The 144179-nt window shown below is 42.8% G+C and overlaps 1 protein-coding gene across 6 annotated transcripts; it reads right to left on the bottom strand.

Annotated features, from left to right (window-relative positions):
- Positions 1–23553: 23553 nt before the first annotated feature.
- On the bottom strand, positions 23554–134863 carry pcdh7b (protocadherin 7b). 6 transcript variants are annotated; one of them, XM_055007543.1, is made up of 4 exons: positions 130849–134862; positions 82910–83129; positions 29405–29423; positions 27997–28136 (listed from the first exon to the last, which is right to left on the bottom strand). In XM_055007543.1, the coding sequence occupies exons 1-3, from the start codon at positions 133921–133923 to the stop codon at positions 29407–29409; spliced, it is 3312 nt and encodes a 1103-aa protein (XP_054863518.1). In that variant the 5' UTR covers positions 133924–134862; the 3' UTR covers positions 27997–28136; positions 29405–29406. The 6 variants fall into 6 exon arrangements, with proteins under 6 accessions (XP_054863517.1, XP_054863516.1, XP_054863515.1 ...); XM_055007544.1 differs by having other exon boundaries at positions 82934–83129; XM_055007542.1 differs by lacking the exon at positions 82910–83129 and having other exon boundaries at positions 23554–28136; positions 130849–134863.
- Between the last annotated feature and the right edge of the window lie 9316 nt (positions 134864–144179).

Here is a 144179-nt window from a genome sequence, read left to right as displayed (position 1 = left end):
AATTAGCCTTTCAACACCATTAGCTAACACAATGTAGCATTAGAACACAGGAGTGATGGTTGCTGGAAATGTTCCTCTGTACCCCTATGGAGATATTCCATAAAAAAATCAACTGTTTCCAGCTAGAATAGTCATTTACCACATTATTAATGTCTAGACTGTATTTCTGATTCATTTAATGTTATCTTCATTGGGGGAAAAAATGCTTTTCTCTCAAAAATAAGGACAATTCTAAGTGACCCCAAACTTTTGAACAGTTGTGTATATGGTCAGCTGGTTACAAAGAAGTAGAAGCAGGATAATACAAAAGGAAATATGTCTCCCACAAAACGTGACTGAGAATGCAGCTTAGTTCTATGTAAAGGTAATTTTGAAGAGACAAGGCTTGATAATGCAGAGGAGGACCGTCTAGACAAGCTGCAAAAACCCATAATCATGTTGGCATGGTGCTTAAGATGCAGTAAATGAGAGGGCAGCGTCTTTAAAGCAAATGGTCGCTGTGAAAACTCTCTGGGTATAACAGTATTGAGCACTCTCACCCTTTTTGAGCGAGCTAAGTGCATTTTATCGGCTAAAGTTTGCTTTAAAGATGAAATCGTTGCACTGTGCAGCACAAGCATTTCACTGTCTGCTCGGTGAGAGTGATGCATTCGACAGTTCAACGTATTTACTGTTGTGCATATGGGCTACAGCACAGATGGATATTGATGACAGTGCAATACCAATTGGTGTAATTAATGCCCAGGTTATATTGGAAGGACACGGACAGCGATGTGGGCCATTTATCACCAATGGGCTTGCTTATTCTCGCCCCATTGAGCCATTGGAGTAGGCTGGCTGAGCAGAATCTTAATTGCAGGCTCAACCCTACACCCACACCCACAGCCCCCTCCGCCCAGAACCTGAAGACACGGGCACAAGACTGGAAAGTCAAACAGTGAGCCAAGCCCTTCTCCTCCTTATTTTTCTCGTCATCATTTCAACTCAGCACGGTGTGCAGCGGTGGGATGGAGGAGGAAGATGTGTGGCGGAGTGAAAAGCACACACTCATACCGGTTACTGGATAAGTGAGGGGAAGACGGGGGGAGTTCGTCACACGCACGGCAGGACTTAGAGTAGACTACCGAACTCCCGAGGAAATATTTCTTGGTCCTCAAACTGACAGCGAAAGAAGATTGACCGTTGCCAAGCCCCAAAACAAACATTTACACTTTTCCTGCAATACACAACATTATGTAAAGAGATGGAGGCACAGAGCAGATGAAGCCTGAACTGCAAAAGAGAAAATGCTACTTTCTGCCAAATGGAAAATCGACAGGGAGCTCGTGGACTGCATTTACCCCAAATGGTGCGAATGTCAGAGTCATTTTGTCGAAGATGTGCCATTTAAAATGTGCTTCAGCAGGAGAGATCCACACTGCTTTAAATGCAGCTGCCAGCATCACCTGGCTGTTTTTTGGAAAACTTCCCAGGAGGTGTTCTAGTTAATGCATTTTTTTTTTTTTTTTTTGCTTTATTTTTCGGATGTAGAGGTTAAGGTGGAGGGGGCACGGGGTTCTTCGGAGGAGTGCCTAATTGAAAACATAAATGTCACAGAGGAAGCGAGGCAGAGCGCGGTAGTATGGTAGAGGAGCAGGCAAGCTGGGAATACCAACGAGCGCTCATTATTATCACTGTGTTTTACTGTGTTGGGCTGGGCGAAAGGCGAAAGGACCTGTGGGGAGGAAGGAGAGATAAGAGAAAGGGAGCGAATAAGGAGGAGGAGAGCTGACGTGCAGGAGGGGAGATGTAGAATGAAGAGAAAATAAATACAGAGAAGTGGCGCATGGGAAACAGTAAGAAGGAAAACATGTTTGACAGGTGGTCACAAAGGGAAACGTAGAGACAGATAAGTGCACAAATAGTCGTGGTATGTTTCCAGAACGTCTGCTTTCTGCACATTAATGCGTGCAGACCGGTTTGGCCAAAATGCATTTAAGCCAAAAAGACAAACACAACAGACTCACACACATCCCTCCTCTCTTCATTGTTTTTGCACATCAGCGCATCTCTCTGTGTTGTTTTGTCATTAGTTCCCATCTCCAGAGACAAACTGTCTGCTTGGCCAGCACAGAGTGAAAAATGCAAATATTTCAACTGCACTCCGCTATGAGATGCATTGCAAACAAGACGCCAGCAAACCCCCTCCCCTCTCCAAACCACTTGTGTCAATACAGGGGACCGGAGAGATATAATGTAATATGATAGACTGTCGACCTTTCTCTGTGATCAGAGGTGTCAATGGGAATGATAAATACGCCGTTAAGTCGGGCAAGAACGCTGACTGTGAGCAATACAGAAGCCCCAGATTTCCCACTCTTTCCTCCATCACTCTTAAATATATTGAAAGAAGTTCAGCCTTAACACACTTCTGCAGAGGGGAGAAGGAGTCTCTCGGTAAAACGAAAGGCACTGAAGTTTTAGGTTCTTACTTGGAATGACAACTGACTGAGTGCTGTAGAAATTTCACCATCTGCAACTCTTTGTTTACTTGCACGATCGGAAAATTAACAGCCTAACTTTTAAATTCACATTAAAAGTTTGGCCAGCTGTTCCCAGTCTTCATGCTAAGCTAAACAATGTTCTCATAGGACTCTTTTCAATAAGCAGATTTTAGAAAAAAATTAAAAATGCACAAGGAATGGCCTAATCACAGGGTTTCACATGAGGAAGGCCGGAGACATTTTTATACCTAGGGTATATGATTATTTTTCTCATCTCCAGACCTCATTGTAGTCATTTCTCCACCAAGGAACGCAGTGGAGTTATGTGACAATTGCCGTACATTTGTCTGTCTGTCTGTCTGTCTGTTAGCATCATTACTTAAAAATAGACTAACAGATTTGAATGAAATTTTCAGGGAAGGTCAGAAATGACACAAGGACCAACTGATTAGATATTGGAAGTGATGCAGCTTATAGTGTGGATCCAAGGATTTGTTAAAGATTTCTGTATTGCGAGATAGTGGCACGACATCACTGTAACTATGACAACAAGTGAGCACTACATCAGCTGCCTGCTGACGATCACATGATTGCGATCCTACTACAAATCCACTGCTGCAGACGTATCAGAACTTATCCGTTGATAAGATTTTATCCATGGGAAATGATACAAAGACTGAGCAGCCTTGTCAGAGTATTGTGCTCTCTGAGTGCTTTTCTTGTGTTACAACTTTGTGAATGTCAATGTAGAACTCTTAAGGGATTGTATCTTCCTTAAAAAAATGTTCAAAACTACTTTGAACATTACTACTCAAGTATATTGAACTGTGCGTATAATATTCCATAAAATTGTCGCTTGTCAAATAGATGTCAAATAGAATTCTGCTGTATTTTAACCTTTACATTTTATAAATGTGGTCATTATGACTCGATCAGTACTTGTGTTGTAGCAATTTAGGCTTTACATTTCACGAGTTTGTGTCGGAGTCTGATCAAAATTGGGATGCAACCAGCCAACTACTTTTTTTAAGTCCAGCCAGCTACTTTATTGTAGTAATACTGAAATTCTAATGAAAGTTGCATGTACATTTGATGACTACCAAGCATTTGATGATAGAAAAACGTACCTGTATCAGTCCCACCCTCACATGTTCATTGAGAGGTTGTGACTTGCCAAATAGAGAGCAAAGAACCAGCTTCCTGGTGTTACAAATATTAGAAAAATTACTGATGAGAAAACACATTAAGAGTTACACTGATAGTGCAGACAGGGGACATCCTCATTAGAGAGGCCACTTCGGAAAACACCGTAAAACACAGATGGCACCAACTTGTCCAGCATGCAGTAAATGATAAAAACCTACTGAGAGCACTGCATTTTCCAGAGAAACCACAGAGACATTCATGGGCTTAATGAATAAATAAATTAATAAATTATCTTTATTTATGCTTTTTCACAGCACCAAATGACTGGGAGTTGAGTTGATCTAGTAGATTTGATTCATTTGTTTGTTTTTAGAGTTATTTCTGATTTAAGTATGTTGGTTTAAGTGGTTTCTGGACAGTGGCTCGGTGGTTAACACCGTCGCCTCACAGCTAGAAGATCCCCGGTTTGCATCAGTGTGGGTTTTCTCCGAGTTCTTCGGCTTCCTCCCACAGTCCAAAAACATGCGGAGGTTAACTGGGGCTTCTAAATTGTCCTTAGGTGTGAATGTGAGTGTGATTGTTTGTCTCTATATATAGCCCTGTGATAGACTGGTGATCTGTCCAGGGTGTCCCCTGCCTTCACCCTAAGTCAGCTGGGATAGACTCCAGCCCCCTGCAGCCCTAATGAGGATTAACTGGTGTATAAGTAATGGATGAATGGTTTAAATGGTGATGTTTATCCTCCAAAAAATTCAGTCAGACCAATACATCCTCATGATCGTCAGCAGGCAGCTGACATAGTGTTCACTTGTTGTCATACCTACAGTGACGCCGTGCAGCTATGTCACAATACAGAAATCTTTAACAAATCCGTGGATCCAGACTATCAGCCGCATCACTTCAAATATCTAATGAATTGGTCCTTGTGTCATTTCTGACCTTCCCTGAAAATTTCATCCAAATCCATTAGTCCGTTTTAGAGTAATGTTGCTAACAGACAGGCAAACAGACATACGTATGTCGATTGTCACATAAATAATAAAGTGTAAAATTCCTAATTGTAAATGCTCTTATCGTGACAGAATAGGGATGGTTTGAAATACCAAGAGCTATATTTTCAATGTGGGCAAAAATGGCTTTAAAATGTACAAAAGCCAAATTTTCACCCCATTTTATTTTTATTTTTTTGTCTCCCCCCATGCACTGCAGCATGTTCACCATGTGTGGGATGTTCCTATACTCTGGATCATTCATCTAAATGATTCTCCACACACAATCCTGACCGATTAGTAACAGGAGGAGAGAAAAAGTCTACTTTTCTTACAGTGGCGCAGATGAATAGAGGAGACATCTGCAGTGTGCGCTGTGTGCACAATATATCTCTGTAACTTCCCCCACTCCCTCTTCCCCACTGCGTCTGTCCCCTCAACCCTCCGGCTAAACACACTCCATTGTATTCCTCATGTTGACTCGCAAGAAAAACTGTCACCAGCGCTGTGGTCCTGTGCCATCATCTGGCTCTTCAGAGGGAAGTGGTGCCTCCGTGAGTGTCTGCCTGGTGTTTGCATGTGTGTTCGTGGGTGGCCTGCCATCCCTCCATCTCTGTTGAACTGATTGGCATGGCAGCGGAGAGAGCAGACACTAATCTCATGTGCCAGGTTGGAGGCACTGCACGGGCTGCTATCACTTCCACGGATAAACAAGTTACTCTTACAGAAGTAATTCTGCCACAGTACGTCAGGAGACTCAATAAATGACATATATGCGGGTGGACTGAGAGTTTTATGCACTTCCTTTACACAGGGGCGGCGGTGGTCTGACAGAAAGGGTCACAAGTTCAACATCCAGAGGGTCTTAAGTTCAGCAGAGCACATATATTGTCAAGGAATGTGGACTTTAAATTTAAAAGCATGGATGGAACTGAAGAGAGTAAATACTAGACTTGCATTAGTGACTTGACCTTCATTTGCATTATTTCCAAGTTGACAAGTAGAGTGTATACTATCCCCAATCAGAAGACAAATACTTTATAAAGACAATAACAATGTCCTTATTTTTGAAAGAAAAGCAGTTTTTTTCAATGCTGATAACATTAAATGAATTAGAAATACAGTCTAGACATTGTTAATGTGGTAAATGACTATTCTAGCTGGAAACAGCTGATTTTTTTAATGGAATATCTCCATAGGGGTACAGAGGAACATTTCCAGCAACCATCACTCCTGTGTTCTAATGCTACATTGTGTTAGCTAATGGTGTTGAAAAGCTAACTGAAGATTAGAAAACCCTTGTGCAATTCTGTTAGCACATTAATAAAAGTGTGAGTTTTCATGGAAAACATAAAATTGTGTGGGTGACCCCAAACTTTTGAATGGTGGCGTATATGTCCTCCATTTTCCTGATTGCATGAACATGGTTATAACATGACCTGAACTTTCTCAGTTTTGTATTTATGGGATGTATCTATCTGCATGTCTACATCATGACACCACAAACATTGCACTACTTGCACAATCTAGCTCTGAAAAAACAGATGGGCAATTGCTTTGCATTTGGCACAGTTGTTATTAATGGAAATGAGAGTTTCTATGACAACTCAGACAGTGTGAAGGACGCTGCATAACGGCAACCCTAATGGATGGTACCCAAGAATTAAATGTTTGCTTGCTCTTTGACTCAAAACTGTATGAAGCTTTGCGAAAGAACAGGAGACCAAGCTTGATGAATGTTAGTATCGCATTCTTCGGTCGCATGTGACCAAGATAAATTTGTTCAACTCCAGTGGGATCCAACATATTTGGTGTGAACTAGTCCACGACTGCCACAGTGAATACATTGTCCTGACAGTGAAGCACAGAAGTGTGGTGATATGGGGCTGCATGGCATATATAGTGTGAAAGACAAATATGTACTTTTCTTTAATACAAATTGCAGCGATTGTCCACGTGGATTTACTAATCTGTATCTGTTTATTTAGCACCCATGTGAAACATAAATTCAATAAATAATCCCATTTATTAGGACACCAATACCCGCCCAAAAAAACGCTCAATAGGATTTAGGTTAAAAGATACTCAAACCGCTTTTTTTTTTAGCTGCTCCGAAATGGTCTTAAATGTGAACAGTGGCAAACTATTCTGTGAAAATGTTTCCTCGTTGTGGAGAAAACCTAGCCCAGGCTGCATTTCTTACCCAATGTGTTTACTGTTGCAAAACACTAGAAAATATATTCTAATGCCTTGCAGTAGTGATTTTCTCTGGCTGTGCCACCTGACTCTGAGCACAAATTAGTGGCAGAAAGGTCATATACTGTACATTAATATGCCTGTTGGGTCTTGACACAACTTATGATTATACATAGCATCATTCTGAATGCTTCATAATACTCACAAATTGTGTCTGTGCCCAAATGGCTCATGTAATTGGGAAATCTGACTTTGGCCACGAGAGGAATATTGCTGCAGAGGCTTTGCAAGTTCAGGAAATTAGAGCTTTGCATCACACTCTAACAATTGAGGATTTTTCATTTTATTATTTACTATACCCTAAATTGTCCCCTGCATTATTGGAAACACAGGGTGCGCTTTTGTTGCTGGGCAATATGACAGTCACGCTTCACATGCAAGAAGGAGCCTGGCGATTTTCTTTGTTGCAAAATCGACACACGAATTAAATATTTTTCCTCGACTGTTTTCAGTGCTACCACAGCAGTTTGGTATTAACAGCCACAGTTTTTAGAGTCTATTAAATCTCACTCTCCCCAGTCATGCATACTGCTCTCACCCCATTCCCAATTATTTAGAAAGCACTATAAGACGCTTGATATTCATACAGGAAAGCATACAGTTATATATATATATATTTTTTTTTTTTTACAAAGTCAGTGTCATGCACTCAGCCAAACTGCTTTTTGCTCTTGCAGCAATCACGCAGCAAAGGAGGTTAAAGGTCTTGCTCAAGGGCACACTGTCAGCGGAGCAGTAGATCCCCCTGCTATATGAACACGCATTTGAAATAGATGATGAAACCTGACAGCATAAATCCCGAGCATCCCAGCGGTGACACAGGTGGTTTTATCACACATTTTATCACACATGATCCAATAGCAGCAGAGATGGGGACATTAAATCAAGAAAGGAATTGAAACCCGTATGGTAGAACTGTGTGATTAATAAGGAGGACAGGAGCATGGCTGCTGACATTAGGGCGACATTGTGCACATAAACATCTGTTTTGTTTTGTCAAGACAGCCTGCTCCCTAGGGTTTCTGCTACTTAGCGTCATCAAATCCGTGTGGATTTGCTGCATGCGTGTGTTGCATTACCGCACATGCAAGAGTGAATTTGTGTGTGTGTTGTTGGGTCGCGTGTGTGCAAAGGGTTGTCGCTGTAGCTTCTTCACACACACACATATATTTTCTCCTTGAGGGTAGAAAGCAGCAGGCGAAGGTTTTCGTGGAAGGTCCAGACACGGCCTCTCGAGGGATCCACACTCTAGCTCCCAACCCCGCACTGCTCTCTTCATCCCGCTGGGTGCAGCAAGGGGAGAGTCAGGAAGTAAACAAGGTGGCCACAGGGATTGTGCAGCACACACTTAGGCTGTGAGTGTGTCTTAGAGAAAGTGAATGCAGAGTCAGAGCTTGGAGTTGTGGTTTTTTTGGAGCCAGACCTCTCTCATCCAGCCACCTTACCATAGGGGTGAATTTAAGTTCACAGCGCATAAAATTAGCATGTGGCGTATCATATTTCCAATGCATGCTAGTCTTGCAACCCCAATGTATCAATCAAAAAACAACCGGCCGATCTGTGATCGTCACACACCAGCGTCTTTTGATGTAGCCCACGCAAATGCTGATATTCTTCTCATACACAGCTTCTAACCTAAATACTTCAACAAACAAGCCGCCACGTTCACAGAGCATCATATTTATGCAAATGAGTAAATAGAACACACATACATACATGCCTGAGTGATAACATTTTTTTTTTTTTTTTTTACTTGCAACTTTGCAACATCTTACCACAATGAGATATGGGGGATAATTATGCAAAAACATGCATGCAAAATGTGTATACAAGGAACCCCATCTACCATAAAACATCAAAGACTAAGTGCCACCCTTGTCAGAATAATGCATGTGTAAATAGATATTTTATATACATCACAAGAGTATTTTGTTTGCTGGTTTCGACTATATAGGAGGCATGCATGAAAAAAATAAGAAGCAAGCAAGAGGACGCTCTCCCAGGAGAATTGGCGCACAGATCTCATTTTCTTCTACCGACCCTCATTCTGTGAATTGTATTAGGCTGCATGGATAGCCAAATCCATTGATCTTGGCAGAAGCTGAAATTAGCTAATTAATTAGTGCAGAAAGGAGGGGTGAGCAGAGGGAGCGCTTGATGCAAAAGTCTTCCACAAAACAAAGACCCATCCTTAAGTCACTCCCATACCAGCGGCTATTTCAGGTTCAGGCTCGGCTCTGTACTTTATGTAAATATTACCTCAAATGAATAATTCATGCACGAGTGTCATGGGCAGCGTTACTTTGGTATGCAAAAGAGATATGTAAATAGACAGCAGCAGGTTGGACCAGCGGTAGGTTTAAGAGATCACTGTGGGATCAATAGTTGAATGGCTTGGAGTGAATTCATTTGCTAATGTATGTACATATGTCCATGTCAGATACTGTATATCTGAGTGGAAAGACAACAGTATGGACTGGAAGGGAGCTCGAAAAAACAAGGACTGTCGATGGAAATGTATCTATAGATGTGGTGACAAGATGATTTAGAATCATTCAGTACTGATACAAGGCCATTGCTGAAAATATTTGTTGTTTAAAAAAACAAAAAACAAGTCCTTTCCTCATTACCAAACAAGTCATAGTCTTTTCTTTCTGCTATTTAAAGATAAATGATGCACAACCGCAGGGTTGGCTTTTCACAATTAAAGCCCCTAATAGTCCTCCTACACAGCTGTTTGGTTTTTTTTATGTCATTTATCAGTTACTGTGTGCAACCAAAAACAAAATTGCACCTCATTTGTATTTGGGTTGCAGCAGAAATGAAAGATGCATATCTCATCTGTGCAGGTATAACCATATGAGTAGCTGGATAGCAATTTCTTTATTTATTTTTGAAATCATTTGGCTGAGCTGATCCCTTACTCCAGAAATCCAGGATTATGCACAAAGGCTACAAATTCTTCTGCTGCTATTTAGTGCACAATTTATTTTAAATGGGCTTTTTTTTTTTTTTTTTTGCTGCTGTCATTTTCTCATTTTTGAATATGAAATCAAGCATGTCTATGAAAACAGCACAACCATGGATAGAAGTAGAGAGAAATGTCTCCTGTGCTGTATGACACAATTTAATGCCATACATCATCAAAAAAGAAAGTTGAAATTACTTGATTATTTCTTTTACAAAATAAAAGGTAACGCTTCAAATTAACATGTACAATATTTAAAGTTGCACAAGTGTTACCAATCCTATAAAAATAAGATGATTCTACAAACATTAGGTATTTTAATTTTTATTTCCATCTCTGTTTCCTATCTGGTCGATGTAAAACAGATTGTAGCTCAGCCCTTTTCAGCCTAAAAGTCCCTGAATTTTTGTCATGTGACTGTTGGTTGCAGCTCAGTCAGTCTCGGCTATTTGGTTGTGCTGATGAGGAAAGGATTTTTTTTTTTTTTTTTTTTTATACAGAATGTGGTTCAAGCAAATTATGTATTTTTGGCAATTTTTTAAATGATTTTTGGCTTAGATTTGATTAATTTTCCTGCCTGAACTGTACGTCACACATTACATGTTCACAGACTGTCAGAGAGTTTTAAGTCTGTCATTTTTTTCTGCTTTTACAGTTTCTTAATCTAGCAAATAGTATATTTTTGGCGATTTTTTAAAACCACCTTTCAAAAATGTCAGGAGGTTTGGGGTTCGGAGGGTTAATGCTATGACTCATGACACCCATTGACATCTAATCACAGATACAATTCATTAACCATTCGGGAGCTTTCGATTATATTACACATCCCTCTTGAGCAGATTCGCAGGCTGTCATGACAATTGTAAATAGCCAAATTTCTTTGTCTGAGCATTTTTAAGGAATGCATAATTCCACTTGCAGAAAAAGTTAGATAATTAAACCGAAAGCTCCGCAGCAACTCCAGAACAGGCCTTTTGGGGAGACTGATTAATGTGCTTCTATTACTGGAAGATTATTTGGTGCATTTTTGATGTTTGGCACACAGCTACATAATAATAATAAAAAAAACATTCAGCTCTGTGTGGCCTTTGGGAACGGCGCTTTTTCTATACCTCTCATTTCCACAATCCTTTTGCCTACTTGGTGATTCCTTTTGGTTTAACAGTAATGAGAAGTGCAGCAGAGTGGCAGAGCTAGCAGGGCACAGTGGGATGGAAATGGCTCGGTGTCTGTCAAAGTGTCAAAATGGAATATAGCTGTGCTGCACTCTGGCCTCAAGCCACGGGGTGAGTCAGGGATTCACACACACATGCACACCTACACTTACTCTGTAAGGTCAATGCAATCACTGCTGAGTCAACCCCTATATTCTCTGTCTGGCATCAAAGTGTGTCTTACGCAGGGAGAGATATACAGACAGAAAGACAGCAGAAGCAAATTGACAAAGGGTTAATTCTTGAGCTACAGGGCTCTTAAGACACACAAGGCGAGCGCACTTGCATGTGTGTGTTCTGGCCCTCACACACAGCTGCTCCGTACATTATACATTTATCCACATGGGAAATAATGAGATCACTGAGATCATTCTCTTAGAAAAAGAAATCCATTGCATTTTCATGGCTGGTGCCCCGTGCATGTTAACAGCATGAGGCGAGGAGTAAAACCAACTCTCCCTCCACGCGCCGTTCTCTTTTTCTTTTCCTCTTCTGATTCTTCTCTTCTCTCGCTTTCCCTCTGGCCTTTCTTATTGCGAAAAATTAGAGCATGTGTAGAAAATGCATGAGGAGTTCACAGACAGGCAATAGGGGAAACGAAGGGAATGAGGAAAAGAATAAGAACAGATGAGAACTTTGTGCCACCAGTTCAACAGTGCAGTTGGTCTTAAGCCATGTAGTCTGGTACATTATTGTCAGACTTAAGGAGAAGCTAAGTGCTGCCAAACAGGGAACCGCTTGTTAACACGGTGGTAAAGGTAAAACATTTCCACTGGAGAACAGGCGCAAGTGAAATGTGTGAATTGAAAAAATAAATCCAGTGCTGTACATGTGGAAAAGGGCAAGATGTGACTCCTACTGCCGAAGTGTAAGCAGCGAAACATTACCACCAGGGCTAGTTTTGCATGAAATCACCCCATGATTCATACATCAGAGATGATCTTCATTACTTTGCCATAAGCGAGAATTTCTATGTGGTGGCCTTTCCCCAGACTAGTGAGTATCTGATCAGTCTGAAAGTGTGAGAATTCTATGTAATATTAATAATATTCTGCATTCTTATTCTTATTGTTCATACAAATGAAGATAACACGTGACTCTTCACACGATAATGCACAAAAATAATTACACAAGAGAACAATTTAGGGACAAAATCTTGTTTTATTGTTCCATAATACGGAATGACTATAAAGTGCAGAGCTACGCTTATGATTTTCATCCAAAAAGCAGGAATTTATCCAAACATTTATTAGTGTGCTCGATGTTTGAGCTGTTCCAGCTCCAGAGCTGCCTCCCACAAAAGCTGCAGTAATTTACAGGCCTCATATGCCTCACAGTGGGTCTCACAGGTGCAGATCAATACTGAGGATTTGGCCAAATTCTGACATTTCTGGCTTTAAAATATTGACTTTCCAGCCCATGTGTGGCTTCTGTCAACTGTATGACTATATTGATGGGGATCACCCTGACAGTGTATAAAACTGACTTAGAGGCACATTCACCATTGTCTCTTTTGTCTGGGAAGAAATACACCAACACGATACTTTATTAAGTACACTTTGCTAACACTAGTCCTGCAGTACACAAAGAAGTGATGCTTCTGTTATTTAGCGTTCCCTCACTGATATAAATGGAGCAGACACAATGATCGAAACACTATGAACTAAAGCCTCAAAAGTTGAATTAGCGCCTTTCAAAAAAAATGGGGTGTAATTTAATGATTCACTATGAATGGAAATTATTCATGTTCAAAAGACAAGTAAAATAAAACAAGATTCAAGTTTGCCCTCAGCAACAATAAAAGTTAAAGGTAAGTAGTGGAATATTCAACCGAGCTTCCAAAACAATTACATTCCTGTGCAACTAAACTGCATTTTCAATTGCATTTCTAAGAAAACAATATATCAGAAATAAAATAATAAATGTAGGAGGAAACATTTTCACTTTCAAAGAGCCAAAAAGTTCACTTTAGTAGGATTGAAGCATGGTGGTGGCGTTATGGTAGATGTCCAAAGGTTGTTAGCAACAAGGGGTTGAAACATGAATCACACTGGAAACCCCTGATTTGTGTAAGATTTTAACTTTAACTTTATTGTGTAAATTAGATGTGACTTAAATGGAGTTTTTCATACAAAGGTTGAGAAAATGTGTGGCAGCAATGTACCATATGGCAAAAACAATGTGTTTATGCATGTGAACATATTCCAGTAAGTCCCCAAAAATAAAATTATCAACCTGTAAATGTACGAAATATGGCCCCTTTAATATTTTTGAGGTTACACAGAGTATAAATTACATTGAACTTGCTTTAAATTATAGAACATTGAATGTGTTGTAATAAAAAAAGACATCAAAGCCTGTAATACAAAAAAGGGAAAAATGTCTGAAAAAGATTTACAGCAAGTTAATGCATGCAGAATACGTTTTTTTTTTTTTTTTTAAATCAATCATTTCAATGTGACATTCCAGGATGAAATACTCTTCAGCACTTCTCTATTCAGGTTTGCCCCCTTAGATTGGGTACAGTACTTAAACTCAAATTAAGCTTTTAATTATGTTTTATAATAACAAAAAGCTGTCACAAGGACAAACCTTTAACTAAAAGGCCTTTAACTCAGCGTATTAAGCAACAAAATAAAGAGATGGAGGTTTTACGTTTGTTGTTATGCCCTGTTCTTTTGACTCCAAGTTTGGTTTAATTTGTATAGACTAGAACAATATACACTGCCTGTCCAAAAAAAAAAAAAAAGTCGCCACTTGGATTTAACTAAGTAAATAGGTAAGAGCCTTCCATTGGATAATTACTTCAGTGACGAATATGTTTCAGCTCTCAACAGCTTATTGAACCCTAGCTGATGAACTGAAGAGCTTCTCATTTCTTAAACAACCATGCTGGAAGACATTTCCCGTGGTCATGGAAGGGATGTTAATCTGTTTCAGAATGGTCAAATTATTGGTTTGCATCAGGCTAGGAAAACAACTAAGCAGATTGCTGAAACTACTAACATCGGGTTAAGAACCATCCAACAGATTGTTAAAACCTGAAGGATAGTGGTGAACCATCATCTTCGAGGAATAAATGCGGTCGGAACAAACTCTTAGATGATCGTAGGAAATCAATAGTAGAACTCAATGCTATGTTTAATAGTGAAAGTAAGAGCATTTCCACATGGACAATGCAAAGGGAACTCAAGGGATTGGGACTAAACAGCTGTGTAGCTCTAAGAAAACCACTGATCAGCCAGGCTAATCTGAAAAAAAAAGGCTTCAATTTGCGATGGAGCATAAAAATTGGACTCTGGAGCAATGGAAGAAGGTCATGTGGTTTGATGAGTCCAGATTTACCCTGTTCCAAAGTGATGGGGGCATCAGGGTAAGAAGAGAGGCAGATGAAGTGATGCACTCATCATGGCTAGTGCCTACAAGCCTGTGGGGGTTTGGGTTATGATCTGGGGTTGGTCAGGTTCAGCAACGTTTTGTTCCCAAAGAATGAGGTCAGCTGACTACCTGAATAAACTGAATGACCAGGTCTTTCCATAAATGGAGCTTTTCTTCCCTGATGGCAGAGACATGTTCCAACATGACGATGCCAGGATTCATGAGGCTCACATTGTGAATGAGTGGATCAGGCAGCATGAGACGTCATTTTCACACATGGATTGACCTCCACAGAGTCCAGACCTCAGCCCCACTGAGAATCTTTGGGATGTTCTGGAGAAGACTTAGTGCAGTGGTCCGACTCTCCCATCATCAGTATAAGATCTTAGTAGAAAATTAATCCAACTCTGGACAGAAAGAAATGCTGTGACATTGCAGAAGAGTAATTACAATATTTTTGCCTTTAAGTGCAAATTAAGGAATTTGGGCTTTTATGAGTTTTCTTTTCCAAAACTTCCAGAAGTATTTTCAAGTAAGACTCTGACTGCAGTAAATAAATGTATTCATCATTTGTCAATGCTTATTTTTTTAGAACATAAAGTCTGCACGTAAGGCGTCAGGGGGGCGTTGGGTGTTGGATAGTCAATCAACTAGTCACCTTTTTCTCAATCCCTTTCCCCCACAGTCTGCTGCCATCTATTTGTCATTTCTCTGCCTCCTCCAGCTCTGTCTCCCCTTTTCTTCTCACCCGCTCACTTTCTCTTATGTAAGTAGTTCTCATTAATCACAGCCTGGCTCCAACTACTAAGACCTGTATGGATTTTTGTCAAATTGCTTCTGCCACATAAATCTAGCACATATAAATTTGTGCGCATTCAACTCACAACTGATGTGTGATTAATGGGCGTGAGTACATTTGCCTGTTCCACTGCAGTTTTTTTTGGCCGCACAACAAGTAGCGCTCATACCTCATCTTTGGTGGGGGCATCACGTGAACGGCTATTTCGCAGCTGCGGGTCATTGTGGGAAATTTATCATGTGACAGCAGGGGTCATGGGGAGTCTTATGGATAATAACTGGAGACCTACAGACACTCTAAAGATATCATTCATACCTCCTCTCTGTCACTCCAGCTCCTGTTTTTTTCCATGTCCTAGTTTGCAGGGGATAATTGAAAGGGATATGAGTAAAAACATTTGTCTGGATTATGTTCACGGGCGATTTTATTAAGAGAATGATGTGCCGTATATTGGTATCACACACAGATTGCCGGGAGTTGGTTGGGGTTGGAGGTGGACGTATAATTCGTTCAACCTGGACTCTGGATTCTGTGTCTGTGGTTAGGTTTGGGAAACAAAAGCACTTTGGTTAGTGAAACACCATGGTTTTTGGTTCAATGTTAAGAAATTTAATAAGCACTTGGTCTCTTGTGTGTCAGCTTTAATAATGCTGCAGCCGAGTTCTTTCTAATCGAAAAAACACCCAGTAATGCTGCAGTTTATATGAGAAAATATTGTGTTGCAAGAGCTGACATTTTGGCAGAAAAATGTGAAAAACAAATGTATTTTCTTTGAGATGGGGTTGATTTGGGTTTCTACAAAGTTTATAGTTCCAGGAATTTAAGGTAAAAGTGATATGAATTTATGATTGCGACGGTTTTTGTTTTATTAGTCATTTAATACCGACCATCTTTTGGTAACATAGCTAACCTAATATTTCTTTTTAATTTAGATATTACTGTCTTCAATACAGTTGTAAAATGCTCAACCCTTAACCCTTAGATGCACAACTGACTGGACCCTACACTCTTCCATAAGTGGGTCAAAAATGACCCATATAAGAATCTGTGTTTTTATGCCATTTTTGTCATTTTGGTTAAGAATAATCATTTGTATTATTGTTTGTATTACAATTTTGTCCACACAGGAATGATTTCATGTTTGAAATATGTTTATTTTTCAGTCTATAGCAGATTTTGAACATTTTAATCATTGAAAAGGAAGAATATTACACAGAACAGCGATAGAAGAATGTCAACATGAATTTTGTTGACATTTTTCTGCTCTTTTCCTCCAAGTTTGTGTACTGCATCACCTCTTGTATGATATCTTTCTTATACTTTCTTTAAAAGTGTAAAAGGTCATGTAAAAATTGAAATGGAATGGTATCAAAAACATGTTTTTTGAGGAATACCTGGTATGTAAAATGTTAAAAACCTTTCATTACATAGATATTGCAAGACAGGGTCATTTTTGACCCACTTATGCGTTTAAGGGTTAAATCTGGAGCATTTGCCTCCACCTTGAGGCAATGACACTAATTAACAAACACTCCTGCTTATGATTGTAATCTGTCGTCTGAATGCCGACTTTCTTTTGTTATCTGGAGCTGTAGGAACTTTTCTTGGAATCATCCTTTGTCATACTTCTTATTGTAGCCTACTCCATCTCCATCACTATGGTGGCTCCTTTCAGCTCTCCAACCATTGCTTGGTAACATAGAATTACTGTTGTGCCAGCTCAGGAATGTCGCCATGGACCTTTGATTTAAAACTCCGGTATTCTGCAAAATACAAAGAAATTTCCTTGGCACTGATAGGTCTAATCAGCTTTGTATAAATCGTCTGGCAAGGATTTGGATGTAACAGACATACATTCATATGTAAAAGTCCCATACTTTAGCTTTAAAGCTGCAGTGGGCAGAAATCCTGAAAAGGCATGAAAAAGAATGCTAGAATTTGAAAATATACAACCCTCCTCTGCAGTTCCCCCCTCACTGTCCTAATCCACTCCCACCAGATGAGTATGGATGAAGATGTTCAAACCAAGAGTAAATGTTGGCTTGTGGCTTCACGCAGGATGTGAATGTTACAGTCTTGAGTGAAAGTCCAACCAAATGCACCTCTACAGCCGCCTCTTATTCTGGAATCCAGAGCTGTTCTGGGTGAAAACACCTTTTTTCTTGCGTTTTCTGTCCTTTCAGACCACTAGAATCACAATAAATAGAGAAATTAGTATGATTTTCTGCACAGTGATGCCCCAAAATAATAATAAAAACTGCCTACCTCAGTTTTAACGTAGAATTCTTCTGCTTCAAGAAAGTTCTCCGACAGCTTCTTGCTGGATGTTGGTTTATCACTCCACCAAGGAGTCAGAGCCTCAGCAGAGTTATGTGACGATCAGCGTACATTTGTCTGTCTGTCCAGCTGTTTGTCTGTCTGTTAGCATCATTACTCAAAAACAGACTAATGGATTTGAATGAAATTTTCAGGTAAGGTCAGACATGAAACAAGGACCAAGTGATTAGATTTTGGCATGACGCGGCTTATAGTCTGGATCCATGGATTTGTTCAAGATTTCGGTATCATTGTAAGATAGCGGCACAGCATCACTGTAACTATGACAACAAGTGAACACTACGTCAGCTGCCTGCTGATGATCACAGGATTGCAATTCTACTTCAAATCCACCACTGCGGACTTTTTGGGACTTATCCATCGGAAATGATACAAGGAACAATTGATTAAACTGTGGGGGTGTTTGGAAATAATTAAGCAGCCTCTTTTCATCTTCAGAATGAGCAAAATATTGAAGCTTAGTTGAAATTTAGAGTTTAAAGGCAACTTAAATACAGCAGAACAAGATGCAAACTGTTGGGTGCGATGTGGCCCACTGTCTCATAATCTTTCACTGGCTAAAACAGCAGCCCAGGCAATAAAAATGAGCCCACAGCATTCCGTATTACAGCAGTGCACATCATCTACCAGAAATTCGCTCAAATGATTGAATTTCCATCCGAAAACATCAACTTCAGCAGATTAAGTGTGGTCACACGGTGAAGTGCTCACTGCATGTGTGTCCATCTCCGCTGTGAAAGCGATAAAATTAACTGTAATGACATCATCCTCGGGGGTGTGATCGCCAGCAAAATAAGTGCTGAGAGAATTTATGTGATCACAATTAAATCAAAGTTATTGCAGGAGTTTCCTTATGAACTTGTTTATTTGTTCCATCCACAACACATAAAAAAGTTAGCCCTCAACCCCTCTGTGCATTCATAAAATAAATATGAAATAGAAATCAATTTAACAAAGCCCTAACTGCTATTCCTCAGATGCCATTTCCCGTGGTTGCGCGAGAAAAATAAAATTTAAAGACAATAAAAAAGTCATAAATTGTGGATATCAAATAGCTTCCTCTAAGGTTTATGCTTGAATTCCCCTCGCTGATGTGATTTTAAGTCGTTATTTCGCACCAGTGAGCATAAATGGGATTGGAATTTATATTAAAATGGCATACCTCATGTTTGATGTGGGAGAAGTGATCAATGATTTCATTAATTAGCTTTACTTATTTGAGCTTGGGGAGTAGTACCTTTGATATTCCCTCTATCTTCCTCTTGCCCTGCAGTGTACTAAGGCTGCTCCCCTTCTTGTCCTCCTGTGCCTGCAGTTTTATCTGCCTGTCGGTCCCACACTATCTCTCCTCATAGGCTGGTTGAACACGACACCACTGCAGAGAGGACCTTTGATTCAGGCGAAGGCCCGATAAATATCGAGGCTTCACCTACGCCTCGGTTAGGCTTCGTACGCTCACTGTGCAACCTGTGTGGGAGGTCAGTGCATGGCTGCACCTTTCATGTGCAGGAAAATGTTTGCAACTTTGCACGTCCAGGGATAATAGCAGGGCGATGTCAGATATAATTGCTGGTGATAGCTGCAGAACTGTGTTTGTTGCTGCAAGTGGAAAAAAGTACCAGATGCTTGTGAACATGTTGTACAACTCTGCATTGAGATACAGTCACAGAAGCATTTCAAATTGTATTGTAAGATACACTAATTCATATTTTAGTAGTAATTCCTGGAGTTACTAAAAATGTGGAAATTTACAGGTAAATGGTATCATTGATGTGTAAGCTGAGCCAATTAAGCCTTTGATAGTTTATTCCCTATTATTGATGAATATGTAGCAAAAAACTGTAAAAGGGAATTTAGACAATGCTACAGTGTTTACATATTTGTGTTTACACACAAGCTCATTCTGTTATCCTACTGTCAAGCATATATTTGCACTATTTGAACTGTTGATCCTCATTTGCACTGTTTTGAATATTCTGCACTATGTCTGCCACTTCATCACATGGTCATCTTTATATTTCACTGTTTTGCTTTTCTTAGTTATTAGTTGTGGTATAGTTCTAGTTTTGCTCCCTTTTGTCCTTAGTTTATCTGATTTTGCTTTCCAGTTCTTAATTTGCTTAGTTATTGCGTCTTTAAATCGTTTTTATTTTTTAGATTATATTTACAAATTTATATATTTTTATCTCAGGACCTATTTTGTGTGCAGTGTTTGTCTACTGTTGCACCAAAATAGAGTAAGGTAATTTCGATCCTTGGTATACCATGTGCATATTGAAGAATTGACAATAAAGCTGACTTAAGTATTCTATATTACATTGTATGTTACATATTTACCAAAGAACTGCATTTACACTTATCTCAGTGGAATTTTTACATGATTCTGATTGGTTGTTGTCATCACATGAGGGTCAGAATGGGGTTGCAGGACATGAGTGAGGTGCTAGAGTTATCCATCTCCATCGTGCTGTTTCTTCTTAAAATGGTAATCCAGCAAACACACATTAAACCCTCACAATATTACAATATAATACTAGATTTGATGAGTCCCGTTTCACAATTTGCAAGATTTGCTTTCAAAATTAAACATTCGATCAAAAGTTTTTGAGCATTTTATTTATTCATTTATTTCTATATTTACTTCTAAATAAAATCATGATTGAATTGGTTACTTTCGATCATAAAATATTATTTAGAAAATCTCCCACAATGACCTTTTGGATAAATGTCCTTATGATATAATAACCTTCAAACTCAATGTTTCTTTTCAAAGGCTTCTATCTTTGCTACTAAGAGCATCATCTTTTACTGCATTATTCTTGATTGGTAATCATTTATAGTGTTTTTAAGGAGGATTGTCTACAGAAAAACAAAATGCAGAGGATTTGAGAGACTTTTTTTTCCCCCCATCTCTGATTAGTGCTGCCAATCTTCGTCAGAAGCTGCATTGACCCCCAACTGATTCCACCAGGAAGGTAGGACATACTTTAGTGTTGTCTGAGAAGCTAAATAAAAAGCCTGCAAGTCATTGTTTGTGAAGATTCGATGCTGTAAACATGTGCGCCTTAATGCATGAAGCAGACTGATGAGAATTTAATATTTTGATCAATTCAGATTTTCTCTCATTGTCATTATGGTATTTTAGTGAACCTAACTGAAATTGATGAAACTGAGGACAATCTATACTCTTGACAATTACCAGCAGTTGTGTATTTTTCATAACAAAATAAAAAAATATCAACATGGATATTTAAGTTAATTAGTAACAACTTGTACACAGATTGTGTGACTTTATTAAAGCTTAGTTTTGGGGTATTTCATGCCTTTATTTGATTGTGGCAGTAGATATAAACAGGAAATGGAGGTATGGAGAGTGGAAGAAGGTCATTCTACAGAAGGGATTGGCACCCATAGGTGGTATGTAGCCTCAGTAATCTGGTGATGGCTACTGGTGCCTCCTGCTATCCAATGATGTCAGTGCAGCCAGTGATTTTTGCCCAGTGCCTCTAATTCTTATTTATGGTATTCATAGTATTCATTCACTGTTTTATTCATTTAAAAAAATCTCACAACAATTCATTGGTATGCATTGCCTAAACATTAATTACATTCAGATTCATTCTAATTTGTCTTAATTTCCCCCTCTCTCAACAGAAAAATTAATAATACCCGCTGATTATTCCACGGCAGGCAATTCAAAATTCTTCAGAGAGAACAAGAAAATGAGCGAGACCATTTGCATATCAACACAATTCAATCCTAGTATTCCTTAGAAGTGGCATCTTTTGAAGACAAACACGCTCAAATAATAATTGTCACATTTTTGAGTTTCCGGTCGAAATCGAACATAAACAAAACTTCCCAGCTTTGTAGGAGGAAAAAAACAATGTTTTTAACTCCAGTTAATAATGCGGAGAGTGATATGGAACAACACCGCAGTGTGTCGTGTTCCTATAGTATGTCCTTTAATACTCCAGTGACAGTTGAGACGAAAACTTCCTCCAAATAATCGAACTTTGGAGATGTAATTTTACTGCGCATTGTAGTATTCTATTAAGATGCCATTAGTGGTTAGAGGGTGTTGGAGAGGCTGCAGCATGCTGTTAATCAGAGCGTAGGGAATGGATTAGAATGGATCTCTAATTACCTAGACTGTAATCGCCTCATACATCAGCGCAGATGCAAAGGCAAGATATTAACAAAAATATAGATGAATATATCGACATGTACACATGTCAACAAGTGCACGTAAACATGTATGGAATGTAAGTGTGTTTATTCTACTTACATGATCATGTCCTGAGTATACAAAAATTTAAATTCTTAGTGGTAATTATTACAAAAACTGGATCGTTCCTCAAAACACTTTGTAATCAACTCTTCAAGGATTTAATTATTACTTAAAGCTGCACTAATGCATCTTTTTAATGTTGCTATTGGATCAAATTACCATATGCAATGTGATTGGTGTTGCTTCTAGGGTCAAATCCCCATTAAACAATCATCTTATCCTGCACTTAATCTCAGATATACAGTTACAAACAAAAGTTTACTCAAACTTGTAAAGACCATGTATGACAGTCTTCAGTTTCCAGTGACTCCCTTAACTCTTAATTTACTCTGATGGATTCAATGAAATGCATACATTTTTGTCACCAAAATACATTTTGTTTCTCAGAGGTTTATTGACAGGATTTCTGGAAATATGCTAAAAAAATTTGCTGGGAAAAACTTGCACAGACAGTAATTCTAATATTTGGCTGAATGTCCTTTGGCCATTTTCACCTCAACTAGGTGCTTTTGGCTGCCATCCACATGCTTCTGGTTCTATCTTTGACTTGTTCTTGACAGAATCGGTGCAGTTGAGCTAAATTCAAGTCTATGATTTGCTTTTTCAGCTTTTGGAATCCCTAGGTAAGTCTAATGAGTGGATCAAATGGGCCCTGCTTAAATTGGCTCAGGGGAGTCACAAGCTGTAGTCAATTGTAATCACTCATGAGATGTTAAGAGGTCATGCCACAAAGAAAATTTAATTAACACAGCACTTTACATCACCAATGCTGATAATTCAAGTTGCTGTTGTTTTTGACCCAGCAGCTGTTGTCATTATTCCATGGATCTATAATAAATCTATTAAAGAATCAATACTGCCATGAAATGCATGGTCTTTACAAGTGTCTGTAAACTTTTGTTCACAGCTGAATATAGAGCTTGTAAATGTCATTCAGGTCTGTGTTTTTGTTGACCTGTCCGCAAATTCCATTCAGATTCACCTTGTTTTCAGTCACAGCTGGCTGCTTGCTAAAAGCTCCAATAAATCCACTATACACCACCTGCCTAGAGGCTGTCTTTCGAATATAATGAAGCATTTAGAGCTAAAATGTTTCACATTTTTCAGAAATTGTGGGAGAGGTAGTGGAAACCAAAGCAGAGATTAAAAGGGAGTGATATTGGACTTAAATTTAGCAGGTGGACAGAAACATGACTTCAAATGAATGCTAATGTGTTTGCTATGTGTAAACAAGCAACTGTTTGCTAATGCATTAGCCATGACTACCTGACAAGGTGATGATTTGTGTGCCCTCTAGTAACCAAAAACGCAGTTAATGAAACTTTAAATAGTAGTAATATGTAGAATGTGGATAAAAATACTAGAAAATAATTAGCATATTTAATCTTGAATATTTAATGGTTTGCATAACATAAGCAGATTAATGCTGCGTGTATCTGGAATACAGTGCTTACATAGTGAGCACTTTTATTATAGGAACTGTCCTGTTAATGCTCAGTAAAATGAGTGGTCATTAACAACAGTGGCTTTTATAATTAAAAAAAAAGCAAAGAATTAGAGCTGTTTACATTAAGATTTTAATAAGAGCATTATAGTACTATGGCGCTGCTATTTGAGCAATTAAATGATTTTAAGTGTTCTTTTTTTCTTCAAAGAGCAAACATAATGAAACCAAATAGACTGGAATGACACTTGTTGTTTTACCATGTTATATTTTAATTTCTGCAGAGACAAAAATGACAAGCAATTTATTTACACAAACCTGTACAAAAGCAAATTAAATTATGTAAAATATCTCATAAATAGAAGTGGACTTGCGTTCAATACACTTTGCCATGTTCAGCTAAGCTGCGTGCATAGTGACTCATATTAAACGATGATAAATTTGTTCCTCAATTTCTATATCAACATCCAAGTCGCAGGACAAATAGTAATGGTTAATATTACAAATCTCATTACACACTGTGAATGCTATACGAATAGAGGAGAGCACAAACTGAGCACATACCTCAGGCATCAACAAGATACAGACATTTTGATGGGAGGTCATGTTTTTTTGTCCAATGTTAAGAAGAGAATTCCAACATAAAACCACCAGATCATCATCCAGATTTCTGTAGCTGTTATCTCGGTGAATATCAGAAAAAAAAACAAAAAAAACCAACAAGCTACTGTGTGTATCACTACTCAAAAATGATGTAGTATAGATTGCACTCAGTGTAGTTGCCAGTGTATGGCAACTTCTCTTTCATTTCTTCTTTTTTTTTGTCAGAGGTTCGCTCCACGGAGTCTTTGTTTTCGCTTTATCTGATCTAGAAATTCAAAGCATCACCTCGCAACATCACAGCAAACCCCGCACCGCGCTTATTTGTACGACAGGGTTTCATCATCTACTGATATGCATATACTGTAAATCTGTGTGTATGAGTGTTGTGTTGCACAGCACATCCTGAGGTGTGTGTTCTGTCAGCTGCTCTCCCTTGCAGCTTTTTTTCCCCCCACTTTCACTCCTCCTAGTAAACCATCACATTAGCATTTTTATCTCTAGGCTCCCTCAACTCTGAGCAGTCAAATGTCTCCAAGCATTTTTTTTTCTTTTTCCCGCCCTCTATTTTTCCAAGCTTCTATATTCAGTCCTAGAGCTTGTTTCATGCACAAAGAAGGTTACTTGACCTCTGATGTCACACATGTACATGAGTGGAACACGACAAAAAAAAATCCATTATATCATTATTATTTCTACCAACAAGCAACTTTTTGAATGTACCTGTACTCATTCGGTTATGCACTAAGCTAGGAATGGATACTTCAACAAGATAATTGAACCCAATGAACAATAGCCATTTAAGCATTAGACCTACAGGCTAACTGACATTTGACTGGTCGTCCTCCAAAAAGCCTTTTGACATCATGGGATTTCATCTAAGATATGCAAATGTATTTCAGTCCTTAAATGCCACCCCATCTACTTTTTGTAAGCGTGTCAACAGAATTGTTTATGCACCATTCCAAACCAACATTTAATCATACCAATTGGTATAAAAAGGCACAATTGCATATTTGCATTCACTCTAGTATTTTTTTTTAAAGTTTTTTTTTCTTTTTTCAGAAGCACTCTAAATATACAAAGTGGCACCAGATAAAGAAAAAAGTAAAACACATAGTACATTGTCATGATCATTTCCACGGTTTTGACTGTTACTGTGTCACTAATCAATGTATGAGATTAAAAAGTAAACTACAAGATGAAGAAGAAAAAAAAAGTCCTTATGGTAAAAAGTTGATGTAAAAGAAACATATGAAAGATTCGGGTTTGTGTTGCGATTTAAGAGACAAGAAAGAAATTTAGGTTGAAAAAATACATGAAAATAAATCAACAGTATGGTCTTAATCGATGTACTAAGTTGTACTACATGGCTAATGTCTTTTAAGTATAACAAAAGCAAGCAACAAGATGGATTTCCATGTTTACAGGGTAACATTTTTTTTGTACATTTTGTTTTACAGTTTTTTTCTTCTTCCTTCTCAGTAAGTGAAGTTAAGTTCCCATTAAACGTGCAGTAAAAAGTAAATATTTATGTATACAGTTGATAAGTATAGGAGCACTTTCTTTCAAACAACGAGTAGTACTTACAGACTATAGATTGCCGGAATGCTGAAAAAGCAGCTCCGGTCAAACCAAAGGGGTTTTGCTAACATACAAAAAGTTCCATTGCATCTGATATTCTTTTGCTTTATTACAGTCATGAGATTTTGCGCCTCTGTAGCTGCAAAAAAAAGAAAGAAAGAAAACCCACTGTAGACAGGGAGGCACAACATCTCAACATTATAATGTGTCTGTGTGTTCGTGGTCGTAAAGCGTCAGCTCTGAGGATGTAATGGATGTTTTGTTGAGACATCACATTCTTATCACTCCAGCTCAATCCTTCATTAAAAGGTCTTCACGTAATGTGTACTTAAAGCAAAGTTCTCCCGCAAAGCTATTTTTTTCTGTGTGTGAAAGGGGGACTGCTTCATCCTGTTCGCGAAGCTTTGGTTTCACTTTGACACCAATTTTCTCTGCTTGTAATCCCAGAACATCCGGGCATCTGCTCAGTCAGACGTTGCTTTTTGATTGTTCTCCATTGAGCAGATTCTTACATTCATGCTCAAAGATGCCATCACCATGTACTATGGAAAGCAACATCTACTAGTGATAAAAGGACTCTTTGACAGCCACATGTGGGTTAACTTCACCTTGAAGGCTTGAGAGGAAGTGAAAAAGAAGCTGATGCTTGTTGGTCACATGTACATGATGATATTTATTGCTCAGTCCTATCACGCAACAACAAAAAAAGGAAATAACAGTAAAAAGCTGTCCTTGCAGCTGTTTTAGGACCAACTTGGCCATGTTTATGCCCTCCTAATCCTATTACTGGTGTACATCTACAGGGGCCTATACAAAAATACCATATACTGCATATCTGGCCCATACACATACAATTTCAGTTGCACCTCGATAATTTTTATCTCATGCCACACATTGCGACACACACCCAGGATGTTCAGTTAGTACAGCAGCACCACTGGTCTCAGTTAAATGAACCTGCTTTTCTGCTTCTGCATGTGTGTGTGTCTGCGTGTGTGTTTGAGAAAAACAGGGCAAGTATTACAACTTGGTATAAGCAGTCGCATCCCACCAAGGTGATCCGAAAATGTACAACTGAGGACTCACATGCTTTTCCAGCCAATGCGATTATACATCATGGTTCTAAGATCTTGCATTTCTTAGGAGGGTTTTGGTCTCAATCTCGCCAATCAAAGACAAAGAACGAGAGACTGAGGAAAGGTAGCGAGACAGAAGGGAATGAGAGCAGTTAGCACTGTTGCTATGGTCCAATGTTTATGTACAATGAGTGACACCTGTGAAGAGCGTGTGCACCGGTAGATTAGAATCAGTCATCGTTAAGTTCATCAAAGTCTACCAATGTGGTTGTAGTCTAACCAAGGGGTTGTTGCAGCAAATTCCATTGGGTCCCATTTCCATCCAAGAATCTCCATATCAAGAGAGGACTGAGTATTTAAAGCTTAGTCTTTCCCGTCCTTGTAAGATTTTAATACGATCAGTGAATGTTCTGCAACTTTAATCGCAAACTGTAAAGATGACAGAAGCCATGGTCAGTATGATACCATGGGACCGTTGTCCAGTATATTTCTCTAGCCACAGAACATCGTGGCCAGACAGTTGCACTGTTCGGAGATAATTTTTTAAAAAGGCATATCCAGACGCACGTCAAAGTCAAAATAGTCTGTGTACAGCTTTGTTTCTAAAAAAAATAAAAATAAAAAAAAAAGACAAACCTAGAAAGAAATGGTCTGATTTGTACAGTGTCAACTTCAGGGAATGGGGCCTTGAATGAGAACAGGGGGGAAATGCATGCATGTACTGTATATGTAAAATGAGTTGGTTACTGTACAGATTGACTGTCAGGCAGCAGACTGTGTCCCAAGAGCCCGACTCGCCAGTAGAACAGCCTCGCTGAAAGTCCAATCGGCAACAGTTCTTCCTCCTCCTCCTTTCTTCCAGGTCATGGCCGGAATTAGCACTTTAAAAATGGTACTATGTGTATAATATCCACTTAGATTTTTCATTAAGGAGTGTTGTCAAAGTCTTTGGAGAAAGTTTAGTCCTACCTTGCGCAGAACAAGGGTGGCTAAAAAGCTTCTAGAGCTGTAATGGTGGTGGGTAAGCAACTATGCTTAGTGTTGTATTTAGATGCCTCGTGGTGTGGCATATTATGTGCGTCTCACCCTCCCAGCTCACAGATACACCTCCCGTCGTGTCAGAGTACCACAGGATGTGGGCTTGTACTCCCCAGTGGGTGCAAGGGGGATCTCCTCAGTGGGGTGGCCCAGCACCTCCTCCCCGCCTCCTGGCGAGCCGTAGGAAGGCGAGCCGAAGGCTTCGTAGGAGGAGGAGGAGGAGGCCATCTTCTTGTTGAGCAAGTTGCGATTGCGGTCGCCCATCATGTGAGCAGCGGTGGGGTCTCCGTTGGCCATGGCGGCCATGGCGAGGGTCTCTTGGCTGCCGGGCTGCTCGGCGCTGCTGCTGCTGCTGCTGCCGTTGCCGCTCATGAAAGTGGAAAGCTTTGGTTGTTGAGGGGTGGTGGTTGACTTGGATGGCCGTCGCTCGGGCGACGTGCGCACAGGCATCCAGCAGGAGTCCGAGTGGCCGTACTCGTCACATTCCCGGGTGCACTTGCCAGTCATGGCTACGTCAGGCAAGGGCCGAGAGTCTAGAGAAAGCAGAGAAGAGAAAAATGTAAATGATGCTGTTTGTTTTACTAAAGTGGGATATTTAATGAGAAACTGACAATGGTAATGATAAACTCTCCTGCCACTAAGTGTTTGTTGTGGTTTGTGTCACATGATTTGGCTAATATGAATTCCTTCATTAGATGCGTGAATCTGTATTTTCTCCCTAAAGAGGTCATCACTGCATCTGAATGTTAATGGAGAAGGTAGAAAACAACAAAAACTGGTCACGATGGTTACCAGGCATCTATTCCCACAGCTAGAAAAGTTTAGATTTTTTTGTATCACCAGTGAATATAAGAAAGCGTCTACGGATAAAATTGCATTTGTTTTCATGCAGAACCCACACCACATGACAGAAACGGTAACAAAAAAAACAACAATGAAAAGAAGACTCCACTGGCTACGACAACAGCCTCAAACTAAAAAACAGCGGCGTGAATCAGAGTTGAAATAATGTCATGCTTCAAAACGCGCTTGTGCTGATAGGGGAAGGGAAAGGACGAGGGCGGGGAGGAGGGCAGCGATGGAAGGAGAGGGGAAGAGGTCAGTTTGTGTTTTTCAGTTTGCCCTCGTCTAAAATTTAAGATGCAAAATTTGGCCTGCACTGCATGTGTGTGTGTGTGTGTGTGAGTATGTTTGTGAGATGGGAGCGCCAACAACACCCTGTTTTCGTATTTTGGTGATTGACAGACGGCAATCACATTCTTATCTAAGTAGCTTAATAGCTTTGCGTGGCTCAAGCGCTCTGATATCCTCTTAAATCCACTAATAGGGGTCTTAACCAATTACCTAGCTCGGCGCTGGTCTCAGATTAACTACGTCTACTGCATTATTGTCGAAAGCAAATTATGTGCTTACAGTGCCACATCAGGACAACAGGTTAGACAGATACCCTACTGTCAATGACTACTGTCAGACAGTGCAATATGTGAAAGATAATTAACCCAAAAACAAACCAAAGCTGATGGATTGTTTCAATATAAGACCAAAACTGAAAAAAAAGGGAAGGAATTCTGCTCCACAGCCCAAATGCTTAAATGTTACACAGTGCCAGAGTTAACACAAGTGCCAGTGTCATATAGATGCTATGTTAGATGTAATTTATTCATGACCTGATGCAAAGTATGAAAAACCAAAATCAAGCAAAAGCGAGGAGGGTGAGTGCAAACCAAGCCAAGCATGCCTTTGCCAATAGTAGTAACAAAAAAAAAAAAAAAAAAAAAAAAGAGTTTGGACCATGGCTTACTTTTAATGCTCTTTTTCTCCTGTAAAAGAAAAAAATAGAACAGAAATCACTCTTTATGTCTCGCACTTATGCAGTAATATATGTACTGTATGAGAAACCTTGAGCAGCATTGAAACTGGAACTAAAAGACACATTGACAACAGCGCCAAAACAGTGTTATGTAGAGCAGACACATGACTGAGGACACAATGCAACCGAGACAAGGACAGCAAAGAAAGAGGAGACAGGAAAAACAGAATGAGAGTCCTCTAAAGTGCTGCTGATTCGTTTTTTAATCAACAAATGAATCACTTCTCTCACTATGAATGCCTTTCAGGAAAACATCGATATCACTGCAAGAGTGCCATTCCTATGCTGTTGGAAGTCTTATTTCTGCTAAATACCTATTGAAATCCATTTCCATGTCAAAAATTACCTTTGTAAAGCATCAACTAATGATTGCCGGTCAATATATAGCTGGTGCCTCAGGGAACAACCAGAACTCGATGGAAAAATCAAATAACTTTTTGCCATTAGTGAGCCCAAACAACTATTTCTGTTTAATGAATTGTAAAACAGCTAAATGAGTGAGAAGGAAAGCAAGAAAATAAAACGACATGGAGAGATGTAACTACAGTCAGAGTTAGCATGCCAGCTGATGAGATGAAAATGATAACTGTGGCTTCGGATCGTGGCATGTCTCTCCCTCCTTTTCCCTGCCTCGGCTTGACAAACACAGCCATCAAAGAGACAAGCGGATACCAGGTACTGATTGTCTTGCTCATTTACACCTACGATTGAGCCATCAGGCTACCCACAATGCACAGCGGCTCTCCTGAGGCCTCCGTGCCCTGCTCCTGAATGCTCATCCAATTGGCTCCTCACCCCAGTTACATTCAGACAAACTAGTGAGGAGAAAAAAGAAAAAAAACAGCAAGGAGGACCTCTTGCTTCCTCCTGCTCTCATGGGTAAGCAGCCAACATCTCAGCTGCCCCTGCACAGTGAGATGCTGAGGTAGTTTGCCGACGCTCTGTGTTGTGCATGCTGAAAGGAGACTGATTTCCAAGCCATGGTCCATCGAATCCACAGGCTTGCTAAAAATGAAGACATTTCCCACTGAGCTAATGAATTGGGCTGCTATATCAAAGCAAAGAAAAGCTTTCTTTCTCTTCAAAAGTGTCACCTCCTCCTGGATTTGGGCCATCAACATGGATACTTTGAAACCACTTTAATCCATCTGTCCTTGAGCTTTGGACAAATAAATGTGCTAGAGCCAGTCCAGACAAGGACTTTCACCTGCTGGCCGAGGCCATGCTAGAGTCACTTCAATATCTTGTTAATTTTGGCAAGAGTAGAAAAAACAAAAACATTCATCTTCCCATTTCTTTATATATCCTTGCTGGCGATCTTGATTCAAACTTACTTTAAATCTAAAAACCACATAATAAAAGCAAACAGTTCGATGTAAATCCAAAATTAATTGTAATTGTGGTTTCAGTGAAGAAAATGCGCAGTGTCGCTTCCATACATATCCATAGGCCCTTTCAAGACCCAATTCAGAAATCAGGACGTAGAAAATATCTTCAAAGAAAAGCCCTTAAAGCACGCACATCACAGCAGGAGACTTTTGTTACATATTCACAAATATCCCGTGAGCCCACGGTACCAACCAACAGCATAACACAATACAAGTGGGTCACTCTGCCATGTTGTGAAAAGCCTCGCTGCAACACTGAGAGCCAAACAAGAAGGCCTCTCCATCCCAGGTTGTGTCCCCAGGGCTCAGGCCTTGTTATTTGGGGATCCAGAGCTAGAAAACAGTGGCACAGTGTGGGTGCCACAGGCAGGGCCAGCTCTCTCCAATGCTAGAAGACAAGAGCTTTCAGCCAAGCGGAGGCTGGTCTGCTCATAATAGCTCACAACACTTAGGCCACTTTTACATTTACTTTAAAAAAAAAAAAAAAAGCTTTTGAAAGACGGAAGGAGGGGAGGTAGTGATAGTGAATCAGAGAGTGATTGACATATGAATTAGAGGGGCGACGGACCAAACGGAAAAGCACCAGGTTTTGCTAAAATGTAATTCCATATGGACAAAAGTCGTGTGCTGCTGAAGTGATGATTACCCACCGAGATGCCACTATACAGCAGTGCTCTGAGATATTAGCGCCTCATACTGTGTGCATTTGGAGATTTTAAGGAGTCTATAGAGGAGACTTTCTTCATTTATGCAAGAAAGCAGGCTGAAAGTGGGCCAGTGGCTGCACTGGTTGAGATGTGGCTTTTCTTAGCTGGCTTTAGTCAGCCACCCTATCAGCTGACTAGCTTACACTCTGGATATTTCAAAGAACCTCCACTGCTGGGTTACAGTAGCAATTTGATGCGGTGTCTTTAGCACTTGCTAAGATGTTGCAGCGGTAGGGGAAAATATGGAGACTTAGACTGTCACTGCTTCCGGGCATATGCACACTGGTGTCTGTTGTGTGGCCATTTCTGGGCGATTACAGTTTGTTGTGTTTATTTGTGTCATACTACTGTACTGTGTGTTTTCATTATTGCATGTCAGCAAGTTCACTTCCCAGTCTGCATTTAATCTGCGGCACCAACTGTCTAATTTTTGAAACACGGATAGACAGACTGAAACCCGGAGACCGTTGGGTTCTTCACTTTCGCCCAGCAGATTCAGCTCAAGAGGAAAGCTAAGGAAGGCACGGAGGGATGAAAAAAAGACAGGAAAAGTGAGAGAGAAGAGGAAATAAAGCAGAGATGATGTGCCTGCATGCATTTTTGTGTGTGTCCACACTATGTCTTTGACGGACATTGCACTTGGCTGGATAGCAGATAGGGGTCAGAGTAGAACGGGAGGAGGAGGGCATGAGGGAGAGGATGAAGACAGGAATGATGAAGAGAGCCAGGGATAGACAGAAAAAGAATAAAGGAGAGAGAGACAGAGATGGAGGGAGTGTATGTGTGCTGAGTATAGCAGGGTCAGGGCACGGGAGAAGGGAAACAGCAGACTGAGTGGAGAAGACAGCATGGCTGCCTCTGGGCCGTCACAGGCCAAACACACTGCCAAAGAGAGCAGCGGAGAGGAGAGGAGAGTCGGGAAGACAGGAGGAGAGGAGAAAGAATTGAGGACATTAACAAAGACAGGAGGGGGAGAGAGGAGAAGGAGAAAGGACAGAAGAGGAGCAGGAGGAAGAAGAGTGATGATAAAGGCAAGTTTGAGAACAAAATATGTACTGCACTGCAAACAAATCCCGTAGCACGTGCTCCCGGGTCACACCATGTGCTCTCAAGCATGCACACATTAACTTATCAATCCAAAGACCTTGATTTAGCCTGTTTAAAGCTTCAAATTAACTCTCCAACAAGGAGGTCCAGTGTGCAGCCAGATTCGAGGCGCCACTTACCTCTCCACTAACTCAATCTAATATGCTTCTGTCTCATTCTCTATATTAAGAAGGCAAAGAAAAACACTTTAACCTCCAAATGCCATTTACCTCCATCCGCATGATTTCAATTTGGAACCAAAATGGAACATCTTCTTCTCAATCAAGGCAAGAAAAGAGAAAGTTTTCAGGAGTTGGGCGAAGAAGCATGAGAGGGCGTCAGTGTGAGAACAGTGAGTCTAGCTTGGAAATGGGCTAGTGATTGCCTTGCACTTCTCATCAAAAGCCTCCCCGTATGAACAGATCTATTTTGCACGACAGAGCAATCGCCGCGAAGATGACATTGTACATCGCTGCGTGTCGTGGCGATTACTCCGCGTGGCTGCGGGAGGGTGCATGAAATATTTATTCTGAAAAAACCAAGCTTTTGGAAACACTCAAGCCTTTGTGAGTGGGGAAAAAAAATGAGAGGATAGAGAGAAAGGAGACAAATGAAAAGCGATACAACAAAAAGAGACGAGGATGAAACGCCGGCCAAAAACAACACCAAAGGGAGCTAGCGTTCTCTCCGCAGTTGCTCTGCAGTCGTCTTTCTTGTTTCTCCCTTTCTACTCATTCGCGCCTCTAATAGGGTCCCATTTAATTAGGTGAAACTTGCCGACTAATTATGGTGTAAGAGCAAGTCTCCCTGTGTTTGGCTGTCTCACTTTGCAGGGCCCCTGTGGCATTGCCGCGAAGCCGAGAGGTCCTCAGCATCAAAGACAGACAGGCAGACAGACACTCTGAATATACGCACGCACACAACTAAAGGTAGCTGTGGGGAATAAAAAGGAAGGAAATGGAGGGAAAGAGCAGAAGAAGAAAGCGAGAGAATGGCCTAAGAGGAGAAAATAAGGTGAGGAAGGAAGTGTTCCTGAGAGAAAGCAGCGGCGAGAAAAAGAATAGGTGCTAAATTATTAACGCGGTGACGGCGAGATCAGACAGAACAATATCCACAGGAAAAGGCGATATTTGTCTTTCTCTTGCTGAGATGTTTGCCAGACAATTAAGGAGGGATGGAAGATACGCAGTGGTGCGGGGGAAAATGAGAACAAAAGGGGAGTCCTGGGGAGCAATGACCTTTGAAAACGCAAGTCATGGTGTGCACCGCAAGCAACATCATTAATTGATGGCATTAACATCAGAAGTGGAGTTTTTTTTTTTCCCCAATGGCACAGCAAGTTTAAATCTAAACCTCAAACATCTAACCCCTGTTCACCCTGTTGAAATCGTGTAAGCGGGAGGGTATTTGGATTGAAGGAGCGGAAAATAACAAATCGTCCGTCCCTCGTAATTACTGTTCTAGAAATAACTATTTATCATTAGTGCTTCGGTACAAAATCACACTCTGTTCATGAGTCTATTTGACCCGCTTTGGCCTTTTTCATAACCAACATCTCTCCACGTTGCGGTAACCTTTTCACTTCAGCAGCGCTGCTCATAGGCCAGCTGGAGGAATGCTGTTGAATGTGGCAGCAGGTGATCTATTCTCTGCCTCCCGAGCTTCTTGAAGTATTTACTCCCTGGCAAGAGCAACTAAGGAAATAATCTGGACCCTCCGCCATGCCTGGAGAGGTGCAAGACGGCCACAAGGAATAGGAGTGAGCGAGGAAGCCTGATCGGGTATTGTAATGAGCTGTCACCTCCTTTTGCCTCACTTCACAAGGTGCCTAACCTCTGTGTGGACCGAAGACACACACAAAAAAAATATGCATGGAACCCTCCTGTATTTATAGGCAGAAAAATACTAGTCTATGTGACATCACTTTTCATTTCATTCTCCCTTTTTTAGCGGCTGCCTGCAGCCCATACGCTAACGAGCATTACAATAACACTCCAAGTCGGCATTATGGGTATGATATGGCTGCTTTTTTCTTTCAGCGGGGTCAATACTCTTTCTGAAATAATGAATGTACTGCGGCCTGCTCCTGAGGTAATTAATTGAGGAGAGATTAACTAGCATAATTTCATTCTGGTGACGATCTCTCAGCCAATTATCAAATGCGGCTTGCACTCTCCTTACCCTCTGCACATGTCCTCTGTCTCTCTGGGCCTCAGCACTCAAAGCCGAAGACCCCATAAATAAAGTGTCCCCGCGTGTCATGCTCTCTCATTCATCTTGCATGCATACGCTCTCGGACATACGTGTGTGCATACACGTGCAGACGGAGCCCCTCGTACAGCAGGTGGTTGCCGTGTTTACAGGAAACATTTTCTCTTTCCCTGTCTCTCACATATACATGCATAAACAAAGACGCCGCGGAGCGTGTCCTGATAGCACTTCTGACCCAGCCTCATCTATAAGGGCAACAGCAGCAGAATGATGTAGAGAGGAGAAGAGCCGAGTGACTCATCCACTCTCCTAGTAAGACTGATGGCGCCGACTTCCTGCCGCACACACACGCCTTCTGAAACAACACCAAATACCTCCTAGCTGAGCCGAGTCTCACAACGAAAGGATTTTCTCATCAGACTTTCATATTATGATGGAAACATAATGCTTATAATCACCTTTACGAGCTACAACTCACATCTTTGTATATGTAATTCAGTTCTGCTTGAAAAACCCCCAATTACAATATAAAATAATGCACTGTGTCAACCCCCTCATGCCCACCACACACCCCTCCGTTTATGTGTGTTTTCTTCAGCGCGCCACTCTGAGCTTATACAGAATACTCTGGAAGCACCATAAGGATTAGAATTAGTTGCTCTGCTATGGTGCACACATGCAACACTGCTAGCGACCGATAAAACAATATGGCAGGCTCAGCTCATTTTCACTGCACACACACACACACACACACACACACACACACACATTTGCCACTTCTGCAATGTAGCGAGTCTTTTTTTAACCATGCAGGGTGTGTGAAGCATTTTGTGTGCCGACGCTCAGCATTCGCAGCCGCAGAAAAGGAAGACAAGCACACAGTATTAATTGATAAGACAAACACAGAATACACACGAAGGGGCGGTGAGTGTGTAGAAAATGGTAGGGCTTACTGAGCTACTGTGAGAGTGTGAGCAAGCGGGTAAATCAGTTAAAAAAAAAACACAAAGAATGTGTGCGTTGTTGTTTACTATTTCTCTAAATTCTCTTCTCACACATACATCCACGCCGTCCCTCCCCCCCCTCTCTCTCTCCAGTTTTTAGAAAAAGAAGTGTCATTGCTTCTCCTCCACTGCTACTCTTATCGCACACTCCCAGGCACACTCACACAATAGCCTGTTTTACACCATTAAATGGTTATTTGTCAAAATACAATTTCAATTAAATCCTCCCTAAAATAAAAATAAGAAAACTCTGTGATTTGTGCTTTTTTTTTTTACTGATTGCGCTAATAGGAGAAAACATCTAAATCACGGGCTTGCTTGTAGGTGGAGAAGGAGGTGAGAACTGTATGAACGGTGCAGTTCCGAAGATAGGGCCATTTCAGAAAATATGAGACTGTGGCTTTGGGGGGATGTTTTTTTTTTTTTATTTATTTTTTTTTTATCTGATACAGTTAAAACGAATGGGAATTGCAGAGAACATACTTTATGTTCAGCACATGTTCAGCCGTAAGCAGCACGTTCTTTAAGAAGAAATACAGCATTATACAACTTGGCAAAGGCGCTCACACATTAGCAGCACATTTGCATCAGAATTTCATTATGTGTCCTGCTTACCAGAAAGATTTAGTATGACCCACTTATCACAAATTCTTTATGCGTTACATAATTTTTCAAAATATAAACAAGGATCCCTGCAACTTTCTTATTTTATATTTCAAATGAAATAAAAAAAAAAAAACATCCCTACAAAATAATATATACTGTCCCCACTGAATGTCTAAAACAAAGGCACCACTTGTGGTAAGGAGTTAGCAGTGGCGGGCTAGCTGGTTAGCATGTGAGTCAGCCAAATAGCACCCACTATCTACCGTTCTTGTCATCCTGAGTGTGGCAATTAGCTCAGAGCTGCTAGCACAGTCTGGGCCAGAATAAGCTGGGCACAGTGAGTCACGACCTTAATGGAAAGCTAGTGGTGGAAATCTGGCGGGGGTAATTATGTTGACCTAAAGGGACGATGTTTTCAGTTTTTCAGCATGTAGGCTCATAAACAGGCAAAGCGAGCTCGACTCACAGCCAGGAAAGGCAAATTATCTGGGGTCCTGCGTTTCCCTGCAGGGATTAGTTTTCTGTTTTTCAGCAGGTTCTGAAAACATGATGGACTTTTGTGTTGTATCTAAAAACTCTGACAGATACAGAGCCGACTGTGATTTTGGAGGATCATTTTTTTTTTCGAAAGGAGCAATATACATGATTTTGAACATAAATATGGCAGAAAACAACTATCTGCTGTAAGAGATAACAATGTAGTGGAGTAATGGTGTCCTCAGCAGAGATTGAAGTCATACTCCTGTGATAGGTGCAATATGAGCCTCCCTGTTTGATGTTTTGAAAGCCAGTCTGGCCACATGTGCATGCTAGTGCATGTTAGTGCATGTGAATCCCTCTCTTTGAAACTGTTAAATATTATCATAATGACCAAACAGACTGAAAGTGACCTTCCACACTGCACTGGAAAGGCAAAAGTGCACTCCGGCATTACAAAATTATGCACATTAAACTATTGGCAAATTCAAAATCTCCTTTATAATATATAGTGATAAATGTAATCATAATCTAATTGAATGGGACATCTTCTGCAGTGGCAACTCAAATCCCATCTTTTACTAGAAACCAAAACTAAAAAAATGACTTCCACCCTTCACCTAGCTTTTATGTGTGTCGTTTTGGTCATTTGTCCTCTCTGTCCTGAGAATTATTAATTCACACATTTGTTAAAATTTAATAATGTGCAAAACAGCACAAGACACAGCTTTGCACAGTAATGACCCGGGAAAACAAATAAGCGATCAGACAGATTTTAGTGGGTTTTTTCCCCCCCAGGACAGATGGAACACCGACTGGGAAGGTTAAAAACAAACTGCATCAAATGGCTGTGCACAGTGCAGCCCCTGATGAAAGCGCTAAAAGGATGTGCCAGTCAGCAAACAGGTTCTCCAGCACCTCTTTAATGTATCCTTGAGTCTGACCAGGGAGCCTCTGCTGTGTAAAAACCTCCCGCAGTGTTTTGAGTGTTCGAGAATGAAAGCGAGAGCTTCAGTGACAGCATTGTGGCCTCATCCTACACTATGGTAGACATCTGGTGAAGGAGTCCTAATCAGCCACATTTGCATATTATTCATATGTACAAAACATGTCTAGATGGACTGTGTGACGACAAAATGTGCTAACAGATTGGGCTTGCTCCAATACGAGAGGTTTGAGAGCTCACTAAGAATCGAGATCTTGGATTTCTCGAGTGCTTTAAACACTCTCCAGCCACTGTTGCTCGGGCAGAAGCTCAGAATGATACAGCCTGATAACGCCAAGGTGTCCTGGATTATAGACTATCTCGCAGATAGGCCACAGTTTGTTCCCTTCTGGAGCAGTATATTGGATTTGCTGCTGCAGAGAGGCACCGTGCTGTCACCTTCCTTTTTCACTCTCTATCTTTGACTTGCGACTCAACTGTGGGTCACGCCACCTCCAGATTTTCTCTGATGATTCCTCCATTATGGACTGCATCCATAAGGGGAAGGAGGAGGTGTATATGATGGCAGCACTGGTGGGGAGATCTGGTGCTTGGTGCAAGGATGACCATCTGCAAGCTTATAAACAAGATTTTATGCTGGAGGTCTTAGAGCTCAGTACAGCATATGTCTGTACATTGTTTTTCTTTTTAACTGTATTCTCCTTCATTTGAGCAAAGAACAGGCCTGAAAGTTTTTGCTGCACACTGAACCCCTCTTCTCCTTCTTGTTTTGCCTCACCAGCTAAGGGGGTGTCAGCAGCAGTGACACACCACATTTTAAATTTTCATCATCACATGATTCTTGAGCAGCAAACGCCACAAGGAGACAACAAGGCTCTTCCCAGTCATCACTCACAAGTCGCTTCCAATCCTTGAAGCTCCAAATCTAGATTCGCATACAAGTGGACACTTGAAAGCGGAGCTCGTATTAACATTTGCATGTATCACAGAGATGAACACAAAAGGGAGATGATTGGAAGTGAAACCTGCTCTGGATTTCAGTTTCTAACCATGCTCCCTTTTTCAAACCCACAACGTACACCCTTTTTAACAGGCCAGTTTAGCAATATAGAAAAACAGCGCCTCGACTGGAGCCATACACGGTGTATTATTTAAAGCACCAGGGGCCCAATTTGTCACTCTGGCGGGCTCATCACAGGCGAACATCCTTTATGAAATGCACTTTTCACGCTGCCTGTCGGAGGGATCAAAGCTGCAGCAGCCTTGCCCGGTTCTCCCTCTTCGGTTTCCCTGCTCCGATTCCCACTGACAAAATGAGTCAATTTAAACCAAATGGATCCCATATCAAAATAACGAGAGTGACTGAGGGAGATAGACGGGGAGAAAGAGATTCATGTTGTGGGTGGGTGAAGTTTGGACAGGTGGGCTCTATTTAGGAAACATGGACTTTGGCCTCTTCTCTTCAGACCGGAAATAGTTGGAAATAGGACAGAAATTCCATCACAGTAGTTGAGCTGAAATCAGTTTTCGACAAAATTGAGTAGATGGTCAGATGTAGTGTGTAAAAATAGAGGTTGTGGTTGAAGTAGCTGTATTGCTGGCCTGATCGAGACGTCAAATAGACTGTGTCCATTTCAACATAATATTGGTTCATTCAATTTCAGTTAAACCTTTATATCCTGAAGGGAAAATTCAGTGAAATTTTCAGTTAAGTCTAGTGGAACCTTCAAAAAATGTCATATTCTACATTTTTTGACCAAATATTGAAGTTTGTATGGTATTGTAACACTCCATAAAAGCTCAAATCTGCAATCTTATTATACATAGTATAATGACAATAAAGAACATTCTATTCTATTCTATACCATGGTTTTAACTTAGATTTATTGAAACTGAAGCTGCAGTTGGAAGCTAACATTTGCTATCCCGCATCAACAGCAAGCATTAGCTTTTAGCATGTTTGGCTAGAGTATCTTATGTGGCCTAAACTAACCCTGCATTGCAAATCGCAGACTTTTTATTACTCCGCTAAGGAACGCAGTGGACATATGTGATGATCGGCATACATTTGTCTGTCTGTCTGTCTGTCTGTCTGTCTGTTTGCAACATTACTCAAAAACGGAGTAATAGATTTGGATGAAATTTTCAGGGAAGGTCAGAAATGAAACAAGGACCAAGTGATTAGATTTTGGCATAATGCGGCTTATAGTGTGGATCCATGGATTTGTTAAAGATGTCTGTATTGCGAGAGCAGCAAGTGACAACAAGTGAACACTACGTCAGCTGCCTGCTGGCGATCACATGATTGCGATCCTACTACAAATCAACTGCTGCTGACTTATCGGGACTTATTCGTTGGAAATTATACAACGAAAAATTGATTAAATTATGGGGGTGTTTATGAGTCCCATCAATTCCTGCCGGCCGCTACATATTTAGGTCACGCGATTCGGTATCCATACATAACATACACATGAATAACACACGCCTGTGCTCAGTGCAAGGTCATTTTGTTTGTGGGTACATCTATATTAAATGGCCGCAATCTATGTTGCCATGATTTCTGATCATCAATAACTACTAAACAAGAAAAGCACTCAAAGAACGCAGTTGACGTATCATTTCTGATGGATGAAATCTTTAATAAAAAATTACCTTGTGAGCACAGGCATCTGTTATGTATGTGCAGGTTATGTATTTATACTGAATCACGTGTAAATTAGTCTTATAAAGGTCTGTTGATCAGTTGATCACTTTGTTTTGCTAGAGTTAAAATAACCGTTCCCTCCAGGCTTTTATTTTGAAGGCGTATTTTTAATGCTATGGGTTTTTATTCTGTAACCATTCCAGCGGCACAGGAAGTGTTTATCTAAGAACCGGTTTCTTGACATGACAAAGACGCTGCCGAAAAGTCCGAAAATTCATGTGAAGGTGAAAGAAAACGGTTCCACACTGTTGCTGTCTAGTAAATGATGTGTATAAACTTAGAAGCACCTAGCTGGAATGAGGACAAGCTCTTACGATGTTTCCTGAAGAAAGGAGTGAAGGACAGAAAGGTGAATTTGTGTTCAAAATATGGCTGACGGCTGATTGTAAATAAAGGCTTTGTGAAACATCAGGAGCTTCACCACTATCTGTCTGGGGTTTGTTCCTTGTATGATTTCCAATGGATAAATCACTGTCAATTTGTAGTAGAATCGCAATCATGTGATCGTCAGCAGGTAACTGACACAGTGTTCACGTCATGGTTACAACAACGCCATGTCGGCAGCTATATCTAGCAATGGGAAATCCTTAACCAATCCGTGGATCCAGATTATAAGCCACATCACTGCCAAAATTTAATGAGATGGTCCTTGTGTCATCTCTGACTTTCCCTGAAAATTTCATCCAAATCCGTTAGTCCGTTTTTGAGTAATGTTTCACACTGACAGACAGACAGATTCATAGACAAACGTACGCCGATCGTCACATAACTCCACCGTTCCTTGGCGGAGTAAAAAAGGCTGCATTTATTTTAAAAAATGCAGCATTTCTGACAATGCTATATGGAAGAATGAACACCCTTAGTGGAGTACTACACTCTCTGAGTGCTTTTCTAGTTTTTGCTTTTAGTGCAAAGGCCAACTGTAGCTGTACTTACAAAGCATGTCTCTTTGCATGCAGTGCGCATACAACTTGAATGTACTCCTTTGCCATACTATTGCACTTTGAACTTTTACTCTCTTACTCATATTTAAGTTACAGTCTCTAGCTCAAAATTTAATGTAAAAAGAGAAAGTACACGATTTGGAACACAGGGTTGCACTTAATTATGCTGTCAGCCGTCATTGCAGCATCTGTCACCTGTTTGTGCTCTCTCGATACTTTGTGCTTGTTTATACTGGCATAAGACACCGCAACGTATCTTCCGCTGCACAGTGGATTGTGGGTCAGAATGGCTAGAAAAGCACGCTGGCTTGCATACTGCAAAATATATACAGGACATCTGGTGTTTTTGCCAACTGCCTTTGACAGAGAATCTATTGAGACATGTTTTTCTGGCACACTAAGTATAGCAGCATGGGTCATGGAGCAGACCCTCGCTATTGACAGTGCGGGGTTTAAAAGAGTGTCAGTAAAAATCCTAATTCTGCATCATAGTTTGAGTCTGAAGCACCTCTTTCAGACACGGCACAGATAAGTGGCTAGTTCAAAGGGGCATTTGGTCATGGGCTGGAGGTGGGGGCACTTCCAATGGGAACAAAAAGCCGGTATTACCTGCCTGTTTTGAAAGCTTTAATTCTCAGCTGCCAGAAGTTGCAAAGGACTTCTAATCTGACACTGATCAGCAGTTCTTGAGAACTCCTACTGATATTTTGTGCAAAATTGCACCTTAAAGAGACACTTGAGGATTGTAAATTAATACACGAAGAGTTCAAAAGCCTCGTGTTCGCCTCAGCATTCTGCACCTCACTTCTGGCTCACATGATATTCGAATTAATGTGACATTAAGTGACAGAGAGTATGTAACATAACTTCACTGTGCCTTTTCTCCTTTGCCTTTGAAGCACAGAAAACATGCTTCATTATTCACACAGCTTGACAGGCCTATTTTTCCCCCTTCTACTCTCCCCCCCACCACCATCACCTCCCCTCCCCCGTTTTAGCAAAGCTCTGGACCAATTGATTTTTCCTCTTTCCTCTGTCTGTCTTTTTTTTCGCCCCCCCGTCCTTGATTCTAATGCTTCTGGGTTGTGGGAAATATTTATTCACATTGATCGACGGCAGAGCTGATGGGTCTTTCATGAGCGTCAGAACTCAAACTGTTTTTGTCCCACCGATGTCTCCAAATATCAATCACCAGTGGGAGAAGTGCGGGCCGGACTGCAGATTAGGGCAATAAAGCCCCAAAGGCCAGACTCATTTTCCTACAACTGAATAGAGAACAGAAAAATATACACCAGATGGCAACAGTCTGACCTGTGATGAAGTGTTTGTGGATTCTGCGATGAGTCCTGCGAGCTCTCAGTGGTCAGAGACAATGTTTTAAGAGACAAATAGAACTCTTCTTCGAATAAATGAAATACCTGAAGCGCATCCAGACATGTGTGTCCGGAAGGTGCAGAATCATTTGGAGAGCTATGCATGATGTGTTACTGAGGGCCAGAGGGAGCATTCTGATGATAATTCCTGCATCTGCGTGGTCCCTATTAAAAATGCAGCGCCGACAGGATGTTTTCTGCATCAAATTTTCACAGCATCAAGCAGTCTCGACAGCCCCGTCTAACGCACACACAGACTGAACAGCGATGGAGTTCGCAAAGCCTGGGTATCTCTTCCTTTCTCCCTGAATGAATGCAGTATGGATTTTGCATGAGGGACCCAGACAGAGTATTGTGTCATGGTTCATAGACAGTGGTATTCCTCAGGGACCTTCGCTTCTGTTGGCTCGCTATCCCCGAGACGCACACCTTCACCACCGACTTACGTCACTGTTTACTATCTCTCTTATACACAAAACCACGTCGCAATACCTGTGAAGCCGTCCTGGTATGTAGTAACAGTCATTTACACATTATGTAGAGAACACTACGCGTGCTATATGGGCGTCGTGTACAGTCCACTGACATAATATACAGTGCAGTCAGCAGCCAAGCTAGTAAACACATTATGTCTAATCCTCATGAATATCACGACCCGTGCTGACTCAACTGCTCTTTTTCGTATTTTCATATTCATATTCTGCTGTCGCATCCCAGCTAAAAGCACATCATTCCAGCAAAATAAAACTCTGCGAATCCCCGTTCCACCAATTGCTGCATGCAAGGTCATATGTAAATAGGTTTCCCTTGCAGCGAGGGGAGACAGAGGCATCACCACCCGTGTCAGCATCATAAAAAATGGCAAAAGCCGTGTTTGATAAATATGCCTGGCGCACAGTCGCACACATTCCCTTGGCCTAAGCAAATAGCATATGAAGAAATAGAGGGCTCTGGAAGTTTCAGCTCTGTAGAGGGGCGATGGAGATGTATGCTCACTACTTCACCCTCATTATCACCCTCACAGTACATAATCTTATGTTCTCTTGTCATGTGTGCAGGTCTGCAATTTGGGCCCTATTAAGACTGTTATCATGGGGGAAAGCTTTCAAGAAAAGAGTTGTAGTGGTTGTAAAGTGATATTAAAGTAATACTACTTCAGAATCATCGCTTTTTAAGCACAGAGCTAGACTCCCAACTTAATTCGAGCAAAGCTGACAGAGACTTTTCTTTCTATCCAGTTCACTGGTTGAAAGATTAGCATTGTCTGTGTCCTCTGATGAAAAGAACCCACTAAGAATAGGACGGAAGAGATGAGACAACACTATAGCATATACAGCGAGAAAGCGGGTGAGTCATACGAGGCTCTGGAGCTATGGAAGAGTATACTGTGTTAATACCTGATGAGTGCCTTTAAAAAAAAAGTAATAATATGTATTTACTTCCTTTGTTTCCTCTTGAGAGTGGAATGGGAGCAGGTTGTTGAGTTACGGTGGAGTGTGCCACCAAATTAAGAGAGAGAGAGAAACATAATCAGTGAGTGGTAGAGAAAGAGTGAGAGATGCAAGTGTGTAAGAGAGAGAGAGAGAGAAAGTGAGAGAGACTGGTAATATGCTTGGGAATTTAATAAGGCTCAGCGCTCCTCAATAATATCACCCGCTTCACAGAGTCCTCTGGGAAACATGAAATGTGCCGATAAAGGATGATGCCTTCCTCTGACAAACGGGGTGTGCTAAAAGCGCTGTAGAGGGGGGAAAAAAACAGAAGAAGAAAAAAAACAGCCACGTGTCGCCGCCATAGCTAGCGCACATGTTAATGTGCCCCAGGCTACACTTTAAAGAATTATTCACTTTCTTCTCCTTATGCTGCAATTCTCCAAACTTCCCCTTCTTTAAGGTCACACATGCTGCACACTTATTCAGACTCCTGCTGAATATTGTCTGCTTTATTCACGGAATTGTTACTGGACACAGGCAGCGGTTTTAAGAGAGTTTCTGTTTGTATGTTAATCGGCCTATGAGCATTTGAGCTTGACCAGACAGGTTGAATATAAAGAAAATTGCGGTATGATGGGCACTACAGCTTTGTAGCAATATGGACACCCATGCACAGTACAGGGGGGTAACGGACAGGGAGGGAAGATGGGAGAAAGGGGTAGTGAGAGTGAAGGAGACGGTAAATGGTAACCAGCGAACACATGCTTTTATCTATACACTGAAGCTCTCTAACAATAAACTTGATTTAGCACTATCAGTTACATTTGAAGCATCCATACATCCATTACCTGTACGCTGCTTATTCCTCATTAGGGTTGGAAGGCTGGAGTCTATCCCACCTGACTTAGGGTGAAGACAGGGTACACCCTGGACCAGGGGTGGACTGGGACAAAAAATCAGCCCTGGCATTTTTGGCCCAGACCAACCCACAACATTATCAGTTGACTGAATCAAGCACTAATTTTTGAATGTAATGACAAAAAACTGACAGAGGTCGAGTTTTCAGATCAAAAATTCAAAAACGTCTTTAGAGACCTATACAAACTTGTTGACAAGTTGGAGAAAAAAAAATTGCAATCCACTAGAGCAGGGCTATTCAACTAAAATTCAAAGTGGTCCAGTCTGAGAAAATGTATTAAAGCAAAGTCCCGGAATATCATAATGTCTAACCTGAATTAGTAGAATATATGTTGATATAACCTAGTAGTATTATTAGCGTCTGCATGTAATCAATAACTGACCATCAACTCAAATAAATTCAGTACGGTTCAAAAAACACTTCGGCAACTGTTTTTTTTATAAATAACTTTTTATATAACTGTACATCTTAAAATAAAGTGCAGAACTTAAAAAAAAAAGGCTGAACAACCTGAACCAACTTATAGACATAGTTGATACCTACCTTGGCAAAAGTGCTAACCACCAAGCCACTGTGCAGCCACATTTGAAACAATATTCGTGAATTTCTGTTTTGCACCATTTTTATGGACTTGCCCTGAGTTGCTCTTAAGTGTGACCCTACTCAAGTATGTCAAACTCAATATGTTCATGTTGACACCAACACAACCGAGAAATGCACCCCCCTTAACCTGTCATGTCCTGTCAAACGAACAGAGAAAGACAGCCTTTCGCTCTGTTGAGTCCTATGACATTTACATACCGCACTGCCTGGTAGTGTGGGAATCACCCCAAGGCTATACCAGGCCTTGAATTTAGGACAGGCGCTTTTTTTTTTTTCAGTCAGCTGAAACCCCACCACCCTACACACCCCTCCTGTCCCCTCTCTTGTCACTACCTCGCCGGGACCTGCTCACGCTTGACAAAAAGAACCCCAAACATGTACCTTGCTCCACTGCCGCCAAAACGGCCTGCTGGCTTTCAGACGGGGGACGCAAAGCGTGAAAGGGGAAAAAAACATGGCCCATTTCTCTCTTCTCTCATACCCCTCCTCTTGCCTTTCCCTCTGAGCATCTGAGCAGACATTGATGTTCACATTCTCTCTTTCATGGCAACTCTGTCCATCAAGGCTCACCTGCTCTTTTGTCTCCGCTAATCCGTTCTCACACTTGCTCAATCTTCCTATGTTGTCTTTTTAAAAAAAATCCTTCAGTAATTTTGAATGTTCCCCTCGTTGTCCCCATAGTCACTCTTTCCTTCTCCCCCGTCCTGTTACCCCCACCCTCCCCGCCACCCCCCATTTCTCTCATTATCTGCCTCTGTCTCCGCTGATCAGCCGACGACTCCCTATTGGCAAATTCATGAGATTGATCATTTTTACACGGGTGGGTGGATTTACTAAAAGGGCCCCTCTCCTCTCTTTCCCGATACACGGCTCCTACACAGTGCGCTATGTGGCACCCACAACCTTGCCGGTAAGACTCTGAAGCCATATCACTTAACATGCACTGGGCTCAACTCCCAGGAGGAGAGAGAGGGAGGCTATGAGAGAGCAGGAGAGAAGGAGAAGAAAGCAGAGTAGCTTCTGAGCAGAATACTAATAAAGTGGAGCACTTGAGAAAAAGGAGTAGGGAAAAGACAGTGGCAGCGTTCTGGTGCTACAAAATTACCACTTAATTTGATTCAATACTGTAGCATCTCGTATTTCTATTCTTCTCGTGCTTGCGTGCACGGCCGTCTGTTTTTATGTGAATACGACTGTGTGCAAAAGTGTGCCCGCATGCAAAGATACAGAGTTATAGAGCTTTCCACTTAAGATATTCATATGCCTTCGGGACTTTGGGCGCTCCATTCTTTCTCTCTTTTTTTCTTTAATGTCTGCACCCATGTGAGTGTGTTTTTTTAGCAGATATATATGTGTGTGAGCTTCTGTGAGTAGAAAGAGAGGGAGAGGTTGCATTAGCATGATTAAAAGGACAGTAACAAATGACTGCTGTCTCAGAGAAGCCATGTGACTGTCACAACAGGATATAGGCCAAGTATATCAAGACACACACACCCTCCCTGATGATTTCTTCTTAAAGAGAGAGAGATGGAGTCCTGGGAGCTGAGGACTGAAGAATTCTGAGCAACACACCAACTATACAGCACCTTATATGTGTGCCATTGGAGACTCCTTGTATATGTTGCATATCGTATTTAAGAAGCTGGGTGGGATGTGAGTGTGTTCAGATGCATCTAATATTAATGCGCACATGGTCGCTGGTGAAGCCTCATTATCACAATTTCCTTTAGGAGAATACAGAATAGAGAGTTTCTTTCATTGCTACAACTGCTGAGTTGCAGGCAAAGGCGGCCTCTAAAAATAGCCTCAAGGTTTCATGTGCTGTAAACCCCTCTCTATCCTCTTGTACTGGGTAGAAGTGGTGGAAAAGCTTTTTTTTTAAACTGGTTTTGCACATTATTATTCATTCACTCTGTAGACTATTTCTCTTCATTTCAACTTTTAATCACTTAGCCGAGAATTATTTGCCTGGTGCTGGAAAGTTCATTGGCTCAGCTTGCAATAATAACCATTCTGAATGGATAAAGTCATTAAATCCTGCCTATCACTTGGCTAATACTTACCCATGGCTCTGCAATAAACCTTTGCTAGCCAAGTGTCCTTTCTTCCAATTCCACTCAGACTAGGGAAGAAGCTGTAACCTTGTTCATGTTAGCATAGTGGAAAGAACATGTTTCTATCTTTGCCCGTGGCAGCATTGAGCTGGCATTCATTAATATTAGAGGCAGCGGAAGAGAGAGAGTGCAAGAAAAAGATTGTGCGCTACATTAGCAGCCAGATTTATTGACGTCTTTGCGCCGTGAATGTGGCAGGTGCTCTTAGGCTACTTGTGAACAGCAGAACTCCCCTCAACTCCTGCCTCTGGAGATAAGTTTTTGGGGAAAAAAACACACACGCACGGCATTCTGTCAAGGTTGCTGAGATGTTGCAGGAACTTTATGAATGTTCTCTGTCTTGTCAGGGCACAGTGTGCAGCCTCTCACTGACAGCAAGTACAAAATGATGGAGGGTCTGTGCACGACGTTGCCAACGGCTGAAAATCACCTGCTGGACCTGCGGCCAGACCTTGAAAACAGTCTTAGACCACTTTTGTGGTCTCTAAGTCATATTTTAAATCTTTCAAAGTGCTCACTTATGAGAAGGAACTTTGGTACAGAACACAGTGCCACATCTTTCCAAGACAGGGTGTGGGAAGGACAAAGAAGAATAAATTGCCACCTAAGATGCCTTCGCAACAGTTTCTTAAAAGCAACCATTAAATTAAGTTTCTTTTTAACTTTCTGGATGAGTTGAGCTCATTTTGACAATTATAAATTACTCATGTTGACAATTATGTTCTATTGTCTCGACAAGATGGTTGGTAGCGTGCCAAATTAACCCAAAACCTTGTTTAGTGCAGCTTGTTTATCAATCAAGAAGTCTTTCATTGGCACTCACTGCACAGTGCTTCTCTCTGCATCTTTTTATTCGACAACCCATGCCTGCTTCAGCGTTGACACTACTTAATTCAAGTCTAAACATGCCACGGTCTTTGCTTTTTAAACCCAGCTACAGGAGACGGAGCACTGTCAGATCTCTGTTGAGCCACAGCATGCAGCTCATTTATTTTTTGCTTTATGAGACACTTAGAGTTTTATATGGTTTCACCAGATGAATCTGCAACATCGGTCACGCTTAAATTACAAGAGGAGACATGAATGAATGTAATATATACATTCTCCGTAACAGTCTCGAGTTTCTTACACTGGAACACCGCAGGATTCATTTCTTGGCTGTACCCATGGCCACAATCATAACCTTTTAACCCCAGCTCATATGTCTCTCTCAGGCCGGCGGCAAACAGCGAGCTCCATCACTCACTGGATGGGAACTGATGTATGGAACGACGCATCGGTTCAATACAGTTTAATTGTATTAGGCCTAAAGTATGAGATTAGTCTTCAAATCTGTCCAGAAGAAACGAGGATGCTATGTGAGTGCCGGCGGTAGCGTATTAAATTGATGTGAATCCGACACAGTCGAAAGGGGGGGAAAAGCCGACTCTGGTCTCAGGAGATAATGACTGCTTGGTTTGTTTCTGCGGGTCAGCCTGGCTATTTCAGGGCTGGGGAGGTGTAGTCATTGATGTGTCAAAACTATTTATCCTCCCTCATCGCTAAATATTCCATGCAACTCGATTTCCATCCCCCATACCTTGCTTAAAGCTGACCAAGCTCTGAGACAACTTGCCTGGTGTGGCACTTGTGAAATAAATTAGAAAAGGGAAGGGGAGAATAAACCACATTTTCCCTGGATTTAGTAGCGAGGGAGCCGCAGCGAGAATCAAAGGAATGAGCTTAGGCTATGAAACACCATCTATTCTTGGATTCTGTTTGTCCTATATTTTTGAGAGTTACAGCATAGCATAAATAAACATGCTATAGTGTGCTTTTCAAATGGTTTTGTGTCATGTGAAAGGCCTCGGTGTCCGTGGTTCAAAAAAAGAATAGAGAACAAGCGCTTCTCCCAGGAAGCTGCACAGAGCCGGAGCACATTGCAACACCATAAACAATACAAGCTCATTTATCTGTTTCCTTAAATTCACCAGTGCATTATATAGAGCATATTGTGTCATCCTTCAAATTGCCTTGAACAAAGCTTCCGTGTTTGCATGTGTGGGAGTGCAACGACACATAAACGCAGCAACCAATCTTCAACACTATGCACAGATTTTGGAATTCAAGCACAGAGCCATTCCGGGTAGTAAATCTCCACCAATCGATTGGAGCTGTGGATATCACAACAAGGCAGGAAAGCCCACCAAATATTTAATACACAACAAACATATCAGCCGCTAACAGCTGAGTACGGATTAGGCCATCTTCCTGAAAGTGAGCGCATATTTACTGACACAAACAAGCTAGGGAGCATATTACTGCGATACACATTGCTCAGTGCCAGCATATGGAGGTGCAGAATGACTGTGGCTGTGACATTTGTTGCAAAAAGGAAAAATAAACAATGCTGTGGAATGCTCAGTGAAAGATCGACAGATTTAGATGTCGGTTAATGTTGAGATTAAGGCTGTTTTAGCGTCAGTAGTCACGCATATAATATTTGAAATAAGTGCTGTTAAGAGAGATAAGCTGGCGTTAATGCATTGGTAACACATTTCTTGACTAGTTGAATGTATTGCACAGATATTACAGCGTTAAAGCAATGGAATTTCTCTGCATACTTGTTTATGTTTGCCCCTTACCCTCATACTTCTTTTCCTCCTTTGCTGTTTGAAGGCATTTTGATAGAAGAGCGCCCGCCACTGGTAAACAGGAAAAACAAATGGGCTCTGAGCTCATGGACGTAGATGGCTATTGTTTTTTATTGATTGCCATCGGCTGAGGAGCTGGTGACAGGGAGTCTCCACTCATCAGGGCAGGTTATCGATTAGCTGAGGAGGAGCAGCAGGGGTGCATAAAGGGGTCAAGCGTGCAGGCGAAATAAGTTGGAATGCGGATTGTTGGAAAAGAAAAGGCATTGCCGCAATCCCTGACACCGGTAATTAATGTGTGGAATGCAGTCAATTCCTCTTCAGATGGGAAAGGGCTGTTGCAAAGTCAACACTTTGCTTGTATAAGTGCACGGTCTGACTTCCATGAGCATTTAAAGGATGAATGTGTGCTGCAGAAGTCAGTCTGGTGCACTGCAACGTCAGGTAGAGGGTCGCACTTACTGTCTGTTTAAGAATACAGCGTTCTTGAGCGGACTGAAACATGAATGGTGCTATTAATAGCATAGCCGTAAATGCCTCCATAGATAAACGTGTATATCCCTATCCCTCTAAATAAGCATCCTTATGTTGGAGCAGTCTGTGCTTAGAGGACACCAGTACACTCAGAGGTGGGTGAGACAGATGACATTTTGAACCCCCGCAAGGACTGAATCATTACAAGCACCTCCCCACTGGAAGTGTGGCGGGATCAGCAATATTTCACACTGACAGAAGGACCTGACAGCAGGCGTCCACACACAAACCCGACTCCTCTTCCCCCTGTTATTTATTTATTTCACTGTCTCTTTCTTTGTCCCCCCCCATATATTTGGGAGTTGCCAGATTGGATCAAAAGCACATCAAATTCAAAGGCACTCCTTTACTCGAACACAAACTTGAAGAGGTGCGTTCACACACACGCACAACAAGCAGAGTGTGTGATTAGAAATCTTAAACTCCACAGATTTTCCAGACATTCCTCTTTATGTTTCTAATCAGCAGCTGAATGTAAATGTGTCTTTGGCTCCAGCTGGAGTGATAGGAGCAGAATCAGTATGTGTCTGCTTAACGCCAAAGTGTTTAAAATGCCCGCTGTGTGCCCCTCTATCTTTTTCCCCTCTCTACTCTTCTTTCTTCTCTCTGACTTTGTTGCTGATGTATATGCAGAAGACACAACATTAGGACTCTGGTTCAGTTGATTGAACCCATTTGCTGCAGACTCTTGCCTCTATCCCCGCTCTCATTAGATAATACCTTATCACACAACAGTTCACTTGTACCTCTCTTACATCTTACAAAGAAGATGAGCTCATTTGATCTGAATACTCCGTTTTTAATGCATTTCGTTGCATGTAGTATTTATTTTTATTTGGGCCAGAGCCTTTCTTCTCCTTCAGGATGCATGAATAGTGCAGCATTCTTGGCTGTGAGCGCTTTAACAAGAAACACACAAAGCCTTGGAAGTCTAAGTTTGACTCCGGGGCAAGTTTTTTCCTCTCTGCTCCGCCCTCCACCCATGCACCCGACTCTCACCTCGTTTTTTTTTTTTTTTTTTTGCACCATCAAAATGAAACGAATTGGAAATAACAGCTCCGTCTTTGGCAGTGCGTCCGAACAATCAAGACATATCAGCTTTGGGAGCTACTGACATGGAAAGATGTTTGCTGACAGAGATGGTGCTAAATCATGTAGGAGGAGTCTTCCTTTTGTCTTCTGCCATGCCAAGGAAAGGACACCTCTGCTTGGGTGGCCTACATTGCCCTTTGGGATTAAGGGTTGCATCCCCCCAACTATCTCTCTAATGTTGTGCTCCCATTTGCTGATTAAATATCTCAACTTCTATGTGTTATAAAGCTGAGGTTTATCCAATATTTAACAGATTAATTTGAGCATTTGTTTCCCAGTGAGCAGGTCTTGGCATAAAAACGGGCAAGAACTGGCAAGGTTCCTTTGGAAATAGATGCCAAATAAATAAGTAAATAAACAATTCCGTCGATTTCTGTTGGTGTCAAAACATAATTCAGGAATTTTCCAACGTTTTTCAGAGCTACTAGAAATTAAGCCTTAACTCACCATTGACTCTACAAAAATGATTCTACTCTCAGCAACCATGAGCGGTGACTAATACCATTTGCCGGGATCAATTAGGCTGATTGGCTTAGGCTCTGTCTTGGCCAGCCCAGGGGGTTGGCAGTTGCAGACAAGTTGTCCAATTAAGTGAGCACAAGCACTTGCCAATAATGGGTGAATAATGGGCCTTAAGGGGAGCGTGATTCATCTCCAATGTTAGGCACCAGGGAGGCAGCCATTGAGTGTGTAAAAACCATAGATTTCTCTTTTCAGATTACAATCAATATCACCCCCATGGCTTTGACAATGGCCTCAGTGAAGGATTAGACTGTAAAGATGGTGGTATCCTGGGTTGATGCCAATAGTTATTTTCCAACCCGCTCCCTGAGTGTACAGTAGCACAAATGTCAGCATGCGCTCTTCAGAAAAGGTGAATACAATCAGACTCAGGGTTAGCATTTGCATTGAACTCACTAGCTCATTGTGGCATCTAGGTATTATTAGGTTGTCGGGCACACATACCTGTAAAAGATTATGTTAATCTAATTTACATATGTAGGGCAAGCACTTTCCTAAGAATATGACAAGACTGGTCCCTTTGTATCATGTTACATGGGAAACCAGGCTAAACTACTTAAAGTGCCATTTGACTTGCTCAGAGGGAAGGTTACTTTCAGTGAGGAGGTCACAGTTTTAGCATTTGTTCCTCCTTCTCCTTCTCTCTCCTACTTCCCTCTTGAAGTCTTGAATAATTGTCAATAAGCAGTTGAAAGGCTTTAATTTCTTCTGACATTACATCCAGCTCCTATCTCCCTCCCCTCTCTTTTACTCTCCGTATCTCTTTTGTTGATGTGTCTAGTACTGGCAGGTTTCTTAATGTCACATGTAAGCAGCTGTAATTTAATGCGTCGGGCGCTGCGTCTGACAGTCGCACGTTTAATCTCCCCCTGTCGAATGCTTGTTAGTACCACCACCTGATCATAGGCCCGGAGTGGGAGATGCCACAGCGTGTACAAAAGGACCATTTGAAATGGGAGTGAAAGATGAGCTATAGAAAGGTAGTCATCTTTGATTCGTTCTTTTATCTCCCTTGTTTCCGCTCCCTGTACATAGTTATTTAGGATGTAACCATATCATGGTGAGGAGAAGAAGCGGTCTTCCAGCTTCATAGTATTATTTATATGTTCATTTCAACTGTAAGACAGCCCTCACTCCCCTTCTGCACCTATCTTCTTTACTTTCCCCCTATTTCCTTCTGCTTCCCAGGTTTCTGCCTCTGTCCAACCGTGCACGCGGCACATTGGGGTCAGCAACAAAACGGATGACATCAACAGGGGAATGTGCACACGTGTGCACACACAATCGCTCCCCCATGCACACATTCCCTCGCTGATACCAAAGCTGTCAATCATGATGGCCTGAGAAATGTGTGCTTTGGTGCAGCAACAAGCTGGAAAAAATACAAATCCTCTGTGAAGCTGTAGACACCCCTTCTCTCCACTATCTCCTCTTCCCCCTCCTTCCATTCCTCTCTACCTTAGCCTCCGCCACTCCTCTCTTCTTGTTCATCCTCCTTTTGGTACAATGTGTAATCCCTCTTTCGTGATAGCGTATTTGTTCTGGTACCTACTTTATTGGTTGCCTGCAGATAATTGTTTAGAGAACACATTGCAGTTTTAGTTAAGATTTAAAACTCAGACACAGGGGCCAGAGAGGGAAGCCAGTGACGTGCAGTCTGAATCTCATTAGACATATTTGAACATCAGAGCTGCATGAGTTTTCGCTGACCATAATGCCATGCAGTTACTAGCGGGGCATTATGGGAGAAAAAGCAATTTGCTGCGGCAAAGCTCAATGGCCTCATGAATCAAGCCAATATGGACAAGGCGGGAGCAGTTAAGAGACCAGTACACGGTGCCTGGAGATTTCACTTAATGCTGTTCTGTTACAAAAAAAAAAAAAAAAAAAAATATGCAACATCATGGTACCTCAGCCTACAGGGTAATATCCTTTTGTGCTGTCACATTGTCATCGGTTTTTAAACAACAAGCTTTTGGTGGGAAACCTTAGTAAAGCACCTGCACAGGTCAAAGATCTGTGAGTAGAAAGCACATCTGAAAATGCTCCCAGTTTGTATACATTTTTAATCGCAAATATGACACTGGCAGTCATTGGAGACACACACACACACACAAAAAAAACAACCTGTTAGCTTTGGGTTGTCAACAAGGGCTGAGTTAAAACACCTGTCATACCCCACTGCCAACCCCTTCCTGGTAGGTAGCTGCACTGCTCAAGCTGCTAATGATAATGACGGTAATCAAAACATTGGCACTAATGCTGTTAATAGCGATGATAGCACTAATGAGGACGCTACCTGGGAGACTGTTTGCTTAAGCTGTTTTCCTGGTTCACCCTCTGGGACCATAGAAAGACGGCCTGATATCCTGTTGCTGTTGCCTCCTCGATGTCCTGAAAGGCATTCATCTACACCGGCGATCTGCTAATACACACCGCTAATTACAAACAAGGGAAATGAGGTAACAGCAAAGAGCCTCGTGGGTTTGGATATGCACCCTGACTCCGTTCTCTCCCCGGTACAACCTCTCGCCCCCTTCCTCCCCAGAGAGTCACAACAACTTTCTAAACAGCTATTTTTTTCTTAGTCCTCTGTTTTGCGGTTGAACTGAAAACACACAGGGGTGTGAAAGTAGGAAGGAAATGGGCATGTTGTTATTCTCTCAGCCTCTCTGTGCAGCAATTAAAACCTGAAATATTAGTCTGCAAAATGGCTGCATTAATGATCAACGTTGCAGCGGAATGGCAAAAACATGGCAAAGAGAAAGATGCAGAAAAGAGCTCTTAAGCTTGTCCATGTTGATGAAAGCTATTTATATACAGTATTTTCTGCTTCCTGACAAAAGTATGGGGGAGGAAAGGAGGCGGGGGATTACAATGTTGTGGGACCACCTTTGTAATGCTAAATCCCATTCTAAATCTGCCAGTATTGATTGGCCATCACAAGCATCCATTTACAAAACAGAGGATTGTGGGGGGGGGGGGGGGGGGGGGGGGGGGGGGGGATTGGGGAGGGGGTGCGGGGTGGACAAAGCAACACAAGGCGCTCCCAAGTGGCCGACACTGGATAAAACCGAAGCCAGCCTCACTGAGCCTGCGCAGAAAGCAAACAGAAAAACCAAGGATAATGCTCTCCCTCTCATCTACTGTTTCCACTCGCCACAAGCACTAGGGAGGGAATAATCGCCAGAGCAAGACAGAGCTAGAACAGAAAAAAAAGAGAAAGAAAAGGGTAGAAATGAGCCCTCCTGCTTCCATTTGGCTTGAATATCTGGCAGTTGCCCTTTAAGAGTGAGAGTCTGCAGGGTCCAATTGGAGATGGGAGCCCAATCCCCTGTTCGGTCATTAAAAGCAGTTTCTAGAATGGCATCCATCTGCTGCTCCCTCATTACTGCTGTGAGTGATGGTGGTAATGTTCCTAAATACGGTACTGGCGAATTGTCATTGTGACCCTTGACTCAGGAAGTGGACACAAGCCGGCTAATGATGCCAGCGCGTAGACAGAAGTGAGCTCTGGGTTTCCAACTTGGACTCGATGCAGGTGGTGCACGCCGTCGCATCATTAAGCTTAAATGGCTTGTCCTTTCGGTGACGCGCCGCTCCTCGCCACTGTGTTCCGTCTGTGCTCTGGCAGCCACCTGCATTAACACGAAGGGGTTACGAGCGTTCAATCGAGGATTGCTCATCACCGCCGAACGTCAATCAACATCGTCTGCCTCTCTGCCTCCTGGACCTGTTTCTTTTCTTCACTGCCTTTGACATATGGAAAACTCAGATGTGTGAAATGAGTAATAAAGCGTCGCTAAAGAGCTAAGCTGTGACTCAGCAAACAGCACATTCACTGAGGATAAAAGCCTTTTCCACGGCAGCCATTTTGATTTCACAAGTGCAACGTCAAGTTGAGTCTGCCGTTATTTTCCCCTCAGCAGAGTGAAAATCTTTCCAGTGCTCGGAATGTTTTTTTTTTTTTTGCAGCTTTCCTCTAAACTAGCGCCTCCCGCCTCTGCTCTTGATCCATAGCTGCAGTGTTCACTCCCATTAATTACCTGCTTACAGAGGCTCTGCATTAGGCCTGCCAAGACACCAACAGAAATAGACCGAGAGAGAGTCGCTCGTGTTCTTTGGGTCTGTGAAGAATGTCTTACCATTCACACATACAAACACCCAAACCGCTCCGCGTTGTTCCCTCCAGACAAACACACACACACACAAACGACGCTGCTAACAACCTCATATGCATGCGGCTGTGAATCTAAATATGTAAATACATACAGTAAAATCAAACACAACATGCAGACTTGTATGTGCGCGCACACACAGTTATTACTCATCACTCCAAGCGGTGTGAGGTACCCTGGTGTTGAGTGTATTTACCTGGAAGAGAGGAATATACAGTACACCAAGGACTAATGAGCTCTGTGTGCAGACCAGTCCCCCAAGTATATCACACACACTCGCTCTCACATTCAAACTCCACGTTTTCCTCTCTGTCTCTGCTGCATCCCCACCTCCGACACCCCTTTCGTCATTTTTTGCAATCCCTCTGTGTGCGTCTCACTTCTCCTCCTCCTCTCCTCATTCCTGTTTTCTCCTCTCCTCCCTATTTCCCTTTTTCTCTCTCTCCCCGAGGCATATCCCAGGGAGCCTGACTGATCCAGCGGCTGTTTGTTTGGAGTGCAGTTGATAGGGCACTTGGGTACCTTTGGGCACAAAGAAGGGAGACGTATGAGGAGAGGGAAAGGCAGGAGAGAGTGATTGTGATGCTCCACTATGTGCACTTGGAGGGAGGAAGGAAGTCGTAGGTGTCAGAGGATGAGGCAGTGTGTATATAGCAATAGGTGGTGACGTTTCACCCAAAGTTTGGGTGAAACCTTGATCCCTAGTATTTGCCATGTTCTACCCTGGAGCTATATGAAAAAGTTTCCAAACCCCACAGTCAATGTAACCTACTCTACACCTCTAAAAGTATGATCAAAGTCCTGGCAGTGCAGAATGTAGGAAACGGTTGAAATCCTCTAGCAGGCAGCAACACGGTTTAAATCTCCCATTGCTTGATTTCCTATTTTACTTTGTGGTATTGATCAGTGAGTGTGTATAAAGATGGATGAACTCTCTGTGACATCACCCAAAAATAGAGGTTCTGAAGCTTATTGTGGTAACTGCAGCCACTGAATTAATTATGCATACTCTGAAGCCTTAATGCAAGTTAAGCAGATGAGTTGCGTAAAAAATTCACCTCATGAGCAGGAAAATTTGCTGTAGGAACCAAAACCATTCTTTGTACCAGGCTGTAAACAAGTTTATTGCTGCTGTAAAGTTGGGCATTTTAACATGGGAGTCTATGGGGATTGGCTCACATTTGGAGCCTGCTTCAAGTGGCTGTTTGAGGAACTGCAGATTCATTTTTCAGCCGTGGAGGTTGCTGCTTGCTACTGATATAAATAGGCTTGTAGTACATTTTCAGGAAAATCCGTTCAAAAACAATGTACAAGTCAAAAACAAAAAGCTCCAGTTTATAAGAAAACAGTTCTGCTCAAAGATGTGCAACTTTGCCCATAATGGCCTTATCTTATGGTTGGAAACTGGATATAAAATCATCGTATCGGTCAACACATTCCCCAACCCAGTATGCTGCATATTATGAGGTCATTGGGATGAGGCCAAGTAGATGTTTAATATGAGTGAATTTCATATTTTTTGTTTTGAAAATGCTTTTCCACATGAGAATTAGAGGCTAGATAGAGGAAGCTTTATTTCATACTGAACTTGAATGGCAAACATCCACCAACAGGCTCCACCTAAAAGCTTTTACTCTTGCCAAAAAATAGCACACAAGTACTTGTACATTGATTGACAAACAACAAAACCCTGTTGGACACCGCGATTCGTCATGTTGCTAAGGAAACCCAAACACACACACACACACACACAAATGTGCACTCGTTTCACATGACAGGAACACAATAAAAGGGACACTCTAATCCCATAAAAGGTGTCTTTGTGGTATATGAAGCCACTGCACTGCGGTCTACTTCACTTTGCTGGTAATTATCACTGTCTGCCTGGGAGACAGAGACAGTAATGCTTCATTACAAAGTACAGGAAAGACGGAGGAGAGTGAGAGGAAGAGAACAGACCAGGAGGGGGAAAATAGCAATGGAGGCGTATCATTTTAGGCCCAGTTGCCTGAAAACACAGGAAAAGGAAGGAGAAGAGTTTGAGAAATAGAAAGTGCACAAGATGAGTAGATGTACGAGAGAGAAACCCCTCAGAAACGAATCCCGTTCGCCCCCATGGGACGACCGCCTGTCTGTGAGGACCAATTGGCGGCTTCAAAATGAACCAAATCCAGTTCAGAGGAAAACGTAGTAGACTCTCCAATTCAATTTCATTATTCCACCTTTAATTACTTGCTCAATTTGGGGCTAAAGCATACCGTGATTAAAATGGACACTATTTAATAACCCCAGCCCCCTCCAAAAGGAACACACCTTGAAGATGGAATAATTAAAGCAGCGGTGAGATAAGATTCATATCACCCCTCTCTTACTCACTCCCCGCAAATTGGATGTGCTCTAATGAGAGAGCAGAGTGAGTCAGTGAAGGGAGCGAGCAACAATAAGGGGGGAAAAAAAGAGAGAAATTGACCGAATGAGCGAATGGCGGAAGGATTTGATGGACAAGTAGCAGGGTTGAGGAGACAAGTGTGAGGATGTGAGACGTGGTAAAAAGATGGTTTGTGGAAATGGAGAGCAGGCACTGATTCAGTATTGATTTGACCAATCTGAGGAGTCAGATTCGCAATGTTTTACGCCGCTGATACTTGGGAAAGTGGTTCCTGTGTTGTGAAGGGTAAATGGACTGAAGAATGTGGGTGGGTTAGCAGGGTTGACTTTGCATGTGTCCAGCGGTGCCCCCAGAGGATGGCTATTTAAAGAAAGGGACAGACAGCAGTCTCCCTCGCTACTCCCACCGAGAAATGAGGAGAGAGAAGTGGGGCAGGACATTTTCAGCGTCCTCCACGCAAACACACACATACTCATGCCAAATCCGCACAGGCAGCATCTGAAGCTCTCGTCTGCTTTTTTTTTTTTTTTTTTTTTTAAGGGCGCTTCGCATTTAGAGGGAACGGACTGGACATGTGCGTACCTCCGCTTAATCATACCCAGTGGGCCTGAGGTCACAAGCCAAAACGCTAACAAATGTGGGAGTTTTGCACTTTTAGAATTTGGAAAGAGTTTTTAACAAGAATTTTGCATCCACACTTTTTGAGACCAGCCTCTCTACTGAACCAGACAGCTAATTTATTTATTTACTCTGATATTAAAAGCATGTCTGTGTGGGGGGATTTGTGTGTCCGTACAAGCGTGAGGGAGATTGTATCGCATGTATGTGTGTTTGTTTGTGTGCAACTGTAAAAACGGCTAACCTGTGTGCCCTCTTGGCCTCACCTAGCGAGAGTGCCATGGCTCGTTAAGCTGGCAAGGATGATAGGAGCTGACAACTATTTACCGCAGCCACGCAAACACACACAGAGACACACAAATGGCCCACTTTGGCCAACAGCGTCACCTCGAGCCATTTTACGAGCCTCTCTCGTTTACTCTTTTTCTTCCATTACACCCCTCACCATCCCCTCTGACACCCCATCATGTCATTTTTTCCTCCCTTGGTGCATCTATTCCAGTCTGAAACGATTAGTGTCATACCTGGCTATGAGGTTAAAAAGATGGAGGTGGTGGATTTTCCAGTGCTCTGCGATAGCTTACCTTAGGACAGTGTTAGCAAGTTTCACACATACTTTTTACTGTTAGATTTGTAATATTTTGGTTGAAAGACACATTATAGAATCAGAACACAAATACACAGATGAGCCACAACCATTAAAATACCTGCCTGATGTTGTGTAGGTCAATCTCATGGTGCCACAACAGCACACGACCCCTAGGGAGGTGTAGCACAATGATCGATGTTAGTCACTTTTTAATCTTGCGGCTGAGAACGGCGTGCTATGCATGTGTTTGGATGCCGTATAATGTCTTAAAAACGCCCACACCTTACCTAAAGACCTGTTTAAATTTTATGAGGGGTATTTATCCTGCTTAAGCATTTTACAAGCGCATTCAGAGTTCCCTCAGAAAGCGATCCAAACGAATGAAGCAGGGCGAGAGACTAATGCAGAACGATGGTTGGAGGGAGCGAGGGAAATCACAGCTTGCTACCCTGGACTCAAACAGATCAGCGCTGTCTAGGTCAGCACATTTGAAGTTAAAGCCAGTCTTAAATGGGTCTTCAGACACTCTCAAATAAAGACGACAGACAGCGCTGACCTTTACAAACCACTGTCTGCGCTGAGGAGAGGGAGAGCTGGGGAAGAGACAGAGCGCAACGCCGCCACGGCTCACACTCCTAATTGAAACTTTTCAACTCTTTTTCACAGTTGAGCGAAAGTCTAGGGGAGGGGGAAATGAAGAGAGGAGTAACTTCGGTTTTTTGACTCGTTCTTTTGCAGCAGCCCCCACCCAACCCCAAGCACACTTCCAATTTTTCTAATGTGTTTATGTTCAAATCTAGGTTGCTGTGAGAGCTGGAGTGTAGGAGAGAAGGGTGTTATTTGGAGCTCAGGTTTTTTTTTGCCTGCGCCACGCAATTAAATTTAATGACATGAGCACTTGTCTAAATCGTTTGAAGTAACTTCGCTTTTTGCTGGCAAAATAGAGCAGGAGAGGACAAAGGTCAAAGGCCCGAGATGTCACATTTCTCGTCACATTGTTTAATTTAATGACCCCAGCGATCACTTGATAATTCAGTCATTTGAAAGATTCAAGTGAGGCATGAAGCAGGAGTAGACACGAGGAAGGGGAGGCTTGAAGATGTAGTGCAAAGAAGGTTTTGTTGTTGTTGGATTCAACCGAAGCTGTCCATCAGTGTTCATTTGTGCAAAACCAGATGCTTTAAACCGGACAGCTAGGAAATTGTTTGACCAATGGTATTGCTTGCAATTTGCAAGGAAATATCCAATGTGTTAAAAAGAAGGCAGTGGTTGCTTCACCACAGTTTTAAACTTTTCTAAGCTGCTATAGGTCTGTTTTTCCATTATCTACACAACACTTAATCCTCATTAGGGTCGTGCGGGGCGCTGGAGATTATCCCAGCTGACTTAAGGTGAAGGCCTGGACAGGTCACCAGTTTATCACAGGACTACCAGTACATATGCAGACAAACAATCACACTTGCATTCACATTTACGGATTTAGAATTACCAATTAACCTCAGCATGTTTTTGGACTGTGAGAGGAAGCCGGAGTACCCAGAGAAAATCCATGCATGTACAGGGGGAACATGCAAACTCCATGCAGAAAGATCCCGGGAAGGTGGGACGCGAACTGGGGATCTTCTAGTTGCAAGGCAAAAGTGCTAACCATCAAGCCACTGTGTAGCCATAGGTCTGTTTTTTGTTTGGTTTTTTTTGTCTGAGTGGCTGAGGCTTGGCTGGTCCCTATAAATCTCATCCATGTGGTTCGGTGCATGAGTTATTTGTTTATGCATGACATGCCTTGGCTGGGAAATGTGTGTCAAGCGAGCAGGTGGGGCGGTCATCAATGAAGACAATTAAACACCTCGGAGGCACTCAGCCAAATCTTCCCTCTGTCCCTTGTTTCTCTGTACCCTTCCTCCCTGCCCCCCCCTCCTTGCCTCTTCCTCGCTCCATCTCTGACAGATGATAATTCAGTGGGAGTAAGGGGTCACGGCCTGACAGGGAAGGGCATCATCAGCTGTGATAACCATCGCCGGACACAGACAGTCAACAACAAGTTGGCAGCTGAAAACAACAGCAGACGTGAAGAGAACTTTTCAAAGGCACACACAGACCTGGGTTTCAGTTACAACCTCCATGCTTTTTGAATGTGCGTGTGCCGGCATTAATGCTGAGTCGGCGCTTTCCGTGAAGGATGGCGTGGGTACACTCTGTGCTCCGGTGGCGGCACACTGCTTACTCATCCTAACTTGACTCCCTTGTGTACACCGAGACCCGGAGACTCACAAATACGTCGCAAGACACAAAATGTATCACTGCTGAGCTCCTGTCGAGGTCAAAAGGGCTCTCAGTTTCTCTCGCATCGTATCAAATGCTCGCTAATTACAAGGAGTTGATGGGTATTATTGCACCCTCCTCTAATTGCTGGAATATTCTAGAAGGACAAAAATACTTCTGTCACTTGCACATCCTCAAAGGAGGGATTATAGTCCCAAACTAGAGAGGGAGAAAAAAAAAAAAAACAGTGTCACAAATGGGGATCGACTGTCAGCCCAGCTAATTATCCCCGTTGAAAAGAGCAAGCTTCATTTCCCGGACTTACGTCGAGGGGAATCATTTGTGGCGACCTCATCCTCGACTTTATGAAAAGAAGCATTACATTCATAATATCACCAACCCCCCCGCATCCCTTTGCATCTTCCCCCCCCGATTCTTTCCAGCTCTCTTCAGCGTGGCTCTCATTTTGACGGCTAATTCCAGTGTTTTTATTTCAGAGGCATGAGCTTAATTCCAAAGCATATTAGCGTATTACAAGGGGGGTATCCGCGGCAGCAGCCCACACACATCACACTGACACGTGGGATAAAACATACAAGCTCTCGCAACCCCACGGTTACCACCACAGTCAAATGCGTGAACAGTCTGCTGAGTGATAGCTTCTGCACGGTTTCCACATATTAGCACTTCTTTAATGCACTGACACTGTTAGCCTTGTGCCTTTAACTGCTCTGTAAGAGGTGCCGCTTCACGACACCGTACCTTAGTCCAAGTTCAGAGTGAATGCAATGCAGCAAGGTCAAAGCCGGGGCACTCACATGATCGATGCTAACGTGATTAGTGACATGCTAGCATTCAACCGGAGGCTACAGCAGCACTTGTGAAGGTGCTAGTTATGGGCTCTCTTTCCCATCACAGAGGCGCATGTGAACCCGGGAGCAGACATGTGTGCAGGTTGATGTGGAGCTGCCCATGGACTATAATCCATTTAAGACTGTAAACATGGAGGAGGGGGAAGACATTTACTGTCAGACAGCACTTGCCACAGCCAGTATATCATCTCCCTGTCAGCGATGCACACACTCCCTCCCTGAAATCACTGCAGCTCCAATGAGTAATATTACCTTGAGGCTTCTACCATCTAATCAACTGTAATTACGAGACTCTTACTCTCTTTCAAACGTTATCATTCCATCTTTGACATATTTTCGCTGACCACATTTTATTTTATTTTTTTGAAGCATCGGAACATTTAAACCAGATGATTCACCTGGACTTTATGTTCCAACACACGCAGAAGTTATATTTTGCTCAGTGAAAGGATGTAATCACAGCAGTTCAGAGTAAAGCAGGTCTTCTTTACAACGTAGAATTCTATGAAAATTCCTCTGGTTACAGTGGTAGTGTAAACGGAGTCAAAAATTTAACCCAGAATATTGCATTGATTTTGATCAACCACAACATTAAAGGCACCTATTGGAATGACCCACATCGTGGTGCCAGAACAACTCTGACACCTCTAGGGATGTCTTGTATGGTCTAGCACCTGCACATTTGAATAGATCCTTTGGGTTCCATGGGTTGTGGGGTGGGGCCTTCGTGGGTCGGGCTTGTTCAGTACATCCCACAGATGCTCAATTGAATCGGGATCTGGGGAGTATGGAGGTCAGATCAGTGCCTTGTTGTGTTCCTTGAGCTGTTGCAGTATGGTAGGGCACGTTGTCCTGCTGGAGGAGGCCAGTGGTGTCAAGATGTACCGTTGCCATGGAAGGCATGTGCTTTGTCTGCGTAAATACCAGGATCCAAGGTTTCCCTGCAGAACATTGCATTGTAAGGAGACGATCGATGTTATATGCAAAGGCCTATGCAACTACTGGTGGATACAAAGATGTAAATTGCTGGTTTATATCTCTTGGGTATGCCTATAGTCCTGATAGCTCAATATGATACAGCTGGGTTTAAGGTGAGGTGAATAAGGGCACATTTTGGCTGAATGGCAGCCAAGGTTAGAAACATGTTTAGGAAGAATTGACATTTACACACATTACAAGATTTCTAAGCCTTTGGCCTCACAGCAGTCAGTCAGTTGCTCTATGTCCTGCTGTTCTTGCCTTGGCATATGGGTGACAGTTGGGCCAAGGTGATGTACAGTACGTGGTCGGGCAGGGTTTAGATGTGACAGAGTGAAAAATACAGTAAGCGAAAGAGCATGTTTTTCTCTCACTTTCTGCTGTGCACACCTATACACACAACAGCACACCGTGACACACACTCCCTTTCCTATTATGCAAACACCTCTTCTCACACTCTGCCTTGCTCCCAGACCTTAACTTCTATTATTAGAGAAGGGCTCTCCAGCTACACCTTTTGATTTTCATTTGTGCCGGCTTCTGCGAGCAGGTGTGATGGTCTTGCCTGCAGAATCCACCACCGTCACTCTGCAGGGACGTACAATTAACCAGCTCACAAACATTTAGACCTATTTAGGTCTGTTTGCTCTGGCAGGAGAAAATACACCACTAATGACTTTTTCTGTTATTCAGTCAGACAGAGACAACTTTAAGGAAAGCAACATATAGCACAAATACCTGCCCTTCGACAGCCAAGGTTGTCTGAAACGTCTAGATCGATATTTCTCCTGCTGGAACACGAGGTGCTCTGGCTACTGAGCAACATGCACAGTCAAACACACAACCTTCTGCCTGTTTGCAAAAGGAAAAGAAAAACAAATGTATAGTCAAGGATGGAAGCAGACCTTGGGTTTGTGTACAATGTGAATTTTCTGGAACTGAACTGCCTAAACTATTTGCAGCTTGTTTTTCTCTTGGATTTATCTTCTACACATGTGTGATGCTGGATGGACTTTCATAACCAGCAAATCATTTGATTAACAGAATGAGAAAGAACACTGGCTCTTCATTTAGTAAATATGGATGAAAGATTAAAATGGGGCAATGTAGTGAAAGAAAGCATTGTGTTATTTGCTAAATGTGTATGTTGGTATATATAATCTATCCTGCTGGTACCTACTGGTGACTCACTTAGATCATCTACTCTTTATGCACACACAGCAACACACTAATATGCAAATCTCAAGCAAACAAGCTTGCAATAATAAGCTGAAACTTTCCTACATTGCAGAACATCTCATGGCAAAATAACACCGCTCACAGACATCGTCAGAGTTATTAGTCTATTATTAGCTGCGGTAGCGGCTGCCCCCCTCCCTCCCTGCCGACACAGCGCTGTCATCATAGATGACTGGCTTCTAATTGGATACAGAGGAGGCCGCATCCATGTTTCACAAGCTGTGAGCGGCCATCGAGTGGTGAGAATCAAATTTTCAATTAAATAAGCCCCAAAATGCCAGAAATAACATTTCTCGGGGAGGTGGCAAGCTGATCACTCTGAATCATATTGGGGCTTTTGCATAAACAGATGATTACAAGATGTCTGAGGAGAGGCGGCAGGGAGGGGTGGGGGGGAGAGTTTGGGCAGGGTGTGGACAGATCTGAGACGAGAAAGGGGGAGAGAAGTTTGTGGAACAAAGAGGGACCCTCTCTTCACCGTCTCTCTGCGCCTCAAACAGTTGGCACCTAGTTTTTGCTTTTCCGTTTCTGCTCAGATTGGGCAAAAAGCAGGAAAAAATAGTATGCAAACACACACAGAGGCACTCGCACATACAGCGTAGACACACACACACACACACACAGTGGGAAACTGTAGAAAAGAGAGAGTGAGGCAGCTGTGAAAACATTGCTTCTCAGTATCAGAGGAGACTTGAGAGGAAATATGGTGCAATTTTTTACAGCTCTCTGCCTGTCAGGGTGAGTAAAGGGAGCGCTGTCCAGTGGGCCTTTACAGTCCACACACACATGTCCACGCACACACACATCACCCTCCAAAATCAAAACCCTGGTGTCACTGAGTAGGTTGTGAACATTTGCCTTTTGCCTGATTTGAAGCCACTCGTGGTAGCTTATTCTTGCTTTGCTGCTGCTTTTTTTTTTTTTTTTTTCCAGGGGAGCACATTAGTCTGTGGCCTCATTTTCACTCCAACATAAACAAGTGGTTCCATGTTGGTGGGAAACTTTGAATTTTTTGGCCTATTTTGGCACCTTATATACCAAAAATAGCTTCCTGTTTTCAACAAACAGCAGATTGGTCTCTTGCATCCAGCCTAAACATGTACAGATTTTTCTGGCACTGCTGTATTTTGCGGCTCCAAAGAGCGAGGATTCATTTATTGTGTGTGTGTGTTTGCATGCATGGAAACGTGTCAGACATTTAATTTCATTAGGAGAAGTGCTCTCCGGATCTCAACTGTGCATTTTTTGTTTCTCATTATTTTTTGCCCTATTCACACAATCAGCACTTCAGATTAAACTGACACAATCTCCTGCCTGAGTGCAAGGATGCGCACACACACACACACACACACACACACAATTAATCACAAGGAAAGGGAAGAGTCTGCTCCTCATGTTGCGTAACACAGAGAAGCGAATACAATGGCGTCTACACACTCCCACATTTTTGCTCTTTGTGTCTCTCGTTCCTGCCTCTCTTCCGTCATCACCTTTGCCAGAGGATAAACTCTTTGGCTTGCAGGCTTTCTATCAAAGCCCAAAACCACCAAAAGGAGCTCACTGTCTTTATTCCTGCAGTCTCTGTGCAAAAATCTGTTTATACGCTGTATACACTTTCACCCCTCTGCAGCCGGCTCTCACATTTGCCTCCTCAAAGCTCCCCCAACATCCATCCTCCCCCCCCTCCTCCTCTGACGCTTTAGAAACAAATTGCTTTGTCCTCGAACAGAGTTCAGCCAAAGAACATGAGTGTTGACAGCTATGGTCTTTTCAAGAGGAGAAGAGGATTACTGCATGTATGTATTGAGGTGGATTAAGACTTTGACACTAATGAAAGGTCCTGACTGGAGCATTTTTGGAATTGGTCAGCGAGTCTTAAGCCCAGATAATGCGCATAAGACCAAAATGAAATCACCAAAAGCAGGGGTAGTAATAATAATAATAACACCAAGGAGGGAGGGAGAAAAGCGCAAACAATCAAGAAATGTCTGGAAAATGCAATTTTCACTCCGAAACCATCTGTTCTTGCGGCTTATAATCTACAGTTGCTTTTGATTAGGATTAAACCTCAGCCAAGTCCAGTGAGCTGTTAAATGAGTGCAGGCATCTTTTTTTAATTTATTTATTTTTTTCAAATAAAGATGAGTGATTTGAACAGTGATTTGGAGAGTTTGGCAAGGTGAAGTATGTGTCTGTATGTAGGCATGTATGTGTCCTTGCTCCGTCTGCAATCACTCAGGGATTAAGATGATTTATGCTGCCCTGGCGTGACTTGAGATTCACAACTTGCAGGGTGATGGAACCATCACTTATCTCTCTCCCTCTGTTGCTCGCTTTCTTTCTCACAGTCAGTAAAATCAAACCAGTCGACTCAATATTTCTAAAGCTTGAACAATTTGAAATTTTTGGCTCTTGTTAAAATTCCTGTCATGTCTGGTATTCAGCTAACTGCATTCAGCAAGCGGATTCGGTGCCAGGAAAAGAGTGCATTACCCATTTAGCATTACAGTCCTGTGACACTGTCAGACTCACAATGGCCAGGATAAAACAACAAAATCAATGCAGCAGAAACAAAGAATTGTTTTTACATTACTCTCATCTGCATTGAAGGGCTGCACAGGGGCTTGGTGTTTAGCACTTTTGCCTTGCAGCTAGAAGATCTCCGGTTTGCATCCCCGCCTTCCCGGGATCTTTTTGCATGGAGTTTGCATGTTCTCCCTGTGCACGGTGGGTTTTCTCCAGGTTCTCCAGCTTCCTCCCAGAGTCCACAAACATGCTGAGGTTAACTGGTAACTCTAAATTGTCAGTAGGTGTGAATGTGAGTATGATTGTCTGTATATGTAGCCCTGTGATAGACTGGTGATCTGTCCAGGGTGTCCCCTGCCTTCACCCTAAGTCAGCTGGGATAGACTCCAGCTCCCCCGCAACCCTAATGAGGATTGAGCGGTTTATAGATAATGGATGGACATCTGCATCATCCACAAGGCAAATTGATCACCTGCAGTTTTCCCACTACAAGCTGCAAACCTCAAATAGAGAATCCCTAAGACTTGCTGGGTTTGATTGGTATCACCCTTTTAATATTTAAAGGCAAACACGAGTTATGTTTTCAGCAAGAGAATGGCAAAAAAGGGCAGAGAGACTTGTGTGTGTGTGTGTGTGTGTGGCAGTCTTGAAATGAGACAACTACCCAAAGAGTAGTTTGAGAATGAGTTCATCATATCAGCTATAACTGGATAATGACTGTAACTTGTTTCCCTGCACAGTGTATGAACCCAATCTGTCACTTCCAGAAGATTTTCAAATCCAAGCCGTACATTGTGTGTGGGAGGCGGGCTAAACAGCGCTACTCTGCATCATACAGCCCCTTCGCACATGCAGGGAAGAATACAGTACCCTGGTGCAACCAAAAACCACTCTTACACCTTAAGAAAAAGCTCCAAACAGAGCACACTTTTCTGAATTTCTCATGCAGCGCGCACAACTTGCAGCACCTTCCTGCTTGCACACACAGTCTCTCGATTTGCCGGAGGTAAGCCTCCACCCAGCAGCACCCCTCCAACTTCAGCACAAACCCCTCACAGTGAGTTCCAGGCGATACAACGTTTGCAGAGGCTGCCCAAAGCTGATCTCAAGGCATTCACTTAAAGAGATCGAGATTTTTTACATGTGTTTTAATCTGGTCCTGCACATATGTATTTATGCGTGCGATTAGGAGTGTGTACGTGCGTTTGTGTGCTGTGTTTGCGGGCATTGTGAGTGGATTTGCGGGCACATCATCTGGATTAGGATGCTGTGTTTTGTCAGTTCATCGGTGGCGGGGGCGCGTGCAGCGGGGCGTCTTTTGTCATCATGTCAGCCTCTTCCCGCTTCTCTCATTTCCTCATGCTTGAAAAGTTTGACGGGCTGTTTGAAGCTGAGACAATATGAAAAATGTAAAAGGAAAAAGGAGCTGGCAAAAGAAATCAAAGAACTGAAAACATAATAGTAAGGAATGGCAAGAAGTTGCAGGATTTGTAAAGCCGTTTCCTGAAACAAGTCTTGAATTCTCTGTTGACCGTTGCTCAGTAGTCAGTTTTCCCTCCACTTAAATTCGATCCTGTGTGCCCCGTGGAGCCACTTCTGTGACTAGTCTCGCAACCTCTGCTGAAGTGATTGCCTGAGGGTTAGTTTGAGCTACAGACAAGATAAATGCTATTGTTTTAGCCTTCAAGGTACCCATTAGTCTGCGGGCGGGACTGCAAACAAAAGGGCAGGAAGCAGACAAAGAGTCACACACCTTGCCACAAGTGCACAGAAACAGGTGTGCCCCCGGTGCGTTTGTTCAAAGGGTTAATCTTTTTTGTAAAACCCCCCGAGGAAAGAAAAAACAACTCATCTGTTTCTCCCTCATCTAATCATCACCACATGTACCCCCAGTGTTTGGTTTCAGTGTCGTGTTACTTTGGTCTGATTGTGTCCACTGATGTGTTTTGGCTCTATCCTCTATTGTGGCTTAACTGGAATCTTTTGACTGCCACTTTGGCGTTTCCCCATCCCTCACAGGAAGTCGACTGCCACCGTCAGAGCCGCGCATAGCTGAGCCGCTGCTTTGTGAGGTGATTGCGGCGTTTATCGGCTTGAAAAGGCAGCTGCCGCGGTGGAAGGCGCACAAAAGAGAGAAGAATTCATTTTTGTTTTGTGACCTCAGGGTGGGGAGGAAGAAAAAAAAACATCCCCACCTGGAGGAAGGGTGGGATCTGGTATGTTTGGATGCACGCTTCCTCGCCTTTCACGACCAGGTGCACAGAAATTACACACGGTGTCGTGCAATGATAGAAACAGACTTAGGTGAAATTTATCAAGTCGCGGGCTCAAGTCAACTTGATGCGGCGCTTCAATTACTGGCTACCAGTGCATATGCAGACCGACATGGAGGGAAATGGTGCATAGTGCCCCAAAATAAAATAATAGCCTAGCAATGTCTTCCCTGCTTTGGTGTACTGCCTGCAACATTTCATTGCAGCTTCAAATCCTTACATTTCAAGATAGGAGGCTGGGTGATAGAGGAGGGGAGAGAATGTAAAAGACAGTGTATTCATAAGGCAGGAAGAGAGAAACAAGTAAAGGGGCTTCCTTTTTAGAAAAAAACATCTAAACACATTGAGTTTTTTTTCCCTTTGTGTAGCTATATGCAATTGCTATATGTAGGGGAATAAAGTATTCACACTGTGAGCTATGAGAGAAAACACAATAGCGAAAATGCTAAGGCCCTTAAATGGGTCAACAATGCATAAGCAAGCAGCTTCACACTCACAAGAGAGAAGCAGGCAGAGTGCAAATATTAGCAGCACACCCGCATTCATACATACACAATTTCCTTCTCTCGTTAACGCACACACATACACACCTAGAAACCACACCGATTTCTCCACTGTGCGAATGGTTCAGCGAGTGTTTGTCTTAAGTAGGGTGAGCTCTCAGCCTTCATAAAACATGTATGGTGCTAATGCTGACCGTTATGTGCATTTCTTGCCTCGCAGTCGCCAGGGAAGCTGGTTCGATGGACTAAATGGACAAGCCTTTGTAAAAAAAAAAAAAAAAAGAAAAGTCTCCCGGAAAATGCATTAAGTCGCTCGTAACTCTCTGCGACTTCTGAGAAAACCACAAATAGATTGCTCAGGGTTAAAAAAAAATAACGAGCATCCGTTTACTTCCCTGAAACAGTAAAAAACATATCACACATCTACTTTTGGAGTGGATTTTTCTTCCCCTCACTGATGTATATGACCCTGAGTAATTGTGTCCAAGAGTACAGTCCCTTGAAAAATTCCATCTGGAAGGAAATAAGAAGGGAGAAAATAATGAAATTCCTCAGCGAGAGGAGCTCAGGAGGATATTGTCCCTCCAGGTGAATGGAGTGTGCACATGCATGCATACAGCTGTATGCGAAAGGTATTTGCAAGTATTTTTGTGTGTGTCAGAGCTCATGATCTGTTTTGAGCGATTACTATCTGGGGGGGGGGGTTTGTTATGAAACCCTCCAGCACCACCGGAGTGAAAGGTCGCGGTGTGTGCCACACGGAGACCTCTGACACGACTCCGCCACGGGCACGCCGGAGACTTCCATTCTATAAACCATGTGTTAGCTTTTCATTTCAATCCCTCACTCTCTCCTCACCACTTCCCCTGGCTTCCCCCCACCACCCTCCTTTCCACCATATACACATTAACCGAGTCCTCAAAGAGGGAAGGCGAGAGAGAGGGGGAGAGAGAGCGAGAGGATAATCCCCCTTCTTCCATTGTTACACGCTTTCATCTATTTTTATAAGGCGAAGTGCAGGGGAGTGGAAGGGGTGAGGATGGGAGAGGAAGGAGGGAAGTAAAAATAAGTTCTGGTGGGCTGCGGTATAGTCTTGGTGCACCGCTGAGAATATGATGCATCTCCGCTCGGAGTCAAATGCATGTGCGTGGATGTGCGCACACACACACACACACACACACATGTACATGTACATGCATGCAGATACACTCACGCACTTCTTTCAGCAGTTAGTATTGATCCGCAGCACTTTCTGCAACACCTAAACCCAACACATTTTGCATTAGGAAGAAGTTTATACACCTAATTAATATGATTTTTTTTTTTAACTACAACTGATAATGAATAAATACTATCTCTTCCTGTGGAAAAGTGATTTAAGTCACTAATAATAGAGCAAAAGATAGCTGTGATTACATGTATTGGTATATGATAACAAGTAAAAACACATCTTTACATCTATTAACTGTACATCATCTCCAGTTTAAACTAATTATAAATGAGCACATACTAACTTTCAAAGTTAATTTTGTGAATTGGCAGTAGTAAGGTCTATTTACCGTGTTTTTCTGAAGCTTTTAGTTGTATTTCATGGCCGTTGTTAGTGAATGGTGTTTGCTCAGTTCCCGTCAATTGTGAAATGAATTTAAAGCTCCAGCTGGTGACAAATTAAAGGAAAAACCTGAACACTTGATCCAGTTGCTCTGTTATGATGTCGGGACGTTTTTCTGGCACGTTTTGAGTCAAAGTCACTGAAAATCAGCGCAAAGTTGCTCTGAGCAATCACCCTGGTCTCTTCCAGGATGACAATGCCTCCAACGATAAGGCACGAGAGGTCACCGAAAGGTTTGAGTAAAATTACATGAATCATATGCAACGACCTTTACAGCCACAGCCACATCTCAACTCAGTGAAAGTTCTGGTGACACATGGCCCCTAGTAAGAAACTTAATGTTGGTTTTTCCTTTAATTTGTCACCCATCTGTAGCACTCGGTCAAAAAACATGAGTTGATTTTATGTCAGGTATACATAGCAGTTGCACGGGAATGTTTCAGAAGTGTGTACTGTATCCGCACATACCCCACACAACACACTGAGGCCATCCGCACACACAGAAGCACACACACAGATTATCATTAGCTTTTTCATACTGCCTGCAGCAAACAGGCAATTTTTTTTGCCCATGTTTTGACAGTTTCACAGCATTTAGCCGTGTCTCTGAGTCATCAAACCAGCCCGATTAAAGACGAACATGATGTCAAATTCCTAAATAATGCGACCTAATTGCCATCAATTAGTGGTAGCAGCCGATGTTGCTGGCAGAGTGAGGAGTTTCCTGACAAAAATCCTCTCCCAGAAGGAATGCCAGTCTACAGCCATGCCTGCTGGATATGTAGCACAGCAAGCTGTTCTGTAAATAGGCGCATGTGGGTAAACCCAGATGAGAACACAAATTTTGTCTATAGATATATAGTGCTGTTGTCGCTGCTCTAAGTGTAAACGGGGAGCTAATGTGGGTGGTCAAAAAGTAGAATTTAAAGGAACAGAAATGTCAAAGGTTAAGCTACTGCAAGGCTGAATGCCACACATACATAATGTGTGAGACAAACCGAGAAAGAGCGAGGACAATCATGCGTCAGCTCATGCACAAACACAGAGCAGAAAAACGCACACAATTTGCAATTCCTACCTTAAAGGTCAGAAACAGTGCCACTGCTTATACTGAATCCGAAACTTGCTCTCACACACCTACGCACAGTCACAGGAATATCTCCTGATAATTCTGGCAGACCTCCAAAATGAAGTCACATCTATGTATATTGGCTGCAAGCAGGTTATATTAACTTCCAGATGGTTCTGTTAGGTTTGTTCCCTTTTTTGTGCTTTCTCGGAAAGTTCCGCAATCACATAAATGTGGCGCGTTTTGTAATCAGCGCGGCATTCCTTGTGTGCAAATTGAAAGTTTTCAGATGTGTGGAAAAGAATGTGTGGAGCAGGACAAAAGAGTTCCAGCAGAGTTATTATGCATGGATTTGTGTCTGCGCCTTAACTGTGAGATATGAGGAGGGGGCAGTGAGAGACAGTGTTTGCACATAAAGTATAGCATGTTTGGCAAATATATGAATGAATGCATGAGCGGCCCGAGCTCGGTGTCTGCTTACAGAATGTGTGAACACCTGAATGTGTTTTTCTCAATTCTGTTTGTGTTTTTTTTTTCAACAAAATCCCCGAAGTGAGAAAAAAACACACAAAAAATAAGAAGGCCTTCATTCTTTGTCTTTCTCAGTGTTCCTCTCGGAGACTTCTGGTGTGAAGTCGGCGTGCTGCAGCATATGCAACGTATACACACTTGTTCCTTGCAGTGGTCTTCTTCGGCTGCAAGAATTAGCAAATGCACAAATGAATAAATAAACTCTTGCAGTGGGCGAGTGGGATTATTGGCATTCCTTGCAGCTAGCCCATCCCGTGCCTTGGACCTCACACTGAGAAAGACACAGCGCCCACTGCGTCCCAATGCTGCACACCTGATGTTCCAGCATGCTCTGGCTCGCTAGCTTATTCACCTCATCCCACTCATGCACAGAATCCTAACTGGATATAGTGACAAAAGAGAGGAGAGTTAAAAAAGAGAAGGATGACCAGGAGGGGGAGGAAAGGGAAGCAGGTAAAGGAGGGAAAATGAGCAGAAGACAGAGTGCCTGTGAGGAAAGAGGGGGAACAGAGGGAAGGCGGGAGGCTTTGGCTGAGTGCCTTGGAGGTGTTTAATTGTCTTCATTGAAGACCGCCCCACCAGTTCCCCCAAACACTACACCTGACACACATACCCCGGCGAAGGAGTGATGATATCGTGAGAGAGAAAAACAAATGGTAAAAGGGGGGGAAAAAAGCTTAGGTGCATTCCAAATTAACAGCTGTCGAAGAATGTGATTTTTAAAGTTTTTTTAAATGCATAACAAATGTCCGTGCCATTTGGAGACGAGCCAAATTGCCAGTCACCGCTTCGTTGCACCTAAAAAGGCACAAAATGCACATGGCGACGCCTAAGACTGTAGGCCCTCATTGAAAATACAGTCATGTCTCTGCAGTGCCATGAAAAACCATTCTGCTCTCTTTCTCTCTCTCCTACAAGTGCCGGCTTGTGCTTTATCACCTGTGCATCCAGATTGCAGGAGACGATGGCGAAACACAACCGGCGGCCGAGGCGCAAATCGTATTCCCTCCAAAACAATATGGCTCCCTCGCTTTATTGCAATTACTCGACAATGACACTTTTAAACCAAGTTCGCTGTCTTTCTTTGTACAAGAATGTCACATGTTCTGTATATACGGAGTCTCAAGCATGCTATAAAGTGGTTGCACTTTTTCTCTCTTAAACCAAATGGCCATTGTGGTTGTGTAATGCTTTTGTGTGTATCTGTGTAAGCCAGCTTAATGGCTTTTGTAATCTCTGTCAGGAGTGGGTGTCAGTCCGCCTCTGGCTTCACAAAACACCGCAGCAACAATTCCATTGTCCACACTCAGACGTCCACAATGCGTATGTGTGCACGTCTACACAACACACGAGTAAGTTTATGTTCGACAGCCTCCTTTGTAACTTACATTGCAGGGAGAGACATTTGAACACCAGCTGTTTCAAGTCTTGACAAAAAATCTCATTCTGGAAGTTGAGTGTCTTTAATTGATTAAAAGGGTTGGTTCAAAAAAATTGCAAAAAAAAAAAGAATTTCTGCCTTCACACAAGGACAACACAGGGAGATTCACTTTTTGTGTGATGCTTAAATACTGTAAAATTGAACTAGAAATATAATACACCTGTAAATTATTACAACCTCTCTGATTTAGCTCAGTGACTGCAGCTTTAGATGATGTTGCGATTTTAAAAAAAAGGAATCAACATGCAGGTAAAACACAAACACTCTACGTGCTATTGGTGTTTTACTTTGTGTATTTCATTTGTTTCTTCTCTACTTTGTGTAAACAAATCAACCCAGTTCAGCCAAAATGTCCCGGAATTTTTGTCACATGATTGTTGGTCCCAGCTCACTAAATAATGATTTTCCAGTTGCACAGAGGAGTGCAGAATGTTTATTTTTTTCCAAGAATTTTGTTAATTTGGTTTGTTTTTGGCAATTTTTTTAAATGGTCTTTCCAGTGGAACAATTGGTTAAAGTTGAGTAGTTCAAGGACTTCCAAGGAAAGTTGAAAATATAGCTATTCTTTCTTCTTCATCTTTTTTTTTTTTTTTTTTTGCAGTTTCTCACTCTGATAAACTTTGTCATTTTGATATATTTTTTTAAAGACAACATACCTTTCAAACCTGCTTGTTAGTTTCGGATTTGAGAAAATTGAAAGGGCTATATAAAAATCCTGTTTTTCATTGTTTTTGAGCGTAATTACATGTCCCTAGTGTGTCTGGAGGCCCGCAAAAAAATGATCAAAAACCATTCCCTTGTCTTTTGTCTTTCTCTATGGATCAGAAAGTGTGTAGAAAGAGGTGTGTGTGCAGCCTTCTTCTGACAAAACATGTGGGCAGTCGAAAAAGTCGAAAGAGGAATATGAGCTGAAACTTATACTACACATTCTGGTGACATGTGAGACTTTCATGAACTTGTTAGAAGGGAGTACAAAATATCTGTCTGTGTCTATGTATCTAAATTCCAATAGAAGTAAATGAAAGGGTGTCTTGTTTTGCACTTCAGCTTCAGGTTTCACCTGAAAAGCCAGTATTCTTCAGGCTGAATTCAGTCAGAGTGTTGATACTGAAGTTGAGACTACACTGATGGGGCTTTACAGTCCACATGTGAGGAGACAGGGAGGAAGATGGGACTGTGGATGTGACACTGGGGTATGATTTGAATACCAGTCTGCTCCGGCTGAGCAGTGATCAATCATCTCTCTGTCAACCGCCACTCCCTGCTGGCAACTTCTCCATGCATGTAACCTCCATCCCTCACTTTTTCCCCCCGTTCTGTTTCTCCATCTCTCTCCTGTTTTCTATTAATTTTCTCTCTATCTCCTGGTCTCCTTCCAACCTCCCATCCTTCGATCCATTTCTGGGCTCCTGTGCAGTGTGTTACTCATTTACTCTGTCTTGCCATGCTTCCCTCTTTTTATGCTCCCCCTCAGTGCTTTCTCTCACATCGTCTCACCGGGCTCTCTTGTTCTTTCTGCCTCCCTCGCTGCCGCCTTGCCTGAGGACATCACAAAAAGAAATAAGGGGTGAGGGCTAAGGGACAGATGGAAATGAATGAGAGACACACGGCACAACTGCAGGCGCGTAAAACACAAACCCGGCTGCAAAATGTACAAGCATCCAAACCTTTGATAGATGGTTTTTGAATGGAACTGATTAGCTCTTCTTTCATTCCTGTCCCGATTCAAATTTTCAGATTAATGTAGTAGTGTTTTTTTTTTTTTAACTCATAAATGCACACATGCACCGTGACCTTGGGGAAGGCATACGGGGGGGAATATCGTGTGTAACATGCTGATTGATAGCATGAGTGCCTTCCGCTGGGTGATTTTTCACTACGCCGCTTTCCACCGGGTGGTGACGGGCGCACACACCAACACATTCACACACACACCAGCAGACACGCACATACTCCCATCCCTCCACCAAGTTGAGGGAAATCAGACCTAAGACCAGCGCTGCTGCCGCTCCGCTCTTGAAATATGAATGGTTTTAATTAAACAAACTCGCTTTGCCATCTGGCCCTACAATTGGGCTTGCCTAATGAACAGACGTACACACAAACACACACGCGCATACACATTATTAACCAGGCTAAGCAGTATTCCAACGGGTAAAGCTTTGGAAACGGAGAAACAACAACAATGAAGTGATCTAGTGAGGTGCTTCACAGAGCTGGAAAATGATTCAGTGCCTCATTGCGCCCAAAGAAGAGTGTGTGAAAGACGGCGAGGGCCAATTTGTTTTCATGTCACTGGGCTCATGTGTACTTGTCTAGCATGTATGTTTTTTGTGCAATAGTGTCGGTCCGCTGTGTTTTCCTTCTACTTTTTGAGTTCCCCCAGACACCGACTACACTCGCCGACTACCTGATTGATAACTGCTGCGATGTGCCACTTGTCTGTCCTACTCTATTGAACCGACTAGCCAACACTAAATGATGATGTTTGTAATCCAACAGTGGTACCCTAAGATTTCTCAGCAGGAGAGACAGGAAAGAGATAGAGTCTGGTCTGAGTGTGTGTGTGTGTGTGTGTGTGTGTGTGTTTGTGTGTGTGTTTGTATGTGCTGGGGGGTGGTTGTCTGGCAGCCAAGGCTGGAAAAGAAACGTGGGAGGCTAACGTTAGCAGCCAGTAGGACGTGCTATTACTCTCTAAGAGGCTACAATAAATTTGCACTATTCATCTGTCTTTGCAGCCAACATAAATGAAATCAGGCATCAGCCTCTGTGAGATGCTCTCAGTGATTCAGTGGTAAATAAAAAGTTGAGTAAACTAATGTATACCATCCTGTCTGCTGGGAATCACCATAAGCTGCTGCAAAATGGGGAAAAAACAACATTTTTCAGGAAAGTTTTTTGACCTGAAAATTCAATAAGAAGTGGGTAAACTCCATTCTGATTTGCACATGTCCACACAGGATGCATTAGCCTTGCTCACCCTAGCATAGCCAGTGGCAGCCCAGTATACATTGTCCTATGACCCCAGGATGAATACAAATAGGTAAAGAGAAAGTAAAAGGTTATAGTCACACATTAGCATTTTTCTATATGAAAAAAACCACCATGTAATGATTCGTGCTTGGCAGCGTGACCTGCAGCAACAAGCAGAGCACACCGTATAGCCGCGGTGATATACGGACAAAATGATATTACACCTTCAGTGCCGGGAGCAGATCCGTGCAGAGGTTTCACATGAGAACACTTTGCGCACTTCAGACACCTCGCTCATCATGAAAGAGCAATGTGGAAGCATGTTATTTTGAGGTGGGCTTGAACTAACAGGGTAAAAATTGGAAAATCCACCGGCCCCCCTGCCGATGTGGAGATCAATATGAGTGCGCAAGACTTTGACCCGCTGATAACACCGTACATCTGGAAGGGCTCTTTGACATCCATAACGGCCTAATCGGGTGCTTGACTCCAAACACTCAGCATTTATGAATATCTGATGAGCACCGGGGTAACCTTATGAATAAGTGAGGGGCCCAGCTGTGCATCAAATAGATAAAGACTACATGAGAGGAACCATAGCCGAACTATATGCGGAGTTCAACTCCAGTCAGGAATAAAGGTGAAAATGAATAAAAACAAATGTAATTCTTTGTGGGCTGTTTAACCGAACGTATTCAGAAGCATTTGCGAGAAAAACAGCAGAATTTTCATCGCTAGTCTTTCTCCCAGCTAAAACAAAGTCTATGATTTGTCTGTGCTGTGTGGAATAAGTCAAGAATGTGCTCGGTGACCCCAACAGTCAGCGCGTTGAGTCAGTTCTGGGAGGATCTGTCTTGCGTGGAGAGGTTGATTTATTTATTTTATTATTATTATTTTATTTTTGACACTCCCCATGGAACAAAGCTACCCAGCAGAAAATAATAAAGTTTGAAACCCGACCTTGATGAAGGAGATGAGAAAAAGAAAACGTGGTCCTTCAGCACATCTGTGCAGGGGAGGCGGAAAGGAAGGGTGAGGAGAGGGAAAACATAGACCGTGTGTGTTGTTTCCATGTGTGTTTGTCCCTGGAGGTGGGGGGGGGAGGCAACAGCGGTGCTTGCGCATTCATGTGTGTGAGCAGCTGCAGCGGAGGGCGATTGTTCGTGCACATTGCGCGAGCATCGATTGACAACAAGCGAGCCAGAGCTGGAAAAAGCACAGAATCAAAAAAAAAAAAAAAAAAAAAAAAAAGGGACATTCGGCTTTTTCTGCATTTCACCCTGACACGGAGCCATGGCAAACATGATGACTCAGAATAAAAGAACAAAAATCGCATCCTCAACATTTTGAAACTGATGCTTCTAGCTGCAAAGTTGAGATTTGAACCGTCTTGGAATGACCCAAACCATTACTGCCTGTCACCGGCGCACAAACAAACCTCAAAACAACCCGACGCACTCCTACTCCACTTTCTTTCCCCGTTTCTGCAGCAAAAGCGAGATCTAAAATAGACTTACACCTCAAACGGCTGTTGCATTACACACATAAATGTCTGCAGTTATGTGTCGTTAATGATGCCCATGTCAGCACTGAGCGCCACGGCCAGCCATCTGCTAACTTTTGTTCTCCCTCTTTCCTCATAACTCCCTAATTGTCTAAAAAGAGTTTCATACCGAGCAAATGCAGCGCTGATGGTGTCTATGTGAGCTCTGGCTACAGCACAAGGGGGAGTGCTAATGACTATAGTTAGCTTCCCTCCAGAGCCTCAAGCAGTTTGCCAATATTTGCCCTAACCTTAGATGATTGCATTTACTTTACACTTAGGTATTTAGCTGACGCCCTTATCCGGAGTGACCTAGCATAAGTGAGCAAGCAGGGGCTCAGCGTCTTCCTCAAGGACTCTTTAAGTGGAAACATACAGATGCTTTTTTTTTTTTTTTTGTCTGGGTCTGAATCACAGGACCTGGACCAATTACAGTTTTTCAGACCACAAGGCCACTCTGCTGCCTACCTCAGTCCAGGTTATTTCACCTCACAGCCTCCAAGCACAAACTGAAAGAACTCCAATTTGGACAAATGTGCTCCAAAAATGTGAGATCTCGAACTTGATTTGGAAACAAAACATTGAACAATGCGAGCCAATATTCACGTACACTCCCTTCCTTCCAATCTGGCTTCTACTGCTGCCTCTCCAACCACACACACACACACACACACACACGCACACACACGCACACCAGTTCAGCTGATCTCACTAAAGATAGCAAGCAGCAGCAAAGCATGTTGTTTCTCTTAGATGGAGACTGATTCATGAATTGACCTTGACTCAGTTCTCCAACAAATCTCCTTTAAAGCTCTGGTGTACTTTTCACTAGTACCACAGGAAGCCATGGAATTATCAACATACACACACTGAGCTGAAACCAGAATCGATTGGAATTATAAAGCCATATATTCTGGGGCAGTGTGGTAATTGTAAAATATTCCTAATAGGGCTATGTTTTATGATACATGAGCTTCCTAGGTATTCAATATTCCATGTTTGGATTCATTTGCTTCACTATTTATGCTGTTTTTATTCTGACTTTGAACGACAGGCTGACTGCTTTTGACCCAACTGGGTTTGCTATTCGTCATCCCTGTTCAGCTGCTTTAAACAGGAACCAAACCGAAATGAGCCTTTTCATTTTAAAGTCTAATTTGGTCAGTAAATGGCACCTATTGTCTGCAAACGGAGATTTTTAATATCCACAAGGTAGCCCTATCAGCTCACATCAAAGTGCTTCAAATCCTTTTTAATCTGCATTAAGGACAAAATTTGAGAACGCTCACTGTGGTCACCTGTGTAACTGCCTGTTTGATGTGCCCATCTGTCCGGTTTGCCTGACTTTTTGTTTTCTCGGGTCAGAGCAAACCCATAACTAGACATTAACCCACTCAGATATTCCCTCGAGGTATCGTTGTGCTTCACCTTATGGATGTAATGGAGGATTATATTGAGTACATTGATCTACATCTACCAAACAACTCTGTCTAAAAAGAGAGGATGTGACTCTTTAAGCCATTTGAATATCCTTATCCTAAGCTGCAGTGGGGAAGCCTCTGCACTTAGGCTTAGCACTCTCAAGACAGCTACTCCTTGTTAAGCATCGCCTCAGACTCCTAGACTATGAATGGGACCATTACCCCCATCTCTCACTGCACACCCAGATACACACATGCACACACTCATACATATTTTGGCCTTGATGGAAAAACCAGCTCAGGCTAGCTGTGAGAAGGTTCTGCAAGAGGAGATACAATACTTCACCAGGAGACTGCTTTTACAATAGGCCTGTTTTTGCATTGCTCCCACTCACCCTCTCTGGGCTACAGTCTTTTTGCATTACAACCTACAGAACACCAGTTCAATCTCCCAGTTGGAGCAGAATGAACTCCTCCATAAGGGCCCCGAGCCAAACGCGCATTATAAATCAGCACAGCAGCTATCTGTACAGCCTCTAAACAATTCAGGTTGAGTATCAACCCCCCATTGTGATACCTCTTTTATTTTATCTCAAAGAATACAAGGCAAGATAGAGAGATCTTATTAGAAATCTATCCTCCGTCAAGCTCAAACCTAGATGACAAATGAAATTCAATGGGAATTTTAAAATAGTCCAAAACTAAAAAGGATAAAGACGGTGTGAGAGGTGTTGATCTAAAAGAATACGCCTGTTAGATACAGTCCCTCATGTAGCCCCTTTGATCTAGTAAGCCTACTGTTTCTGAAACAGAATCACAGGTTTTAGAATAAATCTCACACACATCTTCACATGATGTACGTTTGTGGATGGGCTTTAGCTTTAATAAAAGTTCCAGCAGCTACTACATCACAACGACCACACCACATCATACCCGATGCAAAGAAATGTCCTCTGGATAACAGAAGTACTGAGAAAGGGGAAAACTGTACATGTTTCTGCTCTCTGCTTGTGATACTGGCTACCATCGGACGCCCTGCGTGAAATCTCTAGGCAGTATGTGCATGTGTGCTTCCTGTATCTTAGCGATTTCTTAATCTCCTTTCAGTGTTTGCCCCTACCATTTTCCATGTGCTCTGCCTCACCGACACTGCCATCCGGCGTTGTCCTCTCGTAGCTGTCCTCAGGCAGGGGAAGGGCGCCCAGCCGGGGGCCCGATGAGCTCTTGCTGCTGGGTGTCTCCGACTCATCCAGGCCGCTGTCGTAGCAGCTCTGCAGCGATCCCTGCTGGTGAGGGTCCTGGGGCTGGCTCACCACCGAGAAGGTCACTCGGCGAAACGGCTACAAGAGAAACCAAACGGCCGGGGGTCACTATAAAAGGGACTGTTTTACTTTTGTCTTTCATTGTAAGATGCCAGCTAGGGAGTTGGGTCTTCTGGAGATTACAGGGGGGGATTTGGGTCAGGATGATAGGGATATAGGTTGAGGATAAAAGGGGGCAAAGGTAAGGAGGCAAGAAGCCGTAGAAATCTTCTAGTTTCACTTCAAGGACACAAATTATGGTGCTAACAGCTACCTTAAACATCCAAACTAGTAGTAATGCTGCTTCACTGACCGAGAAATTAAAAATAAACGTCATCTGTTCTATCACAATAGCCAACAAAAATCTTTTATTACGCTCTTCCTTTTCTCTCACCCTGAAAACCTTCAATAGACAGACCTTGTTAAAGGGACATGGAGGAGGCTGTATACTACAAAGGGAGGCTTTCACAAGCTCGGTTGAGGCTCAGGGGACCAAGCAGCCATGGTAGTTAGCTAAACCTGTGTGTTAAATACAGCTAAAGAAGGAAGAATGCACCAGCCTTGTTCACTTGTTTATTTGCCCACTAAAAAGAGGACAAGGTGAACAAGCATTCAGCTCTGCAGGAGGTCTGATTTGACGCCAGAGAGCGAAGACGCAAAGGCAAGGACGAGTGCACACAAATAGGCATACCAGCATGTGATGATGTGCACGTACACAAGAAAGGTTTTCTCTAGATGAGCTGTGGGTCCACGCTGTCAATATGTGTCGCCTGTTCTAACATATTATTGAACAGTGTCCTGTGTTAAGCTGTAACAGAGCATGTCATTAAAGCCAAGGCCTCTTTCTCACCGTCTCAGTCGGTCTGCCTTCCTCTCGCTATATATATCTCTCTATCCCTGTCTGAGCGCTGTACAGAGGCAATGGCAAAGAGGAGGAATGAAAGAGAGAGAATGAGCATGAGGCGAGGAATGAAAGAGCGGGCTCGGTCATTACCAGAATAAATGGCATAACAAATGGCTAATGCCATTCATTAATTAGATACAAACACTGTCAGAGCTTGCCTCGGTTGCTGCACATCTTCTCTTGCACTTTGTTGGACCTCATCACTTTCTCATGTTCTCCTTCTCTTCTGCGTACCCCCCCACACACACACACACACACACACACACACACACCTCCTTCCTCTGTCCTCCTTGTTTCCTTGTTCCATCATGAGAATATTACACAGGACAGTGGCCCATTACTCAAACATTTACTCCTCTTCCTACCTTCTCCCTCCATTTGTTCCCCAATTGTCTCACCTGATGGTAAACTCTTGCTATCAGCCACGGTCATCACTGACTGTGCTTCAGATTTGCACACCATGCATCCAACCCTGTCATCTGTTCTCAGAGGCAGCCACAAAAAAACACATCAAGCTTTCATTCCGTCGACATATTCTCTACATCTGAAACTACATCTTTCGAAAAAGAGCTACAAATGAACGTTAAGCACAGATGTAGGGAGCATTTTCAACAAGTGTTGACAGATCACCTTAGTGATGTGGACCTCTTTGTTATTTCGCCATCCCAAGAAACTCACTGTAAGCACCTCTGAAACTCTGCCAGGCACACACACTGCGCAAGATTCTCTTTTTGATAATGGAATTTCCCACAAGCCACTGGGAAAAATGGGCTGCCTTTTTGCTGTGCGTGTGTGTGTGTGTGTGTCTGGAAATTTGCATTTATTTATATATTTCTGCTCTTTCTCTGGCTGGCTGGCTAACACAGCAATCTTGGCAATAAATCATGTTTCCATGTAATTACAATCAACACTCAACAAATGAATTGGTATAAATATTCATGCAAATTTCACTTGGATAGTCAAACATTTGTTGCATAATTAAAACCGGTGCCCAGAAGGAGAACTGCTCTCTATAAGTGTAATAACACTTGAAGAGATGTTAAGATATTAAATTGTGTTTTTTTTTTTTTTTTTAATCTAGTTTGTTTGTTTGTTTGCTTGGTTATACTCTATTTCTCCAAAACACTTATTTAGTGTGAGGTGTGTGTTAACAAGTCCCACAGCTTGTGTGGGGCTAAAAAAAAAAAAAAAGTACTTTGTCTGGATCAGATTTAGTGGAGTGCCATACACTTTGGGAAACACGATTTTCTAATGATACAAATGAAACGACTGTTGCCTAATGAATTGCTGGCGAGATCGTTGCAAAGAAAAGAAACACTCGAGCTAGCACACAGTGAAGGAAAATTGAGTTTGGGAGAGAGAAAAGAAGCTGACGGGAAGAAAAAAAAAGTTAAATGAACAAATAGATTTTATTCACCTGAATTTCCCCCCTTATTTTCACTGGAGGGAGAGCAAGATAGAAGAGAGAGAGAAAAAAAAAAGCTAATTTGTTTGCAGACCAGAAATGGAGTTCATGCAGAGATCGCCGGAGGCTTTGGATTAGAATCTGCAGCAACCACCGTCTGCACAGCAACCTTCGCTCCCTTCATTCTGTGTCTTTTAAATAAATGAATAAAATAAAAAGCGATTCTTTCTCTGTCATTCTGTCATTTTTCTGTTGTATTTGTGTGTGCGGGTGTGTCTAGGTGTGAGTTTCAGTAGTAGCAGAGAGGGAAAAATGAATTGTCCAACATGCCATGTGAAATCACGTATGGCTTTCTGCTTGTAACCAATCTTTTGATCTCTCTCATGAGTTTTCATGGGGAGGACCATTTTGAGAGTCGTCACAAGTCCAAACCACAGGGAAAAATTAGCAATTATCTGCCATGCATATACGCACAATTGGGGTTGACAACTGCGGTTTTGCTGCCACAAAGACATTGTAATGCATGAGCAATGGCAAAGGAAGTTTTAGAAATGAAAACAGACTGTTGGTGTTTTACTCCAAGTGCCCTCCTCGCTGTCTTTTCATGCTGTGATGTGGCACAGCTGACCCCTTCTCACCAGACACTGGTCATTTTGAGACCTGATGCGTTTGTTAAGCCTGACTTCGTACAAGCCCTTTGACGGCGGCCCCTCTACCTCCTACCCTGACCTCCTGCCCTTCTTGTCCACTAAGCCGCCAGTCAACTCAGCAGTGACGGAGCCCGGAACACTAGTGCACACACAAACACAATGAAATGACATGACCCCTTTGCCATTTAATTTTAAAGGACAGCCACATTATTTCTAAAGAAGTACTTGACAACCAATTCTGTTTATTGACACGTTATTATGTGATGGATGTTTTTTTATAGCCCTGGATTTAGAAACACTAAAGAACACATAGACACAGGCAGAACTGCATGGCTAAACCCCATGCTGTGCCCTGCCAGAGTAGCCAAGCTCTTAATGTATGGCTTTCATTACAAGTTAGCACTAGTTTACTTTATTTTCGCCAGATGCTGGGATCCCTTTTTGGGAAGGGCCTCTTTAGGGTGTGCCTGTGATTGAAATCCAGCTGTGACAGCCATGGGTGATTGAGCAAATCCGTCATCCCAAAAAATGAACAATGCAAACAAGCCACAGGTTTACTGGGAGCTCTGGCCGATGCTTGGCCTGGCCTATTTCCTGGATGCTAAAGGGAAAACACATGGGCTGCCTGACTCGAGCGAACCTGGAGCCAATAAAAACAGGACCGTGCCACTCATGTCAATAATGTGTGACCTCTTGGATTTGATTTTCATTTCCTCCTCCCCCAAACAAAACACTGAGCCGCTGTCAGCAGCACTCTGTCTGAGCCTTCTTTTATCTCCCGGCAAACCTTGAATGGGTGAGACACTGCTTAGAAGCAGAGTGTTCAGGCTTTTGATGAAACCTCAGAACAATGACACCAGTTAAGAACACAGTTAAGGCACAGTTTAGGCTAAGCAGTGGCTTTAATGTCAAGTATTTTTGGGGAAGATCTCATTATCAGAGCTCTACTCACTTCACATTTAATGCGCCCAACATCACTCATTAAAGGCACTGTGATGCAGTGCATTCAGAGACACACAATGGAGACTGTGTGATATGTTTAACTCGTTCCCTCCTGATATCTGGGTGTATAATTAAGCCCACCTTCAGCAGAGCTCCTGGATAAAGTGAAGGATAATGGAATGATGGAAGTGAGTCTGGTTGGGAGACACAGTGTGTGTAATTTCAGCTGTAAATACCTTTGGCGGATGGCAGTGACCCATTACCATGAACCACAGGAAGTAATTGTGGCTGGGTTGGACTTGGGGCAAGGGGAGCAAACATGAACTGCAGGGCTAGTGTCTTATTGCAGTCAACCAAGAGAAATGGAGGGATACAGAGAAGGAAGTTTGAGTAAAGCGAGATGGAAAGAAAGATAAAGAGCGGGTGAGACAAGAGACTGGGAGAGAGTGAGAGAGGGGGAGCGACACATGAGCACAGCCACGATTGCCAAAAGTGCCAGTCGGTAATTAAGAAGCCGTGTTTCATATTTAATGGGCAGCCAGACAGTGACCTGTGATACGCCACCTGAGACACGCAGAAAGTGCCAAGTAGCCACGGTACACCAAACAACATACTTGCCGGGATCTTAAATTGGCTCATCTGGCTGCTTTGCAAATGCAAGAAACTTGGTGTAATTCCAGTACAGCAAATTACAAAGATCATGAGATACACTGATGTTAAAGTGATAAATGAGACAAATGCCCTCAAGGTGAGCTGACTGGAAATCAATTGGAATTTGATCAAGGTGGATTCAGGTTCTATTTGGGTGCTGCTCACTTGTACTCGATTACGATGTCAAAGAACAGGACGCTGACGCTTTGCAAGCCTCGGCAGTCAAAAACAAGCAGACAGGCTGTATGTGGATGGTCTCTCAGGTGCGTTAAGCCCCCCCCCCGTGAATGACCAGGGGAATTTTAAGAAGGGTTTCGGTTCGGGCTGAGTAAGTTGTGGGAATGTTGGCAAAGTGCTGTTGCTGGCTACAGCTTTGTTAGGGCAACCGCCTGCGGAGTCTCAGGTATCATGTTCTAGCCTGACTGATAGCTTTGGCCCTGTCAAGCTCCAGCGCTCCTCTTCACGTTCCCCGTCTTGTTCAAACTTCACTCCTCCACACGCATTCCTCCCAGCTCACTCTTTTCCAGCAAAAAAAAAAAGCATGAAGAGGAGAAAGCTGGGTAACATTTCCAAAGAATACCCAAGACTCCAGGAGAAAAGAAAGAAAAACAGAGGCAAGATAAAAGAGGCTCTTGCGAGTTCAGCGTCTGATTTTTCCAACATTATCTTCAGAGTCAACAAAGATGCAAAGAGTGCCCCCCCCCTTTTGCTAGTCTGCTGAGTTTGAACAAAAGTTTTTTTGTTTTTTTTTTCCAGTTCCTTTTAGACAACCACGCTTACAAGGGCAGTTCCTCACCTTAACTGTGCACACAATGATGGATTTGAAAATAAAAAGCAGATGTGCTACATACTTAGATGATGTTGATAGATTTGAATGCCGGTTTCTCATTTAAAATTATGTCAGTGGGCCAGGGGGTCGTACAATACACATGGGCACAACGTTTGATAATAACATTTTTAAACACCTTTAAAAATAGTTTTATTGCAGGAGGTGCGGACATTAAGAGCAACACAGCACACAGTCTCGTTAAGAGTTGATGATGCTATTAGCACTCTGTTGTCCATCTTTGAAAGCGTAAGAGTAGTTTTTACGCCTCCACTTTACCATGTGGTCGTTTTATGGTCTGACAGAACACTGATCAATTGAATGTCCTTCAGTGCTTGTCCACTGGCGTTCTCTCGAGTCTTGCTGACCCTTTATTGCACTCATTTGGCAGAAGCAAGAGCTGTATAAATATATATGCTCCGGTAGGACAAAGCTATTTAGCAAATTCAAAAAGACAGCGGGAAACCCAAAACATGAACTCCCTGGTGCCTCTCAGTGTTGTATGGTTGAGGTTGTGCCATAAAAAGTTGTTGCTAGGCACAAAATTTCCTCCCAACCAATGCTATGGGGATCAATTCTCCGAGCTTGTGCCTTGGGAACCGCTTTGGATTGAAAAGAAAGAAGTGGGAATTGAAGTTGGAGGGGGGGAGAGATGCAAGAGTTGGAAAGAGTATTAAAAAGAAGAGTTGGGTGGGACGAAAGCAACGCAACGGACGGGGAATAGATAATAAGTAAATGAGAAATTGGTGATCCTTCCATCTCAAGCTCCATTTTCTTCCTTCATCCACTTCCCCCTTTAGTCTTTTCTTTTCCCAGTGTGTTTGGGATGCCTTTGGAAGAGTGCCACAGCTAGCGCTTTCCTATTAGCATGCACCCCATGCATGCAGAGAGACAGGCCCGCAGGAAGAAAAAAAAGACTGAAAAAAAGATCACACATGGTTACTTTCTTAAAGTCTGGGCTAAACTTTTAATTGCTCTTCAAGTGGCGGATTAGGCCACTGGTGTAACAGAGATACTATTCTGGAGGGATGCGTTTGAACATCTTCAGAAGCTTAGCCCAACCCCTGACCTGCTCTGAATGCCAAAGGAGAAGTACTTTTATTGTGGGGTTTTATTTTATTTACTTATTTATTTATTTATTTGATTCATGGGGTGGGGGCTAGCATGAGTTGAAAGTGAGGGTGTGGGGGGCACATTGATTTTGAGTGGCAGTGGATTAGCTTCAGGCTGACAAATAACACCCTTTGTAGGATTCCCCTGCTTTGCTGCAAGAACACTATCATGGCAAACCCGGTGTCATGTAAATGATAGCACGAGGCTAAAAAGGACATTAAAAGGGATAAAGCTTTATAATTCATAGAGAGAGGCTTGTCATTGTCAACCAAATAATTAATGTATTTCCATTTATGCTGTGGTAAATTTTTGCGGATTTCCACATCAACATCCGCGGCTGTCAGACGCGAATTATGTTACATCCTCTCATTAGCAATGGATGGGGCCTTCTCCTGTGTCGCCATGTTAGAGCCGCTGCTGCTGACACGAGTGCTGGCAGACACTGGGAATGAGTGTCAACCAAACCCTGACCCCGGTGTTGCTTACATAGAGTCTGCCTGCCAATCCTGAGATCGCATTTCCTACTTTTTTTTTTTTTTTTTTTTTTTTTTTTTTTTTTTTTTTACTCCTTCAATACTAGGTTTGTTTCTGATAGCTGAGTGGCATCGCATTCACCGAGCGCATGCGTGTGAGCACATGTGCACGTATCAAGTGAAATCTCTCCCTGTGCGTTCAGATGTGCAAGTGTCTCCTGTCTGTCTGTGAGTGTAAGTCAGCTTTCGTGTGTGTGTGTGTGTGTGTGTGTGTGTGTGTCATGTCTTTGGCATTGTCATGTCATTTCTCATGTCACCCTGCCATCAGCTTAGGTTCCCAGTTCTGGCACTGGGGAGGGGTATAGGTGTCGCATGCAGGGATCCATCACAGCGCTGGCAGAGCTGTGCCTGACCAGCGGCCTACTACTGTCAGTTTGTGACAGGCCCGGGGCTGGCGCTAACATTAGCTTGTTGTGACACAGGTCTGGGTGTCAGCAGAAAGCATGACATGGCATCATCGCAGCCCGGAGTTGGCGCAAAGCAGCCAAATGCCAGAACTGCGCATTCGCCGGTAACGGATATGAGACACAGCAGCTCACTTACTTTGCTACCTGTCCCGCGCAAGCACAGATGGGAGATTTAGGAGCCTTAAAATGCTGCATCTAAAGAAGTGAACGCCAGCGTAGAGAGAATAAAAGCGGTGATATGATCAAAAGGGATAGACAGACCGCGAAGAGGGGGATAAAGAAAGAAGAATGGTGCGATAAGGAAGAATGAAAGAGACGGTGTAGAGGCTTTAATAAGGCTGATAAATGATTCTTTATTTACCATCCTGAGTCACTGATGACAGATAACCTGCATTTAGGGGATCAGGGCTGCCATCCAAACAGGCAAAAGAGAGAGAAGCGAGATAGATTGGGGGAGGTTAGAGAGCATATCCAGCTTATCCGCTAATGAGGCGTTCTATTTGAGTATGATCACGTGGGCATGTATCATTCATGTGGGATAAGTAGTGTGTGTCTCCTTGTGTGTCTGTAGCTGCTGTCTGTATTTGTGTCCTCGTGGCATCTTTTAGAAACACCCACATGTCCGTCATTTCATCTGGATATTACCACCAGGTGGCGTGTCTTTGCCTTGATCAAATGAGTGCCAACTGTATGTCCCATCACACACACACACACACACACACACACACACCCACACACACACACTTCTCTTACAGGTCCAATCCACCACCTGTTCCTGACAACACAAGCATAGGACAATTATAATCCAAACAATTATGAAAACAATTACTACAAATGAGTAATTAAACCCTAATGTCAGGATAAATAAACTGACGGTGAGAAGGGAGAGGTTAGAGGAGGATGGAAAAAGCCCAAGGCGAGCGAGGGAAGGAATGCATAACGAAGGGTGGGATGGGAAAGGAATTGAAAGAGATACGTGGAGTCTGTACATTACACTGCCGGTCCAACATGAGGATTATCAGAAATTAGATTCACACATACACACACTGACACATTTAAAAGATCTCGTAACATGGCGTGGAAAGTATTTCTCCCCTCACATTTCTTCCTGTCATGTCCCCCGTCCCTCCATCCTCGTTCATCATCTCAACTCGGCCCTTTATCTCCCAACTTCCCTCTTCCCTCACTCCCCTATCTCCGTCTCTGTCACTCTCGCCAGCTCCCTTCCTAACTCGCTATCTTTGTCGAGATCACGCAAGGTCAAACCTCCCCAACGTTTGATGGATGAAAATGGAATTAAGATGAAAGCACACTTTCAGATAATGAAGATATGCGGTGGGAGATTAGGAGGCTGGGGAGGCTGCTGAGGTGCCGACCAAATTAATATTGAAATTTATGTGTGTTTGGCTCGCGCCCAGACAATCCCCATGTGTTATTTTCACCAGGGGGCCAAAGTGGAAAACATAACAAAAATTTTAATAGCGTTTGAGGGAGGGAAAGTGGAAAGGCGGCGCCTCCTTTTCAGCCGACAGTGTTCATTTTGTCTGACGTAGGAATGTAAAATGAAATAGCTGTAGCGCACAATGCAGCTATTGAGTGGCAGAGGAGGGATTGTGTTGGAAACAGTAAACGTGCACATCTGTGGGGCTTTCAGTGCCGCATTCAAAGATCTTGATTTTCCATGTGGTGTCTAAAGGTAGATGAGCGCCTGGGCTGACGTCGGCGTGTGAGATTAAAAGTGTGTTTGCATATTGACATGTGCCTATTCAGTGTGTTTGCATATACTTTGAAAGGCATATGGCGTACTTTACAAAAAGTGACACAGGCAAGCGCACACATCTTACAATCCAATCTGCCCCATCTCAGCAGTTCTAAAAGGCTGGCTGTGTGTATGTGTGTTTGAGGAGCCTGTTACAGAAGATAGGCGAAAGGGATAAGGCTCCCATGCCTCAGAAGGCATCAAAGACAGATAGTCTATCAAGGCCCCGTATCACTGTCTGATGACGGCGATATGCTCGCTAATCCGCATGTAAAATAGTCCTCTCCTCCAAGGCACTTCTTCAAGTGCACTTAACTAACAGTCTCTCTGCTCTCCGATCCTTTCCTCATTCTCACCGCCTCTTTGACACTATTCCCAGTGACTGAAAGAAAAAAACGGAGATCCACAATGTGCTCTTAAGGTCTCATTTTCGTCTCCATCCCTATTAGATCTCATTACTTAGTTGTTGACTGGGCAGCCATTTTGGGCAGCTAATGGGAAATTTGATAATGGCGTCAGGTTGTTTTGGTCCCCGCCATCACTGCTCTCCAGCACTGTGCTAGTGGCACTCTGTTACAGGGGCAAAGGAGTGTCGAAAAACACAATTAACAGTGCGGCTTGTCTGTTCCCTCCGGTAATTCTCCCCAATAAGTCAAAATAATGCAGAAAAACATTGGAGGAGGAGTGAAAAAGAAATCCACGCATAGTTCAGTTTGGCCCTGTTTTTGTCCTCTCGTGGCTACAAGCTGTTCCCTCTTTATTGAATAAGAAGGAGGGAAAAATGTGGTCAGGTTACATGGGAGATTGGCAACAATGAAGCTCTTTGTTGAGGTATTAAGTAAACAGGCAGAATGCAGGAAATATTCTCCCTTTTTTTTTTTTTTTTTAACCAACCAAAAGGTACAAAGAGGTCAAACAGGCATGATTACCGGACACCTGTGTCTGCTCTCCTGCAAGCTCTGTGCCAATGTACCAGTGCCCCTTGCGCCATCAATCCCCCGCCTACTAGAATGTGTGTGTGCATGTGTGCGCGTTTCACCTATCACCTTACCGGCAGCTGGTATCCTAGGAATAAAAGAATCGTCAGAGAGATAGCCAGCGGAGGCAGAGGATGAAGGAGTATGGTGGGTGGGAGAGCAGTGTGCAGGGCTGGCAGATGCAACAGATCCTGTGTTGAGTTGAAATAACACCCCCCATCTCTGCTCACGGTGCAGGTGAAAGCATGTATGTATGCGTGACCCCTCCCTCCCCTTCTAATCAAGAGAAGGACAGAAATAAGAGAACAGGGAGCTTTGAGAGGGAAGAGGGAAAGAATGGCTGCTATTGAAGCAACCCAAGCTAATAGGGAACGATAGCCGCCATGTGGACACACTAGACTGCGCTCACATAAATATGCTCTCAGTCTCCGGTGACAGCACCTGTTTTTGCTCACTGATTCCATGAAGGAGCTGGTGTGGGTGGTGGTGGGGGGGGTCAATGACTCCGAGATGGTTATTGATTTGAAGTGACACAGGCGTGACAGATAATAGCGAGGAGCGCTAAAGAACGGCGCTGTGCATCACGTGCAGCATCATCAAGGATCTATGATGTCAGATCAATAGCGAGGCATGAAGTCGGGTTAGCGATATGTATGTTTGTGATTTGCTATGAATAGGCTTTCCTGCGGCCTTGTGGATTTGCAGCGAGAACAGAAGAGGGATGCTGTTCTCCCTCCTCTCCTCCTTTCCCTCGCTTTCACTTTCTCTATTTTCCTCCCTACTGTCACCCAGCCACAACAGAATTGCTCGGAGAGAGAGAGAAAAAAAAGGCAACCCAACATCAAAACTCAAGGCCAGAATTGAGGCTGTCACATAAAAAGACAAAACATCCATTTAATTTGAGCTCGTATTACATTGACATTTTCTCTCACTTTGATCTAAGAACAATGGCCAGGATTTGCCTCAGACTGGGCCGCTTCCAAACGCTTCCCCTTTGCTGTACCTAGTTTCTGCAAAACAGGTTTTCTCCCTATTCACTGCTTCATAAAGAAAAAGCCAACTGCTTAGCAGCATAGCACAGCACCCTACCACACTAATGATGGCCCTCATCAGGCCAGTTAATTTATTCCCCCGTGTAAATGGAGAGGTAGAGGTCATGGGGGAGTTGGATGGTGGGCTGCAATTCAAGTCAAACTTAGAATAATACGATCAGATCTCTAAAAGAAAGAAGATTAAAAAAAAACAGCTGCCTGGCCCACATTTCTGTGCTAACAAGAAAATTGGGTGTGTTTTATTTATCTGCAGTGCAGAAAATATTATTATGAATTTGGGGCATTGGACGGGTAGTTATTTAGAAGGCTACAGTTTCTGTTATTCCCCATGTATTTACTTTGCCTCCCTTGCACTGTCCCCCAGCCCTCCTTCCCCATCGCTGTGCCTCTGGTCCTCTTCTTCGGCCAGAATGAAAAGCAGGTCAGGCATAAATGACAACTCAATAAGCTAAGTATAATGCACCAAAAAAAAAACAAAAACTGAGTGGTGGCCATATTTGTTAGCATGCAACACAACATCACCATGAGGCAAAGTGTAAAAGTCTGCCTTTGAATATTATTTCAGGTGCTTTTGAATGCCCATGTTGCCTTTGTAGTGGTTCTAACCACTGACATGCTCTCCCAAGGGAGGGGTTTTGAATAGAGTTGAGGTGACTGTCCTTTTCCACAAGCTGCGTCTTTCTGGTATGTCAGTGGTAGAATAAGCCTGCTGTTAAAGCTGGCGGCCGTTGTCATAACCGAAAGACAAGCACAGCAAACGTCCACCGTCCTGCATAGCAATTCTGATAGCGACTTTGTCAAGCTGTTGTCAAGGAGTCGTTGCGTTCGTTTTAATTTAACTGATGTTTGCCAGGTACCAGCCCATCCAGATGTGATCATCAGCCATTAGTGAGTTTGTTTTTTCAGCACCAACAACTTTTCATTTCTCATCCATCTGTCAAGAATATCACCCACCAAGTCATTCATCACAGTCAATCCACTCCCTAATTCTCATGTCTCTCGCTCCGCTTATCGCAATACTTTGGAGCTGAGGCGTAGTGCTAACAAGGTAGAGAAAGACGAATGGATTGTTGGGTTGTAAATCCACAGATAAGATGAGCGGTATGTTTCACATTAAGGTTTTCCCGCCATGTAAGACCTTGGGGGAACTTTCTGGTGTCTTCACACGTACACGAACAAGGTCCCTGTCGTCATTCCCTCTCTCTGCTAATGAGTTCCATTTCATTCCCACATTCCTCTACATGACCCACTCAACCTCAGAAGTGTTGAGTTGCAACGCCACCATCTCTCTCTGCCTCCTTCAGTATCTTTCCCTCTCTCTCGACAGTGCTTTCCAGTGCAGCCGATCTCCGTCGAGTCCTACAATCTAGTTAATATTTCATCAAGTGGGGAATTTCACATCTGTAGGTCACATTCCGGGCCCTGGCAATTAGAAACTCACACAGCGACCTGGCTTGCTTCTTTAATTCTCCTTCTTCTTCTTCTCCTAACCCTTTTTTTTCAAAGGGAATTAACAAGTTGAAATTAATTTGAGCCCTCGCTCCGGTCCTTATAGCGCAATCGCCGAGAGCGACTGAGAGCAGGCGGAGGGCCGAGAAGAAGGGTGGGGTGGTGGTTGATGAGAGAGACAGAGTCGGAGAGGCAGAGATAGCGGAGAGACCACCCGAATCCGCATGAATAAAATAACATTCCGGGATGTAAAGTGTTGCGCGGCTAAATGAGAAGCGACCGCAATCATTTGCTTGGTAGAGATTCTCTTTGGTCTAGGACAAATCCCTCGTTTAGGAAACCAAGGACATGATCTTACCATGGTTGCTGGAGACACAATGAACCGGAAACCACGGCTAATTATAGGAGCATTTACACCAGTTTGTGTAATTTGGAGAATTGAATTTTTCATTGTGTAGAGACAAATGCACATTTGCTCTTTTTAAAAATGAATTTGGGCCTTTTATATTTGTTTGTGCGTAATTACATGTGCACTCACTAAAGGACATCTGTGTAGGCACATTAAGTGTGTGTTTTGCAGGTCTTAAGCGCGTGCAGGATTTTGTGGGTTTACCCTAGATACAACATCCGAACTAGATTAACAATGCTTCACTCATTGGAAGATCTTTGATTAAGTCCGCCTATACCTCATAGCGCTTGGAGGCTTAACACAAGATGTTTCTGATTTTACAGAACACCAGGACAAGATGGTGTCAATGTTAAGGAACCATTGTGTATTGTTGTGTAATCGGCCTGGGCGATTAAGTGATAGTGGTATCTACTGGCGATAGACGCTCCATCTCTGAAAACAGTTCAGCACAATGTGTTTCTGAAAACATTTGAGGCGAGAAATAAGCAATCCGGCTTATTTCTGTTCTCACTTCACATCAACACCAGTTAGTTTAAAAGTTTTTCAAAGGTTTTGTGAGGAGTCGGACCGCTTTCAATGCTCCTCATTTGCATAAAGTAGCCATGACTTCAACTTTATGCAAATGAGGAGACGACAACATGACGCCCCGTCTCTTGAAAAGCAAAGCAACACAACCAGAAAGCATCACATTTCACATAGACAATAAACAGGAAGCACTGAAGGGATGGATCCTGCATACACATACTGTACCATTACTCTTAACATATGTGTCTCTTTCATTTTTCAGTTCTTGATTGTGTATCTTGAGAAATCGGCTAAAGCAGTTGAATTTGAAATAAACCTTTTTTCTCTCCTGTTTTTCATTAAAACAGATAATTGAAAGTGATCAATAAATATGGACTGAAATGAGACATTTTATCGTGACTTATTTTTCAGCTGTATTGCCCAGGCCTATTGTGCAATTCAAACGTAGAACCCAAAAAGAGATGGGATCAATGAGCCATTTGCTGTTGTTTCCTCTAGGATGTGAACACAGTGGCTCTAAGAATGGATATAAAAAGATCTGGGCCTTTATCTCCTTGAGATACGGATTTGAGTTTACACAAACACTGAGAGGATTTCAATGGGCTTTTATAGGCCACTAAACAACATACAGTGTTCTCATCTAGTGCCTGTTTAATGCATTCATTGGGTGCTGATTTGGGTTAGGAGCACTGCTGATTTGAGACCAGCGATTATTAGCAACGACCATTATGAGCCTAACCTGCGATAGATTCAAATACACTCGACCTTGTGACCTTCCCGTCTTCTAGCCTGCTTAGAGTTAATAGGTATTGATTGGTTGTTGTGGTGAGGAGTATGTGGAGGCAGCGAAAGAGAGATATGGAGAGAATTAATGTTAAAACTTGACCAAAAAAAATCACTCTGGCAACTACAGGTCCCTGCTGAGCTAATTTAAGCAGGCAAACAAGAGAGGGAGCCCAGCAATCTGGCAAAATAAAAACCAATGCTCCCCGCTGCAGCCAGCCAACCAAGGCCATCACAGAGAGATAGCTAAAACCCACTGAATCTTTCTCACAGTCTCAGCAAAAACCCTCACAATGCGAGCCAGCGAACGTAGTATTAAAATGAGGGAGCGGAGCATGCACCTTTTTGTGAAGCGTAGCCGACACGAGACGAAACTTTGATATAAGTGCGTATGATCTGGCGTGCGCGAGACAAGACACGCCCATCCCACATGCAGCCCAGATCTGTCCATCAGCCATGTGTTTAGCCAACCTGCAAAACTGCAAAACTGCCCCAATCAACACAGAAGCCGAGGCTTGTCAGTCACACATTAGCAGCCAAGTCACCACAAGGCAGAGGAGGAGATGAGGCTGAATGCTTATTAGTGGCTGTGAAATCTTTGCCCCAAAGCTCCTCTTGCATTCACAGGCTTCCGTCAGAAAGCGCTATTGCTTTTCTTTAAGAGGATTTTTTCTCTTCTTCTTTTTTTTCCCCGCATTTCAAAATTATACAGGAGGAAAAGCAAAGAAGGGAAGCACCTATTATGTCCAAAACCTGATGCTGTAAACACACAGATATCTCCCATTAACTGTTACTGTAAGATATAGTTAGTACAGTATATTACCAGAGATTAGGAGCTTCTCTTTATCCCGCGGAAGTAAACTCAGGGCACTGATTGGCTATACAAGACTTTGGCCATCAACTGAGAACATTTGCTGTATGTTGAAATTCATATTTGAAGTCAGTGAATAGAAACTGCTCACTCCCACAAGGTGCTTAAGCTGTGGTAATTCTGTCTCCCCTTCTAACAGAGGCCTGCTCCTGTCTTCGTCTCTTTGCTGTGTTTTCCATCTAAATTTGAGTCTTGGTTCTCCTAAAAAAAAAAAAAAAAAAAAAAATCGCTTGGACAGCTCGGGAAGAAGCCACCTCTCACACAAGCGAAAAATCCAGATCTTTAGAAAAAGCCCACATGCACGAATGCTCATACATTAATGAAAGTGTGCATCCACGCATACGGGCACAGGAACATACACTCCCACACACACAAGAGCTGGACGCACGCTCACATCTGCGCACTTGCAGCGGATGGACGGGGCGTTTAAATGGATGTGACATTAAAACAGGCCGCCCCGTTCGGATTGCGTCTGGTTCAGGAACACGCTCGGGCTGTCTCGCTCGCCGTCCGCATCAATGTTGAAATAACGATGTCTTAACATATTTGTCAAACAGATGCAGCTACTTTACACTCGCTGGAGGAAGATGCAATATGCACAGCTTTATGTGATTCTGTTTTCAATAGCGATACACAGCAGCTGTCAGTCAGAGCCTGACCGAATTTCAAAACATACACCCACACGTGTGTCTACTCAATAGTTGTCATGAGTCACCGCTCAAAGAAATAACTGCTATGAGAGAGAGTGAGAGGAAAAAAAAAGTACAAATTAGAAAAAAAATAAAGAGCGCCATTAAATCATACATAAGAGCAAACAGTGGCAGTATGTTGAATCTCAGATGTACACACACAGATCAGGTTCTCAGCAAACCGGGCAGCATAATTAAGATGGCAGACTAACGGAAAAACAAAACATATTTTTAGATTTGCTTCACAGTCTAAACATATGTGCTTTGGACGGGATTCCGCAAGAAGCCGAGACACGTTGCCCCCGCTCGCATGTTTTTACCACTTCATCCCGCTGCTCGGTGCCTATCAACCCGAGGATTGACCATCAATCGCACACCGTCCCTGTTCAATCTGCTCATTGTTTGATCTCAGCAAGGCAGAGCCAAAGAATAAACAAGTCTATCACAGAAGGATTTTGCATACAAGAGAGAGGCAAAGAGATACAAAGCAAACAAATAAATGTGCCAGCCCGTATGAAGAATTCTGGGCTGCGTAATTAGGCAACATTCATAATACATGACCGGAGGGAGAGAGGGAGGAAGGAGAAGAGGAGGAGAGACAGAGAGACAAGAAAGGTACAAGAAAGCATTTGAGTGTGGAGGCAGGAGTGGCGATGCTTGATCCGCTGTCATTGATCAGATGTGTGTGTGTGTGTGTGTGTTTGTGTGTGTGAGCGAGGTGTGTTTATTTCTGCTTGTTTCCATCATGCGGCCATTCGTGTGTCTCTGCGCCTGTGCGCCCTCAGTGTGAGTTTGTTGTTCGCCGAGCATGCGTTTGTTTGTGTGCATGGTGTGATGGAGGCAGAAGGCCTGTGGCAGGTAGAAAATGGCCCGGGCCTTTTCATTTGACACCGCTGCGCCTTCAAACAAACTACCTAGGGCCCCTGCTCACACCCATAATCCATTCAAGGTAGCAAGCAATTTTCATTATTGACTGGTGAGAAACACAGGCAGAGAAAGAGAGACAGAGAGAGAGAGGGTGGGGGGGATGAGAGTAAGCGAGACGAGATGGAAAACAAAAAGAGAATAGCATGGCTGACCGGGGAGAGATTGAAAGTAGTAAAGAAAGGAGAAGTGGAAGAGATAGCAGGGTATTGGTGAGAGTTAAAAAAGAAGAGAGAAAATAGATTACAAATAAAGAAGGGGGCTCAAGAAAGAGGGAGACGGGAGGAGAGATCCAAAGAGTAGATGTGATTGAGAGTGATGTATCTGGAGGGGGAGGGGAGACGAAGGGGATGCAATCACAGGAAGTGCTAATGTATGGGTACAAATATAGGAAGTTCATGTTTACCAATGCCCGAGGTGGCGTAGAAGCCAGCAACAACCTGTCACCTCCTATATGGGCACATGTGGAGAAAAACCGACACACTCCCAGAGGAGGTGATCGCCGCTAAAGCGAGAAGGGTGGGGAACATTTGGCGGCATGCTAATCCAGGCCTTGTAAAGAGGACCTGGGCTGTCGACGGACGTAGTCGTGACCATGAGCTGAGCAGTAAATTGTCACCCAAACACACTCTTCTCCCCTCTCTATCTTCCTCCACCACACCCCCGCGAAAATAAAACTCCTGATACAGATTTAAAGTCAGGTGAAACTCTCCCGCTCCTTGTCATTTTCTCTGTAGTTTCACAGTATCATGCTTTAAAGATCTGTCAAGAATATTGACAGGGCATTTTGGGACAGGCTCATTGGAATGCAGCTCGGCAAACCGCCGAAGAAGAAGCCGAGAGAGAGACGCAGACAGACAGATAGAGGAGGGGGAGGGTGGTGGTGGTGGTGGAGGGGTGTTGAGGGTAGTTAATACTTGAAAGAAATCCCTCTACGCCGTCCATAAAATCACACAGATTTGTACTGTTTAACCCCCTCCCCAACCACAACCTTTGAAAGCAGGCTACCTCTCCGGAAAAACATTTCAGAAAATATGTTTTATGATAAGGGGATGAGCTGTGCATTATTCACAGCAGGCCTGGTGGGCAAGAAACAGCTGTCAACAGGGAGCATCCTCTGCGTTTAGACATAGAGGGAAGTCACAACAAAAAAGGGGAGAAAGGGGGTAGAAAATGAGAGAAATGATTGATATTCCATCCTCGTCTTGTTCCAGTCAAGTGACAAAATTCCTCTCACTGTGTTTTTTTTTTCTATCTTTCTCTGTCTCTCTAACAACCCCAGCCAGCAGCCAGGAAATGAGCCTGTTTTGTTTTGTTGGAAGTTTTTTTATTTCTTTTTTTTGGATATTCTAAATAACAAAAATGACAGTTGATTTGTCACCCTCTCTGCGGTATTTTTTTAGTGTGTGTTTTGTGCTGTGGACTCCTGCAGCTGAAAGGTGCAGCCTGAGAGGGCGTGGATGCTTCTTGGTTTCAGGGATGGCGCCTCAAACCTCGCCGAGGAAGGGTGACATCGCTCCCCGCCGTGCGTGCCTGTACGTGCACGTGGCTTCTCCGGGCATCCGCAGTGCATAACTGTGGCATCAATCAAACATCAACAAATAACAGTTAGTAATAACTGCGCCGATCCCTGCCAGATCTCCCCCTTGTTTCACATTCAGAGCTGCACTCCCCACAGCCACTTCCTGCTACCGAATCCCTAATGCTAACATCCCAGTTCTCTTTCACCTTATCTTCTCCTCCTCTCCCTTTCAGCCTCCCTCTTCTCTGGACAGGCCCATCATCTCTCTCTCTCTCTCTCTCTCTGCCCGACACACATATATATACACTTACGGGAAGTGTGTCTAAGATTATGAGTGTCTCTCTCTCGCTCTCTCTCTTTTTCTTTATGACCAAGGCTAGGGTCTGAAGTTGCCTCTGTCAGCACAATAAGGCCCTATAATGGAAGGTAATCATTCAGCGAGCGTGGCGGCTACGGCTAGCCCGATAGAAAAAAAAAGAAATAAAGTGAGAGAAAGAGAGGAGGGAGAGAGAGAGAGAGAGAAGCCTGGCTCCTCTGCTGCTAATCTCAGCTAATGGCTTCTGCAGAGCCAGGAGAGAGCTATACGCACTAATAATGCAGCGAGGGAAGAAACGGAGGGATTGGGTATGTGGGGTGGAGAGGCAGGTCGGTGGTGGTGATGGTGGGGGGGAGGGCGGGTCAACTGAGTGTTCAGAAGGTGTGTGGGAGGGGGCAAGGGGTGTAAAAGTGAGAGAGAAAGAGGTGGAGGAATGAGGGGTGGATAAAGGACGAGGGAAAGGGAAAGCAAAGTCAGCTTAAGCGCAGGGTTTAATAGCATCATTATTATGGGGAGGCACCCACTATGGGATTTTGAGCCAAACACACACACACACACTTGCACTTATATGAACAAGTCAGTTTCAAGACTTGTTCACCCTGTTCATATTCATTATTAAAGGAATAGACATTTTTATTCTCTTTGCTGAGAATTGGATGAAAACACCTGTGACTCTTTACCGTCTGGCCAGGAGCGGGTTATTTTAGCTTTGCATTAAAAAAAGAAAAAAGAAAGGAACTTCAGTAGCTGCACAGCAATTTTTTGATTATGGATGCACAATGATATTAGCAAATAAATGCTTTGAAACAGAATTTAAATATTGGCCCAAAATGAACACTGACAGGCAAAAAACACCGAAAGTTTACAGTTCTGTTTCATTTTGTCCATTTTAAAAGCAATGTATTGTCTGCCTGCACCAAGCAGTAATGATTCTAACAGAAGGGACACTACATTATTTCCATTACAAGGAAGATCTGATGCTTTCTGCACTTCTGTGGAAAAGTATAAATGCATGTGTACATACACTACCGTTCTAAAGTTTGGGGTCACTCAGGCAGTTTCATGTTTTCCATGAAAACTCACACTTTTATTCATGTGCTAACATAATTGCTCAATGGTTTTGTAATCATCAATTAGCCTTTCAACACCATTAGCTAACACAATGTAGCATTAGAACACAGGAGTGATGGTTGCTGGAAATGTTCCTCTGTACCCCTATGGAGATATTCCATTATATTCCAGCTAGAATAGTCATTTATCAAGGCAACAATGTCTAGACTGTATTTCTGATTATTTTAATGTTATCTTCTTCTTTTTTTAAATGCTTTTCTTTCAAAAATAAGGACATTTCTAAGTGACCCCAAACTTTTGAACAGTAGTGTATGCATATGAGTGTGGAAATATCTGCAAAAATCCAATATTGTGCACCCCTACTTCAGATACATAGCACTTCTAATACTGCAAATTGTTCTCTTTAAACATTGAGGGTTGTACATTTTAAAGAAACATGGTATCTTAGTGAGTTGATTTTTGGTAGGTGGATTTTGTTATCTACAGACGGAGCTAAGTTGGCTGTTTTTCTCTGTTTTAAGTCTTTAGGTGAAGCTAAGCAAACCATCTGCCAGCTGTGGCCTCATATTAAACAGACCAACATAAGAGTGGTATTGATTTTTTTTTCTAACTCTTGTCAAGAAAGCAAATAAGCATATTTCCCAAAATGCCACAGTATTGTTTTTGAATAAATACAGAAATGTTATTGAGCATATTTAATATATAAGGGAACCATGCTTCAAATGTTTGTGAAGTTGTAGAATCACAGGTATCAGCTCACCAACAACCGGTGCTGGATTTTATTTGTGCTGTTTGTTTGGAAGATTTAAAGATTCACAGTGGATTGGATGTAGCTCCATAAATGTTTTGCAACTGCACAGGCTGTGACCTTTTGTACCAATCAAACATAACATCTGGTATTTGCTATTTGTCACATAAATAAAAGCCAAACACTGTTGTAAGAAAAGAGCAAATGAAATGTGGCAGGAGAGAAGGCTTTATTAAAAGAAAAGAAAAAATAAATAAAATATAGGACTGTAAACAATCATCATTTGACAATGCAGTACATTGGCTAGAGTTGCAATGAGCACCATGCTTTGAGGGATTGGGCGTTTGTCTAAAGGGATTAGCTGGGGGGATAAGCAGAATGTTTCCCCTATCTCTTTAGCCTAACTGAGCAGAGAGACAGCAAAATAGTACTTGTTTGTGCCTGGCTCATCTTCCATTTCCAAATATATATTTATCCTTTTATCCGGTTTTCATCATCCGCAAGGTTACGCAAGCATGAGCAGAGGCAGAGCTACGAGGTCGTAGTACGTATGAAGGGCTGCTACCAAATTACCGTTATCCAGCGCTCATGCACAGGCACAAGGACTGAGGCTGGGGATTGGAGGAGGGACCAGCGGGCAGTTTTCTCTCATTACAACGCCAACGGACACAGATGGCCACGGCCAGAGCAGGGGATCAAATCCGTTGGACAGCACCCAATGGGTGAGCTATGAGCCTTCCCATGGCCACACAGTGACTGGGAGAAATAAGCTTGAGAGAAAAAGCAGAGTGAGGAGAGTTCACTTTCTGTGGCGGCAAATGATGAAAAACCTCAAGTGCATGTGAATTAAATTCAGTTTCAGAGCTGTCATCTAAAGCCCGGAGATGAGCAGCGGGTTTCACTTAGCGGCGACGGAACATTTATCCATATCAACCTGGTCACCCATCTTAAATAATTCTCTCAGTGGGATTCACAATAGATGATGCAGTGAGGATTTTATACAATTAGTTTTGGTAGACTGGCCTTGGTATAAAAAAAAAAAAAATGCCTCAGAGTCTTTCACCAAAAATAGGTCAGATTTTAGCATCCAGCACAGGGACAAAACAGACATCTTCTGTACTGTGTGAATAAAAAGCCACAAAGAATGAGCAGAGGAGAAAAAATACATGTGTGTGTGAGAGGGGAGGAGAGGAGGTGACTTAAAAAAGGGACGCAGTGAAGAGATGAAAAGAGGTGAAATGACAGCGATGGAAGAGATTGAAAGCAGAGAAAGATGGAAGAAGAGGAGCACAAAGGGGCTTATAGAGTTGAGGGACTGATGTGTGAATTATGTGTGTCCAGGGGCTGTGGTCACACACCAAACCTTTTAGGGAACACTGGACTGCATGTCCATCCTTCTGTTTGGTCCAGACTGATATATGTCAAATACTATTTAATGGAATGTCACGGAAATTCTCACAAATACAGAGGGCACTTGACTTGCGTCGGAATTCCATTCCTATGGCGCAATGTAACTCAAATTTCGCCATAAGTTGGAACTCACACACTGCTGCGTACAACCAGCGAATGCAAACAAAGCCGTCTTCCTCGTACAGCGCCATGTGACGACGTATTCGTCCGCTCCGCTCGCCAACTAGTTCCGTGTGAAATCTGTTTTGATGATGCAAACGTCGTACGTTGGAATGATGGAACAAGACTTTCTTAATAAGTTTATGGGAGATGGCGATGTAACCACGAAACACTGTTGGTCGAGGACGTCATAAACTGAGGACCTACTGTATTCATAATACCAGGGGATCAATACTTTGGATAGTAAGAAGTCAATCGACTTCACCTGGAGTTCTAGCAACAGGTCACAAATTTAAATTCTTACTAGATACATTAGTAGAGACATTCATGGTCCCCATAGGATAAACCCTAAGGACATTGCTGACCCCTTGACCTTGTTTTATGCAATATCTTGACAGCTGTCCGATAGATAGATATTCAAGGTCTCCAAAGGGCTAATTCTATTGACTTTTGGTGGCTTTCCACAGCTGCCAGAGCACTTAAACAATGGCAAATAGGATTTACAGGAGTCCAAGTCTATGAGCATGTAACAATAGAGGGTGTGTTGTCTTGTTCTGTACAACAAAGTTTATATTGCTGATGGTGATACTACAGAGAAGTCTGCAACTCCACAAAGGCATGAAGAGGACAGAAAAAACTGTACTTATGTCTTCTGAGGTTCACCAATCAGCACTGAATCCCAGCAGTTTTCCAGGGCCAATCAAAAGTAGCAACCCCAGAATAGATACCTTTCTACCTTGACAGAGGTTCTACAGGAACAGTTCTTGTGGTCAGAACATGCACAAAGCCTCAGGCTGCCCTAAAACTACCCGCAAGTCGGAACATTTTAAAACACCTTTATGCTGATTCTCGGACTTTTCCATTTAGCGCCATCATTTGGTCAAAACTTTCCATTCACATGATGTTTGCCTAAACACTTGCAAAACTCGTGGCATTTCCATCGTCAGCACTTTGAATTTGTTATTAGGCCTAATTAGTAACTGCTACTGTACTATTAGGCTCAACCGAGGCACCTGTTCAACATTATCCTCCTCTTTTCTACCTCCACGCCTTTGTTCTTTGTTGCCCTTCCTGTTCATTCCATCCCTGCTTTCTACTCCTTCCTCGCCCTCTCCGTCTGCCTCTCTTTCCTCTCTTCCTCCCACTCAGCTTTTGTGACTCTATGAAGACGGATGTACGCCTGTTTAAGAGATGGAAAAAGACCATTCATCAACAAAGAGTTGCCTCTCCCTTCACTCAATGTGCGTGAGTCGCGCGCATAAACAAAGCTAATACTATCAGAGGCATTCGGCATCTGTGTCTGAGTGTGCGAATGTGTGACAGTGTGTCTGGGTATAAACACACCTCCTTGAACCTCCTTCCACCTGCCGTGAGTGACTGGAGGCAGTGTGTTGAATGCTCTCTGCTTCTTTCTTGTTGTTGACATTCAAACAGTGTAGTAGGTTTTGTTGCTAGTGAAGTGCCAGAGGTGGAATCCGTCTGGCATTATAAAGAAATGTGTTGACAAAAGAGCGCATTTCTGAAATACAAGTACAGTTGAGAATGTGTGTGTGAGCATTCATGTGTATGTGTGTCGGACTAATACCCACGAAGGATCCATGAATCATGTTTACACCCTTGGCGTAAGACCTTTCATCCATCATCGCCGTGTGTTTGTGTGCAGGTTGCAGCTCTCCTAATTTGACCAGAGAATGAGCGAATGTTATCATTTTCCTGCCCTTGACCTGTTCCAGCGCCAGAGACACAAACACCAGATTGAGAAAAGATTGAATGAGGGGACTGCAGAGAAAACTAAATAAACAGGGCGAAGAGAAAAGAAAGAGGGAAATGAGAAAGATGCTGCTAAGGGCATCAAAAGTACAAGACAGCTACAGGGGGAAGAATATTATAAATAGTTTTGAACCTCTTTTATTGTCTACTGAGGCTTTTTCTATCCACGATGGAAAATCTCATTTTCAATCACACAGCATGTTGCAAATATCAGATCTTCTGCAAACCCAGGATGTCGCCATACTCATCACAAAGTGTCATCAGAAAAGAGTTATCCTCGGCGGATGGATTAGCTTCAGTTTTCTTCATGCAGACTCTGACCTTTGGGTTTCTAAATTGCAGATGGTTATCGGGAGACAAGCTGAAATAGAATGACAGCGGAGGGGAATGTGATCCCCCGGCTAAAACTTTGGGTCTGTCAGAGAAGTTTGAACCCTGAAAAGTTAGTTAAAATATGTCCACATTGACGTTTTTGGTTTTTTTTTTATCTCTCTCCCCATCAGTTTTTGACATTATCAGGTGTTCTAATAGGATTCCGGCTGATACACATGGCGGTGTGCGTGCGCGAACGAGCACGCACTTCACACGCCGTTTGATCTGGCTCGTGCTGAGGTGCCATCCCGCTGCCAGTAACGAGGCCCGCTCTCGAGGAAGGAGAACCTGAGGTCAAAGAGGCAACTACAATGCCACGGGCTTTCATTTAGCGCTCGGCTCAACCACCCCACCTGTCTTTGAGTCGAGATTAAAGACCTTCAAAAACAGACAAAAAGAAAAAGAGAAGAGGGGGGAGGGGAAAAAAGTTCAATGACAACAACAAAAAAAAAAAATAAAACCCCTCTCAGCTGTCAAAACTCAATGTCATTGTATCTCAAAAGGGAATTGGTAATTGGCCGGGAGAGCAAGGGAGAAGGGGACTGGAGATGAGAAGGGACTAGGGCGAAGGTTCTTCAGCGGCGTAACACTGCTGAGGTATGCTGCACGCGTCGTCTGTAGCCCCAGGCAGCCAGAGCCCAGCTCGGCTGCAAAGGAGCCGCGCCTCAACAGCATAGTTCTAAAACGGTATTGATGTCAAAGGAGGAATAAAACTCAACAGCACTTCCTATTGTTGTTGGGTGTATAAAAGACAAAGTGGTCGCCCCCCTACTGCGATGAGGGAAAAATATGTTGGTGTGAGTCATAAAGAATCACCGCTAGCCGCTCAGTGGTTAACCGAATCACTTGCTGGGAACAGGGGCAGGGTATCTTATGAATAGAGACTGAAATATTCCAGCATAATTCTGTGGTCGAAAGCAAAATGGGCCAGGAGAAAGAGGCACTTAGTCTTCACAGCACAATGGCGCTTTTTTTATTTGTAAGGGCACCTGTTTGGGGAAATTCTTCTAAACCTCAGCGGGAGGCTCTTGTGCAAGACAAAAATTTTGCCAACAAAAGACGGGGACCGCTCCAGAATTCCTCTGAAATCTTCAAGAATGCTTCATCGCCTCATGGAGGAACAATGATAGGGTGATGGCCTCTATCTATCCCTGTTCTTTAATTCCAATGTTATGTAAAGGAACTGACTGAGTTGGGAGTTCAAGGGAGGTCAAGGCGAGCAGATGAAAGGGCAGACTGAGGGTAAGCATCACTTCAAAGCGACAGCTCAGTTGAACTGAAGTGAGTCAGACAATGCCTGAGCAATAAGGACACTTAACTAGGCTCCCAGCACACTCCATATAGCCCACTGACACTTAAAGGATTAAAAAAAGAAGCTCGGTTATGTTCCACTTAGTTAAAACATTCAGATTTATGAGGCTGGTTTAGACCACAATCCAAATAAATGCGGTTTCAGTAACGAAAGAAAAACCAAACGTCACTCAAAGATAGATTTACTCCAGTTGCAGTGAAACGGCTTCATATTTAATGATCGTCAGCATCACGTTGACATTCCAGTCCAAACAAAGCTATCCAGGACAAGGCCCCTGATTAACTATTAAAACTAACATGTGAAAAGCAGTGTTGACATAAAACCCGCTGTCGTCTTGCCAAAGCCTTAGCTCTCACTCAAAGAAAACAAAGCAGCTTGTCATACGAAACATTTAACAATTAATATTTAAGCATCACATGCAGGTAGTTTGAAAGCCACATTTCTGCAGCGTCTTGGAACACCACATTGTTTGGGTTAAGCCAGTCATTCACTGATTCACTGACCTGCCACCTAATACTTCACTGGTAGATTTACTTTCTTTGGCCATTTGGGTATGTTACTAAATCCTACAAGGTTTATCCAGATGGTCACCATCCAGAGTGTGACAGCCCAAAAATGCAATGAAAGGCAAGGAGAGGATTCACTCAGATATCTTTGCAGCACTCTGCTTTTAATATTTCAAGGTTGTGAGCATAATACTTGCATGCTCTGGGACAGAGAAATTCACTTCAAAGGAAGGGTACGTTTAACCTAGAAAATATAGCAATTCAGTAAAATGGATGGTTTCAAAGAGTGTGTATCTGATTCTGTGTGCACAGCCTAAGGTTTGGCTCTGAACCCAGATTCAACTCCGAGAACTGTAAGAGACGCTGTGGTTCAAGTATCAAGCACCTGTGAAGGTTGATTTTTCTCCATATGTTGGGTACAGCCGTGCCTTTGCATACGTGAATGTGCACATGCGTGTCAGTATAAAGACACCAACACATAAGCTCCAGTGACGCTTTTCAGCGAAGATGTAAAAATGATGCGGTCTGTGTGTGTTCCCTTTCTCTCTGGTCCTGCATCCACTGCCTCATCTTTTGTGCCTCTGACACGCTTGTACGTTCTGGGTTCTTTTTTCCACGGTGCTATGTCATGATCAATTTACCGCTCGGCACATGACGGCCCCTAGCGCCTCAGAGGATTTGAAGGACTTTGTGTGCAATCCCAGCCTGCCTCGCTTTCTCTCCCACATACAAAACGGGCATTTGTATTCTTATCCCGCTTTGGCCGCTGAGCGAGACTGTGTCCCTGCTTCTGGCTCTCTGATTCCAGGTTATTGTTTGGAAGAGAAATCTCACCAAATCTCGCTGAGCAGAGACCAGTTGGCAGTTGCCTGTTTTGAGGCAAGTCTTGCTAATTTTTACTTTTTACTTGCCACTCTGCTTCCAACTGTGTGAAGTCGGGGTCAATCTGGTAGTGTTACAGAAGTGGCCATATGCGTGTCGCTGTGTACGCATGTGTGTGAGTGTGTGTGTGTGTGCACACAGAGAAAGAAAAAGCACTGAAGCATTTTGAAAACATCAGGCTCAATCAGTGCTCATTTGTTCAGGGACCCTGAGACACTGAGCTCATTGCCTGAAATGGTGACAGAGTGGGAAGGAACTACTGACAAGTGTTGTTCTATGCAGCTGCATTATGTTTGTGTACCTGCCTGCCTGCCTTTTAATGTCTTTCAGCCAAGCACAGAACACAAACACACCTTGGCACATATTAAATCACACAGCCACAGTGTTCCATATTTCAATCTACCTCATAATTCAAGCTCAAACGGTAGCCAAAATGGTCTTGAGCTTTCTGTGGGACACATTACAAATCCAGAAACATGTTCAATATTTCACTTTTTACTCCGAGCGCTCCAGCAAAAATGCTAAATAGCTTGGCTAATAATCCACCAAAGCAAGAACACGCCGTCGAGGATATTTGCAATTCAACAACCGTCATCAGAGCTACGCCAATCCGGCCGATATATTATATTATCATTCTGCTTTCGTATGCAGGTTAGTGCCGCCGCCACTGGCAAGGCTATGGTTGCATGTGCGCATAGTTGGGCTCACATTATTAATCTGGCTGGGACTGAATGTATTCACGTAACCCATATTGTGTGTTGCATTGCTTATTCATTTTCTCTCCTTCTATCTTCCTCCATTTCTCCGTCTCTGATGTTCTCCTCCTTCTTCATCCTCTCTTTCTCATCAGCTCGCCATGCAGACGCCTGGTAAGTGTCCCATGCTGGGGACTTTTACAGCAGACCTTTCTTTACTCATCCTTCTAATTGAATAATGCACTGTAGTATAAAACAGCCCTCATTAAACGGGCCTTCTATGGATTAAAATGCTGAGGCGAACACATTTTCCGCATGCGGAGGTAACTTAATGTATTCGGTTACCTTCATTAATGAAGGGAAAATTAGAGTCGAGCAGTGGGCTCAAATTTATGTGTTTGCCAGTGAAGGCCAGGCTGGTGGCACACTTTGACCTAATGCAACATGAGCAGGTTTTTAGGTCATGTAAACAGCATTGCTAAATGATGAGGTTTTTATGTGTTTGTATAGGAGCACTCGTGCATTCTTAAGAAACCGCCTTTTCAATGTTGCATAGCTAGAATGCTCAAGCTGCACTCACAGTTATTCTGGTAAAAAAAAAAAAATGGCTTGTTTGTATTTATAGCAGAATGCTGGGCGAAATGCACAGCAGAAATGCTAGGTTAGAAAAAACCAGCACCTTAAAAATGCAGTTTTTACAGCTGTTTATTCCACAACCTGTCAATTTCCCCTCCGAGAAGAATCTATATTAATTCTTAATGGAATATTAATAGGATCTATACGTTATGTTGTGTTTATCAATGCTGATGTACAGCAACATCATGGATATCAATAGTACATTTTTTTTTTTTTTTTTTTTTTAAATAAATTTCTCTAATTATACTGCACAGTAGTATTAATAGAGTATGCACACCTCAATCTAGTATGTTCACATACTGGTCTAGCGATATTTTTAATAATTATATTTGGTAAGAGGTGTCGTTAACATCTAAGTGGTCCACCCAATAACCAAGTGGTCAGGGCACATACCACATGCGTACCAATGCCTTAAGTAGCACATCAAATGGACCTTTTTGCTGCATGTCCTTCTTTCATTCATGCTCTGGTACGTCATATTTCATGTCTCTCTCCACCGTCTCTGTCAACACAGGCTTCTAGTCATGCATACTGACTGCTCAAATTTAAAGACCCCCTACAATGACAAGTTTTTTAGCTTGATATCATGTCCATATGTTGTTTTTAATATGCTGGCAGACACCTCTTGAGCAAAATAAATATACATCTTGCTATTGTGCAGCACAGAGCTGTTTCACAGCGTTTGAGCAGAGCTGTAGGTGAGTTGATGTAGAGAGTGGCTATGGGTGGGCTTCCTAAATCTGTACATTCTAGAAAATGCAACAGTTTAGAGCTACATCTAAGCCATTATAATGCAGAAAGGGACTACTTTTAATGAAAGAACTCTCTAAATATGTAACTTTGATACACAGAGAAGAGTTTTTGGGGGTTTAATCAATGACCACAGAGGGATTTTCAATTTACATCACATCGGGGCACCACTTCAGCAACTAGAGCAAGGAGGCAAACACAAATAAAGCCGAACATTACAGCTACCTCTGTCTAAATTGTTAACCCCAATACTGGCTGACCTGAGGCCAGCTATAAAGCAGTGGCAGCTGCTTCCCTCCACTGAGACCCAGCTCATGACAGAGACAAAGACTGTCCCTCTCCTTCAGCCTGGTTTATCACTTCCTGATTGGGCACCACCTCCCTCTCCTCTTTCTAAATCCCCCAAAAAACCAAACATACAAGGGCAGACAGGGGGCAAAAACCCATGAAAGTATGATGAACGTGTGGACGCCATTAATAAAGTCTCTGACTGCCTTTTTAGAAAGCCCAAAAAGACTGTAAACCCCATGGTGTAAATTCAAATTAACCAACCTCATCCTAGTATGGATATGAGATTTCTTTGGCTAATATTGATATGCAGAATTTTCTCATTATCCCCGGCGAATGAAAGCGCTATAAACAACACCCGGGCAACCGTGTCTCATGCGAGGTGCCGAGAAGGGGAAAAAAGAAGAAGAAAGAAAAGTTAATGTTTAATTTGTGAAAACAACGCCCTGACTAATGAATTTTCTGAGTTTGTTTCCTCGCTTACAGCTCCTTGTTTGGCTTTGTTTTTAATAGAGCATGCTGATTTAGAAAAACGAGGGGAGGCAAAAGCAAGGAGCGGAGAGAGAAGAAAGGGTGTTTGTGCAGAAACCACCTTATTTGGACTTTTCTGAGGTGATCCAACCGTGCTCTGCCAAAATGAGATGTTGGAAGCGTAAGACAAGAAACAGCTTACATGAGGAGAAGCATTGCCAGAAGCATGTTAATGATGTGTGGGGGGGATAAAAACGTGAGCGACCAACATGAGCTGAATTATTGCTGTATACACAATCCAACATCTCCACGTAGCAGAACATGAATCTAGCAGAGAAGACACAGGTAGCCAGGTGTCTTGACGGCCTCAAAGATGTGAGCGGTTCAGCTTGAGTTCACAGTAGCCGTTTCTAGTGCCATTCGTGGGGGGAAGTGTTTCGGAGAAAACCTGAAATAAAGCAGTTGTTAATGATTTTGTAGTAGATAGATATCACTTCCTCCAAATGGAGCGTGTCTCATTTTGGAAGGAGGACCTCTTCATTTCACACCGATTGATTTTCCCTTGCTTGAAATACGCAGCACCAAAAATTTATAGGTGACTCATGCTTCTTCTCCGACTGTACCGTTTTAGAAGCAACCTTTGCAAAGTCTTAATGTCTGGAATTAAAAAAACACTGCGATATGAGCAGCCCGCCTGCTCCATCTCTTCATCTTTCAACTCCTCAACCGCTAGAAATACTGTAGCTCTGAAGTGGAATAACTTTGCCGAGTGCTGTGACCTTGTTGCACTCATGAAAGGAACTCTCTTAGAACTGCGCGCAACAGCTACAGATGCAAGACATACTGAAAAGATGCATACTTGTCAGAGAGAGGTTGAATAAGGAGATGGAGCGGGGGGGATAACCAACAAATCACATGCATGCCTTTATAGTGAGTGCCAGAAACAGGAGCCACTGTTAACATTCCTCTTTGACAGCACAGGATGGACACACCCTCTCAGTGACAAAAGCACAAACAGTAGCAGTTGGAAACGCCGTCCCACCTTGATGAGTGACTGTAAGAAAAGCAGAACACTTTGCACGTTAAACCTAATTATCCTGCAACCGTACACCCTTTCACATGACAATCCACTTGATTATTGCGTAATTAATCCAAATATCACCACAACTGTCACAACAACCTCAGACAGAAGGCACGACTTTGGTTTGAGTCCTTTCCAGCAAATCCAGGTATTCTTATGTGAGCTTTCTGGGAGTAAAGCTCACAGGGAGGTTTGTGGTTGTGGTTATAGTGCTTTATTCCCACCTGAGAACAAACTAGTCAGGGCGTCCTCGTTTGTTCCCACCATATTTAATGGCACGCAATCCCCAATACAGCTTCTAGTGGAGTGTAGAAGTCACCGCAATCTCCCAGCAATGTTCTCCACTTTGACACAATTCATTACTTCAAAGACCTATTGCATATTACTCAGATATCAGTTTGTTTAATAAAATAAAAGAGATTCATTTTCATCCACATACAGAAATCCCTGGAGGATGGGAAGAGTGTGTTTGTTCCAACTTATCACAATAAATGTAATTGCACTGGGTATTTGATGTTTTTTTCATGCATTTTTTTTTCTCTTTTGTACATTTCTTTTTTTTTTTTTACACGAGCCTTGTTAGTCTGTAATTAGTGATCACTGAGTGGAATAAAAAAAAAACAAGAAAGACTTGATTTTGTTGAGCTTCTTGCGTCTCTCCGTCTTCCCTTTTCTCCCCTGAGGGGAAGATGCCTCACACACAATTTGATTTTTGAGCTGAGTGCCAAAACTCACTTGACTTCAGACTATGTTAGCTCTTGGAGATTCGCGCCCGCATCCTCGCAACCTGTGAGATTTGTTATTAATAAAAGCAGACGTGGCCGTGGAAGGGATGAGACACGAAATCCTGTGGGTGTTGTTGATGTCTTAGTGTTTCGTTTTGTTCATCCTGAACAGAGCAAAGACCCGAGCGGCTTCTGTAAGTGTTCAAAGCCCTTTGTCTCTGTGCTTTGATATGTATCACTCTCTGCAGAGGTGACACTGTGCAACAGAGGGCTGGAATCTTGGAAATGCATGAAAACTATGCTTCGAGGCAAGAACTTTTATTTTTATTATATTTTGAATATTTGAAAATCAAGCTAGATTAAAATATGTTTTTAAAAAACACTTGATGAATGATCACAATTTCTAGGCTGCTGAACAGGAGAAAATTTCAGAAATGTTTCTTTCCCCTTGTACGTCATTGTGTATACAATAGGCACTGTGCTGCTATTGCTCTTCCTTGCTGCGTCGTTTTTGTCTTTAAATGATCTCTCCCACTCTTTGTCTTGTAAGAGTGGAGCTAAACTGCTGTAACTCAGACAGCTGGCCCTCCTGGAGATGTTTCTGGCCGGAGTTGTTGTTTATTAAATCCAGATCCTCTCAGAAACATGCTGACAACAACAACACACCAGAAAGGCTGTGTACTAAAAGGTCAGGAATGTTTCGCTGCAAATAAAATAAGGCAAAGCAGAAGCCCTTACAGATGGATATATGGGGGCCTTTGAATGAAACAGCAGAGATCTAAAGCAGCCAGAACAGCGTGTAGACACAAGCGAGTGAGTGTACAGTGCTTTTGTTTCGTGAATTTGCATGGAAGCGCTATTTGTACAATTGATGGACTGGTTTATACAACAGAATGTTTTCTTTCTGTCCTATCTGACCCTACAGACAAGAGGTTCTCCTGTCATGAGTTGCAGGTGAGGCTGACGGGAACAAGAGTCTACACAAGGTAATAAACACTCGCATTCAAGATTGGAACTGCTGCTTGTTTGAATAACTTTCTAATATGAAGGCCGAGTGTTTATCTACCATTGATCCTCCACCTGTCCATTACACCTCGATGGGAGGACCTGCCGTTGTCAGTAACTGCCATTACAGGAAATCTATATCTAATACCTTATTATGAATGCTCATTTCCAAACTTCAATAACGGAGGAGCAGAAGCATGGACTGTCATCATTATATCTCCAGGGCAGGTGATGATAAGTGATTTTGTAGAGATTGCTGTTTTACTCTCGTTGTTTTTATTATTTTTGATCCTTCTGAAAAACACCCCTCAGCCAGGATCTTTGGAATCAAACAGTGTTTCTCTGTCGTAATATGCAAGCGTACATATGCGCACAGTGCTGTAAACTGTAAATTTCAGCCTCATTGCTATGCGAGTGCAAAGAAACCAACAGGGCTCCTTGTAGCTGCAGGGGGGTCCTGGGTTGCGACTGCAGCGATGCAGACAACACGAGGAGAAAACAGCATCAGCAAGGGAGCAGGAGCTTTTAAATTGAAATGTGCATTATAGATGTATAGATGCTCCGATTTATAGAGTCACAGCAAGCCCTGGAGCCATTCTGGGCTGTGATGAAACAATGACCCAGGAGCAGCCAAATTTAGAGACAAGCTGGGTCTCCCAGGAAGCATCTCCATTTGGACTGGAATGGCAAGTGTGACCCTCATCTCTCTGCTCCTCACCTCCTACTAATTGAATCAGGCTGCTGCCCAGGATAATTCTGTGTGTGGGTGGGTATGTGTGTGTGCAAGAGAGAGAGTGAAACTGTGGAATTGAGTGTGTATTTGCAAGGAGTCTGTTAAACCAGGTTTAAAATTGTTAAAAATGTGTCTTTCTGCGTTGACCCTCACTTCAGATAACCATCCAATATATTTTCACATGTAAAAAGATTGTGAATATTGTGTGTGCGCAGTTTCCAGGCAGGAATAGAACCCACCAGGCCTTTTTGGCCCTTCCCACCCATAGTGCAAATATATAACTCCACTAAGAAAAAAGAAAAAGGCATGAGAATCTTTTGTGGAAAATCTATAATAAAATCACTCATGGACATTCCCAGGGAAAATGTGCAGTATAAATTTGTCAGCTTCTCACTCCCTGAACCCACTTCTGATGCCAGGCTTTTCACTATATTCTGATGCATGGATTTAATTAAGAAACAGCGGAATAAACATTAAAAATGCATGATTGGAAATTGCCAAAAGTTCTAGATTCCCTTTTTTCTCTCTGCCCTTCATTGAATATACCAAAACAATGTTTAAGCACTGTTCAGAGCATTAATTAAAGGCGTTTTCAGTGTGAAAGACCAAGACGTTCTCGTGGAGACTTGGCATCACAAAGGCCAGACACAGGCACAGAGAGGTGATGCTTGAGGGGAAAGACTCTTGTTAGGATTTGCGTCTAATTTTTAATGCTTGCTCACCGGCTATGGCGCCGACACTTTCATCGCCTTGTGAGATTTAAACAAGGCTTTGAGGAGCTTGTGCCTAATATTTAGTCAGTAGTCTGCTTTAAGAATGTCGAGGTAAACAGGGTTTAATTAGGAAGGGTAGAGCAATCTGGGACAGATGTTGTGCAGGAGAATTCACGCTGTGAGTGTTTTTGGTTTGCGTCGCAGTGAGAGGGGAGGGAAAAAAGAACTTCTCGCAATTCCAGAACGGCAAAAATAACTAATTGTTTCATACAGCCTCCTCATGCTGTGTCTGGAGATGCAAGCTTGGTCTTGTTTGAAACAATACATACACTATTGTTCAAAAGTTTGGGGTCACTCAGAAATGTCAGAAATACAGTGTAGACATTGTTAATGTGGTAAATGACTATTCTAGCTGGAAATGGCTGATTTTTAATGGAATATCTCCATAGAGGTACAGAGGAACATTTCCAGCAACCATCACTCCTGTGTTCTAATGCTACATTGTGTTAGCTAATGGTGTTGAAAGGCTAATTGATGATTAGAAAACCCTTGTGCAGTTATGTTAGCACATGAATAAAAGTGTGAGTTTTCATAGAAAGCATGAAATTGTCTGGGTGACCCCAAACTTTTGACTGGTAGTGTATATTGTCCACAACTGCACTGAACAGGCAGGAGACAAAAAGGAGCAAGACATTCCAGCAGCTGTAATATTTGTTCACTTATGTATTGCTGTATATCAGCATCCGAGCAGTAAAGAGCTTATGTCCACAGCCCTGCAGCGATGAAGGCAGGGGCAGCTATCCTGAGAATGTACACTACACTGCTTAAAACCTGCTGATGGGATCACAGAGCTCCACCTAGGTCTTAAGTCGCCACTAAACCGCATGAAACTCTCCTCAGACGGGCAGTGGCTGAACAAGGATCAACAGCTAACAATGTGGCAGTCAATGCACCATTTTGGGAAAGTAACAAAAGCAAACACACCTAAGGCGGGTTTTATGGATTCTAAGCCTTAAATAACCACGTCCGCTAAGCTGGAAGAACAGAGGAGGGGGAGGATAGGAGTGTGAGAATGAGAGAGCAGAAACAGAGGAGAGATGGAGGAGGGTATGTTGGTGAGAGAATGGAGTGTTAAAACAGAGATGATGAGAAGCGGCGAGAGAAAAAGCAAGCTTTGAGGGGCAGATGAGGATGACAGCGAGCGGCGGAAAAGGAGGAGGGGAGCAGGAGAGAGAGAGAGAGAGAGAGAAAAAATGCACGCATTCTTGACAGAAGCAACATGGCAGGATCACACAGCTATTTTTCATTCACACTCCTCTGCATTCGCACATGATTTCAAAGGTACCCAAGCCCCAAGGAAGCCTTCCAGCAAACACTGTTTGCCAATTTTTCAAACCTGTCACTCCCTTTCGGTGTATCAGCTTGTGCTGCACAAAGGGCCTCCTCCTAGTGCTGTCGCAATTGTTGTTGTCATTGTGCCTATGCGAGGTAAACACGTGAGGCAGTGTCGTCCATTTCCCCCCTACAATGCATCACTGTGAGATCACGCTGTAAGACGACAAACATTATTGTGGGAGGTACGGCAAGTGCTTTTTTCCCCCCTTGCCCTCGCGTTTTGACAGCACACAATGTAACATATTTCAATCCATGCTGAAAAAACAATCGCCTGAAAATATGGCTTGTGTAAATAAGCAGCGATGGCTTGTGCAATACATAAGCAGAGGGTGTGGAAACGGTACGCTTCACCATCAGTTCAACAATGGCAGTTTGAAGTGAAACAGGTTGGCTGGAAATCAACATCATTTTTTTCCTTCACTGTCTTTCTCAGTTCCAACTTTTTGATACTTTCTGGATGTTAATAAAAACTACTGAGCCTTAGATGCACTCTCGCCTAAAGTGAAATACATGCTAAGCCGTAAAACCAGACCCGGCCGCTGCAGGCAGACAGGCAGGTGAAATTTAGTCAATAGTAAGTCTTAGTTTGGTTGACGCCCGAGGAACATGCGAAGGCACATATGCCAGCATGCACAGACACCTTTTTGTCATCCCTCGCTTTATCACACACACTGAGCTAGACTGCATTCACTGCCCACAGTGCTTATTATGGGCCTTGACACAAAGTCTACAGAGACGCCGAGGCTAGTAATCAAACAGCAGCCATAGTGTGCAACTAAAGGCAGCCTGTACCTGCTTTAGATCAAGGTGAGGGATGTTTTATTTAAAGGATTTTCTTTAAGCTTCTCCTGCAGCCTGGCAGTTCCATACAAAGTTGATATGAGCAAGATAAGTATTTCATTTGTGATTCTGCCTGAGATGGTAGCGGAAATGCAAGGTGAGTGTTTATCATGAAGATGTGTAAATAGACAGAGCAAACATGTTTTAAAAAAAAACAAAAAAAAAAAACCCGCAGGCAGTCTCTTGGGCAATTTTGCAGCAACTTCCAATCAGACACATTCATGTCGTCACATTGGCGAAGTTCCACTTCATTAGGGTGCATGCGTGCCGGGAGTCGTTACACTGAAGAGACACTCTGCATTTGCACACACACTCGTGCACAGTCACCCACAAGCACACACTTCTCGCAATTCCTGTCATTCTGGCTTCTGGTTTAAAGCTGTGAGCTGATGAGTTTCCTTGCATACCTCTATAATATGATAGGGTGCTTTACAATTCACTGTCTTCCAGCCACCACACAGACACACACACTTGGTCGCTCCACTCCTCAACTCCTCAGGCATTTACTGCATGTTTTCAACATTCCTCCTTTTTGGTCCCTGACACCAGTTCCTTTAATCTGTCTGAATGAATCCATTGCTATTTCAGTCATCATTCGCCTCAGATATGAAATGAAATACAGGCCACTTGTTTCATCTGCCTTTAAAATTTATGACTATTTGATACGTTGGAATGTTTAAAAAACTGGATTTTCAGTGTGGCACATCAGTAGTAGACTTGACCTTTCAAAGCATGTCTTTACTTAAAAGGCGTGAAAATGTGGCAGGAACCTTTTAGGTGCTTTTGTTTAGCCACATCAAGCTCATTCTTCTCTCTTGGCTCAAAAGAGGCGATGCAGATACTGTATTTCAAATCTGCTCAGACCAGTTTCATAGTGTTACGCACAGTTCACAGGCAGGAATGGATGTAGGAAGTGGTTAACCAGCGAGTGAACCGCATTCGAGGTAGCGCCAAAGTGCCGGCCTTGAGTTAAAGAGCAAAGCTTTGTGCAACCACTGATGTTCTCTCACTGTCTAATTTGATCTCATGAATCAAGAACTCAAAGTGGGAAGGGCAGTAAATTCCTAGGGTTCCCTAAGGAGCTGTGACACAGGGAAAACGATGAGCCCACTGTAGTAAAGTAAACTGCTGCCAATTTAGTGTTCAGGGACCTTCATCTTTGAAATGCTCCCTGCTTGCCCAGATGGCTTTATCAAAACAGTTTAGCGGAACATGACGTTCCCACGCCTCATCCAACTCCGGGCCAACGCTGTTAAAATACCGTGACTTTTTTGGGGAGGACGTTGCCCCTGAGCTCAGCTTTTGGCACTGATGTGTCTGAATTACCGGGTACAAGCAAGATGAGAGAGCAGTAAAAACCTTTTAAAAAAACTCCAGGCATATGGCCATGGGAGAAGTTGCAGTGAGTGGGGGAGAGCGTGATAGAGGTATATTGCCATAGTAACAATGGATAGCCCACCAAGGATTCCTGAGCAAACACAGGCATACGGTTTAAACAGCGACTAAGGACCCAAGCCAGTGTGTCTCCTTGTTCAAACAAAATCATGCTGGCACAGATAACTCTGGCATTTTAAATATAAATTACAAGGTCTCCAATTGTCATGTCATGTCCCCAATTCACTGAGAGAAGAGGCTGCCTCTGCAAAGAAAAGCTTATTCAAAGTGATTCAAAAGTGTAGGCACACACATGCACACACCCCGACGTAAATCTTTCAAATGTGCAGAGGAAGGGAAGGGAGGCAAGAGCGGTTCTGCATGTTAAGCACATTTGCGTAGACATCAAACGATCGCCCGCAATTGGCTTCACAGGGGAAAGTAATCTGCGCTACTCAAACATTTGCCGCAGCACCGCCGGAATTCCGATGGTGATTAAACAGAAAGTAACTGTCTTCCCTCTAAGTCCAGCTGGGGATCTCCACGACACACTCGTAAATGTCACCCGTGTCAGCGCTTTGAGGTCCCCTCACGTCACCAGTTCATAAGAGCTTTTCACTGTGTGATAGGTCTCCTTTATGCACTTATGTTCCCAGCAGCTTGCCTCCTTCCACTGAAGACTGTTATTAATATATCATTACGGGCAGATTAAAAGTGATGAGTCTGACGTTAAGTGAAGCTTATTAAGCAAAGGCTGGTTTAGAATTAAAGTTGAGGGAAAATATGAAAAACCTGGTCATGTTTAAGCGGCTTTGTTTACCATTATTCTAATCATTTTACCGCCCCCAGACATGTCAATTTGATTGATGTCCTTGCCTTTCCCCCAATCCCAGACCTCATCAAACTAGAACCAAACGGCAACAAATGTAACAACGTTCTCTATTTTCCTCGCCCTTAGTGGGCTCGCTCCCCCTCAAGGCACTTCTCACCACTGAATCCACTCTGTAATTTACAATTGGCTATTGTGTCCCAAGTGTTGGATTGGAGCAACTCAGAGCAAATGAACCACGTCAAAACCAGTCTTTTAGTCTTGATTACAGCCCCCCGTTTGTCTCCCTCCATAACTGCAGCAACCTGAGCAAAAGCCGCTGCTCGGAATATGTTATTATTCAAGTACCTGAACTCACCCACTCGTTCACTAACCAAAATGGCAGGCCAGTTCTTTGCCACTGGCCAGTTTGATTGACTATTTGTAGTTGTTTCCAAGAACATTGTTTTTGGTAAGAGAGAAGGAGAAATAACTAGGAGGACTCCATCTCCTGAGATTCTGGGAGAAAAAGAGTAAAAGGTGAAACCAAAGCCAGATAATAAACAGGCTATAGGGCAAGGTGCCGCAAATCAATACATGAAACCATATTAAATGTCTGGAGCTCCTCAATCCACAGTAGAATTTGTCTGACTAAAGCCAGCATTACAGTCATCTCTACTTTATATTGCAGTTTCCAACTGGGCTGGCCTGTGGGAATACGCAACATATGAGGGCTGGTGTGAGAATATATACAGTACAGTTTATTCTATGAGGAGAGCTACTATAGAACAGAAGAATTCATGTCAAGCTTTTTAACTACTGTTTAGTGTTGTTCTTCACTGGCCGACCACTGATGTATCATAAAGATGGATTTAATCGCATGCTCGTACTGAGGTAGTCTGAATCTGTTTTTTTTATCTTGCAAACATCCATCAGTCTATACAGTGTTTTTCATATGCTAGAAGATATAACATAAGCAAAATAAGCAGCTAACGTCATGGCTGAGCATTTCCACCTTAAAACTGCAATGGAACAATGACAGTTTAAAAACATGGATTACGACAAGCAGGATTTTATATGTCACAAAGCTAAGGAACCAATCCTGCGTACTTGAGGGTTTCGACTTCCTGTATCATTATTGACTTTCAGAATTAATGTCCAGTTTAAACAACAATTTCTCCAATATTAAAACTTGTCATTGTGTGATGCAGATTAGTTTTACAGTAATTTGAGAGAGTTGTAGGTGAGCTGGTGTGCTCAAGCTGTGTGGTGGAGAAAGAGGCAGGGACTTGAAATATGGTGTTACATCACTCTGTCTCTCTCAAGGAAGGCACTGCAGAAAAAAACATCTAAATCTATCATGTTGATGCACAGAGAGAAGTTTTTTATGGGTTTAATTAATGACCAGAGAGGGAGTTCAACTGAGGTCCTGCTAATAGTTATTTTCATTGTCAGTTGTTCTTGTGAGAGTTATTAGTCCAAGGTGGCTCATTAAAAATGCTTTTTGCATTTTGTCCGATGAAGTTCCAAAGCGTACTTTTGGGGTCACCCAGACAATTTCATGTTTTCCATGAAAACTCACATTTTTATTCATGTGCTAACATAATTGCACAAGGGTTTTCTAATCATCAATTAGCCTTTCAACACCATTAGCTAACACAATGTAGCATTAGAACACAGGAGTGATGGTTGCTGGAAATCTTCCTCTGTACCCCTATGTAGATTAAAAATCACCTTTTTCCAGCTGGAATAGTCATTTACCACATTAACAATGTCTAGACTGTATTTCTGACATTTCTGAGTGACCCCAAACTTTTGAACGGTAGTGTATAAGGGGCTGCAGATAGCAAACATTTCAGTCATTTCTGCTTAATAAATGACTGAAATGACAGATTTTTTGTCAGATTGACTGAATAATCATTTCGTGCTCTAAATATGACCAAGATAAAATCATCCACCGTTCTTGCAGCTCAGAAGAAAAGGTGAATTCAAATATCTGGCAGTGTCACTGTTTTCCTTTCACTTTATCATCATTCTATGTTATCATAAAGTGAAGAGAAGATACAGGATTCACAAAAAATGATGAAATTCAATAAATCAGTGTTATGTAGAAAATACGTACCCACATTTAATTAAATCCCACATACAGAGCGTACTAAAAATGCAAGCAGAGGGAGGTATATAAAGAGGCAAATTGAAAAATTAGCATTTTCAAAAAAGCCAGACTGGACTTCATATTTCAGCTGATTTGATAGCAGGTAGCTCGCGAGGCCGGTCGTAACTCCAGCTGCCCCGTGACCTTCATTCTTCAGCAGGCAGGCAGATTCTTCCAGCCTCTGACAAGATTTATCGGGCCTGGCTAATAGCCTGCTCTCTGCCAGGTGAAGCCTCATCGATACAGGGGCTTCTCCTGTCCCTGCCAGTGCTTTGCTAATGAATATTTTGGCTTTTTTTGCACACATCCAGAGTGATATGTACACGTTTAATCTGAACGGGGTGAAAGTACACACGGCAATAAGTAGCTCGGTCGGGGCAAAGAAGTTTCATGTCCCTTGCACAAGGGCACTTCTGATTACCGAGAGTCAAGAAGAAGGCACAGCATCCACCCAGACTAACCGAGCCTGTTGTGGGTTTTTAACAGGTGAAGATAAAGTATTGCTCTAGCCTTCGGGCTCCATCTGCCTCTGTACGCATGTGTGTAGAGAGTATATGTAATAACCAGACACACATACAAATATAATGAACTGCATTCCTTGGGTAAACACAGCAGCAGCGGCTCACAAACACACACACACACACACACACACACACACACACAGGATATTGAAACCCTCTCAGGCATGTCGCTGAGCGTGTGCCTGACGTGCAGGATGATGGAGAGGCTGAACTGTGGAGGCCCCGTTTGCTCTCTTCTCCAGCCCTCACAGGCTACACAAACACACACACACTCACACTGTACACCCACACACTTTATCACACCCCTACACGTGCGCATCAACACAGAGAGTGTACCTGCTGAGTACACATGCACAAACTTTCACAAAGGTCCCCCCAGGCTTTGATGGATGGTCGGTGAGTGCTCTACCTCCTGTTTCATACACATATAATCTCATTTGGGGGCCACATGGTGGGAGCCGCACCAAAACAGGGCTAATAGAAGCAGTCAAGCTGTCCTATTCCTCCCCTTCCCAAGTCAAGTTATATCCATTATACTCTGCTGCTTAGCAAATATGTATGACTGTAGCCTGTTAATAAAAAGCCATATCCTTTGGACAAAAAAAAGAAAAACCTTCTGATGCATTATTTATTGCAGACAATTCCTACTTTGTCTTATTCGGTCAGGAGCTCTCAGTCCATCTTAATATTTTAGCAGTTTTTCAATACAAAACAGGACAGTCAAAGTCAAAAGGGTGAAGCCAGGTAGAACAGGTGCATGTCTGTCAAAGCCTTAAAAATAATCTATGTGCACCTGAACCCAGGGTGAAGGTTGTACCTATTAAATATGCTCCATTTACACCCATGAACCTGTTAACTTTTTCCCCTGTCAACACCACTGTGTATACATTCACACCTACCCGTCGTCTGACTAAGTTCAGCGTCTTTCTTCTACTCATCCAGGAAACAACATGCCAGTTCAAGTGTCTTTTTCTTCACCTGTCAGCTCAGCTTAATAAACAAGTTCACTGTGCACTAAGGAGCTTTACAATTGGCTACCAGAGCAAAAGGTGGCACTTAGAGGTAAATTATGGATCAACGTGTCTGGCTTTCACGGCTCATATACTCATTTTCACGAAGGCCACATGTGACGACATGGCTGATGCTGGATGGGGTTTAAATCGCCGCCCCCTGACGGGGGCCACGGACCCTGCTGGCAGCTCCCTTGACACCCTGGACCCATGTGAGCAACGTTGACAGGGAGTGATTCATGTGATTCATCACGATGTTCCCTCCACAGTGAGTGAGGGGGAAGCAGACGGAGGGGAGGCGCGCACTTAAACATACACTAACTGGAAACTTTGCTCATCAGGAAATCGGGAAAAAGCACGGGACCCCTCTGCCACCTGTTTGAATCAACATCAAGAGAACAAATGGCCCGTGACCTTTCCTGCAAAACAACAACAACAACAATATCCCATTATTGTGGGGCTGACTTTGCCAGACGTTGCAATTTTGATGAGGTGCAATGTCACAGTAAACAAAACACTATTGTTTTGCCTATTAGTCTCACAGACAACAAGCCTTACGTTTGATCCGTGTTGTGATCCAGCCAGTCGACAGGGAACTATTCCCCAGGGTTGTACAGCAGTAGAGTTAAGTGATGTTCTCATTTAGTTGGTTCTGGCTCCTAGAGTCAATACAGGAGGACAGCTATAGAGAAAACAACGAGGCTAGCTTAGCATATCATAAACCTTGGGAGCCTTGTAAAAGTCAATTTACTGTACAAACTCCTCCTAACAATTGCCCTGAAAAACAAGTCTGCAATATGGTGAGTGCGCAATGATTGATAGTGCCACAGGAAAGGCAAATCTGCAAATATGAATCGGCTTTATCCTGGTGAGCCCTATCTAATGCGATCGCTGCCGAGTATGAAATGAAATTCCATTTTCGATGACATCAAATTGAAAGAAGCGGCGAGAAGAAGGTGGCATCCTCGACACTGCCACTTACAATCAGCAGCGTGGAGAGCAATCAAGGTGGCATGCGGCTTAAATTTCTTGTCTTTTTCCTCCCCGTTCTCCCTCCTTCCTCCGTCTTTCAGCATCTTATCATGACAAATGTTGCGGATGGGTTGAGGCTTCTTCAGCTTCTTCAATCATGAGTATTTATTTTCATGTGAAGACAACTGTGCTCACTGGCACAGCTATTGTATGCAGAGAAAAGGGGGAGTTACAAAGAAAGTGGAAAGGAAGACAAAGAAATTGAAAATGAAGCAATACTTTTCACGGTTTCCCCTATAGGTAAACGGAGTGAAAAGAGAGCTCAGTATTAAAATATTATGCAGAGTAATATCTCAGACGCCGTAGCAACCGGCTATCTCTCTCAGGCTTTCTCTCCCAGCCTCCACCATTTCTGCTTGCATATCAGGTAAGTCTAATCCTTAGATTAGTAATTGCCTTAAAGCGAATGCATTCAAATCACCAAACCAAATTATACCAGAAAATGCTGCCCGCTGCAATTTCATGAGTATTACTGTGCTCTCTCACTCCTTCCATTTTCCTTTCGGAACATAATCAACAAAAGCCTGAGCAGCCATAGATTGAATTAAGTCGTAATAGATCCAAAACAATTTTGATAGCGTTAGCCACAGTCGGCGGTACAAAGGACAAATGCTAATAATAATGTGGCAATAAACAAAGCAGCTCATTGCACATCATCTCATTTCTTACTGAATGCAAGATTTCCACATTGTTCTTTTTTTTTTAAACTGAAGATGCCACAAAAAGTGTGTTCAGATTTTCTAAAGTCACAACCTGCTGATCGCCTACGTGACTTTATCTTCTGCTTCCTCTGCTTTCTCCTTGTATCAGGAAGGCTGAGCAAGGCAGGCGTGATTGCTTGCGCCTATGTGCAGACATCCAGATAAAATTGAGGCTATTGAAACTGTAGGGAGTGTTTGCAGGTTTCATTTGAGTCACTTGTGGCTTTTTGTAGGTGTTTTGGCAGCTACATTTTGTAAGTTGAAACAAATGAGGCCAGAGGCAAAGTACTACATTTCCATATTGGTTTCCTGATCTGCCTGGCACCTGAAGGGCAATCACAGCCTATGTTTTGGCTACAAACACCACCTCAGTGACCTCCATTTGCATGGTGATATTGTCCTATATGCCTGAGATAGGGCGAGGATTTGCACTATGCAAATCAGATGCTCCACAGTCGTATTCGGCTTGTGCAGGAGAGCCAGGAGACGGCACAGGAGGAACAGCTGGCCAGAGCATGGGAGATGAACACTGGGAGCTGGGTTAAGGGCAATGTCCAGTTATGCTTGCTGCATCCGCCCCGAGGCAAGATAACCGAGTATAAGTGTGTGTGGACTGGAGCTTTGCCTGCCCTGAGGGGCTATGCTGCAAGAGCACAGAATACAAGCTGCTGTGGCTCACTACTGATTAAAAGTGATCCACCTGGGCACGAGTGGCGCTTTGAAGTGCAATGATAAAACAAAAGCTGATGGCTTGTGCTAATTCAATGGCTAAGTGATTTCATTCCTCGCTACATTATGGTTGGACAGCGTTATTTTCTGGCACGAGACGGAACAGAAGCTCCTGCCAAAAGTAATAAAGTTAAGTGTTCTGTTAAGTGAATACACTACTCATCAGCCTTCAGATGCAACGACTGGAAGCAGGCATGTAAGGGGCAGGCAGAGCGAGCATATTGTACGCACACGGTGAAAAATACAAAACAGAAAAAAAAGACAAAGGGAAAATGATGAATAACACAAGCCGCAATCAATGGAGTTACAGGAAGAGATGAAATGTCAGGTCTGTTGCCCCTCCTGCTCAAGCCCTCAACAGCTGCTGTGTGGCACGCTGGCTTCTTCCTCACAGTTAGCTCAGCTTAATGACTGTTTAAATGTCTGACGGGCTAAAAAGAAAGGTTTGCCTCGCTGATAAACTCCCTCAGTTGCCTGGTTACCTGCCCAAGCAGGTTGCCTGTGCAGTTATTGTAAGATTAGGTGGGCGAGGAGGGAGAAAAGATGGAACCCGATACCTCAGAGATTACAGTCAATGGTCAGCACTATTCTCTCCCTCCCGCCCCGTCTTTCTATCTTTCCACCCAACCCCAAGTCCCTTGTGAAACACTAGGGGCCATTCTCTATACCACTAACAGGGCCGTCTTTCTTGTCTCTATCTCTTCCCACAGATGGACAAAAAGAGAAAGAGTGGTAAAAGAGAAGGGTTTGTGGATGAGGCGTGTATGTGCACAAAAACCCACACATGCAATAAAAAATCATTGATAGTCATAAATGTGAGCAGTTTCAATAGGGCCAAACACACTGATGGCAAAAAATTGGATGCATAGGTTCTGTAATAATAATACATACCTGCAAAAATATCTAATATATATTAAAAATTGAATCTCATTCTTTGAATGCATAACCACTAACAAAAATTGTGCACAAATAGGTCCGAGGCCCACAAGTGTCCTTGAGTGTTTTATGTTTTTAGCTGTAGAGGCACTTACCAGACAGCAGAATATTTTTAGATGCAGCGTCCCAAAAATCAAGAGCATGACCGCTTCACTACTTAATCTAATATAGAGGTGGCTGTTTAATGCCATAATTGGAGCACATGAATACACACCTTCTCTTCAATTAGCGCTCTTGTGCAGCCATTTAATTACGCCTTATTCACCCCAACTGAAAGTATCAACAGTAAGTATTTACTAGGCCCATAGGGTATAAAAAGCAATTTGAATACCTTTTAGCTTTTGTGTATTAAATACCGAACCAGCTCCACCACACAGTAAACAGGGTTGATCTTGCCCAGCAGATCGCTAAACACTTTCTTTTTCATTTTATAAGTAGAATATCTGAACTAAGTGCCCGTAAATCACACTACTTTTTTGCACTGCAGATTGAGTTTTGTCCAAGACGCCGTATTCTAACAAATGCACAGTCCATGAAATTTGCCGCAACATTAATGTAGGGAGTAAATAAATAATTATATAAGTGGAGCACAGTGACACACAATACATGCTGCTGCCGCAGCAGCAAATAGAGTGCCCTTTTAATTATGCAGGAGACATCCGAAAGCAACAGCACTCCTCACACTCTGGGAAGCAGCTCACTGAATACACCATATTAGAAGCTGTTAGAGCAGGGGAAGAGAAGGGAGAGAAGTAAAACAGGACTGAAATGATTTGAGAGATGAAATGGCAAGGAGAGGAGGGAGGTGTGTAGAGAGACGAGAGGGGAGATTAAAAAAGAAACTACAGCATGAAAAAAGGCAAGGCAGAGAGGATCATTGTGAGGTGTATGATGTGGCAGAGACAAAAAAACTAAAAAAAAAAAAAAGGAATAAATAGGAACAGCAGGCAACACGGTGGATGCAAGAATGTTCTACACAGGTCCATAGGAGAGTTTGGGGGGAAATGATGACATGAGAAACGCAATGTGAGCAAAGTAAAAATATGTAGAGCAAAAAAAAAACAAAACAAAACAGGAAAACAGATAATGGAAAAAGGAGTAAGTGAGCGAGCAAGACTCTACATTTCTAAAAGAATAGTGCTGACACCAAGTAAAAGAAAGATCAATAATTCATTAGAGTGCCATGGAAAAAATATACAACAGTGTTCTTTTTCCTGAAAACACAAATCAGCTGGCTTCATTATCTGTTCTTAGCTGTTGCTGCACCTGATAGTGTGAAAACAGTCAAAAAATATATAAAGACTGCATCCATAAAAGCACACGTTTCCTGGAATTTAATGCAAATTGAAGTAACTGAGAGGGAAAAGCAAACGAAAAAGCAAAAACAAAAGGGACGTAAGAAGCGCCAGAGGGTGGAAGAGAAGAAAAGCAGGTACAAGATGGCAGACATTTATATACTGGGAAACAGATAAGGGAGTATAAGAAACCGAGGCACAATATGGGAGGTGATATAAAAATGTCTGTTTTCACTGCTAGGTCAACGAATTGATGCAGACCTCGAAGCACAGGAGAATGTTAATATGACCGCCTGGTCAAATGTTTCTACTCAAGCACAGCCTATAAAACTGACTCACAAACCTTATAAAGCCAAGTTGGTGTGGCATTCAGCCTACATCTACCTTTGTCTCCTTTTCACTTCTGTTCTTTTTGTCTCCCTTTCACTAGAAGAAAAGGTGGCCTTGTCACAGACTGAGGGCAGGGCAGGGCTTGACATGGCTAAGGGGGAGTGTAGCCAGCCCCCGCCAAGCTCCCCACTGGGATAAAATAACTGCAAACCAAACCCTTATGCGAGCTGTCTACAACACTCCGACACATTTTTGCCAGGGTTAGTGGTTGTGACACCTCTGACGGAAAAGGCAGCTTCAACACATGCTGCGATAAAAGTGAAAAACTTCGACATGTTTGGCCGAGTGGTAACAACACTCCCTCCTAAGCTAATCTAAACCTTTCTCTTTCTTTTCAATATTACATGTGAATGGCACTCCAAACCAAAACAGATCAATACCGCTAACTTGACACACATTAGCACCATAAAGGCAACAAGACTACTGAGACTAGCCCTGTCAGAAAGCATTATGGTAGAGCGAACACTAAGAGGAAGAAGCAGAAGACATTTAAGAGTAGTGGAGGGAAACAAAAGAACATTGAGATGTGTCTTCTTACCTGTTTGTTGTACTTGTTGATAGTTTGACTGCTGTATTCAGAGCAGTGGTCAGATCCAAGCGAAATGTTATCTCCGGTGCCAACAAAGGTATTGGCAGGGGGCAGGTCCTGAACTGCCTGGTGCTTTTTTCCAGCTGTTGGTGACTGCGGGTGAAGCTGGACAGTGGGGAGTGGTGAACTGGACTTGTAGTGGCGGGCCAGATCTGGGCTGCCCGGCCCTCCGTTGACTGAACGGTAGCGGCCCATGCCGGGACTGTCCGACAGCTTCTCATTGACGCCGTCATAGCGCTGCCCATTGGGCTTGGATGCCTCTACAGTGACAATGCTACTGTAGAGAGGTTGTTTGGACTTCTGTTTCTTCTTATCTTTCTTGGGCTTCTTGGATTTGTCATGCTGCTGTGGTGTAAAGAAGTCTTCGTGATCCTTTTTGCCGGCCTCATATCCATTCTTATTCTTGGGACGGCAATAACGGGCCATGACAACAACAAGGATGATGAGGATGACTGTCATGATGCCAGAAACTACTCCAATTACAATGCTTAATCGCTGTTTGCTGAGATCATAGTTTGGGTCACCAGCAATGTTGGTGTTGAGAGATGTGCTCAGGCTCTTAAACACCTGGGCCTCCACAACTGTGGAATTGGAAAGAGTCTCATTAACATACACATGCACCAGTGTGGTGGTGCTCTGTGAGGGCTGCCCACTGTCATTCACCTGGACCACCAGTCTGTGGAGGCCGTAGTGCTTCTGCTCCAGCTTTGCCATCAGTGAAATGACCCCAGTGCCCCCATCAATCTCAAAAAGCTTGAAGGGGTTTCCCCCAATGATGCTGTAGTTGAGGTCTGCGTTGATGCCAGTGTCTGTATCAGTGGCGATGACGGTTCTGACGACTGTTCTGATATTACTGGAGGGAGGGAGGAGTGTGTAGGAGTTGTTTATCGGAAAGGTGACGGTCGGCGCGTTGTCATTTTCATCCATGACAAAAAGTGAAACCGTGGCGGTGGCGGATCTGGGAGGGTCACCTCCGTCCACAGCTTTGACTCGGAATGTGTATGTAGTTTTCTGTTCTCGGTCAAAGGACAAGGTGGAGAAAATTGTCCCAGTTTCATTCTCAATAGAGAAGATGTCCTCCTCTTCCTCTATGAAAAGACCCATCTCTGCATTTTGGTCTTTATCTGCATCAATTACTGTAACCATGCCGACTGGACTGTTTGGATCAAGGTTCTCTTTGACATAGAAGGTGAACACATCCTGCATGAACTTTGGTTCATTGTCATTCTTATCGGCCACAAGGACAACCACTGTTGCAGAACCCTGAAGGGTGTTTATGCCCTTATCTTTGGCTATCACTTTGAATTCGTAGCGCTCTGTTTGCTCTCTATCCAGAATGGTGTTTACTCGGATGTCTCCACTGTCTGCATCGATAGAGAAAATCCCATTTACTGATGAGTCTAGGGAATAGGCTATTTCAGCGTTCTTCCCACTATCTGCGTCAATGGCTGCCACTGTTGTCACCCTCTCGCCAGGGGCATTGTTTTCTGGAAACGACACCTCCACTACATTCTGGCTGAAGATAGGAGGGTTGTCATTAGTGTCACCCACTTTGACGATAAGAGAGTTATTACTTGCCAGGCTGGGGCTTCCAGAGTCTACAGCCACTATGACCACATTGTATTCCTGTGTGGCCTCATAATCCAGTGGTGCAGACGTGTGGAGGAAATATTTCTTTTTATTCTGCTCACCCTCCATCTCACTCGCTGGTTTGAGCTGAAACGGCACATCCCCTACAACGGTGCAGGTAACTATGCCATTTTCCCCCTGGTCTCGGTCTGACACCTGAACTAAGGCAATGGGTGTGTCCACGACCACATCCTCAGCCACGTTGGCGATGCCATCTTTTAAGAAAATGCGGCCAATTTTTCTGATCTCAATAGCAGGAACGTTGTCATTTTCATCCTTGATGTTCAGCACCACAGTGGCCTTGTCCATTTTGGGTGGCTGGCCTCGGTCACGGGCCATTACTGTAAACCTCAGTTGGCTCACTTCTTCACGGTCAATACGGTGCAACACACTCAGCCACCCTGTGCTCTCATCCAACCTCAGCAGCCTCCGCACTGACTCTGTGGCTGCCCCAAACACATACTCGATTTGACCATTAACCCCCACGTCTGCATCAGCCGCTTTAAGCTGCAGTATGGGGGCACCAGGGGAACTGTTTTCTGGGAGGTCAGCTTCATACACGCTCTTCTCAAACCGAGGGCTGTTGTCATTCACGTCAGTGATCATTACCCTCAGAATGGCCTGCGAGGAGCGAGGGGGATCTCCTCCATCCCTAACGCGCAGTGTGAGCTCATAGGAGTCTCTCTGTTCCCTATCAAGGGCCCCTTTAATGATGAGTTGAGGCTGCTTCTCTCCATCGGTGGTGTCAGCAACTTGCAGTTCAAAGACACTGCTCCTGCTCGCTCCTTCCTCAAATCTCCTCTTCCCCGAGTATGAATCCCCCGAGGACCCCAAGCGCCTTGAGTTCTCCCCATTGTCCTGAATAAGCTCATATCTCTCTATTCCATTTCTGCCAAAATCTCTGTCTGTGGCTGTGGGCAGCAGATAAAGGGTTCCAATCGGTCTGTTTTCCTCCACAGACAGTGTCAGGACAGGGGAAGGGAAAGACGGAGTGTTGTCGTTTATATCTAATATGATGACTTTTCCCTCAAAGAGGTCGACCCAGCTCTGGGCTGGTCCTATCACTGACACTTCAAAATCTATAAAGCACTCGTTTTCATCAAATATCATTTGGCACTGCTGTAATTTTTCCCGGTCTATCCGCCTCTCGTTAGTGGTGAGCTCACCTGTTATGTTGTCTATTTTGAAAAAATCTGAGCCCGATTCGAGAGTGAATGTCACCTCACCGGACCCGGCAACAATGCCCAGGTCGGCGGCTACGTTCCCTACTCTGACATCGGCGGGTCCCTCCTCTGCTAAACGGTACCGGAGCACTTGCTTGGCGGCGGGCTGATGCACAAGCTGCAGGATGAGCATGCAATAGTACAAATAGTCCACTGCACCAGTAGTCCTCATTGTTCACTCCAGAAAATGTTCACTTCAATTTGAAAAAAACAGAAATGTAAAAAAAGAAAAGAATAATCACTAATGGAAAGTCCGATTACAGAAAAGAAATATCGTTTTCATTTAGAGCAAAGCCCTCTGCTTCGGGATGCGTAAGACTTCATCCTCCGGACGACTTCCTATCGCTCCTGCTGCAGTGAAAAGCAGCAAGCACACGGGCTTTCCTCTCTCCTCTGTTTTTCCCCCTTCTGTATTGAATGTTTGTTGCTCTTGTTTTACTCAACAACAAAAAAAGCCGCAGTGGTATCAAAAAAACACACCAGAGAAGCTCCGTGCGCTCCGGACGGTGCCCCAAATATGCGGATGTCATGCGCGTAAAAGCCAAAATGTTATAGTCCGAGCATCACATCACCAGAAAGTGAATTCAGTCCATGTCGCTCCGTTTTACTCACAGTTTGTGGAATCTCCTTTACTGCTGGGGTGAGGCTGCAATATCCCTCTGTCCGGTGATATGTCCACAGAGGATCATTTAAATGCCCGCGCAGTTTCCAAACTCATCATACGGCGAGTGTTGACTGCGCGTCAACTCTCTGATCTGGAGGATATAAATATGAGGCAAATTACCTGTCTGGTTTCTCTATTCTTGCTCTCTTCCTCCAAGTCACTTGCAACTAGCAGAACAGTAGTGTTCTCTCTCCCCTTTTTTTGCGAGCCAACTCCACGATGTACAACCTGCTGAAAAAAATCAGGGTTGTATTTCAAAAAAAGAAAAAATCAAACAACCAAAAAAAGAGAGAAATGTATATCCGACGCAGTATTTTTTTTTTTTTTTTTTAGGAAACGTTGGTTGAATTCCTCACTGTGTCCAGCATGTTCAGCCTGTTCCCTCACCTGCAGACGCGACGCATGTGTTGGCAGCCCCTATCTGCAGCACTGTGAGAGGGATTCACAAATGATATTGCAGTCTCTCTCTTCCCCTCTCTCCCTCTCTCTCTTTCTCGCTCCCTCCTTCACTCCACCCCCCTCCGGTTCCTTCTCCCCCAGTAGCGCACGTAAACAGGGTCGGACTTGGTCTCGATCGCCGGGTCCAGAGGCCAGCAGACAATATTTGACAGAAAGGGACAGAGGAAGGGATGTGCATTAATGTTGGTCGTTTTCAGCGGCTGTTTTTCTTTTTTCTTTTTTCTCGAGACGCGGCGCACCACTTTGTGAGGACATTTCGAATGCTTCTTGTGTCCTAACGCTCCTCTGGGCGATACGTCGATCAAAAGAACTATTTTCATGTCTTTAACAGCATTATAGACATTATGTAATGGTGAATCAATAATTAATTATTACTACATTTTGCAGAATGTGAGGTCTGGATTTGCCGCAAGAGATTGTGAGATTGTGTGACAGCGCAGATAACTTTTACGCACGCTTTGCTTGGCGTAAGTTACCTGATTTTTTTTTGGGGGGGGGGGTGGGGGGTATGATATGAAACAGTTGTGAATATCTGTCTAGCAGGGCAGGGCAGAGCAATAGCAGGACAGGCGAGACGGGACAGGTCTGGCTGTGTGCGCAGTGCTGTGGTTTCCCTGTGGTTACTAATATGAATGCGTGTGGTCGCCAGTGGCTGTGCTCTCCGGCGCACAGCGGACTCGGTGTCTTTCGCCTGCTCAGGAATCTGAGACCGTGGCTGTGCGCGAATTTGCATAAAGAGGAATAAAGACAGAAATCTCACACTCTCTCCCCCCTTCCTTTTGCGCGGTCATTCAGCTTCTAACCATCTTGGCGAGGGTTCGTTCATTCGGCCACTGCGCAAACCCCACTTCCTCGTGTAAGATTAGTGTGCGCGGTGTGTGTCCTACCGCAGTTGGCATTCAAGTGCTTGTGATGGGCACATTTTTTTTTTTTTTTTTTTTTTGAAGAAACATTCATATCATGCTGGCGGGCGTTCTCTCTCCAGCAGCATGCGCAAATCCCCCCCGTGGACGCACGGTAGCCAAAAAAAAAAGGTAGGTAAATTGGCACATTTTTGGGTGCTTAAAGTGAATTCATCTCGGCTACAGCGCACCGTATTAAGTGCAAAAAGAAAAAAAAAAGGAGGGGGGCGCTTTGTGTTTTAATGCGCGTGCGTGAGGCTTTCCTCAACTTTGAATTAGGAACCTGCTTTAATATAGGAACAGTGCGTGTATGTGTGTCCGTGTGTGCGCGTATGTGGAATTATACAGTGAATAAGTGTAATGAGTGAGTGAAGGAGTGAGGGACAGCGGGATGAGGAGGAGGAAGAGGAGGGGGAAGAGGAAAAGAGGCAGCCAGTCTCAGCAGCTGCATCTTTCTCAGACGGCTGTCTGAATTCCAGCAGTGGCTTTATCCTTGCTTACGAGCGCCCTCTATCGTCAAATTAAAATCAAGCCCCCCTCAGAAGGCGTTGGGAGCGGTGCAGCAGAGTAAGGGGTGAATCTACTCATGTTGTACATGGTCTGTGGGCTCCTCACTGTGTTATTTTTATCGCCTTCAGTCCAAGGATGCGCATCTTGCCTTGTCTGGAGGCCACTTTTGCAACGTTACAGGAGACCAAGGACCAATTGATGAACAAATAATACTATCATAAGACCTATAACTTTTTTGTTTGTTTCAAATGAGCTAAGTAAAAGCCAAGGGGCGTTATTAAACTGTAACTGTATAAACAATTTTTAAAAATCTCTGTGTGCATGCATTTTTTTTTTTGCATGGCAAATCAATTAGTTAAATTATTGCCATATTTCGATAAGCAATTAATCAGTTTTAGTATTTTTTTTTAACAGAGATAAAGTCAAAATTCTCTGATTCCAGCTTCCTAAATGTGAGTATTTTCTGACTTCTGAACTCTTCTATGACAATAAACTGAATATCTTTAGGTCAGGGATGAGATTCAAGGATGTCATCTTGGGTTTTGGTTAACATTTTTCCCAATTTTCTGACAATTTATCGACCAAACAACTATTCAGTTGATCATGAAAGTAATCATTGGTTTGCCAATGATGAAAGGAACTGGTGATGGCTGGAAGCCCAGATCAACAAGAAGACAATCTGGATGACCAGTACCAGGAGGAAGATGAGGCCGAGGAGGACATAGCTGCTGGGCAGAAGAGAGAGGAGGTGGAAGAGGTAGGAGAGGAGTTGTATAACGAAGAGGACATAGAACAGGATGAAGTAAAACACCAGGAAGGGCCAAGGAAGGAGGGAGATCACAGAAATGGCATGAACAATAATAAGGGGGAGAGTTACGAGGAGGAAGAAGAGGAGGTGGAGGGGGATACAGCTAGTCGAGACAGGGGAACCAATCAGAGGGCAGAAATGTAGGACTGGTGAACATTGACCAGTTGCAGCGTCTTTTTTGGCTGTCTGTAGAGCCAGTCAGGTCTTTCGTTCTCTTGATTTCCAGAGGAATAAAACCAGTCATCCATTCAGGATTCCAGTTAGGAAAATTGGGATATCATGCTTGGAAGATGGGGGTGCTATTCCAAACACGGATCAGCTTACACTGTGGAAAAGGACACGATTTGTGAGGCGCAAAGGGGACATATTCAGTTTTTTATAGAAAATACTCAGTGGATCTGCCAGCACCCTATTATGAGCCAGAAGGCTTTAGTTGAAAACTTAAAAAACTTAGCTCCAGACACAGTAATTGTCTATTATAAGAGGGTTATACATTTTAAATAAGGATTAAAAAGGTGTGTATAAATGTAATGTGGCACATTTTATCATCATAAATTAAAATATAATCTTTCTGGTCATGGCAAAGTCAGGAACAGGTCAAAACTTGCCTCACAATGATGATGTTGAGCATGTTTTTTTCAGAAGAACTTTAACAGACTTTATCATAAGTTGTAGAAATCACTAAACTAAGAGTACTAAGAATAGCTGAAGTAAAACTTTGATCCAGTTTGACTTAATATAGCACCAATGTAGTACCTTGTGAGCTATTTAGACCAAGTGTTGCAAACAAAAATATATAGTTTTTTACATTGGTCACAAATTTGTTGTTATTGCAAATCAGTATGATAGCCAAAGCAGCAAAAAACATGAACAATTGGTAACCAACTTCAAATAAAGTACAAGCGGATGAAAACAGCTGTACAAGCTATTATATGATAACACAACACTAGCCTCTAAGCTGTCATTATATTCATTCTGTATTGGCCCAGTCTTGACCCAGGGATGTCAACTATATTGGTCACAAAATACAGTAATCACACTTTATTGTCATATCTTACTGGATATTTCTCTATTCACTAACCACTGTGACTCCACTGGTTCAAAAAAGAAGTAACAATAGCAGCTCTGTGTCCCAAGGTTGTTGGAATAACCAGACACAAAGTGGAAATGAGCTGGCAGGTGTTTCTGACGCCGTGTTTGCTATCAGACCCATGAAGATCAAGGCTCAGAATCATCACTGAAAATCATTATCATAGTTGTGTGAAACATCGATCTCGCTCTCAAGTGGGTGAGTGGTTGAAAATGACGCGAGGGAAAGCGCTCGATGCCGTTAGACAGGCCTCATCAGTGAAAACGAGGTGTTTTGAAAACGTTTTTTAAAAAAAAGAAGCGACTCGTCCTCCCACGGCATGAATGATCCGGATAAAAACAAGTTCATCAAGCATCATTACATGCTTCACCCCAAAAAAGCAGCTCTCTAGCTAAATGGTAAAAGTGCAGTCATTAGATGATGGCTGCATTCCAAAATGGCCATAGCTTCACAAAACACATCTTAAAAGATTTACGCCTTTCTTTAGTTTTGCTTATTTTGCTCATTCCCCACTGACAGGCTAGAAGCGTTAATGAAATGTGGGAAGAGAAAATGAAAAAGTGAGATGATTGCACAGTCTGCTGAATTAATGCTTTCCATTTCATAAACATAACACGGGCAGAAATGTCTGCCTGTCCTTATTTACATGCTACAGTGGTTAGTGCTTATTGTAGTGCTGTGACACCGCGTGCAATAAAGTTGCAATTATGTCGGCTGTCAACATGAAATTACACTTCTGATGTCCGGTGATGTGAGGATGGAGGTATTGGAATGATTGGCTGCCCTGCTGAAGCACAAAAATACACCTTATTGTTATTACAGGTTTGCCCCATTGATTTGACGCATTTCGCGCCGCCCAAATCCTAACCATGTAATAGTCAGTTTAATTTTTTATACGCAGCAGAAGAGCATATACAGCTTTTCTTGGCATTCATTTTCTCCAGCGTCCTGCTAAGTGATTTCTCTGCATTTATCATGGGCTGGGTAAAAATAAAACATACATTGACAAATGGTGCTGTTCAAAATAATTACCTGAGCATACAAGCACTTGAATGGATTTTAATGCAGAAACAGAAAGAATATTTTTATTTTAAAAAGTGATTCAATAGACTAGAATCAAATGAAACCAACATGTTCTGATGTAAGATTTTTACCTAAAATAAACTAATTTTCCAAGGTTATTTTCACTGAACATCCAAATAGTACATTTAATGCTGATGCCTCCCTATAATTCCAAACTACAACCGATAATTAGCTCTAAAGGCCTCAAGATGCACCTGTTTCCTCATCAGCCTGCTCTAGCCTGCCACTTTGCTTCCTGCATACAAATTCATTCATTAATGATGACATTTTCATCGGACTTGTAGACTGAAATTCAGCTCATAATTTTGCAAATCCATCCTTTTGTTTTTGTTTACTCCTGTAACCTGACTGGTGCCGACAAATAACAGAAGCCAGAGTTGACTTGCTGGTCGGGAATAGATAGCATGGTCAGCTAACATCAGCTGACTTTTTTTCATAGTAGCTATTGCTTTCGATCAGTGTGGCTCCTGGCTGTTTAGTTTACTATCTTTCACTTATTCTCTGAGGTGTAAAAATGCTCCTGATGTCTCTTTTCTTCCTTGATAATGGTATGATATTTACAGAGTGCAAAACTTGTTGGCATGGACATATATGCTTTATGTGTTGTGCAGGGTAGGCAGTAAAGGAAAGGTAGTAAATGCTTGAGCTATAGGATGACCAATAACTTACCCTGATGAAAACACTTATTGGCTGTCTCTTTAAAAAAATCATTGACTGTATATAGAGATGGATGAACCCTCTGTGACGCCACTCATAACTTTCCTGAAGAGCAGTTTTGAAGCTCAGTGTGGCGGCTCTAGCTCTAGGCAGTGCCTGACTCCTAATTCCAAGCTAATCAAAAAATGAGCAAAAAGATGGAGCGTTAGTGGACCTGAGTCGGGTCATGCAAATGTCTCTGGGCCATGAACTGTCCTGTGATGGAATCCGCCTATCAGTTAGTACAACTACTCTTTTAATTAAGAATAACATCAAGCCCTAACACAATTTAAATGACTGAGTTATATAAAAATGTGCCCACCTAACAGTTGCCATTAACGAGGAAATCAGCCACAGAACCCAAAAGTGTTTTCTGTTCCAGGTGGTTAACATATTTATTTATGCCATAGACGTGCACATTTTAACATGGGGGTCGAAGTGGCCATTAGCAGAATTGCAGTTTTTTCCACTTAAAAAGGTTCCATCAATGCCAACCATCCAATCAAATACCAAAACAAGAAAAGCACTCACAGAGTGCAGGACTCTGCCGAGGCTGTTCATTCCCCCCTATGGCATTGTCAGAAATGTAACATTTTTTTTTTTTTTTAAGAAATGCAGTATTTGTTTATTAGTTATTGATGATCAGAAATCACGACAACATATAATGTGGCCATTTAATATAGATATGCCCACAAACAAAATAACCTTGCACTGAGCACAGGTGTGTGTTATGCATGTGTATGTTATGTACAGATACTGAATCATGTGACCTAAATATGTAGTAGGCGCCAGGAATTGATGGGACTCAGAAACACCCCCACAATTTAATCAGTTGTTCCTTGTATCATTTCCAATGGATAAGTCCTGATAAGTCCGCAGTGTTGGATTTGTAGTAGGATCGCAGTCATGTGATCATCAGCAGGCAGCTGATGTAGTGTTCACTTGTAGTCATAGTTACAGTGACATCATGCAGCTATCTCGCAATACAGAAATCTTTAACAAATCTGTGGATCCAGACTATAAGCCGCATCACTGCCAAAATCTAATCAATTGGTCCTTGTGTCATTTCTGACCTTCCCTTAAAATTTCATCCAAATCCGTTGGTTTTTGTGTAATATTACCAACAGAAAGACCACAGACAAACAGACAGACAAACAGACGCCAATCTTCACATAACACCACCGCGTTCCTTGGCGCAGCAATTAATCATATTGGCAATGTAGCCTCAAGGGGGCCACACAGAATTATCTAATATGTTTTCACTCCAAATATAATGCAAACAAGTCTGTCCTCCCAAACTATTGGTAGGAACATGTTCCACATAGGAACCTCTGACCTCATACAGAGCAACAACATATAGAATCACAGACGAGGATGAAGTAAGGAAAGAGCTGTACTGCAAGTTCTATACATATGTACCTGGGAGAAAAATAAATTAACACCCAAGTAGGGACTTAGCGACATGATATTGATTTATTCACACATATCTGCTGACTGAGACATTGGGTAATCTAATTTAATCAAACAGACAGCAGTTGAAGAAGAGTCATTTACAGCACTGAAGTGTGTTGCCACCTCTTGTTTGACACCATCATTATAACTTTGCATTGAATCTAAATGTTAGTATCAGATTTAGAAGCAAACTTGACTCTATTTCTTTTGAAACAAGAATGGTTTAATGTCTAAGAAACAATTTGGCGCCTTAAACATTCACAATATTCATATTTTTACCCAAAAAATCCCAATAAAAAGTTTGCAAATGGATATGATAAAAGAACTGTGACTTAGTTTCAATTTTCTTTGTCAGTGCATTTTATTCTCGCTTCAAAATCTCAAATAAATGTGCAACTTTTCTGACTGACCCTGCTTTTGAAATTTGAATGCAGGCAATTTGGCCACCGCTGAACTCATATATTCAAAATGTGTGATTGCTAGTCCCTTTGTTGCAGAAAAAATCTTGCTAATTAGCATTCAGCAGTGTAGTTACCACAGTGTTAGCAATTTTCCAGCAAAAGCTTCAGGTAATTTTTGTGTGCTCTCTGCAGAAATATCAGATGGCAAAGCTGACGGTGTTATTTCAAGTGCATTGGATAAAGAATAGAGTTCTGCATGTTGTACAGAAACCTGCAAGAACTTATAGCTACAAGCCCATATTTTATTTTAAAAAGGCATTGTTGTTATTATTGTCATAACAGGAGATAATGTTATTCTCAACTGGAAAGTAGTGAGATTTTTGTGTTTGGTGAGTTTACGGCTTTGAAAGTGTGAAAACAAGTTTAGAGAAAAGTGAGAAAACTGAGTGTAACTGTAAAATCAGGTCCACAATCCAGGAGAAGCCGTGACTCATACCATACTTTGTGCATTTGTTTTATCAGTCTAATGCAATATGCTGTGCATAATAACAAATGGAATATGGGTTCAGAATGCATACAACTCCTTAATTGGCTTTCAGTTTTCAACATTTTTTATTTGCAGTCATTGTCATCGAGGCATTAATGGTATGTCATGACAGCTGGATGACTCTACCCTCCCTTTCTTTAAAATATATATTTAAAAAATCTGCTTTGTGTTGATGCTTGGACTGTAAACAATACAGTAAAAGAGGCTCATCACATTGATGTGTCTTTCTGCTGCTGCTGCTAAGCGACCCGGCTAATTATGATATCGCAGGAAAAGCAGTTTTTTTTTAAATTAAGAGACAGTCACACATTATTAGACCATAACAGATATTATATATATTTCAAGTGACATTAAATCCCAGTGTGTAACTTTTAGCATGAAGAGAGGCTGAGAATTAGAAGCAGAAAGATGTGATGTGGTCAGAAAACTTTCGACGGTGCTCCTTGACGAATGACAGTGTCCCCTATCAGAGCTATCTTGGTGCAGAAATCGACCCATTTAATGTTTAATCAGCGCTCTGCACAATGTTAGAGATATAAGGCTTACATATATAGTATCAGCGTATATGTGTGTCCTTATCTTCCTGCATGCCTTTCTGTGTGTGTCCATATGTCTTTGCATGTGTGGGTGCAAGCATCGATTCACACTTGCATGTGTGTCGGTTTTCCCTTTGCAGAATGTGTGGATGTGTCAGTCATTGTCCCTTGTTGAAGGTGTGTGAAGCCCCTTCCCTGTGTACTCTCTGACCGCACGGCCCCAGGAGAGAAACACAACCATTCGTCAAGAATGTGTAAAAAAAGTCGGCAGGATGGCGGTCGGGCAGCCAGCCAGGCCACTCTTAGGCAACTCTTTGTAGTGTTGCCCGAGAGGTAATGTGTCACGGCATCATCCACTTTGAACGGCAGAGAGAAGCATCAACAAGGAATGACTCAACAGCGCAGAGAAGCAGAGTCCAGCACGGTGGTGGTGGTGGAGCTCAGCGAGCCTTTTTCTCTCCAACTCCCTCTGGCGAGTTGCTATTTTGAGACTCCCAACGCCTTGTTCTGCCTTCTCCCTCTGGGCCTCGCAAGAACTGTTGAGGAGATCACAATACAATAGAATTGGTTCAGAAAGTTTCAATACTGCCCAGATCATTCAGGTAGTCACGGGGGGTAAAATGGATGGTGCCATGCTTTAAGTATGAAAAGGCAGCAGTGTGTCTTGTTCTTGGTACTTGTGAAAATAAAATCCAGTGAGAACATGGCTGGGTTATATTTACCATCGATTTCACACCACGAGTGATACATCTTGTTGGTTTGCATCGTTAGATCTCTGAGGATACGCTGAATTTAGACGGTTGTACATGAATGTGTCAGAAATGACACCCTGACAGAACACATACTTAAGTTGGTGACATTTTGGAGACTTGACATACCTGAGTCGTGCAAATGACTGAAATAAACCAAGACAAAAGACCCTCAGAGATGGAGAGTTTATTTTTTGACAGTGGCCTATTTTCACATGGCCCTGTAAGAGTCATGAATGTTAAATTGTAGTCTTTCAGAATCAGTTCTATCAACATACAAGGAAGATTATTACTCTGCCAAGGAACAGCGGAATTATGTGATGATTGGCGTCTGTCTGTCTGTCTGTCTGTCTGTCTGTCTGTTAGCAACATTACTCAAAAACGATTGCAAAAGAAAAGATTTCTGTATCATTGCGAGATAGCGACACAGCGTCACTGTAACTATGACAAGTGAACAAAGGATTGCAATCCTACTACAAATTGACCTTTGCAGACTTATTGGGACTTATCTATTAGAAATGATACAAGGAA

The sequence above is a fragment of the Amphiprion ocellaris genome, chromosome 23 (genome assembly GCF_022539595.1).
Source record: "Amphiprion ocellaris isolate individual 3 ecotype Okinawa chromosome 23, ASM2253959v1, whole genome shotgun sequence".
Taxonomy (NCBI): Eukaryota; Metazoa; Chordata; class Actinopteri; family Pomacentridae; genus Amphiprion; species Amphiprion ocellaris.
Note: the sequence above shows the minus strand (reverse complement) of the source record. Positions and strands in the feature narration are given on the sequence as shown.

Bases quoted from the DNA above. Each gene is read 5' to 3' on its own strand.
- pcdh7b (XM_055007540.1), bottom strand. From the start codon at position 133,923: ATGAGGACTACTGGTGCAGTGGACTATTTGTACTATTGCATGCTCATC. The intron at 83,130-130,848 runs GTAAGAAGACAC...TTTCTCTTGTAG, and splicing joins TCAACAAGTACAACAAACAG to CCGTTTCGCCGAGTGACCTT. The intron at 28,137-82,909 runs GTAGGGGCAAAC...TGCTTTCTCTAG, and splicing joins GGCAGAGCACATGGAAAATG to ACTCTCGGCCCTTGCCTGAC.